Source organism: Podarcis cretensis, assembly GCF_951804945.1.
Source record: "Podarcis cretensis genome assembly, chromosome: 1".
Lineage (NCBI taxonomy): Eukaryota > Metazoa > Chordata > Lepidosauria > Squamata > Lacertidae > Podarcis > Podarcis cretensis.
The window spans coordinates 86,267,038-86,380,174 of NC_137170.1; the positions used below are offsets into that span (position 1 = coordinate 86,267,038).

At 44.0% G+C, this 113,137-nt stretch overlaps 4 protein-coding genes and 2 long non-coding RNA genes across 9 annotated transcripts; 3 read left to right on the forward strand and 3 right to left on the reverse strand.

Annotated features, from left to right (window-relative positions):
- Positions 1-10,266: 10,266 nt before the first annotated feature.
- On the forward strand, positions 10,267-23,496 carry UNC93B1 (unc-93 homolog B1, TLR signaling regulator). Of its 2 annotated transcripts, XR_013841423.1 has the most exons (13): positions 10,267-10,349; positions 10,868-10,968; positions 12,520-12,661; positions 15,446-15,599; positions 16,007-16,168; positions 16,986-17,115; positions 17,334-17,427; positions 17,963-18,087; positions 19,248-19,430; positions 19,525-19,798; positions 21,039-21,157; positions 21,416-22,805; positions 22,840-23,496. XR_013841423.1 is itself a non-coding variant. In XM_079986005.1 (12 exons), the coding sequence occupies exons 1-12, from the start codon at positions 10,340-10,342 to the stop codon at positions 21,734-21,736; spliced, it is 1,815 nt and encodes a 604-aa protein (XP_079842131.1). In that variant the 5' UTR covers positions 10,267-10,339; the 3' UTR covers positions 21,737-23,496. The 2 variants fall into 2 exon arrangements, 1 of the variants encoding a protein (XP_079842131.1); XM_079986005.1 differs by having other exon boundaries at positions 21,416-23,496.
- Positions 20,815-21,888, reverse strand: LOC307221605. Its single transcript, XR_013841429.1, has 2 exons — positions 21,755-21,888; positions 20,815-21,252 (listed from the first exon to the last, which is right to left on the reverse strand). It is a non-coding gene; the product is annotated as an uncharacterized lncRNA (long non-coding RNA).
- Positions 23,497-30,325: 6,829 nt separating the features above from the next.
- On the forward strand, positions 30,326-50,377 carry MAX (MYC associated factor X). Of its 2 annotated transcripts, none has more exons than XM_079986229.1 (4): positions 30,326-30,504; positions 40,081-40,187; positions 47,063-47,193; positions 49,088-50,377. In XM_079986229.1, the coding sequence occupies exons 1-4, from the start codon at positions 30,469-30,471 to the stop codon at positions 49,273-49,275; spliced, it is 462 nt and encodes a 153-aa protein (XP_079842355.1). In that variant the 5' UTR covers positions 30,326-30,468; the 3' UTR covers positions 49,276-50,377. The 2 variants fall into 2 exon arrangements, with proteins under 2 accessions (XP_079842355.1, XP_079842356.1); XM_079986230.1 differs by having other exon boundaries at positions 30,333-30,504; positions 40,081-40,188; positions 47,070-47,193.
- Positions 40,195-44,516, reverse strand: LOC307221610. The gene is made up of 3 exons (XR_013841430.1): positions 42,574-44,516; positions 42,123-42,541; positions 40,195-42,072 (listed from the first exon to the last, which is right to left on the reverse strand). It is a non-coding gene; the product is annotated as an uncharacterized lncRNA (long non-coding RNA).
- Positions 50,378-53,762: 3,385 nt separating the features above from the next.
- On the reverse strand, positions 53,763-84,507 carry LOC307221506 (protein farnesyltransferase subunit beta-like). 2 transcript variants are annotated; one of them, XM_079986056.1, is made up of 12 exons: positions 84,308-84,507; positions 77,259-77,323; positions 76,164-76,236; positions 75,509-75,600; positions 64,167-64,313; positions 63,130-63,213; positions 61,497-61,583; positions 61,180-61,309; positions 60,054-60,186; positions 58,091-58,202; positions 56,830-56,944; positions 53,763-54,702 (listed from the first exon to the last, which is right to left on the reverse strand). In XM_079986056.1, exons 1-12 carry the CDS (start codon positions 84,428-84,430, stop codon positions 54,592-54,594), a joined length of 1,272 nt encoding a protein of 423 aa, XP_079842182.1. In that variant the 5' UTR covers positions 84,431-84,507; the 3' UTR covers positions 53,763-54,591. The 2 variants fall into 2 exon arrangements, with proteins under 2 accessions (XP_079842182.1, XP_079842181.1); XM_079986055.1 differs by lacking the exon at positions 84,308-84,507 and adding an exon at positions 84,042-84,203.
- Positions 84,508-95,258: 10,751 nt separating this feature from the next.
- On the forward strand, positions 95,259-112,813 carry RAB15 (RAB15, member RAS oncogene family). The gene is made up of 7 exons (XM_079986220.1): positions 95,259-95,799; positions 103,500-103,560; positions 105,339-105,399; positions 107,279-107,356; positions 108,611-108,700; positions 109,966-110,031; positions 110,799-112,813. The coding sequence occupies exons 1-7, from the start codon at positions 95,676-95,678 to the stop codon at positions 110,955-110,957; spliced, it is 639 nt and encodes a 212-aa protein (XP_079842346.1). The 5' UTR covers positions 95,259-95,675; the 3' UTR covers positions 110,958-112,813.
- The last annotated feature ends 324 nt before the right edge of the window (positions 112,814-113,137 follow it).

Below are 113,137 nucleotides of genomic sequence, written 5' to 3' on the forward strand. Positions count from 1 at the left end.
AGACTTTTGCAGCAGGCGGCTCTCCCTCTGCTATATTGCCAATGCGGTTTTTAATGCCAAGACAATTGTTCATCCTTTTTGCAAAGTACTTAGGAAAGAAGCTTCTGGGTGTAGGGACATAGGCGTATTTATGGAAGCAAAAATGTTTTGATCATCAGATTTTTTCCCTTTAATCTGCTCTATTCCCCAGGCTTCAATATAAAATAATCCTCTGAAGAGCCTTTGAGGCATCTAATCATAGCCTGCATTTTTATTAAGGCTTGATCCGGGCCTGTATTTTATAATGAGCTTAAAGATTTTCAAATGTTCATGCCAGGCAGAAGACCAGCTGCCTAAGAATCTTGGCAAGATGTTTATTCTCCTGGACAAGGGCCCCCCCTGATTTATAGCAGAAAACAATTCTCAAAGTCGTAAAAAGGGAATTACAGGCTGACAGCCAAGGTTACACTGACCCTGCATATTACAGAAGATAAAAAAGCAGAGAAAAGCATAATTAAGAGTGGGTAAATAGTAAAATAAAACCATGTGCCTCCCATTAAACTTGAGCCATATTTTCCTAAGGTTGAAAGGTCAAGAGCAGTGAAAAAGGCAACTGGCTTGGCTGGAGAAGAGGTTTTCTTTCTATCTTATTTTGAGGCTGGAAACTGTTCCTTTTTTTACTTTGAAAAGGTTTATTCTTCTAAAAAGCTATCTATGTTATGTATTAAATATATTGGCTTAAATGTAATTATGCAAAGGAATTAGAAGCTAAGAAATGTTAAATCCTTATGCTAGATTCTTATTTCATATAGTTGGAAGAGATCACAGGGGCCATCAGCCACCAGCCCAGCCCCCCTGCCAAGCAGGAAACATCATTAGAGCACACATATGGTTATCTGTTTAAAGACCTTCAAGAGAAGGAGATCTTTCAATGATGATGTGAACTCAAGATCCTTGACATCTGTTTAAGATAAAAATTTAAGATTAAACCATTTGTTTTGGAGGGCAATAGGGCGAGGTGAGCTGGTAATTAAGGTTCCTTGTTGAGACACATGTAAGATATATTACTACTTATTTGTCATTTATAGATAGAAGAATATATATCTTTTTGTTTCCCATAAAAGGACAAGAGGAAATGGGTGTATCTTTTGTGATTGGTTCTAGCAAACAGCCAATAGGAATTTCAACCAGGCTGATTGGACAGAGGCAGCCACAGGAGGAGCAAGGGGGCTGGATTAAGGAAATATAAGTGCTGGCCAGAATGGCAGGAGGCCAGGCCAGAGCTTGGTAACCATATACCACTGTGCCTCATATTTATTTGTCTGACAAATAAATTATTATTTTAATTTCTCTATTGCTGCGTTGAATATTTCATTCCAGCTAAGCGTTAACCACAAGCAGGGTGCTACACCTTCAAGTTCTGAGGCAATCAGAAGTGAAACTCTCCTGAAAGCACAAAATGTTCTTCCTACTCTACAGCTGCCTTTAAGCCGTAAATGTAGCCTGTAAAGATTCAGAAATATAGATTGGACACTTACTGTGGAGCAGAGCCTGTAATTGTTTCCACATTTTCAGGGAGTCCTGAGTGAGACTGCATCTTGTCACTGTGGTCTTTGCTGTTCGGCTTGCATCTTCCTCTGGGCCCAGTCCAAATCCCCTGCCAGAGGGAAGGGACAAGGGGCATAGAGGTTACTGCTCCTTCCCCACACTGCTTACCTGCTCAGGTAGACCAGGTGAATTAGGCAACAGCATGGAGGAGAAGCAGCAGATCAGGAGACTCCCAGGATTGGCAGTGGGGTCCCTACCGCGATACAGGTTTTGGTAGGTGCCTCAGGTAAACCCTTATGCTAGATTTAGGTGGAGGGGGAGATATACAGAGGTACCTTGGGTTACAGACGCTTCAGGTTACAGACTCCGCTAACCCAGAAATAGTACCTCGGGATAAGAACTATGCTTCAGGATGAGAACAGAAATTGCGCGGCAGCAGCATGGAGGCAGCGGGAGGCCCCATTAGCTAAAGTAGTGCTTCAGGTTAAGAACAGTTTCAGGTTAAGAACGGACCTCCAGAACAAATTAAGTTCTTAACCCGAGATACCACTGTACTGCGCTAGAAGATAGGACTCATCTCGTGTCCTTTCTAAGAGCATGCATAAACAAGGCTAAAATTTATGTGGCACACCTACTCCCTCTAGTGGCTGATTTACATATGAATTTCTGTAGTATTATACTAGGTCTCCTCAATGGTTGCACTAATCCTGCTAACTGCTACAACTGCTCGAGTTGTTACCTTTTGCACATTGCACCTGTGGAATCTCAAGCATGCTGTTACCAAAGCTAGGGGTGAAGGAAGCACAACAGTTGTGAAATGCTAAGTTCATTTTAATTATTTTAATTTAGGAGAAGCAAATTATATTAGCCTATAGCCTGATCAATGGTTTCCGGTAATATGTTTGGGTGATTATTTTCCTGCGTCTTGTTGCACCAGTATATAATAGAGTTGCTCCACTTGTCAATTAATGAATTGTCAGCCTATCTCCCTTATCTTACATTGATGCACTAGGTTTAAACAGGAAATTAAGCCTAAAGAAGCCTACTTCTAAACAAATTTGCAAAATTAGGATTCCTTTTAAAGGAAGGATTAAATTTTAAGTTTTGCACTGGGGGAGCCACTTCCATGTGTCCTGCTCTATACTGTTCTGGTTACATATGAAAGCAGAGACTCATAGTTCCATAAATTTAACTAGGCACTTAATGAAGACCTGGGTGGGTGAGCTGGCAAAATCCCAGCTGAATTGCAATAAAACGGAGGTACTGTGAATAGGCAGTTCCTTCATCAAGGAATTGGAGAAACAGCCCATTTTGGATGGGGTAGCAGATTTGCAGCTTGGAGGTACTCCTTTATCCACAATTGTCACTGGAGGCTCAGTGCCTATTTCCAGCTATTTCTGGTTCACCAACTAGGCATTCCTGGACTGGGATAGCCTGCTGTCAATAACTCAAGTTCTGGTGATCTATTGGTTTACTTTTTCTTTTCTTTTTTATTACATATTTATTAAAGTTTTTTGAAAACAAATGCATAAATAATAAACAACATTACTTATATCATAGCATAATTTCATCACTTCTTTGGACTTCCTCACATCTCCCGCTCCCACTTACATCGTTACAAAAAAAAAAAAGTTTTTCCAAGCAAATTACCCACTTGTTTACAATCTTATCTCCACTCATTTAAATAAAATCTAACAATTCTCCAAAAAATTTATATTTTCCTTAATCTCACTTATCGTCAAAATCAGATCTAATTCAGTGGTAGGCAGTTATTTATGATCTAGCATCCTTCTTAACATTCAACCAAATTGTAATATTTTTGTAAATAAATCTTGAATTTCCTCCAGTCCTCCTCAACCCTCTCCTCTCCCAGGTCTCGGATTCTACCAGTCATCTCGGCCAGTTGCATATAGTCCATCAGCTGCATCTGCCACTCTTCCAGTGTGGGTAGATCTTGGGTTTTCCAGTGTTTAGCAATGAGTATCCTTGCTGCCGTTGTTGCATACATAAAAAATGTTTGGTCCTTCCTTAACACCCTCTGGCCGACAATACCCAGGAGGAAGGCCTCTGGTTTCTTAGGGAAAGTATACTTAAATACCTTTTTCAGTTCGTTATAAATCATTTCCCAGAAAGCCTTCACTCTAGGGCAAGTCCACCAGAGGTGAAAAAATGTTCCTTCGGCTTCTTTACACTTCCAACATTTATTATCAGACACATGGTATATCTTTGCAAGCTTGACTGGGGTCATGTACCATCTATATATCATTTTCATTACATTTTCCCTCAAAGCATTACATGCAGTGAAGTTCAACCCAGTGGTCCACAACCTTTCCCAGTCCTCAAACATAATGTTGTACCCAATATCCTGTGCCCATTTTATCATAGCCGATTTAACCATTTCATCTTGTGTGTTCCATTTTAACAGCAAGTTATACATTCTTGAAAGTACCTTAGCCTTAGGTTCTAACAGTTCTGTTTCCAATTTCGATTTCTCCACCTGGAAACCCTAGCTTTTTGTCATTTTTAAAAACTTCTTTAATCTGAGCGTAGTGTAACCAGTCTCGCACTTTATCCTTCATTTTCTCCAAACTCTGCAATTTCCAATTGTCTTCATCTTTTTCTAGTATTTCCCAATATTTTGGCCATTTGACCTCCATATTGGGGTTTTTTCGGGCCTTAGCTTCCAGCGGTGAAAGCCACCTTGGAGTTTTATTTTCCAATAAGTCTTTATATTTTGTCCAGACATTAAACACTGCTTTTCTGACAATATGATTCTTAAAGGCCTTATTGATCTTAACCTTGTCATACCATAAGTATGCATGCCATCCAAAAGCATTGTTAAAACCTTCCAAGTCCAAAACATCAGTGTCCTCGAGAAGTAGCCAGTCTTTTAGCCAGCAGAAAGTTGCGGCCTCATAGTACAACTTTAGGTCTGGCAGGGCAAAGCCCCCTCTTTCTTTCGCATCAGTTAATATCTTAAACTTAATTCTGGGCTTTTTGCCCTGCCAGACAAATTTAGATATATCTCTCTGCCACTTCCGGAAGCACTCCGTCTTGTCCACAATCTGCAATGTTTGGAACAAAAACAACATCTTTGGCAATACATTCATCTTAACAACAGCAATTCGGCCTAAGAAGGAAAGCTTCAATTTTGTCCAACTATCCAAGTCTCTCTTAATTTCAGACCAGCATTTTTCATAATTATCCTTAAATAGACTCAGATTCTTTGCTGTTATATTTACCCCTAGGTACTTTACTTTTTTAACCAAAGTTAATTCTGTTTCTCTCTGAAACCGTTCCGACTCTGTATCTGTCAGATTTTTTCCCAACACCTTAGTTTTCTGTTTGTTTAATTTAAATCCCGCCACCCGACCAAAGTCTTGAATCAATTGTAACACTCTTTTCGTACTAGATTCTGGCTCCTGCAGAGTCAAAACTAGGTCATCTGCAAAAGCTTTAAGTTTATATTGTTTCGCTCCGACCTGGATTCCTTCCACCCTCTGATCATATTCAAGAGCACCTCCAGAACCGAAATAAATAGCAAAGGGGAAATAGGGCAGCCTTGTCGTGTTCCTTTTTCAATTTTAAACTCTTCTGTAACCACATTGTTAACTATCAATTTAGCTTTTTGTTCTGAATATATTGCATCAATCCCATTCTCAAAACCCCGTCCCACTCCCATTTCTTTTAAATTTCCCTTCATAAATTTCCAAGAAATATTGTCAAAGGCCTTCTCCGCATCTATAAAAATTAACACTGCTTTTGTATTTATGTCTGTTTGCAAAAGTTAGCAAACAAGTGTCTACCTGGGAGAAAGCCTGCCTGGTCTTTATGAATTACTTCATTTAATACTTTTTTGAGTCTACTTGCCAAAACATCTGCAAATATTTTGTAATCCACATTTAAAAGGGAGATGGGACGATAGTTCTTAAGTTGTGTCTTTTCAGCTTCCGATTTTGGTATCAATGTGATAAAGGCTTCTTTCCACGATTCCGGCACCTTCTTCCCCTCCATAATTTCATTGCTGACCTCCATCAGTGGTTGTATCAAGTAGTCTTTTAATGTCTTGTAGTACTTGGAGGTCAGCCCATCTGGTCCTGGAGATTTGCCCAGTTTCATGTTCTGAATGGCATTTTCAATCTCTTGGCGTGTTATTTTACTGTTCAGGAGTGATCTATTTTCTTGTGACAATTTTTTAAGTCCATTTTTCTCCAAAAATTGTTTAATCTCAACCTCATCCTGCGGCCCTTGAGTATATAATTTTTTGAAATATTTCTGGAAACACTTTCTAATCTCCTTGGGGTTCTGAATGTTTCTTCCTTCAGTTTCCAAATTTGTAACTGTATTTAATTTTTGTCTCTTCTTCAACTGCCAAGCTAGCAGTTTCCCACATTTATTTGCCGATTCAAAAGTTTTTTGTTTCATTAATTTAATCTTCCACTCTATTTCCTGGTTTATCAGTTTAGAATATTGTGCTTGATGGAGTTTGATTTCTCTCAAGATCGGCTGTGACTTCGGGTTTAATCTTAACTTCTTCTCTAGTTCTGTTATTTTCTCCAAAATCTTATCTTTTCTGTCGTTTTGTATCCTCTTCCTTACAGCATTCTGTTGTATCAAGAACCCCCTCATCACAGCTTTATTTGCGTCCCAAATAATTCTTTTTTCCACCATAGTGTTCATATTTATCTCAAAGTAATCCTTCAATGTTTTCTGGGCCTTCTTAATAATCTCCTGATCTCTGAACAAATTGTCATTCATCTTCCATCTAAAGGAGCCGGTTGGTAGTAGTATCATGTCCATTTTCAGTGCATTATGGTCGGAGCAGGTTTTTGGGCAGATTTCCACCTTTCTGACCTTGGGTGCCAGACCTCTAGTTATCCATATTTGGTCGATTCTTGTCCAAGTCAGCTGGGCTTCAGAGAAGAATGTTCCTTCTTTTCCCAAGGGGTTCTTCGTTCTCCAAATGTCAATCCAGTCCATATTGTCTGTCAATTCAAAAAAGGTCTTTGGTAGTCTGCCTTCTTTTGTGACATTTTGGCTTTGTGACTTATCCATGTTAGTTGATACTATTGGTTTACTTTTTCAATATGCTTGTCTATGTGGGACTGCCCTTGAAAATGGTCAGAGGCTTCAGCTAGGGCAGAATGCAGGTGCCAGGTTATTAACAGGGGCAGTGGGATGGAATGGTACAACAAAGCTTTGCATTGGCTACTGGGGATTCATGATGCTTTACAAACCTTGGATCCTAAATACCTGAAGAATACCTCCTCCAAAAACCAGCCAATTTGATCTAAGTTCAGCAGGGAAGATGGAAACTCTGCTCATGGTCCCATCAGGATGTGAGGTGAGAGGATGCATAGAAGGTTCTTCTCCATGGTTTCCCCTTGCAGCAGAGGTTTTCAACCTTTTTCAGTCCATGGCTCCCTTGACCAGCTACATTCTTTCTGCGGCACCCCTGTGGGGCTCAGGAACCCAGTTATGTCACCCCTTGCCTGCGGAGCTGGGAGCCTCTCACTCTTTTTTGAACACCCTCCCTTGTGGAATGTTCCCTCAGCCTTCTCTCCCGTCTCCTTGGGAGTTACAGGGAGTCTGGTCTCTGGTCTCTGAGCTGCGCCCCCCCCCCCACTTCCCCAAAGAGAGGTGCCTCCTCACACTGCCCCACAGGGGCCTGGGAAGCACCCCCTGGCCAGCCCCAGAGGGCCCCATTTGCCAGAGGAGCTTGTAGCCAGGGCTGCTGCAACAAACAGCTATGCAAGCCTTTGGGAGGCAGAGATGCAAGGAGGGAAGGAAAGAGGGACAGAGGCCAGTGTTGCCCGCGGCACTGCTGATTATCATTCAAGGCACCCCAGGTTGCCACAGTGTGACTGTCTTTCACATTGTTGGGTTTCAGACACCAACCGTTATCATGCTTATTTGTCCAGGGTTTCACAAGTTGATAGATAGGAGGTGCACTCATCATCTGCAATATGTACAGTATATGAATTGCTGTTTTAAATGACCTGCAACTTGTTTGTTTGTGTGCTTAGCACTATTCTATTGTATTTTGTTCATATGTTTGGTGTACATCACCCTGGTATCTTTCAGAGGAAGTGCAACTTACAAATAATAAAAAAATGTGTTGAAATAAAATGTGCACAAAAGCCTTTTATCACATTGCCTACAAAGTATACAGAACTGAAAACAAAAGTTTGAGAATGACTGTGCTTAAAAGCAGAAGTTAAAAGGGAACTTGGGGAGTGTGCAGCACACACAGGAGAAATGGAACTTGGAGAAAATGAAACCTATATGAGCCATTTCCACCTACTCACCCTTGCAGGTGGCTGAAGAGTCCGCAAGAATACATGCATCAGATAGCCATTCTCTTTCCCTTGTTAAAAAAATCACATTTCATTCCTATTATCCTGGGATTTATGATAGCTGAATGTAGGGGCAGACGGAATGGAGAAGAAACTTTAGTTGAATCCTTTGTGTCGAAGAAGAATCCTCTGTCTGTACTGTCTTTACTGGGGTGGGGAACACGCAGTGGGCTGGACGCTTAGGTCCCCCAACCCCCACCGGCCACTTTTGACAGGTGGGCAGGATGCCCATTTATCAACCACCTGACATCCCCATGATGTTTCCCTTTGCCTGTGTGACTTGAAATCAAACCACCCTAGCAAAGGCACAGGGTTTTGCAAGCACTTATCACCTGATTGTTGGCAGGGCTTTGCCAATACCAACAATCAGATGATCAGTGGTGCCTGGACACCTCCCTTTTCAGCAGGGAGCCATGTCTTTGCCTGCCCCACACATATATCATACATGATGTCTGATGTAGGTCAGGTGGGTGTGGCTTGACTGAAATGGCTCAGGGGCCAAATAGGGAGGCCTGCTGCTAGACCTTACTGGACCCACTCACCCCACAACTGAAATAATAATACTGCAGCATCTTAAAGAATGCCTCACATCTCTGCAGGTCTCTTTCTCTACCTCCTCTTCTTCGTCTTTTGCCGCTTTCTTTTGAAAACAGAAAGATTGGGGAAGATAATAGACCATGTCATCAGCAGACATTGCATCAGCACCCCTGTCCCCTTTCAGACCTATTTTGCATGCCCAGCAAGGGAAAAGAGGAAGGAAGGGGCCGTGATCAGGTGCACATGGAGCAGAAGGCAGAAGCAAAGGTTTAGGGAAGAAGAGGAAGCTACAGCCTTTCTCTGTGGCAACAATCCTTATGTGTCACAGGCCAAGTGAAGAAGTCAGCATGCCAGATTAGTGGGTGCCTTTGTTTTCTGGCATGGACTCCCATGCTTGAATATGATAGCGAGATACTCTATAGGCAAAACTTTCCTTTGGTATTAAGCAACACTGGAGAGAATTTAGCCAGTTAGATTTTTGCTTGTTAAAGCTACAATAACTCTTCTAGGAACCCCAGTGATGACGTTAAATTAGATTTGCCTGAAGGACAGGAAATGAATTTAGAACACGTCCCAATTACTTGGGCTCCTGCATTACATGTTTACAAGGAATGAGAGATTTGGCTTTGGGAGGGGTGAAGGGGGTAGGAATTGAGAAATGAAGGAGAAAACAAAGCTTTATTGCTGAGTCTCACTTTGAGAAAAATGGTTGAGCCTTGCAGCATACATCTCTCTATTACCGAGAAAGCAAATGTTGTGCCTTTCTGATATTGCTAGACTCCAGATCCCATCATCCCTGGCCATTGGCCATACTGGCTGGTGCAGATGGGAGCTGACAGCTGACAGCCAGTTAGATGTCCTGCTTTAATATGTGCTCATCTCTACAGTAAACTGTTTGATATAGGATGGGGTTGGAATTATCCTGCCCTGGGAGGTGTCCACACTGCTTGCCTACTGCAGAAGAAAGTAGGGATGTTGGACTGTGAGCACGGACCCTATCACAGGGGAAGAGAATGGGTTAGAATCCAGCCTTTGAGTCCCCAGGTGTTGTTGGAATACAACTCCCATCATCCCTCGCTAGCAGGACCAGAGGTCAGGTATGATGGAAGTTGTAGTCCCACAATGTATAGGGACCCTAGGTTGAGAAAGGCTGGGTTCCACTGTTCCTGAAGACTAGTGGGGCTGAGTTGCTGCAGTAGTCAAGGTACTGTGATAAAAGAGAACAAGAGACGCACAGCTCTAGGGTGCTGCAACTGACTCCACTGCAACATCTTACTCTCCTCCCATTCTTCCTCCATCCCATGACTCCTGCGTTGTTCTTGTTTTAATTTTATGACCGTTCTAACCATAGCTATATCATGTATCTATATATGTATATTCGCAAGGCACATCTAGGCTGCAGAAATGGATGGGAAAGAAGAGTAGGTGCCTTTTTAAAGTCGGTTGTTGTAAGTACCTGTATTAAAAGTAGTAGTAGTAGTAGTAGTAATCTGCTCCCCAATTTATCAAGAGTATTTTGGGCGAACTACTTCAATGTTTTAATGCAGCCGTTTAAGGAGAGTGAGCACAGAAACCGCTTTGCGCACACACGCACACACGCTTACTGTGTATATTATACACGCTTACTGTGTATAATATATATAATATTCGTATCTGAAGAAGTGTGCATGCACACGAAAGCTCATACCAAGAACTAACTTAGTTGGTCTTTAAGGTGCTACTGGAAGGAATTTTTTTATTTTGTTTTGTGTATAATATGACATACGTATAGAATCCACTCGCCTAGCTCGCCTTTCTGATACTCCTACCTCTTTAAGAGCTCGCCCCCTCCCTTTCTCCACCCCGCCCACCTCAGTGGAGCCGGAAAAGCGCAGCGAACCCTCCACTTTTTGAGAAGCAGTGACGCCTCTGGAGCTGCCATGGAACCAGGTATACTGTAATTGACCCTTGCGTGGGAGGGGAAGCTGGATCAGGATCCGGGATGGGTGGGGGTGGGGTGGGGTGGGGGAAACAACCCGGGAATTTGCGCCGCTTCCCCTTCGTGTGCTTTTAGAAGCGCCCTCTCTTTCCTAGAATCCCGTTTTATCCTAGCACAACTTTCTGACGTTCCTTATCTTAGCATCCTTTCTCCCAAAGTGGAGCGAGCGTAACCGCCACCTGTCCCGGCGCGAAATCGGTGTCAGTGCTGATGAAGGAAAGATTTCGTTATTTATTACTTCCGTTTGTAGATTCGTATATTTCTCTTTGCCCGGTAAGCCGTAAAACGGTGCAAGCAGAAAACCTGACGTGGTCTAGACGTGGGGGATCTCTTTTTAAAAAAGGGGTGCTGCTGGTGTACCTGCTCCGGGACCCCCGAGTCTGCGGCGGAGTTTGCAGCCCCGGGGGAAGGGAGAGGGAGGCGCGGAGTGTTCAGCTTTCGTTTCCTCCTCGCCGCGTGTTCCCTGCAGGTGGCAATGTGTACGAAGAGGCGCCGGGCCACGGGCCGCCCCCCGACGGCCAGGGGATCGACGTTATAAACGGCCCTATCCTGAATGGCCCTGAGGTTCAGGTAAGAAGCACCTCCCACTCCCCAGCAAAGTATTCATAATGGATGGAAATTGTCTTTCAGTGCGTTTAAGAATGCGATCAGTTCTGCACAGTGGTTAGAGAGTGCCAGACTAGGACCAGGTTTCACATCCTCAGTGGGTCATGGAGCTCGCTCACTCAGCCTAGCCTACCTCCCAGGGTTGTTGTGAGGATAAGATGAGGATAACAGGGGTTGCTTTCTTTGATGTGGAAGGGGGAAAGCCAAAATTTTATTTTGGGCATGTATGCTGGCTCTTCTTCATGCGTGCAAGAACACGTGCATACCACTTACTCTCAGCAGCCTAATAATAATTCAGTGGTACCTCGGGTTAAGTACGTAATTTGTTCCGGAGGTCCATTCTTAACCTGAAACTGTTCTTAACCTGAAGCACCACTTTAGCTAATGGGGCCTCCCGTTGCCGCTGCACGATTTCTGTTCTCATCCGGAAGCAAAGTTCTTAACCTGAAGCACTATTTCTGGGTTAGCAGAGTCTGTAACCTGAAGCATATGTAACCTGAAGCATATATAACCCGAGGTACCACTGTAATTAAAAAAACAGCCTTGGAATGGAGAACAGCCCTCTCTAGCAGTGCCTTCCTCACCCTAAGTCATGGCCTTTTTATTTATTTTAATAATAATAACTTATTACTTAAAACCAGACCATCTGGCTAGGCCTCCCCAGCCACTGTGGGCAGCTCCCAACAGAATATTACAAACACGTTAAAACATTAACCATTAAAAACTTCCTTAAACATACTTATTGCATTTATACCCTGCTTTCTTGTCCAGGGAGCTCAAGGTGGTGAACATGGTTGCCTGCCTCCTCATTTAATCCCCACAACAACCCTGTGAGGTTGGTTAGGCTGAGAGGCAGAGACTAACTCAAGGTCACCCAGTGAGCTTCATGGCCAAGTGGGGCTTTGAAACCTGGTCTCCCAGCCCCTAGTCTGACATTCTATCCACTACCTCACAGTGGCCCTCATTTCTTTTTCTCTCTCTCTGAGATGGAATGCGGGTGGCACTGTGGGTTAAACCACAGAGCCTAGGACTTGCCGATCAGAAGGTCGACAGTTTGAATCCCCGCGAGGGGGTGAGCTCCCGTTGCTTGGTCCCTGCTCCTGCCAACCTAGCAGTTCGAAAGCACGTCAAAGTGCAAGTAGATAAATAGGTACCGCTCCGGCGGGAAGGTAAACGGCATTTCCGTGCACTGCTCTGGTTCTCCAGAAGCGGCTTAGTCATGCTGGCCACATGACCCAGAAGCTGTACGCCAGCTCCCTCGGCCAATAAAGCGAAATGAGCGCCGCAACCCCAGAGTCAACCATGACTGGACCTAATGGTCAGGGGTCCCTTTACCTTTTTTTTTTTTTTCCTCCCTCCCTCTCCTTTCTGCAGTGCTTGTTCCTCAAAAGCAGCAGCGGGTCCCTTTACCTTTACCTCTCTGAGATATGTGGCATGCTGGCTCTCTGCTATGGGGGGGGGGGCGAGTTTACCAGGGTGTTTCTCTTAACCCCCATGTGATCCTTCTGTCTTTAGCTGGATGACTTTGTGGGGGCTCACGCCGAGTATGACGAAGAGAAGGAGGAGAGCAAGTACTTCCGCCGCAAGCGCTTTGGTGTGATCAAGAACCTCTTGGCAGCCAGCTTGGGAGGAATGCTGACCTATGGGGTCTTTCTAGGTATGCTACACTTTCATTGTCTTCCTCTCCTGCTGCTACCCATAGCCTAGTCTCCATCAGATGCTCATCTGCCTGCAAGTCCAGCCGTACCTCTAGGTCAGGTGTGGCTAACTTTTTTCTGGTCATATTGATCCATTGCCAAGATTCTGGGGCAAAGTATAAAAGTGGGTGTCGTGGAAACTGCAGTTCCCAGGGCTGCCTTCCGAAAAGACTTTCCCACCAGCTATTTTATATTTATTTTTGAAATAATTTGATCCCTGAAATCCCTGCCTGATCACTGACGTGATATGGACTCCCTTGGGAGGTTGTGGACTCTGCTTCACTGGAGGTTTTTAAGCAGAAGTTGGATGGCCATCTGTCATGGATGGTTTAGCTGGGATTCCTGCATTGCAGGGGGTTGAACTAGATGACCGTTGGTGCCCCTTCCAACTCTACAATTTTATTTTTCTATGATCTTCAAGGGGAGTAACTGTTAGTAATCCCCTATGGTTCAGATACATGGCTTGTATCCATTAGGAACTGTGCATCCAACATTGTGGACCTAATTTTGCAGAGTTGAGATCAGGCAGGATCCTGCCCTTTTGAACTTCCTGTGCCGACTGAACTTTTTCAAAAATATATTGCATCAGGCATTTTAGCTGAATTCTGGTTTTATGTTTGCATTATATTGCGCTTCTTGTACATCACTTAGAAGTTGTTGAAATTAAGCGGTATATAAATGGTTGAAATAATGATGTCTCAAGGCAACTTGCAGCTTCCAAATTTACTATAGTGGTATAGTGAGGCATGGAAGGACCAGGCAGCTGGATGGGAAACTCCAGGATCTGTTGGCTAAAGCGGATGATTAGCAGGACTCCGCAACCATAGGGAGGTTATAGCCTGCTGAGATGTAGAGCAGATACATGTTGACAACCATTTGGAATGGGCAGATGTTTCTGCATCTCTCAATACTAGAAGCTGGAGCCATCCAATGAAGTTGAATATTGGAAGTACTTCCTCGTACTGTGCATAATTAAACTCTGGAATTTGCTACTGCAAGATGTAGTGATGGCCACCATGTTGGATGGCTTTCAAAGGAGATTAAACACATGAATTATACATTATACATGACAAAGCCATTATTCACCTTCTCACCCCTTGCTTTTTCCTGTAAGACCTATTGCAGTCGTTAAGAGTCGTCAACAGGCTCATCACAGCTATCTGCCAATCACCCAATCCCACCACCCTTCTGAGTAATACCCCTCCCCACCTTCTCACTATATAGAAGGGTCTGGTGACTTCTGTTTCAGTGTATCTGAAGAAGTGTGCATGCACACGAAAGCTCATACCAAGAACTAACTTAGTTGGTCTTTAAGGTGCTACTGGAAGGAATTTTTTTATTTTAACATGAATGAAGGATAAGTGTATCTGTGGCCACTAGCCATGATGGCTACATAACCACCTCTAGGACTAGAGGCAGCATGTTTCTGAATAGCATTTCTGGGAAGGCGAGTAGAGAAGTGCTGTTGTGCTCATGTTCTGCTCATGGCCTTCCCAGAGGCCACTACAGGAAAGGGGATGCTGGACTAGATGAGCCTTTGGTCTGATCTAGTTGAGCTCTTTTTGTGTTCTTGCCTGTCTGTTTCTTGTGGTTCGGTTCCCTATCTTTGTTTTCAGCGGCTGATCCAGTCCTGTGACAGCTCAGTGCTTTTCCTGTGGTTCTAACCACAGCTATTTTATACCAGCCTAGGACACAATGCCGTGGGTTCCTTACATAGCGCCACAATTGTTATGATTGCAATATTTCTGGTCTCTAAGCCAGGATTGCAACATCTGCTTGGGTGAAACCTTTATTTCCTCTTTCAATTGAAGCTGAAGTTGCAACCCAACAGAAAAGTGTTGGTTTGCTGCGATAAAATTAAATCCGAAATGGTGACCTGTTGCAAACTTAAATCTCTAGTGGTGATTCGTTGCATGTAGCACACCCGTTACTTCATAAAATGGAGGAAAGTGCTACTTTGTAGTTCATAAAGACCCTTTGGGATTACAGGTGTTGATTTGCTTGGTTTTTAGGGGCTCAGTCTACCGAACAACACTGTTTTGAAACCTCTCTTCACTTCCATGGTCCTTGTACATGGTAATTAATGGAGGCAACACTGTTTAGGGAACTGCATGTGTATCTTTATGTGGGAGCACTAAAAATATGCTGCCTTCCTCACAAGGGCGTTCTGGTGGCATAGTCCCAGAGGAAGCACTATCTGTTTTCATTTTCATTTTGCACATTTGATTCAGATCAAAAGCTTTTGGACCTTACCTTGTTGTGAAGGAGCAGGATGTGCAAGTTGCATCCTACTATTCCTCTGCAGCAGAATAACAGAATGGCATCATCCTGCTAATCTAGAAGGAGCAGATCCAGTGGCAGGGAGGAGAAGCAGCTTATGATGCTTGACATCCTGATGAAACCTGGGCCTCTGCCTCACCTTCCAAGAGTATATTAAAACGGGTATCTTTTTAATGATTTCACCCACTTGGTCCTGTTGGATGGTGTGGGTCTCAGTGTGGTGTTGAACTCATTGAGGAAGTAAGCAGAGGGATCCTGGACAAGTCAGCTCTGTTTCTGAACATGACTATATCTTGCAGCCCTGGTGCAATCTCTGAATATTCCCTGCTGCTTGGAGAGAAGAGCCTTCATCAGCCATTGTTAGCTTTTTTCCCCTTGGGTTTGCGGGGACCTAGTTTAGCAGTGTGGTACCTGTACTGAACAAGGTTGTGCCAACTCTTAAGTGCCCCTGTCATCTCCCCTAGGCTTGCTACAGATGCAGCTCATCCTGCACTATGACGAGACGTACCGAGAGGTGAAATACAGCAACCTGGAACTACAGAATATTGACAGCAAGATGCTGATGGGCATCAATGTCACACCTATTGTTGCCCTGTTCTACACTCCGATGCTCATCAGGTATTCCTCTGCTCTAACTTCCTCATCACCCCCTCTGAATACTCTTCATGCTATTCATACTTTTTTTGTTGGGGGGTGGAGCTGTGCCTGGAATACAAATTTTGGGTGCGCCCATGCTAGGGGTTTTCTTGTAGACTTCTCACACTTTACCCTCCCAAAAGTGAGCGAAAACATGACAAGAGATGGGGGGAATGCACCTTCTGAAGCATGGAAGATTATGTAGCTTATAGTGGGAGAACAATCAGTGGGCAGTGCTAAAAATCCTCAATGTGGATGGACCATTCTTTTGGAAGGGGTGAAAAAACCTGAATCCTGTGTCCTGAGGTAGCTAGAACACAAGTAATCTCACAGTTGTAAAAACATTTCGCCCGGCCCAAAACACAGACCTCTTTTTTCTGTCTTTCCAGATTCTTTGGCACCAAATGGATGCTGTTCTTGGCCGTGGGTGTCTACACACTCTTTGTCTCCACCAACTACTGGGAACGCTACTATACCTTGGTGCCATCGGCCGTGGCCATCGGGGCTGCCATTATACCTCTCTGGGCCTCCATGGGCAATTATGTCACCCGGTGAGCCTGTTGCAGAAGGAAAAGACACTAGATTGAAAGACCTCCCCAAGTGTCTTTGCATGGCCCTTACCATACATAAGTACCATTCTGGTCACTTAGTGACTCTCCTTAACAATATTGTGCATTCCCGACCGGAGATGTTCCATCGTCAGTGTGGTAAATGGGTTTTGGGTGTTCTGGTTGCACCAAGCTGCAGAAGCATTTCTTGGCAGCTTCCATGGGAGGAGGAATGTTACAGGAGGTATAAGGAGCATGTGCTCCTCCAGATGTCCTTAGACTCTTGCTCCCATCATCCACAGCCTGCATAGGGGTGGTGGGAGCATCTCACAGCATAAATAAACATACAGTCATACTTTGGAAGTTGAACGCCTTGCGAGACAAACATTTTGGCTCCCGAATGCTGCAAACCTGGAAGTGATTGTTCCAGTTTGCGAACGTTCTTTGGAACCCAAATGTCCATTGTGGTTTCTGCAGCTTCCGATTTGCCGCAGCCAATTGGAAGCCGTGCCTTGGTTCACGAACATTTTGAAAGTCAAACAGATTTCCGGAACAAATTCCATTCGACTTCTGAAGTACGACTCTACTGACCTTCGTTTTTTACTTGTTTTGCTTTTATTGTATGGTTTTCATTCAGTCATGCTTTGATGTATTTTTGTGATGTATCAGTGTATACATATTAATTTTATAAATGAATAAAACAAATAAATCTGGAGCGCCACAGGCTCCCTAGCCTGGCCCAGAGTGTGTCCTGGAGAGAGCAGGTGGGCAGCTGGTTGCACTCACCTGGTCATCTGATATGTTCGACTTGCCTCAACAGGATGGCGCAGAAGTACTATGAATATGCGAACTACAAGTTGGAACATGTCCAGGAGCAGCAAAGGGCACCACGTGGGGCCTACAACTCCTACATTGTTGGCTTCCAGACTGTCTTTTATGCCATCTTCTATGTGAGAGCTCTATTAAAAGGGTTTTTTTTCATGTACCTTTGGGGTGGAGTGGGATGTGTGTGTATTCCCCATTGTCGCTCCTTGTCTGTTGGGAAATGGCAGCCATCGGTGATATAGTTCAGTGAGAGGACACCCTCTCACTCTCTGCACGTTGGGTTTCTCTCTCTCTCCTGCCCACAGTTGGTTTATCTTGCATTCTCTCTCGCCCTGTTTTCTAGCTGAGCTTTGTCTGTGCCCAGTTTCCCATGTTTTTCTTCATAAAGGGGCACCTCTCTGATTTGAACCACACTCTCTTCAGCGTACAGCACTGCGGTGAGTATCCTGGCTGAGGGGCTGTATCTCAGTGGGTAGAGCATCTGTCTTGCATGCAGAAGAGGTGTTTTGCTGGCCGACTTGCTGTAAGGTAGCCATTTACCTTCACCCCCATTCCTTGAGCAAATGGAGCTTAATATAAGTTGCCTCTCTGAGATCTTGGGGGTGGGGCAGATTGAAGGAGGAATTTGTTGTAAAGTTACCTGTCTATGTATTGGGAGGAGGTTGAGTTACCAGACAAAATCAGCTGTGCAGTTAATGAAAAAAATGATTGGGGAAAATAGGGGGATGGAGGGATTTGGAGAAATTTCTTCGGGAGTGTCTTGGAGCAAGTGAGTCAGTGAATGGTCTAGGCCTTCCCAACTGCTGGCTCCAGCCTCATCCATTGGCATGCAACTTCCTACTGTCCATACATGGCCACCTCTGGGCAATAAGTGTTCCCACCCCTGCCCTTAATACCCATGATCCTAATCTTTGGGGACCCTTTCCCAACTAGGCCTGTGGTCTCTGAAAGCGCTGGGTTTTTTCCTTGCAGGGACCAAGAGCCATGGGATTCTCACAGGGTTCAACACCACAGTTCTGCAGAAGCTGCCACGCAGCAATGAGCTCATCACGGTGGAGAGTGTGCTCATGGGAGTGGCCTTCCTTTCCATGCTCCTGGTATGAAGCTAGGGACAAAAAAGCACAAGGGCAAAGGCATGGATTAACTCACCATGCTTGTGGTCATCATGAAATCAGTATTAAAAGCAATACATTCTGCAACCCAGATTCCTCTGCCCCTAAAATGTGTAACACAGTTGGCGGGTAAATCACATACAAAGCAAATGTGTTCATTGTGCACGTGATAGTGCAATCCTCTTGAACCCCCTACGTGCATAAGAAGAGCCTGCTGGATCAGGCCAGTGGCCCATCTAGTCCAGCATCCTGTTCTCACATAGGCTAACCAGATGCCTATGGAAAGCCTGCAAGCCGGACATGGGCATAACAGCACAGTCCCCTCCTGCTGTTTCTAGCACCTGGTATTCACAAGGATATTGTCTCTTAACAGTAAAGGTTATGTGGCTGCATTCCAGGCAGGTTGAGGAATATGTCAGTGCATTGACCTGTATATCTGCAGCAGCCACACACTAGGATTGCCTCTGTCTTTACCTAGCTGGGTATGGGTGTTCCACCTGTATGGGCTGGAGCATAGGGTAAGCGTTGCTGCTGCTGCTGCTGTTGCTGCTGTTGCCACATGGATTGTGGACCCAGGTAAGAGCTTTCAAGTGGTACTATGCAAAGATACAGGCATATCAAAACTGTCCCTTAACATAGGTGGAAATGAGGTTAAATGAGATGAATGAACAAAATCTCTGGTCTATGTGAATGTGATCCATTTCTTTATTTTACCCTGCAAGGGGCAGAATTAATATGGATACTGGGTTGCCACTGAAAACAGCAGCCCCATGACGAGTTCTCTTTGCCCCATCTGTAATACTCAGACAGACTTCTGATGTAATCTTGTTTCATATTTCTCTGCCTCACATCATGGGCTGCCGTTGATGTGTATGTTTGGCAGGGGAGGTGATGGGACAATGCAGGAAAATATGCTTAAACATTCCTAGCAGAGATGGGGAATCTGTGGCCCTCCTTATAATTTGTGGACTGCAGCTTCCATCATCCCTGACCATTGGCCATGCTGGCTGGGGCTGAGTTCTGCTATTGTGTGGAAGGTCACGGGTGCCCCCATTCCTCCTTTTAACAAGGAGAGTACAGGGAGAGCCCTGGTCATTTTTGCCCAGCTTCTGATATCTCAGTGCCTCACCTTTCTGTTTCCACAGGTGTTGCTTCTGTGTGGCTCAGCCTATCGCCCCACAGAGGAGATAGATTTGCGCAGCATTGGCTGGGGCAACATCTTCCAGCTGCCTTTCAAGCACATGCGGGACTACCGCCTGCGCCACCTCATTGTCTTCTTCATCTACAGTGGATTTGAGGTGGTCTTCTTCTGCACTGGCTTCACCCTGGTAATGCGAAGTCCTCCCAGGTTTGGGGACAGGAAGGGCTGGGCACCCAAGTACCTCTGTGCTAACCAAAAGGTCCTTCCTTTCCACTTCCCAGAACTATGGTGTCTGCTCCATCGGCCTGGAGCGCATGGCGTACATCCTCACCGCTTATGGACTCTCCTCTGCTGTCTGCTCCACCCTGGGTCTCTCTATGCTGTGTCTGCCTCGCCAAGTTCCCCTGCTTGCCGGAGCATCGGTCCATGCCATCCTCTTGATCGGCCTCTTCTGTTGGGCACCTCAGGCCCGTAGCTTAGGCGAAGAAGCCCTGCTCTATCTGGTAGCTGCACTCTGGGGTCTTGGCAGTGCCCTCAACAAGACAGGCCTCAGCTGTGAGTAAAACAATACCCCTTTGGTGTCGGAGCCTTATACCAAGTCAGATCATCAGTCTGTCTACCTCACTATTGTCTATGGCAGTGTTTCCCAAACTTGGGTCTCCAGCTGTTTTTTTTTTTTTTAACTACAGTCCCCACCATCCCTGACCACTGGTCCTGCTAGCTAGGGATGATGGGAGTTGTAGTCCAAAAATAGCTGGAGACCCAAGTTTGGGAAACCCTGGTCTACCGTGACTGGCAGCAACTCCCAAGGCTTTCAGCCACAGTTCTCTCCCATCCTACCTGGAGATGCTTGGGATTGAACCTGGGACCTTCTGGATGCGAAGCAGAGGCTGCAAACAGTGCCTGCACTTGGTGTAGTAGCTGTTGTACCTTCCACAGACTAGGACAGGAGTAGCCAATGCTGTGTCGTGCTTTTGGACTCTCAACTCCCATCAGCCCCAGCTAGCATGGTCAATTGCTGGGGATGATAGGAGTTGGGAGTCCAACAACATCTGGAGGACATCACCTTGGCTTCCTCTGGACTAGGAGGTACAGCAAGCTGAGCTGGACAATACCATGGTAACAACTCCTCTCTGAAATGGTGTGATAGATGCTGGTTACCTGGAAGAGGCTCAATTCTAACTGTTTGAATTGAGTCTCCCTTGACGGCGTCATTGATCACTAGTAAAGCAAAATAATGGGCTTGTTCACACATGGCACTCAACACAGATGCAAGTGGTTTCTCCATCTGTACAAGTGTCTATGTGAAACATTGTCTGCTTGTTGATCTATTGTGCACACAACTGAACATTACATGTCAACAACTGTGAGTGTACAGCTCCTTTGTTTACATGCATTATAGACTGGTCATGCGTGAGCACCCCTAGTAACTGCCCCCAAGATACTTTTCCATGGTTTGTTACACATTTTGGAGGGGAGCATTTTATAAGATGCATTATTTTCCTAACCTTTCATACTAGTCTGTACTGAGAACAGCGGAAATAATGCAGCGGTGTCTTGTAGCACCTTAGAAGGCTTCACACATTTATTATGGCGTAAGATTTCTTGGATTACAGTCTGCTTCTTCAGAATCATGAAGGGTTATCATGTTCGCGCATACACACCACACATGTGCGCATACACACACACACGCACACATGGGTGAAGGGCGATTGTGAAGAATAAGATAGGCAATGAAAGCTAATAGTCTCTGAATCTATTTGCTGTATCCCTGTCCCCCGCCCTTTCCCTACAGCACTCCTGGGGATACTTTATGAAGACAAGGAGCGTCAGGACTTCGTCTTCACCATATATCACTGGTGGCAAGCCATAGCCATCTTCGTTGTTTATCTCTGGTCTGGACTGCCCATGAAGGTGAGTGGGAAGTCTGGCGTTGCATGAATTCTTTGACCTCTCTGGCTCTTGGTGGTGTATGAAGATGACTTTGAAAGGAGGAGAGTTCCTCTGGCCTGGGGATAACAAGAGAATAAATCTAAAGCCAGTAGTGTTGTGAAGGAACTTGAAGGAATGAGCAGAAAGGGTTAATGGAATAGCGCCTAGGTGACAGTTCGCCTAGGTCATATCTGCAGAACTGACCTTTGTGTTAACTGATGGAGTCTCTCTTCCTTCTAGGCCAAGTTATCCATCGTGCTCGCTACTCTGGTAGCTGCAGTAATATCTTACCTGTGGATGGAGCGTAAAGTAGCCCAGATGATCCCTCATCGCCTCCCCAAAATTCCCAAGCCCCGTCACAAGGTGCGGGGCTACCGCTACATGGACGATGACAACTCTGACGAGACTGGCTCTGAGAAGGAAGAGGATAAGGAGAGCGACTCCTCTGAGGAAGAGGCAGAAGGGGAGGAACCCAGTGGCCTCCGTGATCGACCTCGCCGAAGGAACAGATGTTCCTATGAGCAGGCCTTGGGAGGGGAAGGGGGAGAGAATGTGGGCTAGTGCCTGCCCTTTTCTCACCTGTCTGGGTTGGGACATGACTCTCAGCTGCCTTTGGCATCAGCCTCTCTCCATCGCTTGAATCCTCTTTCCGCCATGTTTCAACTTTGTTGGGACCACAGGCTGTGTTTGAGCCATTTCCTTACCTCGCTCCTGACACTTCAGCTACAGTTGGAAGAGAATGAAGCTTCAAAGGCACACTTCCTGACAAAAGTTCTTCACGCCTCCCCTGCCTAATATGTGGCGGGATTTGTAATCTTCAGCTTCAGACTGTGGGTGGTCCAGGCATCTTCCCATGGAAAAGTTTAGGTGGATTCTGAGAAATAAGTACAAGGTACGAAATGTCAACGCTTTAGATGCGTAAGCCCCTGGAGGTTGGGAGAAGGGGGATTACGTCAAACTTTTCTTAGTTTTTAGAAACAAATGGCAATAAAGTCTTGGTACATTTTCATAAGTTATTTTACTGTGTAGTTTGGCTCCTGAAGGTGTTTCTGTGGCCTATCACAGTTGGCCCTATTGCTGGTGGGTATTCTCTCTCTGATAATATGCAAGTTTATCCACTAAAGACCTTGCAACAAAATTGATCCTGCTCATTTGACACCCAGTGCTCACATGATAAACCAATAAAGAACTTTGTCTTCAACTGTTGATAAAATGTACTCAGCATAAAAGTTGACTGGCAGCAGCTGTGTGTCAGCTGTCTTACTTAGCAGGAAATTCCAACTGCACAGTTCCTGAGCACTGTGCAGTGATTGCTCTTTGGTTGTAAGCCAGGGCCCAATTTTGCCCATGAGGTCTATTTTCCCCATACTACTCACCTGCCTCACACCTGATGTCAGCTCCAAGGCAGGTAAAGATGCAACATGATTGGCTGTATGACTTGGGTTCTCCATGAGGAATTTATACAGTCACAGTCTGCAGAGGGCAGCTTTTCCAGCTCTGTGTGTAGTGCTTGGGAAGTGCTGAGTGCAGGACATGGGAAGCACTTTGCACATCACTGACTGGCTGCCAGGTGCTTGGGAAGTGATGTGCAAGGAGGCTTTGACAGGTGTCAGTCATCTGGAGATTTCAGGTTGCCTTGTGGGTTTGACAACCCTAGTACGGAGAGAATCTTGGTTAGCCTCAAGCTTAGACTTTGAATCCTGAACTGGGAGGCAGAGGGGAGCTTGGCAAGGCATTGTGGGCACCATGGCATCTGCAGGGACCATGTTGGCAAAGCCGGATAAAGGCAACACTGAGCTAGGTAGTCCAGTGGCCTGAAGGGATGCAAGACAGTGTCCTGTCTTCTTGGTCCAAGGACCCAAGTTTAATCCTCAGCATAACACTGACAGCTGAAAGGAAATCAGGCAATACTGTAAATATTTGGGGCAGGGAAGAAGTAGGGGCACTGTGGAAAGAACATCCTCCCCAGGGCAATCTCTTGAGCTGGGTGTGTGTGCAGAGGTGAGGTTCAAACGCAAATCTTCATTGCTCATCGTGCCTCAGACAGTGAGCCATTGTGAGCACCAGGAATATTCTTTATTGTAAAGGATCCCCCCCACTTTCCCTGATCCTATTTTTATATGCTCCAGTTCCCTCAAAACCTGTTTTTATCATTTTTAATATGCCTTTATACTACTGTTTTACTGGTTTTGTATTTTTGTTTTAGTTGTTTATAGTGTTTCTACATTGTATAATTCAACACTGTATTTTTTTTTAAATGGTGGAACTGTTTCTAAATGATTTTAAATAAAATACATTAATAAAGGTTCGCTTGAAGCAAACACCTTAAGAGATGCAGCAAATATATATCAATAAAAGGAGAACTTTTCCAAACCTAGGGATCCTTATAAAATTATTTGGGATTGAGGAATTCTCATTGAAAGGCACATCTATGTTTTACATCTGTGTAGGTGTGACAGGCATGGGAATCTCGAGAGACCAAAAAGTTGGCAACTCAAGTAGACAGGAAGGAGCCAACCCTGATTTCTCTTCTGTGCCTCCAGCTGGTCCTACCCCAGCTTTCCTTCAGCCGCATTCTCTTGGAGCTTTCCCTCCGCTCCCCTATTAACTGCCCCTTGTCCCTTTGTGACATCAGAGGCAGTCTGTAGATAACAGCATCAGCACAGCCTCCCTGAGCCTGAAAATTCTGGAGACACCTCAGCAGTAATTTTTTTCAACTATTAAAAATATTTACAGCCCACTCTTCATGTTTGCTGATATGGGTGAGGCAGGTCTCATAATAAACTCAGGTATTTGATCTTCCATTATCTGTCTTTGAATAAAAAGATAGAATAGACACTACAGGTTGAGGTATATAGAAAAATATTTACCTGCTAACTTCCACATGTTTTATCTGTTCATGAATATCCACCAGTTTCCTTTCACATGCGTACACTCACATGACCATATTTGAAACCTTCCATACACACACACACACACACACACACACACGCATAAGATAGCCAACATCCATGAATAATTCCAGCAGACACATTCACTCATATTTCACTCTGCATTCATTCACATTCAAGCAGAGTGGTGCAGCGGAAGCATGCTGGGCCCATAACCTGTTGTTGGGATACTGCCAGGGAGACAAAGGCATCAGGCAGCCTACACGTCGTCTCCAGATAATCTCTCGATCTCCCGTAGAACAGCATCAGTCAATTAGCGACACGAGCCTCAGACACATTCCAAGACTCATGCACGCCCTTTCTGCAGAGTTTCCACAACAGAAGATGCACCCAGAAGAGCATATTTACAGCTTTATTCAACGTTGGTCAGAACAAAGGAAAAACATGACTGCTTGCTTTCATGTCGAGGAAACAGCCAGAAGCAAAGGCTATATACAAAACGGAAACTCCCTGTGAGCAGAAAGTACGCAGGCTTGTGACACACAACAGCCTGTTCCTTTTTTAAGGAGGAACGGAAATATCCTAACAGCCTTTACTCCACAAACATCCACCAGCTTCAGTTGACCAGCTTCTGAAGGTGAATTTCAACCAACTTACATTCCCAAATATCAGCCTGCTTCAGCCTTCCGACACCCATGGGCTTCCAAATGTGAACTCCACCAGCTTACATCCACCAATATCTGCCAGCTTTTGCGACATAGATCACCAGACATCAGTCAGCTCCTTACCATGGATATCAGCCACTTTCAAGCTGTGATCCTGCTCATCAAGTAAAGTTGCCTTATCACTCCATAGCACCCCACAGCCAGATGATCACATTTGTCCATCTGCTAATTCACATCCTCCATATTCACTAGGTTGCCATGTTCTTTTGTGATGTCACAGATAGTCTGTAGCCAATGGCAACAGCTGAGGATGCTGCATCATAATCTCAGGCCTCACAATTATAAAGGCAGCTCAGCAGCAATTTGTCTATATGCTTGTTTATTATTTAAAATATTTATAGACTAGCCTTCATCTGTACTGATACCATATGGGAACAAACCTTAAAATTGTTGTAGGCGATCTTTTTCCGCACAGAGGCCACATCTCCCTGAAGGGTGTTGCATGGCAGTGGTGGTTAAGGGTCAGAGTGGAGTGGAGCAATGTGACTCATATTTTTGTGCAAAAGCCAACCCTAAATTTTCTACGACAGTTGGGAAGTCTGGTTATGAAGACTTAACTGTATGAAACACTTTTGTATTGTATAAACAAAATCTGCCCTTTTTCCCTTATGGGGTATCCAAGAGCCCATATAGAGTCCTTACGTAGGTTCCCTATTAGTAGGAGAAAATAGCAGAGGCCAACCAGAGAATATTGAGAAGCAAAGCAGCTAGTAAGCCTGATCTTTATTGATCTGTTGCAACAGGGTGCTCCCCTCACACGCAGGAAAGGAGGAAGAACCCAGAACAATGGTGTGCAAGGCCTTATATGGACATTTTAAATTCCCTGCCCTGGAGCTCAAGACCACCCCCCACATACCTACATCGCAGAAAAGGTGGTCTGAAACAGAAATCTGAATGACTTGTTTATCTCCTCTAACAGGTTACCTGTTTAATGGTCACGTGATTGGATTGCCTGCTTACTTGATTAGATACCCTGGGGAGCCTGGCCAGTCTTTTGTAATGATAAATAAATGTAATGATAAATACTTAGTTCCTAAGTCAGGTCACAGGCTCACCCTATCCAAACACAGACATTAAGACAGGATTTGTGAAGGAAAAGACAATGGGGAGGCTTTCCCATTTTCCTTTGACCTTGCAGAGAAAACATTTGGTCAGTTTGGGACAGTTTGGGATCAAAAATGGTTCCAGGTCTGCCTTCCTGTGCTGATCTACGTACGCGCTTGGTTGGTACACTTATGAACATTTAACATATATCTAAGACCTCAAAATTCTTATCACAGTATGGCGGTTTAGGGTTTGCCAACAAATGTCTGAGTGTACATTTGTCTACTATGTTTTCTGTGAGGTTTCTAGTACTACAGGTAACATTCTACATCTGGGCAGCCCAGATCCTGCCAATATAGTAATCTCAGCTACACAAATGTAATCGAGTAGAAGAGCCTTACCCCTTCATGGATCACTGCCTTGTCGTGGCGAAGGGGCTTGAAGAACTCAGAGAAGCTATGAACTATGCCGAGCAGGGCACCCAAGATGAACAGGTCATAGTGGAGAGTTTTGACCAAACGTGATCCACCTGGAGGAGGAACCGGCAAGCCACTCCAGTATCCCTGCCAAGAAAACTCCATGGACAAAGACAACAGGCATATAAAAGTTATGACGCTGGAAGATGAGCCCCTCAGGTCGGAAGGTGTCCAACATGCTACTGGGGAAGAGCGGAGGGCAAGTACAAGTAGATCCAGAGCTGATGAAGCGGCTGGGCCAAAGCCGAAAGGACGCTCAGTTGCGGATATGCCTGGAAGCGAAAGGAAAGTCCAATGCTGTAAAGAAAAATATTGCATAGGAACCTGGAATGTAAGAACCATGAACATGGGTAAGTTGGAGGTGGTCAAAAATGAGATGGCAAGAATAAATATTGACATCCTGGGCATCAGTGAACTAAAATGGACGGGAATGGGTGAATTCAGTTCGGATGACCATCATATCTACTACTGTGGGCAAGAAACCCGTAAAAGAAATGGAGTGGCCCTCATAGTCAACAAAAGAGTGGCAAAAGCTGTACTGGGATGCAATCTCAAAAATGATAGAATGATCTCGATACGAATCCAAGGCAGACCTTTTAACATCACAGTAATCCAAGTTTATGCACCAACTACTGGTGCTGAAGAAACTGAAATTGACCAATTCTATGAAGACTTACAACACCTTATAGAAGTGACACCAAAGAAGGATGTTCTTCTCATTATAGGGGATTGGAATGCTAAAGTAGGGAGTCAAGAGATAAAAGGAACAACTGGCAAGTTTGGCCTTGGTGATCAAAACGAAGCAGGGCAAAGGCTAATAGAGTTCTGTCAAGAGAACAAGCTGGTCATCACAAACACGCTTTTCCAACAACACAAGAGACGACTCTACACATGGACATCACCAGATGGGCAGCATCGAAATCAGACTGATTATATTCTCTGCAGCCAAAGATGGAGAAGCTCTATACAGTCAGCAAAAACAAGACCTGGAGCTGACTGTGGCTCAGATCATCAGCTTCTTATAGCAAAATTCAAGCTTAAACTGAAGAAAGTAGGAAAAACCACTGGGCCGGTAAGATACAATCTAAGTCAAATCCCTTATGAATACACAGTGGAAGTGTGGAACAGGTTTAAGGATTTAGATTTGGTGGACAGAGTGCCTGAAGAACTATGGATGGAGGCTCGTAACATTATACAGGAGGCAGCAACGAAAACCATCCCAATGAAAAGGAAATGCAAGAAAGCAAAGTGGCTGTCCAATGAGGCCTTACAAATAGCGGGGGAGAGAAGGCAAGCAAAATGCAAGGGAGATCATGAAACATACAGGAAATTGAATGCAGATTTCCAAAGAATAGCAAGGAGAGACAAGAAGACCTTCTTAAACAAGCAATGCAAAGAAATAGAGGAAAGCAATAGAATGGGAAGAACCAGAGATCTGTTCAAGAAAATTGGAGATATGAAAGGAACATTTCGTACAAAGATTTCCATAATAAAGGACAAAAGTGGAAAGGACCTAACAGAAGCAGAAGACATCAAGAAGAGGTGGCAAGAATACACAGAGGAATTATACCAGAAAGAAACGGATGTCTCATATACCCCAGGTAGTGTGGTTGCTGACCTTGAGCCAGACATCCTGGAGAGTGAAGTCAAATGGGCCTTAGAAAGCACTGCAAATAACAAGGCCAGTGGAAGTGATGGTATTCCAGCTGAACTATTTAAAATTTTAAAAGATGATGCTGTTAAGGTGCTACACTCAATATGCCAGCAAGTTTGGAAAACTCAGCAGTGGCCAGAAGATTGGAGAAGATCAGTCTACATCCCAATCCCAAAGAAGGGCAGTGCCAAAGAATGCTCCAACTATCGCACAATTGCACTAATTTCTCACGCTAGCAAGGTTATGCTTAAAATTCTACAAGGAAGGCTCAAGCAGTATGTGGACCGAGAACTCCCAGAAGTGCAAACTGGATTTAGAAGAGGCAGAGGAACCAGAGACCAAATTGCAAACATGCGCTGGATTATGGAGAAAGCTAGAGAGTTCCAGAAAGACATTTACTTCTGCTTCATTGACTATGTAAAAGCCTTTGACTGTGTCGACCATGGCAAACTATGGCAAGTTCTTAAAGAAATGGGAGTGCCTGATCACCTCATCTGTCTCCTGAGAAATCTCTGTGTGGGACAAGAAGCTACAGTTAGAACTGGATATGGAACAACTGACTGGTTCAAAATTGGGAAAGGAGTACGACAAGGCTGCATTTTGTCTCCCTGCTTATTTAACTTATATGCAGAATTCATCATGCGAAAGGCTGGGCTGGATGAATCCCTAGCCGGAATTAAGATTGCCGGAAGAAATATCAACAACCTCAGATATGCAGATGACACAACCTTGATGGCAGAAAGTGAGGAGGAATTAAAGAACCTTTTATTGAGGGTGAAAGAGGAGAGTGCAAAATATGGTCTGAAGCTCAACATCAAAAAAACGAAGATCATGGCTACTGGTCCCATCACCTCCTGGCAAATAGAAGGGGAAGAAATGGAGGCAGTGAGAGATTTTACTTTCTTGGGCTCCATGATCATTGCAGATGGTGACAGCAGCCACGAAATTAAAAGACGCCTGCTTCTTGGGAGAAGGGCAATGACAGGCCTAGACAGCATCTTGAGAAGTAGAGACATCACCTTGCCAACAAAGGTCCGTATAGTTAAAACTATGGTTTTCCCAGTAGTGATGTATGGAAGTGAGAGCTGGACCATAAAGAAGGCTGATCGCCGAAGAATTGATGCTTTTGAATTATGGTGCTGGAGGAGACTCTTGAGAGTCCCATGGACTGCAAGAAGATCAAACCTCTCCATTCTGAAGGAAATCAGCCCTGAGTGCTCACTGGAAGGACAGATTGTGAAGCTGAGGCTCCAGTACTTTGGCCACCTCATGAGAAGAGAAGACTCCCTGGAGAAGACCCTGATGTTGGGAAAGATGGAGGGCACAAGGAGAAGGGGGCGACAGAGGACGAGATGGTTGGATAGTGTTTTCGAGGTTACCAGCATGAGTCTGACCAAGCTGCGGGGGGCAGTGGAGGACAGGAGTGCCTGGCGTTCTCTGGTCCATGGGGTCACGAAGAGTCGGACACGACTAAACGACTAAACAACAACAGAAGAGCCTTCCTAAAAAATATGGGGGAAAACCAAAACACACAACTGAAAACAAAAATCATAAACACTTAGAAACAGCAGCAACTTCGGCAATGAAATGGCCATTCTTAGTCGATTGGGCCGGAGTGTCAGATCTACAAGTGAATTCAAACTCAGCCATTCTGTTGGAATCTCCTTTTTGAAGTAAGACAACTTTCCAGTTTGTTACAGAATATCCAGGGAGACCAAAATTCTCCCTCGGTGGTTTCTGAGTGTCACCATTTTTTTAACGTTTGGTTCGTTTCCTTCCATGTATTGGCTGATATCTTGCATTGAAATAACCCAGTTTGGCTTATGTAGATAACTGCCAGAAGTGGCCTTCTGCTGTTTTTCCTCTTCCTAAGAATAACGCTATTCGCTCTTTAAAGTAAAAAAAAAAAAAGTCAATAGGAGGCGGGGGGAGGGAGGAGACAGATGATGCTTAAATAGATCGTGCTCGCTTTCCTCCCATCCACGTGTCCCCTCCTTAGGCTGCCGGGAAGCAGAGTCCTTCCTCTTTTGCTGAGGACTACGACCTCCACAATGCACTTCGGTAGGCACTGCGCAAGCGCATGATCTGACCTCAAAGGCCCTCCGCTGCCTTAGAGGCTTCCGGGAAGTATAGTTCGGAGCTGCGCGGCGTCTGCGGCGCAGTACGCCGCTGCGGACTCCATCCCCCGGCATGCTTTGCGGGGAAGAGGCGACGGCGTGAGGGCGAGCCGACGGCGCGGGGTCAGCCAGTCACGTGCAGTGCGAGGTGCGTGTGCCGTTGATGCTAGAGGAGGAGGAGGAGACGGAGACGACGACGACGACGAAGAAGACGACGACGACGGTGGAGGCGGAGGCTGCCGCTGCTGCCGCCGCTGTTTCCGCCGCTGTTGCTCTGGCTGCGCTGCGCGGGGGCTGTTTTCGTCGCTCTCCGCGGCTGGGCCCGCAGCGCGCGCCAGGGAAGCCCCCGAGCCGCTCGGCCGGGCGACGGCAGCACCATCGGCAGCATGAGCGACAACGATGACATCGAGGTGGAGAGCGACGTGAGTCTCTCGTGGCGCTTCCTCCCCGCTGCCCTTCCCGGCCTTTGCTCGGTCGGCCAGTCGGTGCGCCGACAGGGACACCCGCGCGGGTCTCCCGAGATCTCAGCCCCCGGTGCTTATCTCTCCACAGGCCTCGCTTCCCGGCCCCCACCCGGCTCCTCGGGCGGAGAGAGAGGCCCGGCGGCCGGAGCCCCTGCCCGGCTTGGCGGCGAGGGGGAGGAGCAGGAGTGTTTGTGTGTGTTGTTGGCAGGCGCCTCGTCCTGGCCCGCAGTCTCGCCTGAAGGGGGAGGAAGAGGGGCGGGGGGCGGCTGCGTCTGGGGTGGGAGAGACAGACAGACACCTGTTTGGGAGAGATTGTGGCGGTGGCGAGGCTGGAGCTGCTCCCGGGCTGGGCTCCAGGGGAGGAGACTTTTATCTAGGCCTCGTGCAGCTTGGCTGGGTAGTGATGGTGGTGCTTGGAGGTGGGGGGAGGCGAAGGGATTAGAGGGGGAAGCAAAGGACGAGGTGCTCAGAGGTTTTTTTTGGGGGGGGGGCGACTGTGGGCTGAAGGCCATGAGTGGAGAGTCGAAAATCTGGGGCAGGGAGCAGCCATTGTCGTGTTGAATATAGATGGTTCGCAGCAAAGGCCGAAACCACAATTTTGCAGTGGGGTGAGGAGGGTTGGCTGTGATGGGAGCCCTGGCAGTTTCACCCTTGAGCTGCATCCCGCCTCCCAGGCCAGGCATGTGATGGAATCATATACTGCAGAGGGGAATTGCCTACATTGGCAGAAAGTATATAGCACTATTTATTTCCTTGGGAGTCTGGAAGAGACGAAGACACGCTGTCTGGAGGAGCAGGGGATTCAGAGAAAAGACATCCACAATCGGGGGTGGGTGTTTTAAAATGTATATCCCTGGTCTGTAGCCTTATCTTTCAGGGCAGCAAAGTGCACTGTCTTTGAAAGACCTCTTTGGGGCTTCGAAGGGTTTTCTGCTTGCAGGATGCTGCATGCTGAAGGTTCCAAGAGGGTTGTGGAAGAGCCCCCCTCCTGCTGCTGCTGCCAGGGGATTTAATGAGCGAGAAGCTGGGAATTCTCTTATTTTGGTGTTTAATCTCCTTAGTGGATTATAGTGGAAATGCTGGCCTCTACAGAAAACTTCCACAAAGCAGCTTACTCTGACTCAGTTGTTGAATATTTAATTTTTATATGTGTGTGTGTGTGTGTGTGCTACTTGGATGTGCTTTCTAGCATCCCTAGCAATTTATAGTAAAAGCGAATTTCAGGTTTAAAGCCTTCTTATTCTTGAAATCTACACTGTGATGCACAGCTTTGTTTGTGACCATGCAGAACAGCCAGTGATAGGGTTTTTCTGCATTGCCTTTGCCAGTTGGAAAGTTTCTTGTAGTGTATTGTAGCACTAGAAACTTGTGGATGCTGGTATACTACAGCCTCTAGGAATTTAATTAAGTAACTTTGCTTGTTGAGTGTGGATAAAAGTGCAATGGAGAGTAGTGTTTAATGTATAGTCAGCATTTTAGAAAAAGGGTGGATTGATTTCTAATTAAATTGTAAAGAAAAAATGTCAAACTTAAGTTAAGTTTCCTATTTGAAATCTACATGTCTACTGAACATACATACTGACTAGTTTCTATAGCAAAGCATATTGACTTGCAACTAAACACAGCTTTTATATAAACCAGCAGTATAATCCAAAACCTTCAGCCATGCAGTGCAAGTTGGCTGCAAATTTGCACCTGCTCCATTAAACATTAGTTATTGGGCAAAAAGGAAACTTCACTAAAAAGTGAATGTCCATGCTGATTGTCAAAAATATCAATAATTTGAAAACTCCCATTAGAAGAAGGATGGGGAGGCTCTTACTTCCTGCAACTTCCTCTGTTCCCCTGAAAAGCTCCTTCAGAGTGGGACGGGGCTTTGTGACCCCACCTTCCAGCAGGAGCATCCAGTAAATCTCAGTTCCTTCCACAAACAGGAGTAACTCCTATGCTGGAACCATACAAACCTGTGCCCCTTAGGATGCCACAAAAAAGTCATGTATTTATGTTGATTGGTATCAGGTTTCTTTGTTTTTTGCCAAAATACATATTTCCCCTTATATGTATTCTTCTATGCATCTTTAAATAGAAAAGCATTCTTTTTAACAGTAAATGTGTTTAAGAGATTGCTATGATTTAGTTTTAAGAGATTGTAAGTGTAGAGCTTAACATTTGTATTAGATTAGGATTCCATTTTAAAGGATGTTATATAAAATCTGGTTTTTAATAATGAATACTGATCCACCTTGAGAAAAACTAACTTAGTTGCTGTTGTACATGCCTGTCCAGTTCAAATTGCCTTGCTTTAGAGAATGTACAGAGGTCCAGCTTAATATTTACTCAGTTTAACAAATCAAGGTGTAAGACGCTTTTCCTCCTTGTTGTGCTAAACAGGAAAACCTTAGAAAAAGAATTCTGTTTCCATGGTGAAATATGCAACCACTGAAATTCATGTAGCTAAAGAAAGAAGCAAAATTATTTCTACTTACTTTCTGGTGGGTATTCCTAGGAACAGTAGGTCTCCAGAAGAATTTTAAGCTATTGACATTTTCTTTAAAATATGACCAGCTTGAAGGCAAGTGGGTGATGTTTCACAGAGAGCTGCTAGGAAGTTGACTAAAGCTGAATAGGTGAGAAAAATCAGCATTATGTTTTCCAAATTTTGTGTGAATAGTTACATTAAATTTATTGATCATTAATGAAAATGTCTATTTTGTTTTATTCTGGCAAATTCATGTTCGCAATGTGCAGTTGCAGGTGTTGAGAAACCAGTTGTGTTGGGGGGGGAGCAACTAACAGGTAGCACTTCACTTGCATTAAAAGCACTTCATATACCTCAATGATGTGTGTTGCGTTTATGGTGTAGTGTGTGTGCTAGAACCCTTCCGGCTACCTGTAGTTGGATTGTTTTGTTTCAAGTCCTCCCATTTTTGTAAATGGACTTTCTAACTGTGGCGCATTTTTTGAGGGGAAAGAGGCTGTAGCTTAGGAGTAGAGAATGTACTTTACATGCAGAGTGTTCCAGGTTCAGTCCCCAGCATCACTATGTAGGAATGGGATAGACCACTCTCTGAAATACTGGGGAGCCACTGCCAGTCAGTATAGACAATATTGAGTTAGATGGAACAATGGTCTAACTTGGTATATGGCAGCAATGTTCCTGTGAGATACTGAACCTCCTTTTGATTCTTATGGTGGGTGAGCACCATGATAGAATTCACTCAGTGTACTTGGATTACTCATTATATTTTAGGAGAACAACTTTTATTTGAGTTTTGTAACATAGCTACATAATTTAATTTGTGATGACTACAAATTCAAAGGCACTTCTCTGTTGTATTGGTGAATGCCAGTATGTGAAGGAGAGTACTAAATATTTGCCAATTGCGTGAGATGAGCATAGGCTTGTGGCTGCCATTCCATATAGAAATTTGGGAATATTGTCCCCAAAAGTCATGTTTCTGAGAAACATCATGCTTTCAGTAGCTAGTAGGGCTGAGCGATGTCTGAATTAAGGATTGAACTATTGTAGAGATGAATGGGTTAATGCTCTGGCAACTGCTACTACTCAGGAGTCTAAAACAGATACATTTTTATTTACTTTTAACATATTGTTACAACTGTTATTTTATAGTACAGTTGTACCTTGGATCCCAAACACCCTGGGACTCAGGCATTTTGGCTCCCAAGCGCCGCAAACCTGAAAGTGATTGTTCCGGTTTGCGAACGTTCTTTTGGAACCCGGACAACTGGCAGGGCTTACGCTGCTTCTGATTTGCTGCAGGAGCACATTCACACATCATAATTCATGATATATCACCATGCCGAATATTATGAAACTGTTACCACAATGTGGACTTCCAACCAATTTTGGACAATTTATTGATGCATCGCCTAGCCCTAGTGATCTACTTAGGCCAATTAATTTCAGTGGGGCTACTCTAAGTAAAAGTTAAGTTGGATGCAACAGTGAAATAATAAAATACCATAAAAAACTGACTATACCACAGCATTCATAAAAGCCTGAGTTCTTGCAGCTTTGCCTGCATTATCTGAGTACTTTGAACTGATTTTGGACCATGTATTGATACATCGCCCAGCCCTAATGGCTACCTATATTGCCTCTAGCATTTTATATTTTATGGGGGTAATTGGGGCACTAGAAAGCAGAAGTAGACCTCCACTGTTGTTGCACAGTATCTCCTGTCCCATCATTCCTGAGCATTGGTTACGCTTGCTCTGGCTGATGTGGGTTGGACTTAAACAACATCTCAAAGGCCATAGGCTAGCCCACCCTGTTGTAAAGACCAAAGAGTTCTGTTTTAGGGCAATATGGAATACAAACTGAAGTCACATCCAGCTTGCTATGTTAATCTGTAAGTTTTTGGATGGGTGACTGTTTGATGCAGGGGCCAACAAACTTTTTCAGCAGGAGGCTGGTCCACTGTCCCTCAGACCTTGTGGGGAGCCGGACTATATTTTGGGAAAAAAATATGAATGAATTCCTATGCCTCACAAATAACCCAGAGCTGCATTTTAAATACAAGGACACATTCTACTCATGTAAAAACACGCTGATCCCCGGACCGTCTGCGGTCCGCATTTAGAAGGCGATTGGGCCGGATCTGACCCCCGGGCCTTAGTTTGCCTACCCATGGTTTGAGTCTTGTGTACTTAGAAGACTAGGGTAAAATTACTGTGTGCCACAATTGTCACATGTGGTTCAAAGTCTATTGTGCTGCTGTTGATGCTGTAAGAGTTGCTTCTTTTGAGAACTGTCTTTTCAGGTTGAGATAAAGCAGAATGTTGCGAGGCTACCAAATGCCCATTGTGATATGATAAATACATATTTTCAGCTGCCAAAGACGGAGCCTTCAATGTGCAGCATTAGGGCTAGATTTCAACGGACTTTCCCCAGCATTTGGTTCAGTGTAGGCCTAGTTGCTGTCAAACTCATGATATGTCTTAACATACTTACCTGAATAAAAGACTAAGATCCCTCCTTTATATTCAGCTGCCTGACTCCTGGCAAGTTATAAAACCAAGATTGGGTTTTCAGAGCTAAATTCCACTGTTTCTTTTCTGGTTTGAATGGGTTCATATCCATGAGTTCATGTACATTACACACAGTTCTAACTGTCAGACTCTATTAAGACAGAAGGATATTGGTTTCCTCCCTCTTCTCAGCCCTCTTTCCTTGCCAGGAGCTGATATTTTCCTGGACAGTCCAATGGTTTTGAAAGTAGCTGATGAGGTAGTAATGGAGAGTGGCATGGCAGTGGGCCACTGTACTCTGATGAATGGAGGCTAGTGTTTTCTTGCTATCCTTATTCGGCATTTAGTCTGGCATGTGCCAACCAGAACTCATTGGATTAGATTTGGCAGTCTTTCCTAAATGCAATTCACTTGCTTTGAATTATTGCCAGTAATACGTTACAGTAGGGCCAGGTGCTATATCCACTGTTAACTGGGCCCATTGTTACGAAGCGATTTGAGGAAACGTGATGTTTAGCATACCACAACCAATGATATCTGTGTCGCCTTGGCCGTAGTTGTGATATTGGGCTTCTCTTAATAGAAAAAGCATAGCTCGTCTGCATTACCTTGGTTTTCTAGGTTCCTTAGAATTCCCTAGAACTAACAATGAAATGTACCAGCTATGAAACGGGGAGCAGGGTTATATTTTCAATGGTCAATGTTTTTATAGTTTGCCTTTAAATTATTATAACACTCCTAAATATGGCAATACATACCTGCTTGGTGAAATTAGCTAGTTGAACTGGCTTTTGAGATCAGCATCAGTGTTAGAAACTCACATATATAAGCCAGATGGCACATTAAACTTAGGTTACAGTCGCCACAACTCAATGTCTAGGCACCATTTCCCCCCGCCCCGCCCCCCCCCCCCGGGAATTTCTTCTTCTTCATTTCATTTCTATACCGCTTTATATTTTAAAGAAAAAATCTCAAAGCAGTTTACAGCACACTAAAACATCAAATACAACAATCCAGAATAAAACAAATTCAAGCTTCAAGAAAAATATTTCGGATCCTCCTCTAAGTGACATTTTGCTTTTTGCATATTTATTTACCTACTTAATTTATATAGCTGCCCCATAGTAGATGTATAGAAGTACCCTAGATGTAATGGTTGGAATGTCGGATTAGGACCTGGGAGATCAGGGTTCAAATCGCCACTCAATCATAAAGCTCACTATGTAACCTTGGACCAGTCACAGCCTCCTAACCTACCTCACCAGTTGGTTAGAGGATGGTGCTGATAATACCAGAGTATGGGACAGCTGTTTATTCCCGCATTGCAGGGGGTTGGGGTAGATGATTCTCAGGATCGCTTCCAACTCTACAATTCTATGATTCTCACAGGGTTGTTGTAGGGATGAATTGGTGAGAGGGGTGAATCATGTACTCCTTGGAGAAAAAGGTGGCATGTAAATGCAATAAATAAGCTCTTTTGCTTACCTGCTTGAGAAAGCTGGAGAGGCCAACCAGATGGAGATGTCAGTCACCAACCTGGTATCTGGAGATCTCCACATGGTCACAATTGGACCCGCACCAGTAGCAAAATACACCTGCCTAATTTCTAACACTGCTCAGCATGCAATAAAATTGCCTGAATGGACATGTGATAACATAAATTTTAGAATATATCGGTGCTGCTGTGACTAGCATTAACATTTGTTAGTGGCACTAATAATTTTAGCAGTACTACCCCATGAACTGTGGACAATTAGGCAGTGGCCTTCTGTCATATTTGTTTATGACATATTTGTTGGGCACTCTCCAGCTATTTTGCAACCTTTTTTATGTCTATTCGTTTAGGCTTCTATAAAATTCTTTAAAATAAATAAAATCCTAGTTTTTACACTGAAGTAGATTCTTATTATAAGCACACACATGGCCAAGTATTAAAGGGTAACTGGAAATAGTTACAACTACTGTGGTCCATGGGAAGATTCTGTGGCTATTTGCTGAACTGGTTGTAAGAAAGTGGTGTTATAGATGCAACCAGTAATCATTATCACACTACCTCAAAATTAACTCCTGTATGGGAAAGTGTCTGCAACTAGCACTTTCGTCATTCTGTGGTAACTTGACTACAGTGCAGTGTGTCAGGTAGAGTTATACCTTCTCTATTTTATTTCTCTGGATACAGATAATATCACCAGTATATTTTTCTTTACCCTATTTTTACCATGGTCATATTCATGGCTTCTTATGTAATCTTAGAGACCAGTGCAGCCACTTGGCAACTAGTGTGAGCAGATTTGAGGCTCTTCTAGTTTCCTCTACTTTCCTGATCTCCTTAAAGTCATTTGGGCAGCACTTTATACATATGCAACTGCTTTGCATCAACTTTTCAAATGCCTACAAAGCTAGAAGCTATGGAAGATCATCTCCTTAAATTGTATCATTTGGCACATTATTAACATAGGGACTTACATTTATAACAATTTGGTGTTTTTTTCACATTACTCAATACCTTAACTAAATTGCACATTTTCTTTTCTGGCGTGGCCTTAAGTAACACCATAGGACACTAGTGAGTTTGGGTCCTAGTCCTTTTTCAGGATGATTATTTTTCTTTCTTTCTACGTGTTGGTATGATTTGAGTGACTTTCTTCTTTGGCTAACCTTGAAGCATTTTGCTGCTGGCCAGTTCTTGGCTTGAGATCTCTGAAGATAGTGTATGTGAACTTGGAATTTAGTCTGCCTTTTCACCATAGCTAGCTTGCCACATGCACTCTTGATGCACACAGCTTAATAACTGTAGATGGGCTGACAACAAATATCATCGTTATCCCTCGAACTTGTTTTTCCTTTCCTTTCCTTTTTAAAGTAGTAACTGTCTGGCAGATCCAAGTGACCTGTGTGTCTCCTACTTTGCCACCACAAAGTTCTGAACCTTGTAGTGACCTGTGTCAGAGGAAAAGATTGGACCACTCCTTGTTAGTCAAGCTCTTCCTCTAACAAGGTGACCTAAAGGGAACTATGACTGACAGAAATAAGTTCTTTGTGCTTTGGATTTGGGGTCCAGCCACACCCAGAGTGCCTGTTTACATCTGGCAGACAATTTCTGCGTCTGGAGCTGGGTGTGGGATCATTGCCAAACCTGTGTGACTGGAGACTGCCTTGACATTTGAAAGGTGGGGTTTCATTAATCATAGTTTGAGTTCAGTGAGCCACCGGAATTGCCTTTAAAAGGCAATGAGAACAAAAGGGTATCAGTCAGTCCAGAAAAGAGGAAGAGGAAGCCAGAGATGGTGTAAATGTGATGTGCTTCAGAAATAATTTAAATGTATTTTAAAGCTGCTTCAAAAAGCTATCCGAAAAGCACACCATATTTTTCTGTGATCGGTCTTCATAATTAGAGAGGGATTAAATTAAACAGAAATGAGTCTTTTTCCTGAAGGAAAAAAATTACTTAAACGTGTGAGATTTTAATGATAAATTCAGGTGTGACACTTAAAGCAGCATCTTCTGTTGCACTATATTTGACTTTAAATGGCATAGACCATTAGTGGTGTGGTGTCCATTCTGGTGAGGGATAGGAAAGAAGGGTGGGGTTTGGGGGTGTTTTTTTGACAAACAGTTCACTTCAAAGGGCCTAATGACAATGATCTTCTGGTAGAGAATGGCTATTGGGAATTATTGGATCTGGGTTGTAATAAGTGAGTCCTAGGTACATGGTGGGAGTTGAGGACTAGGGTAGCTGATCTTGCATGTGTCAGTAGATGGTGGTGCTACTCTGGAAATATATTTTCTCCCAGAAATCCTCTGAGCAGTCTTTGATAGAGTTGCAGCTGTGTTCACATCCTTCGGCTGCTTCTACTATGAAATTTGAATGGCATTCTATCACCATGGAGCTCCTACATAAAAATAATCCAGGTGTTGAAGTCAGTTTCTTCAATCAAGGACCTAGCTTTGGATTTTGAATGGCATTGAATTTTAAATGTTCAGCTGCGGCGCTATAGTGAAACAAAGTAGTCTTATCTTTTCTTTTTTACTATGAACAGATAAGGTGATATTCCATGTTTCCTGCAGTGCTTTGGCAATTGCACTTGAAGTCTCTCTGTAATGCAGTCCCCAGAAATTCTTGTTACTGGGAACGGTCTTCTGACTCCCGTCCTTAGCAAATCATGGAGCATATTTTGAAATCTTAGTGCTCTCTTTGGGGACAGATAATCTCTAGTCCAGGAGGCGTCACAAAAGTCTTTCTGAACAATCATGTGCAGATGAGTTTGATCAAGGAACTTGCTGCAGGGCAAAAGCCCACCCTCCTCTTTACTAATCATACTTGTTTTGTGTGCTTGCTCTGGACTTGAACAGCCTTGAATGCTTCTTTTGCTGACCCTTTGTTTTTTCCCCTCTCTTAGCAGAGTTTTGATTCAAAAGAGCATTCCTTTTTGTTCTGTGCACAGTAATCTAGGGGGCTGGTGTTCAGCGACAGCCACATGCCTTGTTGCCCAGTGGGACAGTGATGATTCTAATACTTGTTCTCTGTTTTGTCTGTCTTAGGCTGACAAACGTGCTCACCACAATGCACTGGAGCGCAAACGTAGGGACCACATAAAGGACAGTTTCCACAGCCTGCGGGACTCTGTGCCATCACTTCAGGGAGAGAAGGTGAGTTTATTGAGAGAAGTGATGATCTTCCCCTGGGTTCTGTCTGTTAATCACAAAGGAATTGCATCCCAGTCCCATTTTGCCTTAAGTTTCTGAGCAGGAAGGAGCCAGTGCCAATACAGCTTAGAAGGTACTTCTGCAAAGGTCCCAAAGAGTTTGCATATAGAAATGTTTCGGCTGCTTCAGAAAGCTAATAGTAAAATGAAGATGAAATATTGTTGTGAGAAGTAACTTACCCTTCCATCAAGCATTTCTAAATAATGGAAAGTCTCTTACCACGTGGCTTCACAGGCCTGAAGAGAGATGGTGCTTCTTCCTGATCCATCCAGCTCTTCCTTGATGAGGGTGATATAGGAACATTTCATTGGATCTCAGCTTGTGATTAGTCATCTGTGTTTGCTTTACCCACATTGAAAATTTGCTTTTGTTGTAGGGGTGTTTTCAGTTATTTGCCATGAGCACATGACCGCCCCTCAATTTGCACTTAGAAATATTGGCATGTAGAATTTCAGTTTAGGCTTGTGGCAAACAGTTGAGACGGGTATCCTTCAGTCTTGAGAAGGAGCAAACACCCATGAGTAGAGTTTTGTGTGAATTAGCCCTAGGTGTGCAGAGAATGTGTGAAGGTTGACTTCCTTGCCTTTCTTCTCTATACTTGCAGGTAATGAATAAATAATGCTAGCAGGTAACTTTTAGCTTTCCTTAGTGCTAAAGTGGCTGTTCTAAAAAGGAATGAGGAAATTGTGCTCTGTTAATCACCAGTGGTTACAATACCTACAGGGTTTTCTGCAGAGGCTCAGTACAAGGTACTGAGCTTGATAGGCAACATTTTTTATGTGCCGTCACCTCTGATGACACTGTCCTAGACATTGTCAAGACACACCCACTTAGTACTCAGGTCATGTAGGCAAAGCTGCCAGAACTCAGGTTTTTATTAATGCTGTGGTATAGTCTGTTTTTATGGTATTTTATTATTTTACTGTAGTATCCAACTTAACTTTTACTTGGAGGAGACCCACTGAAATTAATTGGTCTACACTGGTTGTTAGGGCTGGGCGATTTATTGATACATTGTCCAAAATTGGTTAGAAGTCCACATTATGTTAAAAGTTTCATAATATTGGACTTGGCGATATATCACAAATCACGATGCATGTGCATGCTATGTAAAAAATTGTGATGTGGGGGAAATTGTGAAGCCTGTCATTGCTTCTCTTATGAGGTCTGCCGCGCCTTGTTGCTTTGTACTATAAAATAACAGTTGCAACAGTATGTTAAAGGTAACTAAATGTATCCGTTAGTAGCAGTTCCCAGGACACTACCCCATTCGCTTCTACATAGTTCCATCCTTATTTCAGACATTGTGATATATCGGGGTATCACAGGGGTCAGCAATCATTTTCAGCAGACCTTCCCTCATAACTTGTGGGGGGCCGGACTATATTTTTTGGGGGGAAATGAACTAATTCCTATGCCCCACAAATAACCCAGAGATGCATTTTAAATTAAAGGGCACATTCTACTCATGTAAAAGCATGCTGATTCCCGGACCATCCACAGGCTGGATTTAGAAGGCGATTGGGCCAGATCCAGACCCCGGGCCTTAGTTTGTCTACCCATGGTGTATAGCAATGCTTAATCAGACATCTCTCAGCCCTATTGGTCATGTTCATGAATTTCAGTGGGTTACAAGTATGACTAATGTTGGATACATTTCTGTATTTAATGTATTACTCTATAAGGCTATGTACCGTATTTTTCGCTCCATTGGACGCATCGGACCATAGGACGCACAGGACCATAGGAGGGGGAGAACAGGGGAAATTTTTTTTTTCTTGTTCTCCCCCTCTAAAACAAGGTGCGTTCAAGGTACATTCACCAGAGCTTGTGGGGCTGGCGGTGGGGGGAAGCGCTGCTTTCCCCCACCGCCAGACTCAAAGATCCCTGAAGCCTTTGGAGCGCAGCGCCCCACTGCCCTGCAGAGGCTTTGCGCGGAGCCGTCCCCAAGCTAGAGCAGCAAGACGGAACCCTCCGTCTCGCTGTTCTGGCTTGGGAACAGCCTTGCTAGCTTCTGCAGGACAGCGGGGTGAAGGCACCCCGCTGCCCTGGAGAGGCTGTGCGCGTAGCCATCCCCAAGCTAGAGCAGCGAGACGGAGTACTCCGCAGTGCTCCATCTTCCTGTTCTGGCTTTGGGCTTAGCGGCGCAGCCTGCATTCGCTCTATAGGACGCACACAAATTTCCCCTTAATTTTTGGAGGGGAAAATGTGCGTCCTATAGAACGAAAAATACGGTACACACTGTAAATTTAAAGTACAGGGTTCCCCGCCCAATTGCTGGGAACTGTAGTTTACACTCCCCCCCCCCCGAGTTACAATTCCCATCACCCCTAACAAACTACAGTTGCCAGCATTCTTTGGGGATTCAAAGTCATGTGCTTCAAATGTATGACATGTATACAGCCTAAATTGTTGTGACATTGACTCATAAAGGTGGCCTATAAATGTTTCTAAATAATAAATAAATGAATGTTAGTTAAAATATGTGGCCTGCTTTTCTGCTTTTTGAATTCTCCTTTGAGGTTAGTGCAAGCTTCTGAGTAAAGTGCCTGGAATTTTATGCCCTGTTTGGGGAGATTGATTGGCAGGGTTTCTTTATGGTGATGTCAACTCCATTGGAGTTCAAAATATTTGAAAGCCATTATGCTTATATTGTTCTGCGTATCTGGGATGCAGTGACAGCATGGGGTCAACACCAGTTTCTGTTTAATACATAAAAATGACATAAACCTATTGTTGAACCCTAGCACTGGTATTTTACCATTTAAACACTTTAGTTACAATTTATTTGATGAACATCTGACTGCATTTTCTATTGCACATCCGCATTCTAGTACAAAGCCTATTAAACATTTGGGGTTTGAGTTTATTTGCAAATTCTATAAACTGTTGAAGGGAATATCTCTCACACTGTACATATGTTGGAACCTATACTGTTGACCACAATAGGATTCTTCTTTCAAGCCTATTTCCAGTGTGGGAAGGGGGAAAACAAAGGAGCCCTGTGGGTGTCTAGTGTAACTAGTTGGGCATAAATGATCATTTTAAGGCCTGGTTAGATTTCAGTAAGGACTAATGGTCTGCCTGCCAGCTTAACCCAACCTCTAAAAGTAAGTCTAGCTTGGGGTCCTACATTGCTTTTGATAACCTGTTCAGGGTTTAACATTATGGATTTCTGTCTGCACCTTTGCTGTTTCAACTTGACACACAGATATAATTAAAAAAGGTCCCACCACTGATCAAAGAAGGAGCAGAGGAGTTGACTGTCTCTAGCTGAGGACAGCCTACTATGTTGAACCTGAAGCCTAGCTTTTGGCAAGCTTCTGTTTTCAAGAGCAGAAAAGCTCTTGCTGCTAATAAGGCAAGGCTCTGAAACTTTGTATTAAAAGGAATAACCCTCAAATCCATATTCTGTGACTGGGGTCTGAAAGGGTAGCCCGTCTGTGTTTAAATCTTTCTTTATTCCCGCTTGACTCCAGTGGGAGGATACTTCACTGGAATGCAATTTGATGAAAATCTGCATTACACTTCTATTCATTTATTTTTTAGAAAGCAAAAAAGCAGATTACTGTAGAAGATGTAAGCAATTCAAGTTTAATGGACAATCTGGAAGCAAACAGGAGATTCAGCAACCAGGTTAGCTGAAAACCAGCTATGAACTAAGTGAAAATATGCCACTGCTGTATAAGCTTGTGGTAAATTGCCTCCAAAACGCTAAGAGCAGTCAAATAAACAATAATGGGAGCTTATTGTCTCCCAGGTTAGAATTCATAAACACCAATAGCAGAATATGCTTTTCATGTTGACAACTGGAGTTCATTAGAAAGAAATGAGAAAATGGCACATGCAGTGTCCCCCCCCCCAATGTTGAGAATTAAAAAGCAAATTGCATTAAAATTTGTACTGTGTAGCAATAATAATAAATAACATTTACATATTGCTTTCAAGTGTTTAAAGCACTTCATATGCATTATCAAAATTTCATACTTACAACAGTTGGTATGTCCCCCACCACCCAACCCCACCTCTGCAATACGAGACAGAGCCACATAGTGAAAGTCAAACCAAGATCTTCTGACTGGCTTGGAGAGTGGCATTTTTGCAAGCAAAATTAACTTAGTAGGGCAGGGTGGACAATGAAGAAATGTTTCATTATACTGGGACCATGAACCATAAAGTACCAAGTTGATGCATGCAGGTGCTGGGGGAAGTAGAGTCACTTGGATTAATTACTAAAAGTGACATATTTGCTGCTGTTTCTCATTTGCTAATTGTAGAGACTGTCATGCCCAACCTTAATTGCATTCTGAAGAAATGCTGCAGCCATCAATAGAAGAAGAAATGGGCAAATTCCAGTAAAAAAAGGTATTTCCAAGTCCCATTAACTTTAATGAGAGGGTTAAGGACACACTTAACTTGTCCACCAAACTCAGTGGGACATAACTTTTGCCAGGTTATACACAGTGTCAGGAAATATTAAGAAAGAAAATGATAGATGTGGGTCTATATATGCTGCACATTTTATGATACATTCATGTACGACCAAATGTTCCTGGAGCACTGGTAGAGAGGGACAGTACATTTAGTGGCAGGATGAGAACATAGTGAAGCTGGGCAAGATCTACATATAAGCAGGGTTGTTCACAGAACTCACACGATGAAAGTCCCAGAGGGGAAATAGTTTGACAGTGGCAAGTACCAGGTTTAATTCTGAAAAGTAGACTATAGCTAAATTGACAACAAAGTTATGTGGACAGTATAGAACTAGTGGTTTTTGTTTTGGCATACAACACTGTCCAGCCACAATGGCAATGTAGAATACTTTCAACCTTTTAGAACAGATCCTTTTTAAAACTGAGAAAGGATGTTGGCATTGTTACCACATCAGAAATGAAACCTTTTTTTAAAAAAACAACAACCACAGAGCTTATGCCTGCCTAACTATGTTTCTCTGTGATTGCATTATTCTTTAGCTTAGAGCTGTACGTTCCTGTTATAAAAACCAGAAGAAAATGTTAAAAACAGGAATATCTGTTGGCAAATACAAATGTGACTATTCAAAAATTAAATACAAATATGTGTATTTGCCTCTTGTCTGCCATCTTATTGCACCACCATAAATATCCTCCTTCTTTAAATGTTTGCAATTTGAAAATGAAACTAAAACTTAACTGCATATCAGCATTGTTTTTGTGTTATGCAGCTGTTTAGCTAACAATGATGCTTTAAAATAGGCCTGCTTTGTGTTTTCTTTCTTTAATAAACAGTTTTTTACAGGTGATGGGGGTGTGCTTTGCCAGCCTTGCTGCTTCCATTTAGGAACAGTGTGAAGCTACTGAATACGTAACCGAGCTCAAGTATTGCTGTCCAGATCTGTAGACCACTTAGAGGTTATTACAATTAAGCAGTATACAAATCTCGTAAAATAGATGCAACTTTCTGTGCAAGGGACCCTGGCCCTCTCAAATCTGTCATAGCTGCTTATTCAGGTTTGAGCTTCACGTATTTTAATGAGAGCCATGATGTCTTTCATAAAACATCTTCAGATAAAGTGCACATGATATAATTTTAGTCCTGCTTACAAAGGGAAATTGAAGCCCATCAAAACAAAGCAGTTCCAACCAGTCCTTTGGACAGTACAGCCTGCCTCCTTGACCTTCCATAGAGCAGGTTTGTCTGATCCAGCAGCATCCAGTAATGGAGAGAGCCTTCCCTCAAAAATGCCTTCAGACTAGGTTCTCCTTCCTTCCTTTTCTTTCCAGTCTGCAGTTGAAGCCATCAGCAGCCCTTTTTCTTATTTCTCATCCCACTTGAGTCTTCTAATCAGTAACCTCAGTATAAATATGAGTACTGCATTAAAAATATACATGCATATATAGTCTACAAGCAGCTTTGAAAAACTTTCCAAGAACATTTTACGAACCTGAGTTCTTATGAGAGCAGGTAAGCAATTGCCTTGTATCGCTTCAGGCTGCTGCTGAGTTAGATGGCCAGCATTTTGCAGTCCCAGTTGCTGAGCGAAAACGTAAGCCAGGAGAAGTATAGGTGCAGCAGAGCACTGCATTATTGTTTTAGGATGGTATCCAGTGGTGTCCATACAAGAGTAGAGAGAACTTTTGCTCATGCAATGGGCCTTCCCGTTCCTGTTCCTCTCCTTCCACCTACATGCCCCAAAATCTTCTTTGGGGGCTGGGGGAGGACCCTCTAGATCCATTCAGAGGATGGAGGACAAAGGGTCCCACAATGTGAGCAAACATTTGGTAGCACAGTGTTGAATTTTGCTGTTAAGTGATCTAAGTGTCTCTTTTGATGGTCAGGGAACATTATGCTCAAATGCCAATAATATGGGAATAATTTGCATGTTGCTTTATCTCTATGGAGGAAAACAGCAGATTGTTCTGTGGATACTGAATAGCAGTTGGAAGACTCTACTTTGCTGAAAGAGCTCTTGTGAGCAGAAGGATTTGTTTGCAGAATTGCTGGCATGGGGAATGATTCAAGTCTATAGCTCCCTGTAGGAGTTTCATTGATTGCTCCATCTGCTGTTGCTTTAGTACTGGGAACAGGTGTCATTAGTACAATTGATTCAGGAGCTCAGTATAGTGGGATTGGAAAACAGTTAACATATTCTGAGTCTCAAAGTTGCTTTCTCTAGTGCTGAACTTTTTGCAAGTATTACATGGACTTCAAGATTGAACCTAAGTCAAATGTGGACTGGGTTGAGGAATCAGTTTTCTAGCCTCCCTGCAGAAGGGGAATATCAGACGCTGCCTTCGTGAACTAGGACTTTATCTGGTGTGTGTTTTTTCCTACTATTGCAACAGGCATCCCGGGCCCAAATCCTAGATAAAGCCACAGAGTACATCCAGTACATGCGTCGGAAAAACCACACACACCAGCAGGACATTGATGACTTAAAGCGCCAGAACGCCCTGCTGGAGCAGCAAGGTGAGTGAGGCTGCGTTAGGGCACTCCATATGCCATCTTATGGGTAAGGACAGTGGCGTAGTGTGGGTTGTCAGCACCCGGGGCAAGGCAAGTAATTTGCGCCCCCTAACCCTGGATTTGCGCCCCCTAACCCTAACCCTAACCCCCAGATGTTGCGGCCGGCCCCCCCTGCACCCCCCACGCTACGCCACTGGGTAAGGATACTGTGCCACCTCTCAACAAAACCCTCTGCTATCCGTGTTTCTCTGCCAGGGAAGCTCCCCCAACCTGGTGCCTTCAATATGTCTTGGTCTACAACTCCCAGCCGTCATATCTTTGCTGGCTGGGGCTGATGGGAGTTAGTCCAAGAAGCCTGAAGGAAACCAAGTTGGGGGAGACGGCTGTAAGGTGTCCAGTGATCAGGAACCCATGAAGTAAGGTTGTGGTTGGAGTGAGAAGATCCAAAGTTTTGCACATTGGCAATGAAGCCATTGAATACAGTCATTCGAAACAGCCCAAGGATTGGGGTTTGCTCTGAGGAGTCTTTCTCCCTTGCCTAAGATGTACAGTTTATGCCAGGATGGTGATTACGGTGGGATTGTTTGATGGTACAGTGTAAGTGAGTGGCATGTTCCTGTTTTGAAGCATACAAAGTTTTCTCAAGCCGAATAATTACGACATATTTAAAGCTGGTAAGTTGCTGCTCACAAGGGAGGACTAATGGTTGCCACTAGGCAGAAGTATAAGTAGCAAGTTTCACAGTGCTGGGGGGGGTGTATGTGTGTGTGTGTGTGTGCGCGTGCGTGCGTGCGTGCATACACACACATACACACAGGATTTATCAAACCTTAAAGCCCAACTTCACTGCACCTCTGCTTCTGACACTGGGAACAGGGGGCATAAAACAACCCAATAATAGTTAATTGCAAAGGTGTATTGATGGAAGATTAATAGTCTGGCACTGAACTACACTGGTTCATTTCGGAGTGCAGCAGGCATTTGTTAAGATTTTTTTTTACTCCACCTCCTGTTCCAAACGGAAACACAAGGCAGCTTACATAACTAAAACTAAATATACAATCAAAATTCAGCTATGGAAACAGGTGAGTAAAAGAGCAACAGACAAACAATTAAAGAGCCAGTGAACCAACAGCCATTGCTAATTTGCAGGCAAGTTGAAAGCTTGCTAAAAAAAATGAATGTTTTTGATGGGCAGCAGAATAATTTTAAAAATGGAACCAAACTTCCCAAGACAGAGAGATCTACATTCTGTGTGTAACCAGAAGGCTCTCTCTTGTGCATTGATGACTTAAAGTGCCAGAATGTCCTGACTAGGACACACATATGGGCCATGGGCTGAGCTGTCAACAGTATGGCAAAAACTGGCATTACTATACATGGCTAACTTAGATCCATTAATTTCAGTGGATTTACTCTGAGTAGAACTTAGTTGGGTTCAGTCCTATGATACAAACAGAAAAGAGAGGAAGAACACAAATGAATTTCCCCATAATGCAATTAACATACTTTCACTAATCTTTCTGAAAAAATATAATTTATTTCACATAATATTCCCCAAACTTATGACTGGTTTTTTTAATCAGACCTTAGGAAAAAGTGGTATATTTCCAAAACTTTCTCAATCTTCCCCCAGTTTGGGCCTTAACATCTTTAGAGGTATACCAATCTTAGTTACAGAACTGAAAGTTATTTGGGAATCTTTCTTTTTAATTTTGATTTTAAAAATTGTGTTTATACTACCTTAACTACATTTAGTTTTTTAAAAGCAGAGTATGCCAATCAATAACATTCTGTCAGCCAAGTGTTAAGATCACCAACATGAGAGCATATTCATGTTACGTGCAGCGCCTACTTTTCCCCAGCCTATTTCCATATGCTTGTTCTTGCCTTTTAGTTCGTGCCCTGGAGAAGGCAAGGTCAAGTGCTCAGCTGCAGGCCAACTATTCCTCTTCAGACAACAGCCTCTACACCAATCCCAAGGGCAGTACCATCTCCGCCTTTGATGGAGGCTCCGACTCCAGTTCAGAGTCTGAGCTGGAAGAGCCACAGAGCCGGAAGAAGCTTCGTATGGAGGCCAGCTAGAAGAGGCCCCTGTTCCCGCTGCCATTAGACACTCGCTGGCTGCTTAAGGACTTTCCTTTTTTTTCTTTAGTAGAGGCTCTCGGACTGCAGCTTCCCCTGTTCCTTGCCCCTATGTGGCCCCTTTTGAGTTAACCCAACCCCTTGCCTTGGCAGCTTACCTTCTGGAAGACACCGGCCATAGCTTGGACCAGGATGTAGTTTTGTCTTGTCCTGCCTCATGGCTGCAAGTTCTAGTGTCAGGAATGCCCAGGCCATTCGATGAACTCATGAGTCTATGGTTGCCTGGACTCTGTGGTGACAATGACCCCTCCATCCTTTCACTAGAGCCGTACCAGTCACTGTCTCATCAAAATATGTTTATTTATGACAACAAAGCCAAATGTCCCCTGAAGGATCTTGGTGGGGGAAGGGAATCATGCAGATCCATGCGAGTGCATGTCCCTAGTTTCCTGAAGGGATGGTGCAGGATTCAGGGTGAAGCAGGGAGATGGATTTCCTCTTTGTACTTTGGCAAGTGATTAATTGGTATTTATTTCCTACCATGGAAACTCAATCCGATCAGATTCCTCCTCTTGCTGCGGACATTGGTGACGTGAAGCTACAGATTCATACCATGATCAGTTCTTCCCTCTTAATGAATTTCTCAGAATTAGAGCCAGCTTTTATAATGTAAATACACACCACAAGCTTTGTTACTTGGTACTAATAACTGCATCAAAGCGTGGACCTCCTGCCCTCTGGCAAATGGGCCAGTTACCCCATAACGACTTAAATGGGCACAGGCTGTGAGTGAGCAAAGGCCACTGTGTGTATGTGTGCATGTGCACGCACATGTGCATGAGTGTGCATATGTGTGTGTGTGTGTGTGTGTGTGTGTGTCGGTGTGTGTGTGTCGGTGTGTGTGACCTTATATTTTTGTCTTCTTCCCACTCTTGTTTGTGACGTTTTCTGAATTTAGTGTATACAAGTGTAGCTTGGTCTCTGTCCAGGTGTGAGTCTATTCCATGAACTGAAGTATGTTGTACATACTGCCCAAGAATTGTCTTGCAAGTTAAGGCTTCCCTTTACTATAAGACTATAAATAAAAAAGTATTTTATCCTTTTGAGTGGTACTGGTGTCTTTGTGGAAACTGATAGGGGCGGGTATGCCTCTTGGCAGTTTTGCTTCCATTTTTCTGACGTTAGAGACAGAAGAATTTCTATTCCCACGTGAGAAAAGGCTTAACCTGTTGAAATAGAATTATGAGGAAGGCTTCACAGGCAAACTCAACATTTATTTAAGATCTCAAATCTTGCACTTCTCCAATATGCTGATACAGGGGAGTTACTGTAAAGTGCTTCTGTACTTTTAGTAAGTTGATCAAATAAAGGAAGAGCTTAGCAGGTATATCTCTTCCAGTAGGATAAGAAAGATTGCCTCTGCTACATGTTTTCAATTGCACATACTACCCTAAAACCAATGGGGTGGGGAGAGAATGGCTGTTTCCCTTTGTTTTGAGGCCAGCGTGTATCTCCAGCTATGCAGCTGCAGCTTGTCACATAATGGTGAGAAATATCTTTCTACAATTAAGAAAGATGGAGGTCTTATTTGTGAGTGGTGCTATCTCAGAATGGTTCTTTGGGCCAAACAAGTAGACACCTTTGCAGAAAGATGCTGATAGAAAAACAAGCAGGTGGCTAAAGTGGTCCTGTGTCACACACACAATGTGTAACAGGAAATGGCAAGAGTTGCTTCCTAGTTTCAGTATGAAATATTGCAACATTTCTGGTCCTGTGTGCTTCCTCCTCTTGGGCAGCAGCACTCTCGGCAACAGCCCCACATGCATAGGGAGTGCAGGAGGCACCACTAGGATTTTGCTCAGTTTTTGGACATACACAAGCTTTGTACAAGGTACAGCATCTGGCTTGTTGGTGCAGTTCTAAAAGAGCCACAAAATGGGTGCTAGCAGTTTCTCACCTCTTGAAATTCAGAAGGTGACAGGCTTTTGGCTGCAGGGCAGCAGTGTTACCACCTCTGCACACACTACTGATGGTGTATGCAAGAGGGGTGGAGGTGGGGCATCTAGAACAATAGTTAAGCAGGAAGAGGGATCCAGGAAGCACTTCCTCTTGCAGCTCAACTCATTGGTAGCTGGAAAATGGCCTTGATCTGTAACAATCAGATCAGCAGAACACCAGCTTTAACGCCCTGGGACCTCAGCCATACAAGGAAGGTTAATGGTTTTTTTACAGGCAGAATTCTCTGGCTCGCTCTTGACTTGGTTTTAAGCCCCCCCCCCCCCTTTAAACCATGTAGAACTCAAGGCTCTCAAAAAGTCCCTTAGGTTCTAACCTAGAATGCAGGCCAGTCTCTGACCAAAAGCTGCACTAGAGAGGAGGCTGTACTTTTTCAAAGTGCAGATGGGGACAATCCCATTTTAAAAGTTCCTGTAACAACAGCATCTTGCATGTAAGTTTAGCCATCTTGAGATGCAATGAAAATATGTTACAATTTTCTTCATTAAGGAATGGTAAGAAGACAAGCCAAACAGAAAGATCAGTGCTGCTTTATGGCTGTGGTTATAGTCCACCCCACTATTGCTGATTGTGCAAAGCTACCTATACAGCAGCCAGTTGCCCTTTGTCACATTTGCAACAGGGATGGGGAACTTGTGACTTGCTCCTGTTGGGCTCCCATCAGCCCCAGCCAATGTTAAGGATAATGGGAGTTGTAGTTCAACATTTGGGAGGATACATATAGGTTTCCCATTCCTGTTCTACAGCTTTCTACCAATTAAACCTATTATTACCCTAATTTGCAGTGGATGGCAACACTGCTCTAGTAATTGCTATCTAGTCAGCAGTTCTTCAATAAGAGCATAGCTTTGCTATATATGCATAAACATCTCCCAGGAAATCACATTTCCCACAAGGGGAATGAAGTTGCTTTTAACAACCCTGCCTCCTAAGCACCCTTTTCACTACTACCTAGGAAATTATATTGTTCAGTGCCTTCCCCCCACCCTCATGGAAGCAGCTTGCAGCGTGTCTTCTCTTCAGATTGGTCAAGATTTTGAAGTCTTAATGAAGAAGCCATGATCCCTTCAAGAGAAGAGGTAGGCAGGGCTGAGTTTTGCATCAAAGAAACTCAAATTCAGAGTCCAGAAAGCTGGATTGTGAACACTCTTGTAGTGTATTGCTCAAATCAATGTGCGTCTAACACTTCCAACTGTAATTTATGCCACTTTCAGGCATCAGAGGTAGGAACACGTGCTGCTAAAGCTTTAAATTCACTTGATGTCCTGAAATTCCCTCTGCCTTAAGAAATATCACCAAGCATTGCCCAGCCATTTTACACCTATCCTTGCAGCCTTCATGTGTGCACCCAATACCAAATTCTAAAGCTTTACTGTGCAAGCTACTGGCAATTTTCATTCAGCAGTTTAAACACACTTTAATTCTCCTCCCAAAGTACCAGTTTGGCCCACAAAGCTGCTTTTATACATGTGCTTAGGATGGTTGCAAAGTTGTGTTTATTTTAGCAGGGCCTGGTCTGACTTGGCAGCTCAAGGTACAGGTGTGCCAAAGAAAAAGAGAAATGTCAGTGGAATGTACCAGCCTCCCAAAGGCTGAAAATGGAAGCTGGGAGGAGGGAAAAGGAGCTGGGACAGGAAGAGAGCAGAAAGAGGAGCCAGGAACAAACAAAGGAAAAATACCTTCCAATATGTTGTTCCCGCCTTCCTCCAGTGGCGATACCACTTAACAGTTATCTATATTCATCGCAAGATTAAGAGACAAATAGCAGCTGCTTGAAAAGTAAATTATAATCTCCAGCCATTATATCTCCAAGCAATATCACCCTGCCCCATGCTATCTACATGTTGTGGGGAGGTTTGAAGCATGTTTGATCACATAGGCTGTCTCGGTGAGAGCTGCCGCCCTGGGTATTCAGGGTTCCAGCTGAGAGGAACAGCCTGTGACCATTCAACAAGCTTCCTTCCCTGCTTCAGACTTTCCCTCCATTGCAAGGGGACAACCACAGGGCAAGCACACAGCCCCACTCTCACCGCACACGGTTACTTGCATGGAGCTAAAATCTCAAGCCCTGTTGTTGGGGCTACTATGGTACTCATTAAGGATGACAGTGGTTCTACAGGTTATGTATTAGTCTGCTCTGCTTACGAAAGGCTAGGATTGTTTACCTCTTTGACGCCGTAATTCCTCCAAGAGTTCAGTTTACATATAGTTTCCAGGAAGGGTTCAATATCAGGGCTGCTTAGCTTCAACAGAAGTGTTGTGCGGCTTTAAGACACTGGTTAGAAGTAAGCGCTAATAAGCATGCCTTGAGAAAGCATTGCAAACGGCATAGTCCCAAAAGGAAAATATTGTAATTTCCCTCTCAAACATGCAGACGAGCACCAAAAGGCCCTCCTAGCAGACATACAAATTAAAACCTTAAATACAATTGCATCAAAAAGTTTTATGAATGGTCACAACTGGACAGATAATAAGAAAGGAATTAGTTTATGTTTAATAAAATGCACAAACATTATTACATTGTCAGTCCTGCCACTAGGCAGGCTAGTACCAATATGCAAGGGAGGGGAAGAATTTTGCACAGAATCTTGCCAGTGGCCTCTTTTTTGCTCGATGCAGAGTGAGACCTTCAACACCACTTTGCATAATGGAAAAGAGCTTAACACAAGTGGGGTATCCAAGACAACACCCCTGGGATGTGCTCCAGCAGCCAACACACAACTAATACAGTGTTGATGTGCACACTATTGACTCAGAATATGCTTACATTTTAAAGCCAGAGTCCCATGTTAGCAGTACTTGGAATAGCTTCAGGGAGTATAAATGGACAGAATATATTGCCTGTAAGGGTATGGGATCAGGGCACCAACTCTGGCTAGGCCAGTAATCAGCCTATTAGGAAGCTGGCCCCACCACCCCCAAATTACTTAGCATAGTGCAAATGAAACAACAGAACTGGTTTGCCAGATGCTTAAGATACTAACATGCTGCATTATTTCAAAACCAAAACTGCTGCTTGCAAGGTGAGAGTGTGTCCCACGCAAATGAGCAGCCAGCATGTCTAACCGTATGCCGCCACCACATCTGCTACTAGGTCCTGAAAACTGATCAGGTTTTGGTATGGCTAGCAGAACTCTCTCAAAAGATGCACACACAAAAGTTGAGCCCAGTTTGAAAATAATCAAAAAGTTAGCTCCAGGGCCAGGGCCCCTCCACAATGGCCAAGACGACTTGCAGTGCCATGCGTTGAACGGCAGGACAAGGCACTGCACGGTGTCTACCCGGGCAGCAGCCCCCCCCTCAATTAGCAACAGGCTCCTCCTTTGTACTTGGAACAGGCTTCTTCAGGAAGTGCATCACGGCTTGCACCACTTTGTCGGGGGAGATGTTGTACACAGGGTGCGTAGGCTGCTGTTGGAGGGAAGGAAACAAACAGGAATTAAAGGGGAAACTCTGTCTACTCTCACCAGTTCCATAGCAAGAGAAGCCAAGTCTGTCAATTTAGGTAAGTTAATGAAAGCAAGTTATTTAAGGACATATTTCATGGCAATATGTATGGAGCTACAGGAGTCCGAAGCCCAGCATCCTGACCACTGAAAGAAGTTTTCATCAGCTCCGCTGTAGCTTTTGAGAGTTTACTAGACGTTATCCACATATTTTCAACTCTGAAGGGCTCATTATCCTTGAGCAGTTGCCAAGAGCTCAGCACCAACCCCGGGCTCCTTCCCATTGTGCCACCACTTGCTTGCCAGCCTAGCTGCCTCTCAAGTGGGGAAGCAGCAACAGCAGCAAGGAACTCTAGCTGGAGGTAAGGATTGTTCCTTACCACTGCCTGCCTACCAGCTGTTGCAGTGACACAACAAAGGAAAGGGGTGGTTCCACAGAAAGGGCATCTTGCCAAGCCCCGCCTCTCAAACCTGGAGCTGGCCTTGTTCAAGCCTCTCTGAGGAGACATTCACTGCAGCATAGCAGCACTGGGGCAATCTCACAAGAAAATGCTTCTCTTCGAAATGTTCCCAGTGCAAGAGGGACATTTCCCCATGAGAGGAATAAGGAATGCACAATGAGAAGCAAAGTTCACAGTTCAAGGCTGTAATCATACTTGACGCATACCACACAGCAGGAGAATCTGGCTTGGGATGGAGGGTCATAGAAGAGAACGGGAAGGCTATGCCTGTTGAAAGCTCACAGACCAAAGAGCTCACACTGCCTATGCAGAAAGACAAGAGCCTCAGCAAGCACCCCTCTTTCATTATACTTCATATTCTGCCTTATCCACATTGCTCTTTATCCCAAACCTCACTCCTTCCTCCTAACCTGTCAAGCCCAGTTACCTCAAATGCTGTGAAATTAAGCATCCATAGCCACCATGCGACTTGCAACAACAACAAACTATTTGGTGTAGCAAGTGTGCTACTCACATCCAACACACACACACACACACACACAACACCATTTCTGGTCCTGCCTGATTATTTTTTATTATTATTATTATTATTATTATTATTATTTATTGAATTTATATACTGCCCTATATCTGGAGGTCTCAGGGTGGTTCACAGTCTAACTGCTGTGTGGTATCCTTTTCTGCCTTTGGCTATGTCACAGAGGGGGAAGGTTCATGCCAAATTTCTGACACACTTTCCCGATGAGAAGAGTTAAAATATAAAGGAAACCCAAAACTACCACACACCAAATTTGAGATGTTTCTACCCTAATCTTTAAGAGGCAGGCCTATGAAGATGCAGAGGCAACAGGATACTGAGGCCTGTTGGCTGTGGAATGTCACCACCTGCCTTCCTCAGTAGCAAGGGCAGCCCTGTCTGAAGACCTTTTTAACATGGCTGTGAAAAGGGAAGGGAGGGGACTCAGAGTCCCTGCCCTATCTCACTAGCCCAAGTGTCTGAAAGCAGCCTTCATGCCAAGGCATGGCGCCAATGAAGGTTGCCATTACCAGTGCGCAGTGAGATGGCAAAAAAGTGAATGAAATCAATTCACCGCTGTAACACACATACTGAATTTTCACTAGTGTCTCCAGGATTATGAGCTGCAGACAGGATTTACTTGCAGCTGAATGGCATCCTCAAAAGCACTAGCTTACTTTCCACCTATTCAAAAGTATGTGATTGGAAATTCTGTTATGAACTAACTTGTTCTGCACCACTTGGACTAAGATGCAGATCAGAACATAGTTATCCTTTGGATTCTGCAGTTCTCCCAGTTTTGTTATGCACGTCTCTGCTTAAATAGCAATATAAAAGCATTTGTGTTTTAGGAGAAAATTGTTCAAATTTTGAGAGAAAATATGGTCAGAAATAACAAATTTTGTGGCAATTTCCATATTTAAATACGTAAATGAATGCAATTTTCATTAGATTTCCTTTAAAAAAATTGATGAAATATGGGAAATGTGATAGAACAGATTTAGGGATGGATTGGAGCGGCATCTTCCTGATCTGTGTCACTTTCACTTGGGTTCATTCCTAAGACACACACAAAACACACGCACAAACACAGCCACATCCTGGCATAGCTTACCAGGCGGTTCTCTGGCACTCCTAGCACTACTTCATGGAGAAGGTCCCCGCTGCCAAAATGCTGTGCTATCGACAGCCCACTGAGGCAATAGCAGGTATGGTAAAAATCCCGGAACCTGGCGGTAGAAACATACACAAGGTTGAGGTGAGTGAGAAACTGGAAGCCCAACTGTTCCACTCAGCCACCCTCAGGGGCAAAATCTCAATTTGTTTCAGTGCAGGGTACGCAAAGCCCCAAGTTGGGTGCCAGATTAGTTTCCCGTAATCATCTTCTTTGTGATATTCTTTCACCTTATAGTACAGTGGTACCTTGGTTCCCAAACGGCTTGGCTCCCGAACAAATTGGCTTCCAAACGCCACAAACCTGGAAGTACTGTATTTTTCGCTCTGTAGGACACACCGGACCATAGGACGCACCTTTTTTAGAGGGGGAGAACAAGAAAAAAAAATTCTCCCCCTCTCTGCCCAGCACCCCTTCAGCGAAGCAGCAGGAGGCACTGCGCAGAGAGGGGGAGAATTCCCCCCTTCTTGTTCTCCCCCTCTAAAACAAGGTGCGTCCTATGGTCCGGTGTGTCCTACAGAGCGAAAAATACGTTTTTTTCCCCCTTCTTCACCCCCAGCTGGGAGAGGTGGTGCACGGCTATGGCAGCAGCCTCTTTAGCCGCGCGCCACCTCTCTGGCAGGGAGAGGCTGCACGCAGCTATGGCAATACCCCCACCTCCCGCAAAAGCCCACAGGAGCCGCACACCCTTTAGGGAGTGCGCGGCTCCTGTGGGCTTTTCTACGAGGAGGGAGAAAGGACTGACTGGCTGTGTCAGTCCCTTCTCCCTCCTGAGGAAAAGCCCGCAAGAGCCGCGCGGAGCTTGTGTGCAGCTTTTGGGGGCTTTTCCTACCTACCTCCCCCCTGCATCCGCTCCATAGGACGCACACACATTTCCCCTTCATTTTTTTTTGGGGGGGGGAGTGCATCCTATAGAGTGAAAAATACAGTAAGTGTTCTGGCTTGCAAACTTTTTTTGGAAGCCAAATGTCCGTTTCAGCTGTTGGCATTGTTTCCGGGGCCAATCAGCCAATCAGAAGCTGCGTCTTGGTTTGCGAATGTTTTGGAAGTTGAACGGACTTCCAGAACGGATTGAGTTTAGGAACCACTGTACTTCTGTTGTTTAAAAAACCGCTTGTAAATTTAATCCCAGTCATGGGTATTCCTGCTGTATGCTGAGTCACAAGTAAAGATTTTCTCAGTTAGGGTGACCAACACTCACTTGCCCGGCTTGTCCAAGAGGCCCCCGGCAGGGCACTGGCAGCATAGTAGGATGTACTCTTGAAGCGCTTCCTGGTCAAACATCCAGTGTGTCATACTGAGGGCAGAGTCACCTAAAAGGAACAAAAACCCCAGTAAGAGGCTAACACTTCCACTGGAGAAAGAGCAGGCCAACAGGAAGACACCAAATGGAAGACTGCACTCCCTCCCTTCTTCCGCTTCGCAAGGGCAGAGCTATGGCCACCCACTTTTGGGCCTTGTCCACACAGAAGCCTTCCATTTTCACTATCGGGCAGTCATTTCCTTGTTCCTTAATCTAATGAGAGAAAGCAAGGACAGCAAGCAGATAACAAGCAGCAGCTTGTGGAGGGGATGCAACAAGGAAAGGTGGAAGGGAAGCACGCAAGGAGCATGTGCTGGCAGAGTTCATCTGAGGCAGTTAACCTAATAATAGAAATTCATTGCATCCTGCGATTGGAACTCTCCTCTCTGCGTGTTGAAACTGTCTCCTACATCGTGCAAAATGGTTCATCTGGCTAGTATTCCAGCTCTGAGGTCCAACAGAAGAAGGTTGCAGAGTGTGCTTTCATTTTGCTTTTAAAAGCAACATAACCCCTACTCCCTGCTATTGTCACTTTTAAACTGTTGCCAGTTCCTACAGTGATAGCGCAACAGGGATATTTAGGTACATGCTGGGCTGGTATGCCAAAGGAACCGGTAACCCTGCACAGATATGCTTATAAACAAACCATCATGCCCCACATACCTTCAGACTGGTCCTCTGACACTGGCCACATCCAGAGATTTCGGGAAGTTTTAAAATCACAGAGCATCAAGCTAGCACCGTACGTTCAATAAGTGAGAAAAGTGTTGGAGATTTCCTTGTACATATGGATGCCTTGAATATACTGCTTAGTAACTAACCACAACCCAATTTTTCCATAGATGAGTAGGTCCTTTTAAAATTAAATTACCATATTTTTCGCTCTATAAGATGCACCAGACCACAAGACGCACCTAGTTTTTGGAGGAGGAAAACAAGAAAAAAAAATATTCTGAATCTCAGAAGCCAGAACAGCAAGAAGGATCGCTGTGCAGTGAAAGCAGCAATCCCTCTTGCTGTTCTGACTTCTGGGATAGCTGTGCAGCCTGCATTCGCTTCATAAGACGCACACACATTTCCCCTTACTTTTTAGGAGGGAAAAAGTGAGTCTTATAGAGCAAAAAATATGGTATACCCTGATACATCTGTAAGCAGAGAGTTCTGCGGAGCAATTGTGCATTATAATATATATATTTTTAAATTTCACCTATTACATTGCCCTCTTGCATCTAGTGGAGAGAGAGGCAAGAAAGGAGGGCATCCACCCCTTTTGCTCATAAATCACCCTCGCAGGAACCCCCCTCCCCCAAAAAACCCACCCCAGTTTAGGGTGACGGTTGTGCATTAAAGTGCAGTTATTGCTTGGGTCCCTTTTTCCTCTCAGAGTGCAACTGTCACATCAGCTGCCCCAGCTTCGCAAAATCTCTGCAAGGACAGTAGTTAAGTGAAGGGGAGTTGGAAAGTTTGGCTGTGAAGGTGCGGGGAGGTAAACATGGAAAAAGCAGGTGAATGAGGGACATTTGGGGGGGGAGTGGAGGGCAAGTACTGGGGAAGAATGGCACTGGCACTCTTTGATACAATGACAGTTTTCATGGGTCCCCCAACAGCTTTGTTATTTTCAATCCTATGACATGTTGATGCCGGTTCTACTGTAACATTGAAAGGGAGGTTGTTGTTTTTTTTAGTTTCCGCAAGGACAGAGAATACAAATGCTGCAGTGAAGCACATATTGTGTCTTTTGCTCACGCTAGGCTCCTCAAACGAAAAACTCCACATCTAACAGTTTGGGGGTGAGAGGAAGCAAGTGAGAGGGGCAGCATACCTGGGGAATTGGGGACAAGCCTGCAGTGCTCAGACTCACCTTTGGCATGCAGGGCTCGATGTAAGAGAGGCAGCAAGCCAGCCTGCCAGAATGAGTAGCAGCCATCTACCAGCTTGTTACAACGGCCCTGAAACCCTCCTTCAAAACGCATCTGGCGGCTTGTAACCCAGTGCTAGCAGGGAGAGAAAGCACACATCACTATTGCTCAGCGCAGCCACAGGACCTGCTACACCCAGCGGATATATCAATGGAGGGAGCCACAGACAACTGCAGACCCCTAGCACAGTCTGGGGAGTCGGAGGGCACACACCCGTCCCCCCGTCCCCTTCATGCTTCATGGGTTTCCTGCAGCAAAACCTAACATGCCCAGGTTGCCACGGAAAATATGAAGAGGTTTTTGATAATTAAACTAAACGAGGAAACAAGCAACCAAGCAAACCAATAAAACTGGAAATGAGAAATTACGGCACGTTGGTGAACATCAAGAGATCATGTTTCTATCTTATGAATGACCCTGAGATCCTGCCATTTCAGGTTTGAATCAAATTATTTCTTTATTTCCCGGTGCTGCACGTATGCACGGTTACATGCCAGCTAATCACGCATCAGTGGGGGATGCCCGTATTTGAAGACAGTTACAGACAAAATGGGGTTTCACGATATTATGAAATAATGTTAGAAATGGTACATGTTTCCTTTTAATCAATTAATGCAGAGCTCAAGGGAATGATTATGAATATGTGCTGTGAATGTACAGACAGACACTTTTAGGGAGAGCATAAGAATGGAAGGGGCAGGGCAAAAGGAGAATCCCAATCCCAGATACTGAAATCCAGTGGGATCCTATGTTTTGGCATTGTGATGGCTATGACAGTGCCTTCTGCACTGATAAGGCTCCATCTAGAGTGCATCTTCCACAAAGGAAAAGGGTTCCTTCATTTGAAGAAGAAGAGGCAAGGGATTTTCACTGGTTACTCTGTGCCACCCGCAGTTCTGCTCTGAAGGGTCCCCTGACGCTCTGGAGCAGCTTTATGGGGAATGCTAAAATTCACTTCTCCACCTATGAACAGTGGTCTGCTCATGGGAGCTCTGGATCTGAGCCATAGTGAATGTCGAAACAGCAGCACAGAGAGAATTAGAACCAGGCTGGCAAATGGTTACTTACCAATAAGCTTTTCAGATTCAAGACGTGCTCACTTTTCAGAATGACCAGCGCTGCCAGTCCACAGAAAGTGTACCCTCCGTGAGCCTCCATGCCAGGGACGCCACCGATCCCACCCTCCCAGTTCTGGCATCTAATTCAAAAGCAAAACACAAAAACAGGGGGGAAACCACAGGATATGTTTTCTTGTCCACAATACAACAATTATCTTCCTTCTCGTTCTCTAGACTCCTGCTGCTGGGCAGGTAACTACACTCAAACTTGGCAACCAAAGAAGCACTAGGTGTCCAAGGCCAAACAAGAGCTAAGTGTTTTCCTACCTTGCTATCCAGTCCGCTGTCCCTTCAAAGAGAGTTGGTGTGATGATGTTGGTAAGCGAGGCCACCGATGCAGCACAATACGCACTCCTGAGATTTAAATATGAGACTATTTAACTTCTACACATGGATGAAGAATCATGCAAGCCGAGCTACTGCTGTCAGGGAGACACCAGTCATATTAAACTGCACAATCCACCACCCAGCCATGACCGTAGAAATGTCACAAAGAGAGTACTTGGAAGTTAAGTCATTCTATACTCAAGACTTGGTTTTAATATCTGAGCAACCCTGAGAAGGCATTTGCTCAATGTACTCAGCTTGTTGGCAAGGGTGGGAGGAGAGGGTGGGAGGAGAGGGAGGGAGAGAGAGACCATGTTTTGTTTGTTTTAAAATAAAATTACTCTGGATGAGGCTATTAGAATGGAAGGTACACCAGGAGCTAAATTCAGAAGAGTTTACCCCAGTGCATCCATTTCTTTCCTTCCTTGATGCACCAAGGGACTGGTATCCTAGATTTATATTAGTAGCCACGGAAAGATACTGAGCGGATTTCAATATTGTTAATTAAGACAGAAAAAGCCTTGCTCACAACATTATTCATTGAAATCCCAGGGGAAGAAAAATAAAGGTTACATTCTTCCCTGAAAGAAGAGCCAGAGCTTCATTTAAAATGGTTTGTCACAGCAAGCCACTGTACAAGTTGAAAAAGATTTTCTTCTTCAGCTTTAGAATCTGCTGCACCAAAACAAACTGGCCATGTCTGCCATTCTTTCCACATGCAAGCACTTCTCTTGAACTGCAGCCAAGGACTGCCTTTTCCTGCCCCCTAGAGGGACAAGCCAGGAATATTTAACATCACTTACAGCTGAAAGAAGCAAATAATGGCTCCCATAATCTTCCTAACATTAGAAGCCAGCATCTTATTCCTCCACTGAAGTTTAGCTACACTACAGTGGTGCCCCGCAAGACGAATGCCTCGCAAGACGGAAAACCCGCTAGACGAAAGGGTTTTCCGTTTTGGAGGTGCTTCGCAAAACGAATTTCCTATGGGCTTGCTTCGCAAGACAAAATGTCTTGCGAGTTCCTGCGGGTTTTTTTTCCTTTCCCCCCCTTTTTCTAAGCCGCTAAGCCTCTTAACAGCTGATCCGCTAAGCCGCTTAACAGCTGATCCGCTGATCCGCTTAACAGCTGATCCACTAAGCCGCTAAGCCGCTTAACAGCTGATCCACTAAGCCGCTAAGCCGCTTAACAGCTGATCCGCTGATCCGCTTAACAGCTGATCCACTAAGCCGCTAAGCCGCTTAACAGCTGATCTGCTAAGCCGCTTATCAGCTGATCTGCTAAGCCGCTAAGCCGCTTATCAGCTGATCCGCTAAGCCCCTAAGCCGCTAATAGCGCTAAGCCGCTAAGCCGCTAATGGGCTTGCTTCTCAAGACGAAAAAACCGCAAGACGAAGAGACTCGCGGAACGGATTCTTTTCGTCTTGCGAGGCACCACTGTATTACAAAACAGGATTAATGCTTGCTGTGCTAAGACAAAACTCTCTACGAACACCATTGCTACAAAAATTTCATCAGAACCCAAAGCTGCTGAGCATCACATGAAAGAAATACTTGAAACATTTCCAACACACCTGACATCCACCTCTCCCCCTATGTGCATGATGAAGGAGCCATCAGGCTGCTTCAGGGAATACAAATAGTCCAGCAACTTCTCTCTGAAAAAACAATAGAGAACATTTATCCCTATTAAGAGGGGAAAAACAACTGAGATGCTGGAAGAGCCAACCCACATGAATGAAAATGCGCTTCAGGATCATCTAGGCCAGGAGTTTTCAGTTCTTCGCTGGCTAAGGAACCCCTCCAACATGTCATGATATCCTATGGCAACCCAGCCCCCTCTCCCTACCAATAAGAGCCCCCCGCCAACTTTCCCTCCGAAAAAGCAGGTTCCACAACTTCTTCTGACTTTGTCCCCACCACGGTGTTTTCATGTTAAGGTAAAACCTGCTATTCCATTGCCCTGCTGTACAAGCCTAAATAAAAGAAATACATCATCTCACACAACCTCCATGTTTGGACCCACAGCTCCCAGAGAGAGACTGATTTTGACCATTTCACCACTGGTGTCACATGATGCACTATGGGACTAGATCAGGCTGCGTGTGACTTGTGGTCACTCCCACTCTTTGGGTAGGGACGCCTGGCTGGTGCAGGATGGGAAAGTGATGTGCCTGAGGTGTACGTTGGAATGCCTAGCGATGAAAGTGGACTCCAAAGGTTCCGCAGAACCCTGGTTAAAAACATGAACCTGGACTAACCACCTAGATTTATTTTTTCTAAATATGGAGCTAACCCTTCTCTAGCCCTGGAGTGCAAGAAAGGCCTGAGCGCCAGGAAGAGCTTTGCTCTCCTTGATTCAAAGCAAAGGAGGCTACCAACAAGTGGACAGGAGGCAGTGTGGTGGATGTAGACACCAAGCAGCACATTGTGGCAAAGGTTGTGTTGGGAAAGGGCCACCAGCCCAGCTTACCAGCTAACCTTTCTTCTTCAGCAAGTAGGAAGGCCGAAGAGGGGGACTGTACTGGCAGACATTGGTCAAGAATGCTTCAGGCTTCACCTAATATCTAGGATCTGAGCAGAGGGGAGGGGGTCCCTGCTACGATTTTACCTGTTGATAACACTGTATGCCTCTTCAGTCCCAATAATGCAGAGAGCATTGACGGCTGCGTACGTTGGAGCAAGATGTGGGTACTGGTTTGGTCCCCCTCCAAAGCCTCCGCTGGGGCTCTGACAGCGGCTCAGGAACTGGCACACACTAGGCACAGAGGAAAGACCAAGGGCAAACTTTGTTTTTATAAGCAAGAAGCATTTAAACACAAAACAAGCAGCACAAGGCCTTCCTGGGCTAAGAAATAAGGACCGCAGCTCTTATACTAGCAGCAGTGTTTGACAATGCGCCAGTGGCACTACAGTCCATTGCCACATTGCGCAGAAGGAAGGGGGAAATTGAAGCGAATGTACAACTGGGACACTAAATGAATTGGGTTGGATCTGGAGAAGCTGGACTCCAGTCAAATAATGAGGCTCTCATGCTTCCCTTGGCAGCCGTGTCCACATACATCTCCCAACACACCAGAAGTTGCTCCCAATAATCACAAGTGGGAGGAGGTACAGGAGAACTGCAGCGGGAGAGGAAAATATCAGCAGAAAGCGAGGAAGGCCTTGCGCTCGAACGAAGGACCCCCTGGACTCTATGGAAGGTTCTCTCTCACCAGAGCCATCTAGCTGAATCTCAACAGCAGAACAAGCATTCTCCTCCACTTTTGCCATTCTATTCCATTGTTTGTTATTGTTTTAATCCTAATATACACAATGGTCTGTTACAGGCGCCCTTTCCCAGGCTCTCCCCCCGATCTATTTTGGGACAGAAGCTGCCTACATGGAAGGCCTTTGCAATCAAAGAGGATTTGTCTCTCCCCACCCTTAAAATATTGATTTGGGGCATCATTTAATGACCTACTGTAATTTACATTTTACTTATTAAGAAACAAATAACACTGAGAACAACACCCCCCACAATAAGTATTTTAATTTAAGAACAACGTACACACAATATATGTGTACAGTGGTACCTCGGGTTAAGTACTTAATTCGTTCCGGAGGTCCGTACTTAACCTGAAACTGTTCTTATCCTGAAGCACCACTTTAGCTAATGGGGCCTCCTGCTGCTGCCGCGCCGCCAGAGCACGATTTCTGTTCTTATCCTGAAGCAAAGTTCTTAACCTGAAGCACTATTTCTGGGTTAGTGGAGTCTGTAACCTGAAGCGTATGTAACCTGAAGCGTATGTAACCCGAGGTACCACTGTATATGGAAATTTTTGCAATGCAACTGCAGTAGTCACACACTGAAATGCAACACATCCAGCCCCAGACCAAGGGGGGCAGGCCACAGAAAGTGCAAATCTACTCATCTACAACAAATCTTGTTGTAGGTGGCAACAACACTGCAAAGCAACATTCAGAGTGCCTTCTGGACATGCTGATTAAAGGAACGAAACTCCTTTCCCTAATGGTTATACAGTGGTGCCTCGCAAGATGAAATTAATCCGTTCCGTGAGGCTCTTCGTTTTCGTCTTGCAAAGCAAGCCCATTGACAGCTTAGCGGATTAGCGCTATTAGCGGTTTAGCGGCTTTTAGCGGATCAGCTGATAAGCGGCTTATCAGCGGATCAGCTGATAAGCGGCTTAGCGGCTTAGGAAAAGAGGGGGGAAAGGGGGGGAAACCCGCAGGAACTCGCAAGACATTTCGTCTTGCGAAGCAAGCCCATAGGGAAATTCGTTTTGCGAAGCGCCTCCAAAACGGAAAACCCTTTCGTCTAGCGGGTTTTCCGTCTTGCGAGGCGTTCGTCTTGCGGGGCACCACTGTATTTTGCAGCAACAGTAGCTCCCGGATACGGATCTGAACTTTTGAAATACAGTGGTGCCTCGCAAGACGAAAAGAATCCGTTCCATGATTCTCTTCGTCTAGCGGTTTTTTCGTCTTGCGAAGCAAGCCCATTGACGGCTTAGCGGATTAGCGCTATTAGCGGCTTAGCAGCTTTTAGCGGCTTTTAGCGGCTTTTAGCGGATCAGCTGATAAGTGGCTTAGTGGCTTAGAAAAAGGGGGGGGAGGGGAAAAAAGTCAGAAAAACTCGCAAGACATTTCGTCTTGCGAAGCAAGCCCATAGGGAAATTCGTTTTGCGAAGCGCCTCCAAAACGGAAAACCCTTTCGTCTAGCGGATTTTCCGTCTTGCAAGGCGTTCGTCTTGCGGGGCACCACTGTACCAATCAGGATAATTTAATGTATAACCAAGTTATGCAGAACACATTGTATGTTTCTAAAGTAACAAAGTGACTTGAAATCTGTAAAGGGTGTTAAAAAGTATTACAAATTACCACAAAAACAAGGTTCGTTTCAACATTTCCCAAAATTTTGCAACTCAAATTCTGCTCAACCCAATTCCTCCTGAGTGAAAGCGACCCAAGCTTACTAATTTTCCCTCTTTCTCCTTACAAATTGCAAAACTTCTCTTCTTTGTTTTTTTTTTAATTAAATTTTTTATTACATTTTCAGTTTACAGAAAAGAAAAAGAAGGACAAACCAGAAAAAAGAAAGAAAGAAAAACAATCCAACTTTCAAAATACATTTTTAGGTTACTAACTGGACTTCCCCACATCTCCCTCACCCTGCGTTCTTTACAATAAACATATCAGCAAATTATTACCTTGTTTCGTATCTTATTTATATCTTTCAGAGTGTTTTACTTCTAAATTTAAAGTACCTTTTGTCAAATATTTATACCTTAAGATAATACATAAAATAACTTTAAATTTCAACTTTTTCTTACTTATAACTTAACTTTCTATTTTCCTAATCTAATTGCAGGAGCTAAAATTTCCAAGTCATGCAGATTCTTAACATTCATACAACTTATAATGTTTTTGTAAATAGTCCTTAAATTTCTTCCAGTCCTCTTCCATTGTCTCTTCTCCCAGATCTCGGATTCTGCCAGTCATTTCAGCCAGTTCCATATAGTCCATCAACTGCTTCTGCCACTCTTCCAGCGTGGGAAGGTCTTGTATCTTCCAATATTTTGCAATGAGTATTCTTGCTGCTGTAGTTGCATACATAAAAAAAGTTCTATCCTTCTTTAACACCTTTTGGTCCACAATGCCCAGGAGGAAGGCCTCTGGTTTCTTAGGGAAGGTGTACCTAAACACCTTTTTTAACTCATTATAGATCATTTCCCAGAAGGCCTTCACTTTTGGACAAGTCCACCAAAGATGAAAGAATGTCCCTTCAGCCTCCTTACATTTCCAACATTTATTATCAGACCGATGATATATTTTTGCAAGTTTGACTGGGGTCATGTACCACCTATATATCATTTTCATAATATTTTCCTTCAGGGCATTACATGCCGTGAAGTTCATTCCAGTGGTCCATAACCTTTCCCAGTCTTCTAACATAATGTTGTACCCAATATCCTGAGCCCATTTTATCATGGCTGATTTGACTATCTCATCCTGGGTGTTCCATTTAAGCAGCAAGTTATACATTCTCGAAAGCGCCTTGGTCTTAGGTTCTAACAGTTCTGTCTCTAATTTCGATTTTTCCACCTGGAATCCTATTTTTTTGTCTGACTTAAAAACCTCTTGAATTTGAGCATAATGAAACCAGTCTTGCACCCTATTCTTTAATTTTTCAAAGCTCTGCAGCCTCCAATTATCTCCAATTTTTTCTATTATTTCCCAGTATTTCGGCCATCCGGCCTTCATATTGGGTTTTTTTCAAACCTTGGCCTCCGCTGGTGATAACCACCTCGGGGTCTTACCTTCCAATAAGTCTTTGTATTTTGTCCAGACCATAAATATAGCTTTCCTGACAATATGGTTTTTAAACATTTTATGAACCTTTACCTTATCGTACCACAAATATGCATGCCATCCAAAAACATTATTATACCCTTCCAGATCTAGGACGTCAGTGTTCTCAAGGAGTAACCAATCTTTCATCCAGCAGAAAGCCGCAGCTTCATAATATAACCTTAAATCTGGCAGGGCAAACCCCCCTCTCTCTTTTGCATCCGTTAATATTTTAAATTTTATTCGGGGCTTTTTGCCCTGCCAGACAAACCTAGAAATATCTTTCTGCCACTTCCCAAAACACTCCACTTTGTCCACGATCTGTAGGGTCTGAAACAAAAATAACATCTTCGGCAATACATTCATCTTTATAGCTGCAATTCGACCCAACAAGGAAAGTTTCAATCTTGACCAGATCTCTAAATCTTTCTTAATTTCTGACCAGCATTTTTCATAATTATCTTTAAATAGATTCAAATTTTTGGCAGACAAGTTTACCCCTAGGTATTTTACCTTTTTAACAACATTTAACTCTGTCTCTTTCGGAAACCCATCTATTTCCAAAGGTGTCAGATTTTTCTCCAAAACCTTGGTTTTTTGCTTGTTCAGTTTGAACCCCGCTACCCGACCAAATTCATAAATTAATTCTAACACTCTCTTCGTACTAGATTCTGGCTCCTGTAGTGTTAAAACCAAATCATCTGCAAAAGCTTTCAATTTAAATTGTTTCACTCCGACCTGTATTCCTTGTACCAACCGGTCTTCCCTAATCATGTTCAAAAGCACCTCCAGAACAGAAATAAATAACAGAGGGGATAGGGGGCAACCTTGTCGTGTTCCTTTTTCAATTTTAAATTCTTCTGTCACCACATTGTTTACTATCAGTTTAGCTTTCTGCTCTGAATAAATTGCCTCTATTCCATTTTCAAACCCCCGTCCCACTCCCATCCCTTCCAAATTTTTCTTCATAAACCTCCAAGAAATGTTATCAAAGGCCTTCTCCGCATCAACAAAAATTAACACTGATTTTGTATTAATGTTGGTTTGCAAAAGTTCCAAAATATCAATAATATTCCTAGTATTATCAGACAAATGTCTTCCTGGGAGAAAGCCTGCCTGGTCCTTGTGAATTACTTCATTTAAGACTTTTTTAAATCTACTTGCCAAAATATCTGCAAAAATTTTGTAATCCACATTTAGGAGTGAGATGGGACGGTAGTTCTTAAGTTGAGTCTTTTCAGTTTCCACTTTAGGGATCAATGTGATAAAGGCTTCTTTCCACGATTCCGGTGCCTTCTTCCCCTCCAAAATCTGATTGCATACCTCCATTAATGGTTGTATCAAATAATCTTTCAATATCTTATAATACTTGGAGGTAAGCCCATCCGGACCTGGAGATTTGCCTAGTTGCATATTCTGGATGGCACCCTCTATTTCTTGTTGTGTTATTTTATGATTCAGGATTGTTCTCTTTTCCTGGGCAAGTTTTGGTAAACCATTTGTTTTCAAAAATTGGTCTATCTCCTTCTCCTCTTGTGGCCCTTGAGTATAGAGCTTTTTGAAATATCTCTGGAAACACTTCCTAATTTCTTCGGGTTTCTGGATATCTTTCCCTTCAATCTCTAGATTGGTGACTGTATTCAATTTTTGTCTCTTTTTCAATTGCCATGCTAATAGTTTCCCACACTTGTTAGCTGATTCAAATGATCTTTGTTTCATTTGTTTAATTTTCCACTCAACTTCTTGATTTATCAATTTCGCGTACTGTGCTTGGTAAAATTTAATTTCTCTCAAGATCTCCTTCGATTTTGGCTTAGATCTCAACTTTTTCTCTCCATCTCTTATCTTCTCTAAAATCTTATCTTTTTTCCAATAGTAAACAATGTGGTTACTGACGAACTTTCCATAGAAAAAGGGACATGGCAGGGGTGCCCGATATCCCCATTACTTTTTATATCAGTCCTGGAGGTTTTGTTGAACATGATCAGGGGGGACCAGCTGGTAAAAGGAGTTCAGGTCGGAGCTAAACATTATAAATTGAAGGCATTTGCAGATGACCTAGTATTGACTTTACAAGAGCCAGACACTAGTACAAAAAGAGTTTTAGAGTTAATTCAATTTTTTGGTCAGGTGGCAGGATTTAAGTTGAACAAACTAAAAACTAAAGTTCTGGAAAAAAACTTAACAAATGTTGAAAGAGAGAGATTCCAAAATGAAACTGGGTTAGTGGTGGTAAAGAAAGTAAAATACTTGGGGATTAACATGACATCTAAAAATGTGAACTTATTTAAAGACAATTATGATAAATATTGGACAGAGGTAAAGAAAGATCTAGAAATATGGTCGAATTTGAAGCTTTCCTTGTTAGGCCGAATTGCAGCGATCAAAATGAATGTATTGCCTAGAATGTTATTTTTGTTTCAGACATTACAAATTGTGGATAAACTAGATTGTTTCAAGAAGTGGCAGAAAGATATATCTAAATTTATCTGGCAGGGCAAAAAGCCCAGAATAAAATTTAAGATACTTACTGATGCAAAAGAAAGAGGGGGGTTTGCCCTGCCGGATTTGAGACTGTACTATGAATCGGCAGCTTTCTGCTGGTTGAAAGATTGGCTACTTCTCGAGAATGCAGATATTCTGGATCTGGAAGGATTTGATAACAGGTTTGGTTGGCATGCATATTTATGGTATGACAAGGTTAAAGTTCACAAGGGTTTCAAAAACCATATTGTTAGGAAAGCATTATATAATGTTTGGATTCGGTACAAGGATTTATTGGAAAATAAAACTCCTAGGTGGTTATCACCTATGGAGGCTAAGGAGGTGAAGAAACTTAACATGGAATCCAAATGGCCGAAATATTCTGAAATCTTAGAACAAGAAAGTAGTGAATTTAAACTACAGAGTTTTGAGAAATTAAAGCCCAAGGTGCGAGATTGGCTTCATTATTACCAAATAATGGAAACTTTTAAACAAGACAGGAAAATTGGCTTCCAGGTGGAGAAATCGAAATTGGAAACAGAACTGTTAGAACCCAATACTAAGAATGTATCAAGAATGTACAATTTGTTGCTGAAGTGGAATACAATAGATGAGACTGTTAAATCAGCTATGATTAAATGGGCACAGGACATTGGTCATGACATTATGTTTGTTGACTGGGAACAGTTATGGACCACCGGTATTAAATTCACGGCATGTAATGCCCTAAGAGAAAATATTATGAAAATGATTTACAGGTGGTACATGACCCCAGTCAAACTTGCGAAGATTTATCATCTGCCCAATAATAAATGTTGGAAATGTAATGAGACTGAAGGTACCTTCTTTCACCTTTGGTGGACCTGCCCAAAGATTAAAGCCTTTTGGGAAATGATCTATAATGAAATTAAGAAGGTACTTAAATGTACTTTTCATAAGAAACCAGAGGCATTTCTCTTGGGCATGGTCGGCCAATTGGTGTCAAGGAAGGATAGGACTTTTTTTATGTACGCCACTACAGCAGCAAGGATCCTTCTAGCAAAGTATTGGAAGAAACAAGAACTCCCCACACTGGAAGAATGGCAGACGAAAGTGATTGACTTTATGGGATTGGCAGAAATGACTGGCAGAATCCGCGACCAAGAGAAAGAGACGGTGGAGGAAGATTGGAAGAAATTCAAAGCTTATCTTAAGAACTGTTACAATATTGATGAGTGTTAAAATGTCAAGGGGAAGGAAGGTGCAGAATTACAGCCGAAAATGTTTGATGATTTAAGGTGAAATTGAGAAAGATAACAAATTTAAATTTAATTGGCTAAAATGGTTGCTGAAAAATTGTAAAATAAGGATGTAAAAAGGGTGAGGTATGGGGAAGTCCGAGAAAGGAGGCTTATGAAAATGAGGTTAAGAACTTATATTTGTGTGTTTGTTTGTATTTGTCGATGTTTTTATGTTGTTGTGGTTGTTTTGTTTTAAAATTGGAAAACTAATAAAAGTTATTATAAAAAAAAATAAAATCTTATCTTTTTTCCCATTCCAGATTCTTTTCTTTATCGTGTTCTGTTGTATCAGAAACCCTCTCATAACTGCTTTGCTTGCATCCCAGATTGTTCTCCTTTCCACCGTAGTATTCAAATTTATTTCAAAATAATCTTTCAAGGTTTTTTGGGCCTTCTTCACAATCTCCTGATCTCTTAATAGGGTGTCATTCATTTTCCATCTAAAGGAGCCGATTGGAGTAAGTCTTAATTCCATTTTCATAGCGTTATGGTCGGAGCAAGTTTTTGGGCAGATTTCCACTTTTCTAATCATAGGTGCCAGCCTTCTAGTTGTCCATATTTGGTCTATTCTTGTCCATGACAGATGAGTCTCAGAAAAGAAAGTTCCTTCTCTACCTAAGGGATTCTTAGTCCTCCAAATATCGATTAAGTCCATATTGAATTCTTGGCCTAATCTTTTATTAATCAAAACTTTTCTATGGAGCCTGGTCACATGTGTTTCCTGCAAGCAGATGATGTCCAATTGTTCTTTTTTCAATATATGAAAAATTCTTCTTCTTTTCTCTGGGGAATTTCCGCCATTTATATTCCAACTAAGAAGCTGCAGAGACATCCTGGGTCAATCTATTGGTCCTGTGGTGACGTCCCTTTCTTTTGGTCCTCTGGTCCCGCGGGTGTAGGTGCCAGTATAGGTGTAAGCGGTGGCGGTGGCCAGGCTCCTGTTGTCCCTTTCTGTAGATCCTCTTCATGGTCGTTCAAGAACTTTTGTTGGTCTTCTGCTGTTCTAATTTTAACTTTCTTTCCTTTGAAATTAAAAGATAGTCCTTGAGGAAACTCCCACCTATAAGGAATTGAGTTGCCTCTCAGTAATTTTGCAAGTTCTATATACGTCGCTCTAAGATCCAAAAGCTGTTTTAGTATGTCTCTGTAAATTTCAGCTCTGTTGCCGTGGATGTCAAGTGATTTTCCAAAATGAAGGCCTAATATTTTATCTCTCTCTTGCTTAGATCTTAAAATGATCAAACAGTCTCTGGGTTTATCCTTCCTCGTCACTCTTCCCAATCTGAAAGCAGTCACAATTTTAAAATCCTTATCCTCTTCAATACCCCAGAACTTTGAAAATTCTAATGTCAGATAACCAATCAGATCTTCCTGTTCAAGTTCTGGAATAGCTCTAAGTCTAAGATTGCTTTCCCGATTTCTCAGTTCAGTCATCGACCAGTAGGCCTGCTGTTCACTAATCTGTTTATGCAACGGCTTCACCTCCACCTTTAATGCCTCAACTTTCAAGTTGGCTTCCTCTGCTTTTTGTTTGGCTTCCTCAGCCAGTTTGTGATTCTCTGCTGTTGCTTCTTGAAGATTCCCAATTGCTTGTGTGTGTTGAGCCACCTGGTCAGTCAATTTATTTATTGAGGATGTGGCTTGATCAATTTTAGTCGAATGTTCATCCGCCTTTTTATTTAGAATTGCCAGTTGTTCTAGGATCTGATTTAAAACTTTTTCAGATCCTCCTGAAGCCATATCCCCTGTAGATGTCTGCTCAACAGCCCCTTTTTGTATTTCTAGAACAGCTGGGACAGATGATCTACGTGGTTGGGAAGTCAAAGTTGTTTGTACCAATTGTTTTGCCTTTATTTTAGCCAGCCTTGTTTTCCCTGCGTCACTCATTCCAATCCTGTCTGTGTATCAAGGTCAGACTGTATGTGTTCCCATGAGAGAGACAGTTCCAAAGTATAAACAACCAGGCAGCAGAGAATCAAAACAAAATATAGTTCCCAGAGAATTATAAATCCAAAGTCCTCTAGGGGGAGTAATAAAGTTCAACCGAAAGAAAGAGGTTTTTCCTTCTTTACAGTCCCAATAATCCAAAGAAGAAACAACTGAAGTTCTAAAAGGTCTTTTAGTTTCTTTTTAGCATTAAGCTTTTCCCAACTTAATACAAAGTCTCAGAGAGGGTGCAAGAAACAGTTTCCCTATTTCTTCTATGGTGTAACGTTTACATGCAACACTTTCAACCTTAAAAACAATATCAGCAGTTTGGCAGTTTGACAGTTCTTCTTTACCCTGGCAGCCCACAGATTTGGTTTCTTCAATTATTTATAAATCCCAAAGGAAGAAGGAAGATCCAGTCAGAAAATCAGCATAGATACTCCGAAATTGTCTCTTTTAATCCCTGCCAAAAGTTCAATAGTCTGCACGATAATCCAATCTTTTTTATAGTTCTTTCAAAGCGCTTCCCGCTTGTCAAACTTTGCTTTGATCTCTTTAGCACGGTCGGGAAACGGACTTCCTGGTTACGTTTCCCGTTTTCAGCCAAATTAAATACTTTAGTCCCGATAATTTTTAAGTCCCCTTACTCACGGGTTGTAGTTGCAAATCTGATGTTCCAAGAAGAAAGGTCGGCGCTCATCAGCAGCAGCCGCGCGGCTTTGCTTCCCGCAGAAAGAGCGATGAACTCACAGCGCCGCTCCCCCTTTCACGTTCCGGAGCCCCTTACGGGGTTCCTTCTCTGTTTCTGGGGGGGCTTCTGGCGCCCGCCGAGTCCCACAGCCACGAGCTCACTCTGCCCGTGGTTTTTCTTGATGGGTCGCCACTATGCCGCAGCGAACGACCCTTTTCTGCGGAGCCCCTCTTCAGAGCACGAAGAGGACCGCCATTGCTGTTTCGCGCCGCCTCCGGAAGTCCAAAACTTCTCTTCTTTGAAAAACAATTTGCAACCAATACTTCTTTCAAATGCAATAACCTTCTCTCTCCTAACCACCACCACCCTTTCTACAGACATAGATTTTCAAACCCTACAGGGAATGGGTTTCTTTCTCCTAGTGGCTGAAGCTGATCTCTTACCGCCACCATCTTTGCTGATCACAAGATGCACCAAAAGCTTCTACTCGAGGAAAAGCTATTGAGAGGTCATTGTTGGAGCAAAGACAATGCACTGTTGTATTTCAAAAAAATGCTCTTATGCATCATGCAGGGACATTGGGAGGTTAGCCCAGAGAGGCACACACTGTGCAAAGATAAGGAAAACTTCTGGAAGTTAATTTCTCCTATAATGTTTAAGTCAGAAAGTTGAGCAGAAAGTTTTTCAGGTTATACTTAGTCCTTATTTCTCTAAATTTTGAGTTCTGAATTTACCTCCAAGTGTCTAGATAGACAACGTTGCTAAATAGCTTGCTAACAAAAGAGAAACTCTGAAAACACGTAATTCAATTCAAAGCTCTGCCCAAAGATCATCTTTTGTTTCTGAGACATCAACAGAAGCCGCCTGCATAATTTCTGAGCTTCTCAACGACTCCCAGCAGTTATATACAGTGGTACCTCGGGTTAAGTACTTAATTCGTTCTGGAGGTCTGTTCTTAACCTGAAACCGTTCTTAACCTGAAGCACCACTTTAGCTAATGGGGCCTCCTGCTGCTGCCGCGCCGCCGGAGCACGATTTCTGTTCTCATCCTGAAGCAAAGTTCTTAACCTGAGGTAATATTTCTGGGTTAGCAGAGTCTGTAACCTGAAGCATATGTAACCTGAAGCGTATGTAACCCGAGGTACCACTGTAATGACAATGCTCGGAATAAATGGCAAAGTGTTTTGCAGGAACGGAAGTGAAATATAAAACAAATCTTACTCTGAAGTTACAGATTCCGGGATGGGTTCCTCAAGCAGTTCAAGGCTGTGCAAGATCCAGTAGCACAACCATGGGCGGCTGGCATCTAGACACTTGGAAGAGAAAACGACAGCTGTTAAAATCCATGACTGACACAGCTGTATTTGTTACACTCCAACAAAAGGAGGGCAAAGAAGGCGAATCAGAACTGGAAAGTAAGAGGTTTAGAAGGATAAAGGACACCAGTTTATGAAGGGAATTTACATACCTCTTTAAGAATAGCTTCATTATTCGCACAATCCCAAGCTAACATGAGAACCTCTTTTCATTTATCACCAAATGGACAGAGCAAAAGACACGGGTAACAAATATTTAGCTTTCAACCCCAGAGGAGCCAGCACTACAAGTGAAGTGGCTCCTAGAAAATGGATTTAGCAAGGTCAACGGGAATGCAGCCAGTGTTTCTAGGGCCTACAAAAGTGCCCCTCAGTGAGACAGGAAAAGGAAGTCCCTTGATACCTCAGATTCCAGAGAAAAGTTAAAGAAACCTCAGCTGTAGAAAAAGCAAGGAGGATAATGAGCCATAATCATGTTAACCCACCATCAAATATTTTTCCACTAACAGCATATAAGCAGGAAGGAAACAGTACAAACTCCTTCAGCCAGAAGGGATTACCTCATAGGCATCTGTCAGCTGTCTCAGCCCTCTCTTCAGGTAGTGGAAGTGTTTCTCTCGCTGCAAAACAAACCTGAAGGATAGACCAAAAGATATACAAATGATCAAAGAGTCATAAAGCCACGTAAGTGCTCTACAGCCATGTGTGTTTGTTTAACCCTCCTTTAAAACCATCCAGGATAGTGGGCATCTCATCTGAAGTCCATATGGTAATAGTGCAGAGAGAGACAGGAGGGAAACAGTGCAGATGAGATTGACAGAGGAAGTATTCTTAAGTTATTCCTAAAAGAGTGATACCTGTAGAGCAAAGGCCCCCAGGAGGAGCTGATAAAGATGGGAGCAGGGAGGACCAGGGAGAACACGCAAGACATTGAAGCAAAGATGAGAAGAGAGAGGAAGCCGCTGTTCATAATTTTATAAACCTGTGATCATGTCCCTCCTGACACATCTTTTTCAAACTAGAAGTGACATCATTCACACAACAGCAATTGTGTGGTTTTTATTTATTTATTATTAGGTAAACAGCAGGAGCAAGGAGCCAATTTGGACCGGGCCCCTGGCAAGGGGATCAGACCCCTGCATCTGCTGTGGGTAGGGTTGCCATATGTCTGGAAAACCTTTTTGTCATATGCCAAAAAAAGCTCAACTTTGGGCAAAACTAAAAAAAAGCTCAACAACTCTTCTGTCTGGATTTTGAAATATGGCAACCCTAGCTGTGTGTATTGGAAGAAAAGCTCCCATTTGTGCCAGTCGAGGCTTTCCTTCCAATGCTAACCAGCAGGCATGGGACCCAGCTCAGCACTATCCATTTTGTGATGGAAAGACCAGAACCATCTAAAGTATTGTAAACATGAGTATACCACAACTCTATATAAAGGCATTGCTTGAATCCTAAGAGAAAGGAAGGCAGCTCACAAGAAAGTCACCCAGTACTTCCTCACTATTGCAGCTACCTACACACATACCCCATTCCCCAAAAGCCTCTCCAGAAAGTTGAGGGCTCTCCTGAACAATGTGGGATGGGGTATATAAATCAGCAGTCAAACAAGAATATGGAGTGAGTGGAGGAAAGATTGCATGGATACAATAACTTACTGCGCATCATGATGATTTGTCTTATAAGCATCAAAGACCTCTTGGACTATATCTTCTACTTTTGTCTGCAACAAGTTAAAGGGACAAAGAACAGGTACAATAACTATGGGTGGGGAGGATGCAGAGAACACTATATACTAGCATTTACTATTACTATTATTATTAAAATAATTTCTACACCACTTTTTTCAAAGGTCTCAAAGCAATTTACTATGTAAATTAACATGCAAAACAAAACATTACAAAATATCAAAATAAAACATTAGAGATGGACCCATTTAATGCAGCATATGTAACAGGAAAGCAAAATATTTTCTTAAACATAAAAACATGATAGGTAAAAATCAGAATGCAAGAACCCCTCTGCACTCAGAAGACAGCACTATTAAGAAAGAACCATCACAGCACAAATGGAGCAATATGGCGTGGCATGCCAAGAAGAAAAGTGTCTACAGCAGCTGTGAGTAATTGTTAAAAGGGTGTCAGAGTTCAAGAGGGCTGCTGCTGCTCCAGTTTTATAAAAACACCACAGAAGCTCGTAAAAGAAGTGGATGGTAACAAATAACAAGCTATAGCTCCTTTAGTATATCACATCTACACAACTGCTGCCCGTGAGGAAAGGCCACAGATGAAAGGCAGAATGTCCCACGTTCAATCCCGGGCATCTCCAGGTATGACAAGGAAAAAGACTCTAGTCCAAAATTAAGATAGGCAGTACAGAGGTAGATGGGTCAATGGTTTGACCTGGTCTAGGGCAACTTCATATGTGCCTGTGGTTCAGTGTTGCAGCACACAATCAAAAAGGCTCTTCTGCTCTCAGGACATCCCAACCCATGTAGCACTGTACAGTATGCACAACCCAGGCTGATCTTTGTGGGGTGGGGGGAGTTGACCACAAGCACTTTCCAAGAATCACTGTGGGGTTTAGCACCCTTAAGAGCACATAGCTAGAATGAAGACACATAATGAAGCCCTCCACCCATCTCCTCAGTGAAATGTACCATCAAACAGAATGCATGGGAGCAAAATCAATAGTTGGTATGATAGGAAACATTAGATTAGATCACATATATATTTAGGCAGCAGAGGACACAACACTTGCAAAATCTTGTTGCGAGGCACTCCATTTGGATAGAATGGAGTCATTTTTAGTGCATTGTTCCATCTATAAATATATATGTATGGAGAAAGAGAGAGTAACTGGCAACAGCAAGTGGAGGGCACTTCACCATGGAATGAGAAACTTGCAGGCTAATAACTTACTGCTGCCATGCTAATATATATTAAGCTAAGCTCTGGTTTAGTTTGCCCGCTGCCTTTGCCATAACTAAATGTCTGCCAACACAGTGACATCGTGCATTGCTATATTATTTGTGAGACACCACTTCAGTAAGGAGCATCTTAAAGGAGATTGGACCTTCTGCTGACAAGGCAAGGACTTGTTCCACCTGCCTTGCCCCACCCTCCAACCCTCAGAGCCCTAGAAGCCTTCAGAACACAGTTGCTGCCACAGGCATTATGTGTATGCGTCTTCTGATGAACTGAGTGGAAGTCTGAGTCATGGGGATGGAGAAAGAATGTGTGTGAATTCAACAGTGCTTAGTTTGGGTTTTGGTTGTTAGTTTGTTAATGTTCACATTGTTTTGTGGATTGTGAGTGCTGCAATGCTTTATGAATTTTATAATATAACTTTTCTTGTGGTTGTGCTGTTTAGCCTATTTTTAAAGTCGCTTTGTTAATAGTAAGGGACGCGGGTGGCGCTGTGGGTAAAAGCCTCAGCGCCTAGGGCTTGCCGATCGAAAGGTCGGCGGTTCGAATCCCCGCAGCGGGATGCGCTCCCGCTGCTCGGACCCAGCGCCTGCCAACCTAGCAGTTCGAAAGCACCCCCGGGTGCAAGTAGATAAATAGGGACCGCTTACCGGCGGGAAGGTAAACGGCGTTTCCGTGTGCGGCTCTGGCTCGCCAGAGCAGCAATGTCACGCTGGCCACGTGACCCGGAAGTGTCTCCGGACAGCGCTGGCCCCCGGCCTCTTGAGTGAGATGGGCACACAACCCGAGTCTGTCAAGACTGGCCCGTATGGGCAGGGGTACCTTTACCTTTTGTTAATAGTGTTTCATACAAGGTGGTTGTTTTACTGATGATTTGTTAAATTATTTTGTACGCTTTATGTTGTAATTGGGATGTTTTACTATGCTATTACAGTGGTACCTCAGTTTTCGAATGTAATCTGTTCCGGAAGACCGTTCGAGTTCTGAAACGTTCGAAAACCGAGGATGCAACAGCCGACAGCTAGGCCTCAGGATCTTGCACTCAGCAGAAGCTGCATGGCATAGTCGACTTCTGAGGCATGTTCGAAAACCGAAGCAATTGCTTCAAGGTTTATGGCATTTGTAAACCGAAATGTTCGTCAACGGAGACGTTCAAAAACCGAGGTACCACTGTATTTGTAAGCCACTTTGTGATTTGTATGAGTGAAAAGAGGCACAGAAATATAATAAATGAATTGCTTAATGAAAGACAGACAATGGGGAAGAAGTGCAAGAAGGAGAGAAGCATGGCAGCAGGGTATTTAAACACAACCACAGGGTTCCAGATTTCTCCCTCTTCTCTTAAGAGGCTGCTGCTCCAGCTCCCAACAAAAGAAAGGGAACTGCTATGAAGCATGCATGGGGGAGTGGAAGTCATTAGAAACCAGGCTCACTGAGCGAGGAGGAGGGGAAATAGCAAGGGGAGACAGAGAGGAAGGAGCTCAGCACATCATAAGGTTGGGTGCATGAACACGCTTAGTTTTAATAATTTGCCTATAGCATCAAAGCAGCCAGGCTAAGCTGAAGCCAGCACTAAATGCTCAGCAACAGAACAGGGAAATCTGTGAGGTCTCTGACTAGCTTATGCTATATTCCTACTCTATGGCTACATGAACAAAGAAATCCACATTGGCATTCACATCCTTATTCCACAGCTCACCTTAATTGGGGCCACAAAGCCTCAATTGACACTTTCCTGCTCTTTTGCCCTGGTATCTAATGTTTTCTCACTGTCTTAGATTTGAAAAATGCTGCCTTCTCCATTAAAGGTCAGATTCTAGGGAGAGATAATGAGCAGCAATCACCCCTCAGGGATGTCTCAGGCCTCCAGCAAGGAAGCAAGTCCAACTAGTAATCATGTTTACTGGATGACTGTAATTTCAGCTGCTTTGGTCTGAACAGTGGAAAGCGGCAAGTGCAACTAAAATCGGAAGTAGGCCACAAAATCCAAGACTAAAGGTAAAGGTAAAGGTACCCCTGCCCGTACGGGCCAGTCTTGACAGACTCTGGGGTTGTGCGCCCATCTCACTTAAGAGGCCAGGGGCCAGCGCTGTCCGGAGACACTTCCGGGTCACGTGGCCAGCGTGACATCGCTGCTCTGGCAAGCCAGAGCCGCACACGGAAACGCCGTTTACCTTCCCGCTGGTAAGCGGTCCCTATTTATCTACTTGCACCCGGAGGTGCTTTCGAACTGCTAGGTTGGCAGGCGCTGGGACCGAGCAGCGGGAGCGCACCCCGCCGCAGGGATTCGAACCGCCGACCTTTCGATCGGCAAGTCCTAGGCGCTGAGGCTTTAACCCACAGCACCACCTGCGTCCCACCAAAAATCCAAGACTACATCCACACAATACGTGTAAAGCAAATGACATCTCCGCAAAGAATCCTGAGAACTCTGATTTACCTCTGATGGAGCTACAATTCACAGCACTTTTAACTACAGTTCACAGGATTATTTGGGGGAACTCATGTGCCTTAAATGTATGGTCTGAATGTAGCCTAGTATAGCACATCAAATGCATTCAATTTCTAATACAAAGAACTATTTTGCCAGCCACATATGCTTTGACTTTAGCAAATTTCTTTCCAGAACCTTAGGAAAGGCAGTTGGTTTCCCCTCAATTTCAGAGCTTCTCTCAAGGATTGAGTACTATTTGGAAGGGAAGGGGTCAAATGAACTAAGCAACTGAGTAACTTTACATAAGTTCCTTTCGCTCAGCTTTGCAGCTATAGAAACCATGACCATCAAGAAAAAGATGGTCAAACACTATCGGTTAAGCAAGATTTATAAATAATCATAATTTGTTCATTGTCCCGCCAGTTGAACTTCAAAGAATGAAGTATTTCCATGACTAACAGGACTTAATTAAAACCAGTAGAAGGATAATTTAAGTCCTATAAACTCTAGGATAGTCATTTCCATGATTTAACTGGAAATGATTTACTGCATAATTCTTTTACACAACCAAGCAAACCAAAGGAAAATCATAACTATTAGTGCTCTACTCAGCTGTGTCTATCCAACACTACTTATCCATTTATGCTCTGATTTTACACAAGTAAGTTTGTTAAATCTCTGTCTTCTATAGCCTGTCTTCCTGAGCCAAAGAGCTCAATTCTTATGAAGGGGCATACCCAGCCACGCCCATCCAACTGTTGCACAATTAAAAAACACAATGGTATTATGTCAGAAATATGAATGGCAGGCTTTAGCCTAATGAAGTTAACAGAACAAGTGGTTTGAGACTTGCAGCTTTGGAATACTTTTAACTGTCCTGTCTACCAGTGGACTTGGGGGATATTGTGAGCTGAATACTACATAAAATAAATGCAACAAGGTGGTGTACAGCATAAGAACATAAAAATCTACTGGATTACTACCATTTTGCCATCTATATTTCTGAGGGAAAGTATATGCAGGTCTTAACACACAATCACCATAGGAAGCAGGTCTAGCAATACCTATCACATTTTCCACTTAGAAATATGGGTCACTTTACACAAAGTCAGATGACTGTCCAACCAGCATTGAAGAACAGTCAGCCCAAGTGCAGGTAGAGGTCTTTCCTCTCACTGATTAATTCCAGAAACTGAGAAGAACTTGTTTATGTCATGGATATGCCCTACTAACTAAAGCTCAACCCCCTTTATCCCCTTCTGGTCAATAATTAAGATGTCTTCCACAAAGAACAAAAAGGATATAATCACTGAAATACAGAGACCTTTCAGCAGGTAACTTGAATGCTTAAAATATATCAGTAAATTGCTCCACACATTTTACTAACACAACAAAATTGTGATGCGATTGAAAGGATGTCTTTGATTGATTCCACAGGGGTAGCCATGTTTCTTTGTTGGTGAATTAGCTATGTTTGTTTCTTGCCCTTTCTTAAACACACCAGCATACATACAACAAAACTGCTGAGTGTTTCACTACATATTGAGAAAGATGTAGTCTTACATTTAGTTCAGTGTTTAAAAAAACACACACCATATTATATGATGGAGGACCTGGGGCTAGCATGCTTTGAACAGTTATCCTATGGAGCCTTGTAACTTGCTGATCACCAGAGTCCTTCTCTCTGAGTCCTGATAGTTTCTTGCAGCCCTTCTGTCCCCAATCTTTGAATTCCAAGCCTATGTCCTTGCTCCTCTGTGAGTTCAAGCCTTTTATCTGTACACCTCTTGTTGTTTGTGAGCACTCAAAACGTGTACATCAGGTTGATGCCTTCCCATTATCTGCTGTTTTAGAAGCATCATCCTCCACATTGACTTTTCAAAGGTCACGTAGTTCCAAGGCTACCTTCCCCCTGAACATTGCAAACAATGCTCCGTAATCAAATGTGGCAGCCAGGCGGGTCAGGAACTGCTTACCATGCAAATTTCAAACAGGTTTTATAAAGGCATAAAGTTACTAAGTGTCACAGTAATTAAGCACTGGCAGGAATAAATGCTTAATCATTAAGGTTTATAATATTGATGTAATATAAAATACCCACTTCTCTTTCCCTCAAAATACTTATGCCTGCCTTTTATCTCCAAAGAGGTTAAAGCTTTGCCTGTTTCCAAATGTATCAGTCCTCACAACTTTTTTGTTTAAGGTTATGGAAGCAATGTCCTCCTACACAGTTTGGTGTTCCAGTACTGTACTTAAATTAAGAAATTCAGTGTTCTTCACTACCACTGAATTTCTAAATTTAAGTACTGGAACACCAAACTGTGTAGGAGGACAAAGACATGTACATCATTGTCACTGTGCACCTCTGAATTCAGTCTCTGACCTTACGTAGGAAAGAACCACAAAGGGATTTGTGATTACTTGATCTGTCTGCACGATTGGGGAACCTGATAAAAGTGTCCATGACAGAACTGGGTAAGAAGGGTAGTGAGAGATAGCAGCTAGTGGAAAGGGAACTGGTGTGAGATGCAACCCCTTATCCTTTGAACCCAGCACTCTCTATAACCATTGTTACCTTGCTTGTGTTTTTTAAAAAATAGGTACAGTAATATATTTTTCTAAGACCACTTCTGTTAGCATACAAATAGGCAGACTTAAAAGTTGCAGGGATACAGTAAACTCTGGATATGAATAGGATGTGTGCCTATAACTACAAATAGGTGTGAGCTGGAAGTGGGGAGGTTTGACTGAAGGAGATGGGGAAACACCACTATTAAAACCACCCTGAATCTCCATTTGTCCCAATATATAGATTCCCCAAAGGTAGGGCGAGTTTTGAAGTGGGGTCCAAATTCACAAACTGCCAGGAACACCAGCAGCACACCCACGTTATTCTCCTGTTTCCCCACAAACAGTTATTCTCTAACAAGGTTTCAAAGAACGAAAGAGGAGGTGCAAAGTGGTTCTCCAACGTGTGCAGACAAGGAACTCCATCGTGTGTGATGGGAAGCGGACAAATGGCAAAAAAAAGAAGCGACTTAAGCATATTAATGAATCAGCTTCCTTGGGCTATGGACTACCTGAAATGGACTTAAGGCGGCACATGGAGAAGTAGAGGCTAAACCAAATCTAACAAGATAATATACCTCAAAAAAGCCCCACCCCGCAACCCTGGAGATTCTCACTGTGCTGAACACAATGGATCTACAGGGCGGGCACCGGGGCATCGTTCTCTCTCCGCCCGTGCAGAGAAGCAAACCGGACCCCTGAAGCCACACGCCCGCGAAGTGCACCCTGGGAGTTGTAGTCCCTCTCCCTGGAAAGAGGGGGCGGCTCCCAGCCCCACCTGCTCAGCTGAAGTGAGGGTCCGAACTCCGTCGTCCTCCAGCCTCTCCCGGCCCGCTTCCGTGCCACCCCGCCGGTAGCGTCTCCTGTCGGCGACGGGCTGGGTAGAAGCGGCGGCCGCCATGATCCCACAGAGCCGCTCAGCCCGCGCGACTGAGGCTGGCAGCCCGAGAGGCAGTGTGCTCAAGCCCGGCTACGGCGGCTCGCTGAAGGCAAGAAAGGTCCGAGCGCGCTGCTCTATTACTATATACTGTAGCAGCTTCGCCCAAACGCGCTGGGAAGCGCCGGCGGCAGCGTCGGCAACTCGCTGCCGCCCCCACGTGGCGCCTATTTTAACCCGCCAGTTTCAGCTCTCATAATGTGCCTCAGATGCGGCGGGCGACTGCTAGACGCTGTGATCCCAAGTGGGAATCCTCTCTCTGACGCAATGCGCCCTGCTTAAGGGCTGGGGGAAGCACAAGAGGGATCCCCCAAACCAGTTTAACTACAGGGACTAGAGCTGTCCATGCGGCATGAAAAGGGAGTTCCCCTCACTCTTCACAGACCAGTTTATTTAAAGGGGAAGTGGGTTCCAAAGTTATTTGCCCTGCTTTTTAGCCTTGCGTTAGCGAGTGAGTGAGTGAGTGAGCTGAGCAGACAACAGCTCCTGGAAATCTCTAGGCAGTCTGCTTGTTGTAAGGCAATTCTCCCTTTCCAGCGTCGACAGGTGGTGTGTGGGAAGAGTTGCTCTCCGGTGGCTCCAGATGGAAAACTGAACTCCTACTTACCATGACTGTGCTTTGTTCCCAGTCTCCTTGCCGGTTTAAGAGTGCTGCATCGCTCGCCACTTCAGTAGGCCTAGGGAACTTGTGGTCTCCGAGTTTTTTGTTGTTGTTTTTTTAAATAATTTTTATTAATTTTCCAATTAAAACAAAACAACAACAACACACAAACATCAACAAATACAAACAAACACACAAATATAATTTCTTAACCTCATTTTCATAAACCTCCTTTCTCGGACTTCCCCATACCTCACCCTTTTTGCATCCTTGTTTTACAGTTTTTCAGCAACCCTTTTTACCAATTAAATTTAATCTTATTATCTTTCTCAATTTCACCTTAAATCATCAAACAATTTCAGCTGTAATTCTGCCTCTTCCCTCCCCTTGACATTTTAGCACTCCTCAATTTTGTAACAGTTCTTAAGACATAATTTAAACTTCTTCCAATCTTCTTCCACCGTCTCTTTCTCTTGGTCACGGATTCTGCCAGTCATTTCTGCCAATCCCATAAAGTCAATCACTTTCGTCTGCCATTCTTCCAGTGTGGGGAGTTCTTGTGTCTTCCAATACTTTGCTAGAAGAATTCTTGCTGCTGTGGTGGCGTAAATAAAAAAGGTATTGTCCCTCCTTGACACCAATTGGTCGACCATGCCCAAGAGAAATGCCTCTGGTTTCTTGTGAAAAGTACATTTAAGTACCTTCTTAATTTCATTATAGATCATTTCCCAGAAGACCTTAATCTTTGGGCAGGTCCACCAAAGGTGGAAGAAGGTCCCTTCAGTCTCATTACACTTCCAACATTTGTTATTGGGCAAATGGTAAATCTTCGCAAGCTTGACTGGGGTCATGTACCACCTGTAAATCATTTTCATAACATTTTCTCTTAAGGCATTGCATGCCGTAAATTTAATACCGGTGGTCCATAACTGTTCCCAGTCAGCGAACATAATATTTTGACCTATGTCCTGTGCCCATTTAATCATAGCTGATTTAACAGTCTCATCTATTGTATTCCACTTCAGCAACAAATTGTACATTCTTGATAAATTCTTAGTATTGGGTTCTAACAATTCTGTTTCTAGTTTCGATTTCTCCACCTGAAAGCCAATTTTCCTGTCTTGTTTAAATGTCTCCATTATTTGATAATAATGGAGCCAATCTCATACCATGGACTTTATTTTCTCAAAACTCTGTAATTTAAATTTGCCACTTTCTTGCTCTAAAATTTCAAAATATTTTGGCCATTTAGATTCCATATTAAGCTTCTTCACCTCCTTAGCCTCCATTGGTGATAACCACCTAGGAGTTTTATTTTCCAACAAATCCTTATATCGAATCCAAACGTTGTATAATGCTTTCCTAACAATCTGGTTTTTGAAACCTTTATGAACTTTAACCTTGTCATACCATATATATGCATGCCACCCAAATCTATTGTCAAATCCTTCCAGATCCAAAATATCTGAATTCTCAAGAAGTAGCCAATCTTTCAACCAGCAGAAAGCTGCCGATTCATAGTACAGTCTTAAGTCCGGCAGGGCAAACCCCCCTCTTTCTTTCGCGTCAGTTAATATCTTAAATTTTATTCTGGGCTTTTTGCCCTGCCAGACAAATTTGGATATATCTTTCTGCCACTTCTTGAAACAATCTAGTTTATCCACAATCTGTAATGTCTGAAACAAAAATAACATTCTTGGCAATACATTCATTTTGATTACTGCAATTCGGCCTAACAAGGAAAGCTTCAAGTTCGACCATATTTCTAAATCTTTCTTTTCCTCTGTCCAACATTTCTCATAATTGTCTTTAAATAAATTCACATTTTTAGATGTCATATTAATCCCCAAATATTTTACTTTCTTTGCCACCATTAACCCAGTTTCACTTTGAAACCTCTCTCTTTCAACATTTGTTAAGTTTTTTTCCAAAACTTTGGTTTTTTGTTTATTCAACTTAAATCCTGCCACCTGACCAAAAACTTGAATTAGTTCTAAGACTCTTTTTGTACTAGTGGGTCTCCGAGTTTTTTGCACTCCTGTTATCCGTGACCGTTGGCCACACTGGCTGGGGCTGATGGGAATAGGAGCCTAACAATACCTGGTCACAGGTTACCCCATCCTTGCTGTAGTGGCTTCAAAAGTATACTTTATTATGTTTCCCTTCTCTCCCCGCCCCCCACAAACACATGCCCAGGTTCTCTTCAGATTTGAGCAACACAGAGATCAGCAGGAATAATAATAATAATAGTAGTAATAATAATTTATTTATACCCCACCCATCTGGCAAGGTTTCCCCAGCCACTCTGGGCAGCTCAGTATTAGTTGTGGATCCAGCTAGAGTGCTAAATAATCCCCTTTCAAGGGTGAAACTAGGCTCATTTTCACCCAGGTCAAAGACCCAGTTTGGCATACACACACCTGATGTGCATTTGCGTACACACATCACAAGCTGGGAGCCTCAATGGCACCCCTCTGGAGGTTTCACCTGGGACAAAAAAACCTGGCTAGCCCCCCTATAGCTATGGCTCTGCCCTTTTTATGCCTATCTTGCATTTCCAGTACAGTGGTACCTCGGGTTAAGAACTTAATTCATTCCGGAAGTCCGTTCTTAACCTGAAACTGTTCTTAACCTGAAGCACCACTTTAGCTAATGGGGCCTCCTGCTGCCACCGCGCTGCTGCTGTGTGATTTCTGTTCTCATCCTGAAGCAAAGTTCTTAACCCGAGGTACTATTTCTGGGTTAGCAGAGTCTGTAACTTGAAGTGTCTGTAACCTGAAGCATATGTAACCTGAGGTACCACCGTATTTAAAACTAGCTATGATCATTCAGATGTAAGGAGGAGAAGAGATTTTGCTCAACAAAGGGGAATTATTGTGCGCTTGGAGAGAAATTGATTGATAACAACTGAGGCGGACAAAGGAGTAGGGTTCCAACCTGGGTTCATTGGAATGGAGCCTAGGGCCATGAGTGGTTCCCTTTCTTCAGGCTAGTTCTTGGTTTCTTTTTTTGTGTGCCCCCCCCCCCAATAGGCATTGTGTGTGGGCTGACATTCATCTCTCTCATTTAAGAAAACCTGCCTCCAATTTTTCCTCTCCTGAAACTGAAGGGACTGAAATCTTTGTATTTCTCAACATGAGCAGGCCAGCTTGTGTGACAGCATTAGTTTTAAAATAGCTGCATTTTCCTTTTTCTATGAACAGGCAAGCTTTACAACCGCAGTGCCCCATCTGCCCTAATGAACCAGTCTTCATGGGATGCACATAAAGGTCTTCATGTGAGACACCAAATCAAGCTCTCAGTTCAGAAAACCTGGGAGGAGAACCTACGCAGAAACAAAGAGGTGGAGAAATTTAAAAATTGCTTCAAAATAAGTTTAACCCATCTTCTCCAAGATTCAGAAGGAAACTGCAACTTAGGGTAATGCTTACATGTATCTCATGAAGTGTTCTCTAGTCACCAGTGCTTTTTTCTAAAAAAAATGTTTAGGGGTACTCCCCTTTTCCTACTCATATTGAAATACTGCCCCTCAATGAGGCCAAACTTAGATTCACAATTGTTTAGGGGTATGCGTACCCCTGCGTCCCCCCAGAAAAAAGCACTGCTAGTGACTATTCCACGAAAGCTTGTGTCATAATGCAATGTGAGTCTTTAAGGTGCCACAAGGCTCTTGGCTGTTATTGAAGAAGATGCTAAAGACCACAGACATGGTTGTTGCAAAACAAAGAATGAGGGCTATTTGATTATCCCCCTCAGAACAATTTGAAGCCTTCTTCAGAACTGTAGTCCAACAGGCAGAGCAAATAGCTGCAGACATGTGAGAAACTGATTGATGTACAAGGATTTCAAGGCAGAATAGTAGAAATGGAAAAGCAGGTGGTGCATTTAAATCAACATATTTTCTTCCTCTTTTAATGTTTGAATTAGTGTGTTTTTTAAATATACAACACAAACTACTACAACAAAATCCCTAATCTGCCCCTCCCCACATATGACTGATTATTAGAGTGAGAATTATCTTTTCAATGTAACGTATAAGCACAGTCCAGGAGAATCTTATGGTGCTCCAGTTTGTTCATACAGATGGTGAGGAGTACGCTTAAGATACATTAAATCATGAAGATCATATTGAAATCAACATTTTTGTTTATCTTCTACCCAACTAAAAATTGTTTGTCATTAAATTCCTCCAATAAAACGTTGTGTTGAGGATGAAATAGCCATCTTATTTATTAGACACGTGTTGTTTAAGTGTTGCTGTCTGCATAAAAAGTAGATAGACATTTTAGTCTCCTGTACTTGCTCAGGCCATATTTACAACAAAAATACAAATCAATATTTTAATTTCCTTTAGATGTGCAAACCTCTACCATGTTGCAATAAACCCAATAGTACAGGAAATTATTCACAGAGACAGCAGCTCCCAAAAGAAGCAGGGACATAATCTAGAGTTGTAATGAGCTAACTGTCACAGAATGGGGGACAGGAAGTTCCAATTCAATCAATGGGAAGTGTGTAGTAGTGGTCACAACTGGACCAAATATTCTCTTGATAAATCCTTAGACCTGCAATCCAAAAGGATCTTATGTATTGTGGATCTAAATTGCTGAGCAAGTTAAAGGTGTCTATATTTAGGCTGCTGTCATGAAATTCAAGAAAAACAAAAGAGGTTTTGTTCTGTTTATGAAGCTTTTGCTCCACAGTTCAAAGCAGGGGTGGGAAACATTTTCTGGCTGGAGGGCCAGATTCTTATCTTCCCACTCCTGAAGGGCCAAATTTGACAGGTGGGTGGGGCCACCTACCTGTCAGTGGCCTCTGCACTTTGGAGCAGCAGGGCAGGAGGAAATTCTAAAAATGATTGGAAAGTGTAGAATAAGGTAAAATAATTTATTTTGAAATCTGTAAGAGATGGTGTTCTATTTTTAGACTGATAACACAAACTTTGAGAATATAAATATCCTTAAGCAAGAGCAGAAGGATGGAACAGACCAAGTGCAATAATCTTGCCAAACTCATTGCTTTAACATGGTGAACAAGAAGCTTAGAAATGCCATGAATGTTGTTCAGTTGAAAGGTATTCACTGTTTAATGTAGAAATGAATGGCACTGAGAGGCTGGGAGTTAAAATAATATCACCTTCTTTTGACTGACACTGATAGCCTTCGCTGCCCTATGGCAAGTGAATATGAAGTAATTATAGAAATTCCTCTGGATGAGATTATTCAGCAGTTACAGATTTTCTCATCCTGACACAAATAATATATCTTCCACATTTATCAGCAATAGTGAAATTCCATGTTTTAAAAAGCTTATGAAATGTACAGTAGCTTAAAGTAGTGGTAAAAAAGAGCCTAAGTAGCTGTGCAGATTTATTTGTTTATACACAATTGCCCCATTTTAAAATAAAATTAAGAAATCCCCTCTGCCAGCACCAATGTGTACTGGACAGACATGTTTGTTGTTCACAGCATAACATAAAATTTGACCAACCCGTTTAGCAATTCAGTGTTAAAATAAGACGCTTCCTTTCATGCTATCTTTAATGTTGATGTTTTGTGTCATATTGCATGAGAAGCGCATATTACATGAGAGGGATGTCGAATGCAGGTGCAGACTGAGCACGCAGCCAGGTTTGTTATTAAAGGTAAAGGTAAAGGCAAAGGGACCCCTGACCATTAGGTCCAGTCGTGACCAACTCTGGGGTTGCAGCGCTCATCTCGCTTTATTGGCCGAGGGAGCCGGCGTACAGCTTCCGGGTCATGTGGCCAGCATGACTAAGACACTTCTGGCGAACCAGAGCAGTGCATGGAAACGCCGTTTACCTTCCCGTTGGAGCGGTATCTATTTATCTACTTACACTTTGACGTGCTTTCGAACTGCTCGGTTGGCAGGAGCAGGGACCAAGCAACGGGAGCTCACACCGTCGTGGGGATTCGAACCGCCAACCTTCTGATTGGCAAGTCCTAGGCTCTGTGGTTTAACCCACAGCGCCACCCGCGTCCCTTAGGTTTGTTATTACATGCCTACAAACTGAATGATAGTGTAGAAAGCAAAACAGTAATCATAATCATTACTACTTTATTTATTTAGCATTTTCATTTAGGAGCCTTGATGTTCTCTGTTTCTATAGTCTCCATTTCTAGAGGAGGTGACTAAGATGAACCAAGTGTTCTAGATGCGGTAAGCAAAGTGAATACCGGTAGATTACATTCAAGTTTGGTGGCATAATCTGAAATAGACCCATTAATAGTTTTCTCAGAGTGGCTGAAACTTTCCCAGTTATGTAATGTTTGAGATAAAAGTGTGTCCTTGGCCTGCTAGTCTCCTTAAGCATTACAGGTATTAACTGTCATGCAGTCTCCATCTGCTTCGTTTCCTCCCCTGTCAACAATCTGAAACGATTCATTCAAAATAGAACAGCAATGTAAGGAAGGTGTCGCTTGTTCTCATGCACCTTGTTAGTCACATGGAGCTGATCCTCTGTATATTTTCTGAGGGCTCATGCATATGCAATAATGCTTGAACTACAGATATAAAAGTCTTCCTGTGTACATTGAGCAGCTCAGAGAACACTCCTGCTTTTGGCAGAAGTGAGGTCACTGTCATAGAGATCTGCCATAGCAACCAACGTGGGTACTGACAGATTCAAAGAAGGAACACTCATGTCAGTCATTATAGAGCTTAAGATGCATAAGAGAGATGTATTTGCACTAGTGAGAGCCTAAACATACTTATTCTAAAGTAAGCTCCGTTGTTTGCAATAGGGCTTACTCACAGATACATGTGCATAGAGTTTCGGCCAATTCAATGACTCCATTCTCATAATTTTCAATGACTCCATGCTCATAATTTTGTCAATATATAACTCTATATTCTTAAGGAGTAAGCCAGTGCTTGCTTGCTTCATGTAATGCTATGATGTCATTTTGAGTTTGCTTGCCTTTTAATCTGCTTACAAATATGTACTGAGAAAGGCGGGCCTTGTTGCCTTGAAGCTGATCTATGACAAACAGAGAAATGTGTTTATCAGGCTATGTATTGTGCAGCCTTGATAAAATATTACACCTTTTCTCTGCCTCTGCTCTCAGTCTGTAACTTGTAGATTAGCAGCTCTGATCCTCTGCCTTAGGATGCTGCTTTGGGAGTAACACCACGAGCAGCTCAGGATGGGAAGAACTTGTCAAAGGGAGAAAATATGTTGATTATCACACACTTATTCTGAAACCTCTTGAAATCAGCAATCATTCACTGCTGCTAACTTCGTGCTTGGCTAGCAGAGCACATATCTAGTGGATTACATATGTAGCAAAATCCTGTTTACTGAGAAGAAAACCCCACTTATTTCAACTGAATTTGGCCACAATTCTGTTCACACTTTCTGGGAGTAAACCCCACTGAACTCAATGTGACCTACTTTTGTGTAGTCCTGTATACCACATGACCCGGAAAGCTGTCTGTCAAATGCTGGCTCCCTCAGCCTGAAAAGCGAGATGAGCACTGCATCCCATAGTCACCTTTGACCGGACTTAACCATCCAGGGGTCCTTTGGCTTTACCTGTGTTGTAAACCCCTCCCCCCACCCAGTCTGTTCATTGCACTTTTCCACATTTTAAGTCATTATCTATTTTTTCTATTGTCACAGTGCCTAACTCTCTCCCCACTCCTTGATGTTCTATGCAGTGGTGTCCAAACTTTTTTCAAGTGGGCCAGATTCAATGAAGTGAAGGGCCGTGAGGGCCAACCAAAGTTGTTAACTGTTTTTTTTAATTGTTCTTGAGCTTTTTTTAGGATTTTAGCTCAGGAAATAAACTGCCAGATTAAATGGACTTTGGACACACCTGTCGTATGGCGCGTTTCATGAAGACCCCATCCTGCTTAGAATACACACAGGGTGTATTTACTACCTCCAGGCCAGAAAATAAAAATAATCAGTACTTTTAAGGGAAAGTATTTCAATACTCAGTGCTTTTAACAGGAAAACAATCACAGGCGCAGAGATCAATCAGGAAGCAAAAGAAATAAAATTCAGAGAGAATGTTGGCTTAGAATGGGTTACATTCACCTGCATTGCCTGGGAATTATAATTTACATACACCCCTAGTCAAACAGGCTACAGCACTTTAGCCACATACAGCAAAGCTTCTTTCTGCTTTTGTCCTAAAAGGTAGCATGCATAGAATTAAGATACTGACAAACCAGATTTGTCAGTTTAGGGACCTGGGGCAAACTTAAGAGAAGAAAAGAAGCAAACAAAAGCAAAGGTGCAAAACGGGTGACATCAGTTCTAACCAATCTCAGACCTTCCTCTCAAGGTGCTCAATGTACGTAAAATATTTACATTTCCTAAAGCATGAAATGTCAACTAGTTTCCTTGACATTCACAAGTTTCAGGATTGGACAGATTTTAAGGCTGCTGTCTTGCTGATCGTAAATCCTGCTGAGATCAATTGGATTAAGTTTGAGTAAGTGTGAAATTAAGTTGGATTCCCCATCTCTTCTAGCAAGAGCTTTTAGTAACTGCTTATATAATTGACTGGCCATTGATTTGGGCAGGGAAATCAATTGTTCAGGAAGGACACCATTTAACATTTTACAATCCATAGGGTTTTTAAAAAATGATTTCTAAATTATACTCTTAACATAGCAAACTGCTTATGCTTCCTTCTCTTCACTCCCTTGCAAGTTACCTTTCATTTAACTGGGTATGTATGTGGTTTATATGCTACTCATTATATAGCGCACGCATACACACACACACACACACACACGGCAGCCCTGTTTAGGGAAGTTTTTAATGTTTGATGTTTTATTGTATTTTTAATATTTGTTGGAAGCCACCCAGAGTGGCTAGGGAAACCCAGCCAGATGGGCAGGGTATGTATGTCTGTATGTATAAATAATAAATAAATAAATAAATGTATAAATAAATAAATATCATCATCATCATGGCAAACACTCATATTTCTATGCCAATCATATTTTAGAAGCAGGACCTGCAGTGTGGAGAGCTGCTGTTCAGGTTCCAGTCGGCTAGCCATGCACTCTTCCAAAATCTTCCATTCCATCCACCTGTTTTCCCACCCCACCCCCTAAACAGCTGGCATCCCATAGCCACTGTGAGAGTCCCCCTCCATTACTGCCCTTTCTCCTGAGCTAAGTCTCCAGTTCTGAACACAGCCCTAAGGAACTCTGGCTAATCCTCAAATATAACCCTGGATTTCCCACCCTCTCAACTTTCATGTGTGTGTGTCTTTTGAGGATGGGGAGTGGATAAATAATTGACCAAGCAAATATGCCTATAAAATCCTTCTGAGTTCAGGGAACAAGAGACGTTACAGAGCTCTCTGGCCTTAATTTCATGCAAACAAGGTGTATCCTGAGCAGATAACCACAGAGAAATTTGGTCCCTCATTTATCCCCGATACCTGCAAACTGGATTTCTCTTTAGTTACCGTATCCATAGCGACCAGGGCCGGATTTAGGTCTGATGAGGCCCTAAGCCACTGAAGGTAATGGGACCCTTTATATGTCCAGCTGTCCTTTGTCAACAACAAATTGTCATTTTTTGTGTGTTGAATATATGCTATATGGTAATTTATGGACCTAATAGGTATCTGAAGCGATTTGCACATAACAAAATATGTATTCTATCAAAGTAATTGTTGAACTGAAACACAATTAAGAAGTATATTAATGGTGAAATAGTTAAGAAGTATGTTAATAGTGAAATAATTACCAGTGATATTTTAGGGAGCAGGCTAGCAGGCGGGGCCCGTTACTTACATCATAGGAGCCTACACAACACAAAACACTGCATGTAGGTTTTATTTTATTTGTTTTTTATCTTATATTTTGGAAATGTACATCCAGGTGTGTTTTTTTCTTTAATTTTTTTTTTTGGGGGGGGGCCAAGAGAGTGGGGCCCTAAGCTATAACTTGTTTAGCTTAAACGTAAATCCGGCACTGATGGCGATGGAAACTCGTGATTCTGCGCCCGCTCCCGAGCTTCTCACCCCATCTTACTCGGCCTATGTCCCAGGGGCACGCCCCGGCTTCGGCAACAGGCGCCGCAGCTTGGCCTGCTCGCCTTCATTTGAGCGGGCCGCCTTCCCTTCTTCTCCGCCCCTTCTGTTGGTTGTTAGGCACGTGGTGCAAAGCGAGCACGCCGGCTGGCTGGCGAGCTCAATTTCGCCCGAAAAGCGCCGGCTGCTGCGTCCCGACTCTGCGCGTCCGAGGCGCCCGCCTTGCGCGCCCCTGTTTCCCCTGCGCTCTCCAATAGGGAGCGGTAGGAGCACCTTTGCAGACCTCCCCGCTTGGCGCTCCGAGAGCGGGGAAGTGATTCACTCCCCGGCGCCAGCGCCTCGACAGCAGCCTTCAATTTCTCCCGCTCTTCTGGAGATCCATCCACCCCCGGCGGATCTCAGCAGCCGAGGCGTCGGCGTCGGCTCTCCCTCCTTCCTTCCTTCCACCTCGCTTCGCCCGCCGCCGGGTCTTGCGGCTGGGGCTGCCTCTCCCCAGACGCGCACGGACGCCGCGGGCGGAGGAGAGCGCGCTTAGCTGGGATGGCAGCGGGTGCCGCGCGGGGCTGAAGCCGGAGCGGCGCCCGCCATGGCCAAGCAGTACGACGTGCTCTTTCGCCTGCTGCTCATCGGGGACTCGGGCGTGGGCAAGACCTGCTTGCTGTGCCGCTTCACCGACAACGAGTTCCACCCTTCGCACATCTCCACCATCGGTACGCCGGGGCGGGTAGGGGAGGAAGAGAAGGGGGAGGGGGATCTGCCAGCCTGGCCTCTTCCACCGTCTCCACCGGGAGCGGGGACAAAGGCGGAGGAGGACCGACGAGATTCGCCCTCGAACAAGAGGGAGCCGCAGCGACTCCTTCGTAGGGCAGCATCGGGGGCCCGGCTGGAGGGAGGGAGACCTCGTGGGTCACATTTGCGGCCTTGGGGGCATCGCTGCTGGACTGGGGGGAGGAGGGGTGGCTGGGTTGCATCGCGCGTAAAGACACTGCGTCTTTGGCACGGATTAAGATGTACCTGCACAGTTGCCCATAGCAAGCCCCGAGAGGGAATCGCCCCGGGTGATTCAGATCTGAGGCTCAGGCTCCCTGAAGCAAAGCTGGCACCCCTTACTAAGGCAGGGATCGGGAAAAGCGCCCCTTCTCCCTGAAATCCCGGTCCTCCCCCCTTCAGTGCCTTTGCTTCCAGTTACCTGTTGTTAGATGCTGCACCAATACCGGGCCTTGGCTCCTGCGTTGCCTGTGTTGGGAGCTACTTTTTGTTCAATAACCGCCAGGCTCTCAGGTCACTGTACATGTTGCTGCTGCTGCTGCTGCTGCTGCTGCTGCTGCTAAATGCAGTAATGCCAGCTCACCTCAAAGGTGAAAATAAATGCGACGTCATTGTTCGAAAATATGAGGTAGGCATAACACCATGAGTCATATGGGGGTGGGGAGAGGATGGAAGAGAGAAAGCCAGAGGGAAGGCAGACCCGTTTTGCTTTCTGAAATCCCCAGTGGTGGCTATGCTAGTCCCAGGGAATAAAGTCGGCTCCTCATGAGCTCTTAAAAAAACCAGCCCTCTGATAAGGCCTACGTGAGCCTAAACCCATAACGTGGAATATGCCTGTTTCTTAGGAGCATCTGCTTTTTTGTGGGTGTTAGCAGGCAGATATGTGTGCTGAGAATCTGGAAGCAGCTACTGTATGAGCCCGTTCTATTTTTAGACACAGGAGTGACTTGTGGGAGCATGCTGGTGAGCTCAGAACATAACTCGCAAAAGCATCCTTAAGAGAGACTAAACATTGGATGTGCCCCGTTTTTCTGAGTGATATGCAGGGCATATCTGAAGTGGCCAAGAGCAGATGATAGGATAAACTTTGGTTTTAGCTGCTTGTAGTACCAGGCCTTTATATTTTGCATTTATATTCCACCTTTTCTCCAATGAGCTCAAGGTAGTAGAGATTTTTGGGTGGTTTCTTTTTGCTTTCGCAATGGGGTTTAGTTGGTTGGGAAAGACATTGCCTGCTCTCCCCCCGCCCCATTTTATTTATTGGGAGTCTAGGTGTTTTGGCCAGTTGAGGGGCGGTTCTGAGCATCGCCAGATTTTCTTCTGTGAAATGGGTACTTTATGGTGCGTTTGACAGTTTCTTAGATTTCAGAATACGTCCTTGTGCCCCAAAAGGTTGGGGAGCCCTGCCACGACAGCTGCACCACACTAGCTCCAATGGTTTGCCTTTACTGTTGGACCCAGTGTGCCTCTGGATACCAGTTGCCAGAAACTGCAGGTTTGGAGAATGCTGTTGCACCCGGGTCCTGCTTGTTGGCTTCCTATGGTCATCTGGTTGTCCACTGTGAAAACAGAGTGCTGGACTAAATGGGCCTTGGCCTGATCCAGCAGGGCTCTTCTTCTGTTAGCTCTGTTGGTCATGAAACACATTACAGTGGTACCTCAGGTTAAGAACTTAATTCATTCTGGAGGTCTGTTCTTAACCTGAAACTGTTCTTAACCTGAGGTACCACATTAGCTAATGGGGCCTCCCGCTGCGGCTGCACCACTGCCGCACGATTTCTGTTCTCATCCTGAAGCAAAGTTCTTAACCCGAGGTACTATTTCAGGGTTAGCGGAGTCTAACCTGAAGCATCTGTAACCCGAGGTACCACTGTAAATAAAAAGGGACTTTTTAAAACATGGAGGTTCCCAGAGAATGACCTCGGTCAGGCCCCACAGTTCGGAAATTAGGCGCAAGGCTTTCATCTCAGAAGGTGTGACTACTAGCGTGCCTTTCATTTTTAGAAATGTAGCGAACGTCCAAAAATAACTTGTAGATCGTGCAGGATTTTTTTGGGTGGTGGTGAGATAATGAAGCATTGTCTGAAACATGGTAAAAGAAGGCTGTGGCTGAGCTTCCCCACCTGCCTCTGACTTTGCCTGCCGAGGGCAACATGTTGATGTTTTCCTGTAGAAACCATTCGTTTCTACCATTGTGCTAGGCTGCATAACCTATAGCAGGGGTGGGGGACATATTTTTTTCAGTCCAAGGGCCACATTCCCTTCTGGGCAACTGTCCAGGGGCCACATGCCAGTGGGTGGGGCCAGAGGCCAAGGTGGGTGGAGCAACGAAAGCAAATTTTACATCTATACAATAAGTTAGTTTGTTCACACGTTCTCTATCCTCCATCCAGGCAAGCAAAAGGCAATGCAGGTTTTCAAGGACACATTCCAGGCAGTCAAAAGTATTCAAGGAAAGGGTTAGGGGTGTGTGGCCTGGGGAGAGAAGGTGCCATATAGAGAGGTGTGATTGGCTGCATTTGGCCTCTGGGCCTGAAGCTCCCCAGCTATGGCTCGATTCCTCAGGCTTGCATTCAGCGGCTGGCAGCTTGAGAAGAAAGCTGCTTTGGGGCATGTCCGTATTGACACAGCGCCATCTGAAAGAGCTCTGTAGCCCATATCAGGCATAGGACTTGCAAGTAAGGCCAACATGCATGTAGGTTGGGGAGGGTTGGGCATTAGTATTGAAGCTATTAATTTCAGATTTGAGTATTTGGTCGGTTTGCAAGCTTATGATGGAATCGTTCTGGAAAGTGAGAAGTTCCCATTTTCCTCCATCATCCCATCTGTTTGGGACTGATGGGTGTTGAAGTTCAGTAGCCTTGGGGTGGAAGACACAGGTTTCCCATCCCTGCCATACACTGAAGAATTGCATATTCCAGTATTTAGCTTTCTGGCCAATAAGCTACTTTCCTATCATGGTCTATTTTACGAAATAGGATGAAATTCCCTTTACTTCCTGTTTAATTGCTTTTGTAGTCAGTAGTCAAGAAAAAAATAAATTGGGATTTTTTAAAGAGTAATTTGTAAGAGTAATTTAAAGAGAAAATTTTCAGTTTGCATTGGAAAACGTTCATTTGCTCTAGAGAGTGGTCTAAGTTAGCAAGTTTATATTACTAGTATTTAGTAAACCAACCTAAAATCATTGACACTGCCAAGCTTGCATAATATTTGTTTGCAGTTGGCACCCATTGTTACTAGCAAACTTATGAAAAGGAAAATTGTCCATACAGAAATAAAGCTCTGGTTTTCAAAAGCTTTCTTGGAACTTCTGGTGCTAAGAAAGCAAGGTTTTTTGCTTAGTCCCATGATTTCTTGTAAATCATGCTTTTCCAAATTTCACCCAATTCCTCACTCGTGATATGTATTTGCATCCATATGTTACAGAGTCTCTCCTCTCTTTTGCTCCTCCAGTTGCTTAATATCCTCCAATAAGTCACTGATTCTTCCAGTAACTTATCTGGCCAGTGAGCAGGCTTTAAGCTTTATTACAATTTGTAGAATCCTGAGGGTCACCAACTGAAGCCAAGTGTAAAATAGTGCTTTAAGAAGGCAGACACACATTAAGAATCAAGCACATATTCAGTCCAGGGCAAAAATCCATTCCTGGTTTCTTTGTTCAAGCCCTTTAATTTAGCAAGGGAAGCCTTTTAGTTGTTGCTATCGTCAAATAATTGAGAAATACTTACTAATCTACTGCAAAACACCCAGAGATCTACCAAGTGGATCGTGGCCTACCTTCTACCTAATGCTGCTGCCGTCCAATGTACCATGGGAATAATGGTAGTAAACAAGAATGGCCACTGCCACTTCCACTTCCAGGGTGTGCCCCATTTGTAGGCTTGTAGCAAAATATACTACTCACAATGGTGTTCACTCAGGAAGATTACCTCCTTTTAGCAAGGGTGGCTCCACAAGATATTTGTAGGACTCCCATCAGTCCCAGCCAACATGGCAATGGTAAGGAATAACAGGAGTTGTAGTCCATCAACATTTGGAGGGCCACAGGTCCCCCACTCTGCTTTATAGGGGGGAAATCAGGTATTAAATGGTCTTCATTCAGGTGAGTAGGCAGTGAAGACTATCACTAGGTTGGGTTTTTAGCCCCCACTTCCCTATTCTCCTGAGATGGAACATTAGGAGGGTTGCGGAAGAGTGGAGTTAACAGAAGTGCCACCTCTCTTGAAAAGCTTGTTCTTCATGTCACATGCTGCTTAGATATGCTTTTAAACCCACTCAGGTTGACCATGGCCGGTTTTAACCAGGTAGCTTGTATGTATGAATAGCTATGTAATGGGATATGTTCCTCCTTGAGTTTATATTTTCTCCAGCAGTGGACCATTTCCAAAACGGTCCTGTTCTCCCACACGGTGACGCAAGCACACAGTCCTCATCTGCGTTAAGGTTAATGAAGTTCTCATTGTGACCACAGAGCGAGTAGAAAATGCCTTGCGGAGTACAAAGGATCACTTTCAACTTGTTCCTGCTTGGTGAATCGTGCACGATATGTGAGTCACCCTCAGAAAGCTACACAATTTTCTAAGGAGAAAATAAACTTAATCTTGGATCAGGGAGCTTTTTTTGTGCAGAATGCAAGGCTTTGTTTTGCTGGATCAGGCCAAGTGTCCATCTAGTTCAGCGATCTGTGTCCCAACAGAAGCTAGCTGGGTTCCTGGAGGAAATTTATAAGCAAGGCATGAGGGTCACCGTCCCTTTTGGTTTGCAATCAGTTTCTGATCATTGGAACTATATTGCGTCTTAACATTTATTTCTCATAGTTAACAACTACTGGTAGATGTACGAACCTGCCTCCACCAAGGGAGACCCCTGGTCCACCTACCTTGGTCTTCCCTTCTCTGCCCTGATAGGCAGCACCTTTCCAGGCTTTCAGATGGGGCACTTCCCTCAGCCCTGTCTGAAGATGCCAGCAATTGGACCTGGGGCCTTTTCCATGCAAAGTACCTGCCTGTTCTGTAGCCTCTAACCTGCCCAGTCATGGATCTAAAAACTGTTGTCTTATGCATTCACTTCTGGGTTTGATTGCCACAGTTTCTTAAGCTATGGCTGACATGAGGAAGGCCTCATGCAAGGCTTATAAAGCTGCTACTCTCAAGCAGCTCTACCCTGCCCTGCAACCAGAAGAATGACAAACTCAGAAGAGAAATATTTCAAGGCAGCAGGTAGGTGCTGCTTGGTTTGGGCATATGTGTTAGTGCTGAGGTGTTTTGTCAGCCAAGCTTTATTGCGCTGTGGCACACCACCTTGGAAAGACGGGTTGTGTAGGAAGCTGTGTGCAGCTTTGGTGGCATTTATCTTGCAGTCCCCTGTGCTGCTGAAAGGTACCTGTTTCTTCAGCAGTGTGGGCAAGCGGCTGCAGTAGAAACTTCAAAGAAACACACAGAGGCTTTGGTGCTTTCTGCTTTTGCTGGCTGTCCTGCAGAGAACTGGGGAGTTGGGCTGTCGTTCTTATACGAGGAGAAAAGGCTTCAAAAGAATCTAGACCAGTTCACAGATAAGTTGAAGCTGCGCAGCCTACTAAGGTTAGATCTCCAACCTCTGACAAAATGAACATACCTTTCATGGGTATGTTCCCTAATCCAGTAAGATTTTCTTGTCCTGTTTTTATACACACACACACACATACACACACCATGGCTGAGCATGCAAAGGCAACATACGTTAGATTGTATAGTAAACTATTCTTTATGACCCACATTGGTCTAGACCAGAGGTGGACAGCCAGCGCCCCTCCATATGTTGTTGGACTCCAACTGTCATCAACCCCACCAATGGCCAGGCCCAGCTCTGGGATGGAAATAGCCTTGGTCACCCTGGTGGATGATGTGCTCTGGAGGAAGGAAGGATGGAAGGAGTGCTACCCTGTTAGTATCAAAAGCCACTGAGAAGTCCAGGAAAGCTATCAACCATAGTATCCTTCTGGGTCAACTATTGGGTATTGGACTTAGTGGACACTTTTTTACATTTGTTCTTGTTGTTCCATGATGGAAGTTCTCGGGTGATAATGTTGGGCAAATCTTGCCCTGTGCCCTATGGCTTTCAGGGTGCCCCAGGGCTCTGTTTTGTCTTCCGTGTGTTTTAAGAGCTGCATGAAGCTACTGGGGGAAGTCATCCAAAGGTTGATGACATGGAACTCTGTCTTTCTTTTCCATCTTCTGATATCAGGTTTTAGAAACTCTAAACTGGTGCCTGGAGGCAATTCTGAGATGGATGAGGGTGAACAAGCAGAGGTTAAATCTAGGCAAGACAAAGGTGTTGTGGGCTGGGATATTCCCCAGATGAGGTTCCACTTCACCTAAAAGACCCAAGTCCGCATTGCAAATGCTGCTGGCTTGGGTGCTGAATAGTGAAGCCCAAGTAGTGTCGGTAGCTAGGGTAAGGTTCCAGACATCCCTGTTTCCCGGGGACAGTCCCTAGATTTACAAATCAGTCCCTTGACAAAATCCATCTATTTAGTAGGAAGTTGAAAAGTGTCCCCGGATTCATTGAAAAAAATCTGGTAACCTTAAGCTAGGGGTGTGTTTCATTCATTTCAGCTGGTATGCCAATGGTGGCCATTTCTGCAGAGGACAAAATTAGCCACAGTGATCTATTTCCAGACTAGATGCAGATAAGGCACTCTGCACAGGACTGCCTTTAAATAGTGTCTAGAAACTTCAACTGGTCCAAAAAGCAGTCGCCATAGTCCTGATGGGTATACTGTTGTCAGCGTCAACAACATCTATATTATAGCAAGTATAGTGGCCCATTTTAAAGGGCTGGTTTTAAACTTTGAAGCCCTAAAAGGTTTAAGCTGTGAGCTGTCTGGCAGCAGCTGTGACATCTTGCCCACACACTGAGACCTCAACCAGAGGCCTGCTTGGTGTGTTTACTCCGTAGTTCTGTGAGATTGGTGACCATCAGAGTGAGAGCACTAGTTTGAGTTGATTAAAATGAGCTCTGCCTAGCTACTGACTCTGCTGTAGTGTTATGGAGTTTGTATGAATATGTCAACTGCTCAGAAGTTTAAAAGAACTGTCAGCGCTGTATAGCAAGGCTAGAGACAGGTTGGGCTGCTGGTGAGAAGGAGTTCAACAGAGAAGGGAGGTTCCAGCTCCTTAACAATGGTGATCTACTCTTAGATTGTGTGTGTGTGAATGTTGTTTGCATATTCACATCGTGGGGTGGTTGTGCAGTAGACTGAAGAGAAGATAAATATGGGGGAAGAATTTCAATGTAGCACCATGACATTGGTTCTGTCAGTGCAAGCATTTCAGCTCATCTGATGGAATGATTCCCCCCCCCCCTTCTCCCTTCCCCCAAGCATTGTTCTGGGGGAATCTATCAAGCCCCCTAAGACCCCATTTTTGGACGGGGGGAAGCAGTGTTGCACTAGTGGAAGGACTTGCACAATCTTCTGCTAGCGGGACTCCATTGAATCAAGCCCAAGGAAGATGCTGCCTGTGAGAAACACGTACATGGATATTTGTGGGTCTCCATATATATGTTCTAAACATCACATAAACTACCGTAATTACACAGCAGAATCTACTGGTTAGGGATGAAGTTGCCCTTGTAACTTAACTTTTGCTTTTGTTATTCACAGGAGTCGATTTTAAAATGAAGACTATAGAAGTAGATGGCATTAAGGTCCGAATACAGATCTGGTAAGTGATTTTAGCTATTGCAATGTAGATCTTCGGACAGAGAGCTGAACTCTGGATCTGGGAGACCAGATGAGAGTTCCTTGCTGTGAATACATTGTGAGAACTTTGATGAGTTGCCCATTCTCAGCCTCAGTTATTTTATCTGTAAAATAGGAATGGCAAGTAACTCAGCCAGCAAGATTTCCATAAAGTGAACATGCAGAGAGATTGTAAAGCACTCTGTAGATGAAGTACTTGGTAAATTATCAAAAGTAGCAGGGAATCAATAAGTGGTTATTGAACACTATCTGCAAAGAGAGGTCCAGTAGGACTGAGAGGGAGAGGCCATTTGGGTTCTTGGGCAGTAATGTAACAGGCTGTTATATACCATGTGTGTAGTGTGGCCTTCCTGTGGTTGCCTGAATGGGGACTGGGGCTGTTTTTTGGGGTGTGGATTAAAGCTCCATGCCTAAACTGCAACAGAGGCCATTTCAAACTATTGTTGTTGTTATTTCGAAAAACATACTTTTTTTAGGTAGTGTTAGTGTTACCCCAGCACCACTGGTGCTTTATCCTGTTTTCATGCAATAGAAGGGGAGTGGCTTTGACCCAGGAAGTTTTCCACTTTATGGTGTTGGTTTCTAATGGGGGGGGGGTGAAATAATGGGGTGGGGGTCTTAGATAGCATTCAAATAACTAATTAAAAACAAAATAAGTCTTTTTAAAATGGGACACGGTTGCTGCATTGTATGTCAGCATGAAAATAATGATATATCTTTCTAGGAAGATCCTAGATGTGATTGTCTTGACAGGAGCAGATTTAAAATTGCCCAGCAGGGAGCAGCCAAATTGCATAAACCTCCATAGCTGAAGTGATCCTGTGTGTTCTTGGGTGCCTGTACTGCAAGGAAATTGCCTTGTGGCGATGACCATTTGTGGATCAAAGAGCAAGTCGGTCATAAGATGATACTGCAGAGCAACAATTAGTCATGCTTTTTGACGACTTGACTGCAGTTTAGCACAAATCTGCTGTTTGGGCTTGTCTTCTGACATGGCAGAAAGTCAAGGCTGCATGTTAGGAAGTGTGTTTGGCAGCTACTTTAGCAGGGGTGAGGAGGAGGAATTTGTGTAATGTTGAGAACTGCTCCTGGCTATCCCATCGTTCACTTTGTATAATACAGAGGGTGATCTGGAATAACAGGGCCCAGTCCATTACATCAGCTGAGGCAGTTACCATTTGGCTCCTCTTCTCCATGAACTATTTCTGTTCAAGCTGGTCACTCTTAAGAACTACTATGTAACTCTTAAAGAACTGATGCCCAACTTTTCTTATTTTCTTCTTCCTTTTTCCTCTTGCATCATGGATCTTAGTTTGCAAGCCTGTGGGTAGTGGCTCTTTTGTTCTTTAATCACTTTGGAAACGATTAGCAGAATCCCAACAGTGCACAAAGAGACCTCAGCTTGCACAACAGGACTTCACCTTCCTCTCCTCTCCTTGCAGCCCCTTCCCCCCTGCTCCATGCTAAAATCTTCTCTGGAGCTTATCCCAACCCTCCCGTGCTGATTTTGCAGCAGGGAGGAGAGGATGGTGAAGTCCTGTTTCATAAGCAGAAGTCTGTTCCACTCACTCATGGGCAGCGCTGGATACAACCCAATAGCTGATGATAATAATTCTCTTGTCCATGTGAGCGCCAACTCTGCTGCAGTCCAGATGGATCATGTGGATAAAAATTGCAGTGCATGGCCCTCAGTCTCTGTGTAACTTGGAGTAACTCTAATGACATCTGCTTTTGTTCCAGGGACACTGCAGGTCAGGAGCGATACCAGACTATCACGAAGCAGTACTACAGGCGAGCCCAGGTAAAACTGTTTTCTCCTAGACTAGAAGTAGCACAAAAAGCATGGAGAGACCTGGGAAGGACTAGCTGGCTTTTGCAGGAATTGTCCCAGCATTGGACTCAGTGCTATTTCTCTGACATCTTCATCTGTTGCCAGAGATACAAGCATAGTGTAACCAAAATTCATGGAGGTGACCTGACAGAGGTGGACATTCTCTCCATTTTTTGATATTGAGTGGAATTAAACATTGAGCTAAGGAGATCGTCCTGCTGAATTGAATCTCGCCTCCCTTTCACCCATGCACTATTCTAGGGGTTTTCCCTACCCTCCGAAGCAGAATTGGGGGGGGGGCACATGGAGAGGAGGGGGTAGTATTGTTGCACTAGTGGATCTTGTTGCAGTAGCTTCTGCAAGTGCAACAACTTAGTTGAATCCAGACCATAAGTTCCTACTTGGAGACAGACACAGAGAGAGACACACAATGTTGACAAAGGTTAGCACTGGAACACAGAAAGGGTCCCAACATTAAACCTCAGCTAAATTGAAAGGCAGCAAGCCAGCAGTCCTGGGTTGGGGATGTCAGATGGCCTCGAGGGCTGAAGACAAGCTGCATACTTTAGGAATTTAGTGTTACTGATGCTAGCTTGGTGCATAAAATGCAGTGATGTTGGCCCATGAGAAAGCAGTCCAAAAATCCACAGATTGCATGCAGCCTTCCCCATGCAGCCTCTGTCTGTAGGGTGGGCAGAGTGGGAGGAGGCAAGCAGACTGATAATGCCCCACGGGAAAGGCGCTGGCTGCAGCGATCAAAGATATCTCTCCCCTCCACACCTTTCCCGTGGGCAGAGGCTGCGTGGGGGAGGCTGCGTGTGTGACCTGTAGTGTCTTTGTGCAGCTCCATTTGTGTGCGGGCGGCGCAACGTTACACAGAAGGAGCGCAATATTTCACTGATGTTAAAGACACGGTGGGTGGGGGGATATTACTTCAATCGCCGCGCTCCTCCTGTGTAACGTTGCGTCACCCGCACACAAATGGAGCTGCGTGAAGACACTGCACGGCAAAAACGGATTGCCTACAGCCTCCCTCCCCGCTGTAGGGCGGGCAGAGTGGGAGGAGGCAAGCAGACTACAGAGGCCCCACGGCTTGCCACTACCAGAAGCTGCGACTGCTAGAGCAAGTTCCGTATTTATTTATATATATATTTAATTGCTATATTCCGTGGATAAGACAACCCATGTTTTTAGACCTAAAAAACTGGGTAAAAATCCTCGTCTTATAGACAGAAAAATACAGTAAATGTTGTACCCCCTGACTGTTGCCTGTAGGTCAGCTGTCACCTGCCATTTGATGCCCTGAGCCATAGTGGTGCTAGATCTCTGAGACATGAAGCCTAGTGTATAAGGAGCGTTTAGTAGAACTGCAGCCAAAGAAGCCTGCTGTATTGCTGCAGGGAATGCAGACTGATTAGCCAGGTCCCCAGGGGGAAAGACTGACATATTCATTAAACAGTTGTCTGTTATCTAGTATGGTGGCAGCCTGCTCTGTAACAATCTTGTAGGAACAACTGTCAAAACACAAATGCTTTTGGTTTATCAGTAGTAGTTAAAGGCCACATCTGCCATGAAGGTTTCACAAGGAGCTTGGCCTACATGCAGATGCATGCAGAATCTAACAGGACAGAAGAAAGAATAATCCCCAAATGTCTAGTTCCTCTTCTTCAACCCTCCAGCATAATTCCTGGGCAGAGGGTGCATAGGGAATGTCCTATTAAATTAACAATTACACACCCACACCCACACACCCCTACCTACCTTCCCTGTAAGTAGAAGTCATTTCACCTTTGGGTTTATGATGCACGTTTTACTCCATTCTGTTTTCTTGACCTGGTTCTCTCCCCAGGGGATATTCTTGGTGTACGACATCAGCAGTGAGCGCTCATACCAGCACATCATGAAATGGGCCAGTGATGTAGATGAGGTAAGCAAGGAGGTCTCCCTGCTTCTTCCCCCTATTGTTGGGGACTGTTGGCCCCAGTGTGGGAGAAGTTGCCATGGCAAAATCGGATGAACTGCTCCTGCTCAAGGCCTGTGTCTGTATATACATGCACTCTCTTGTCTTGAGAAGCCTTGTTCAAACAGAGAAATAGCACGTTTGGCTTAGGTGCTTGGTTTATCTAGAGATTGTAGGACTAAAATAGCCTTGGGAATTCAACGGACACTCCGGATGTCCTTGAAAAAGGCATAACACTTTTGGGGTGTCCTTATTTCCTGTAAAAGGACTTGTACCTTGTATAAGCTCCTCAGTATTTAGCAAGTGCTAACTAGAAGATTATGCAGGGACTAGAAGAACATCTAATAAACCTTAACCGTGTTTTAAATCTGAGCTGTATTATGTCAGCAAAAGGCTGTTCTTTATTTTTTAATAATAACAATTATGTTGTTTTGCATGTAAACCATCCAGTGAATATTTATTGATAGGTGGCTACGTATATAAATGTAATAATAAATAAAATACACTGTTGTTGAATAACTGATGGAGGCATCTTGGATACTGCCAGGGTGCTAACTTTGTGTCCTTGTGCACGTACATTCTGCCTTTACACTGTTAGGGAATTTTTATAGATTAGCCTTTGCCAGGTTGGTGCCCTCCAAATGTGTTGAGACTACAACTCCCATCAGCCTCAGCCAGTCCTGGGGCTAATGAGAGTTGTGGTCCAGAACACCTGGAGGCACTGGGCTGGTGAAGGTGGTGCCCATTTTGACATGGTGACTCTTAACACTCTGCCACAACTGGCACTGAAGTAATCTACTGCTTTTGCAGTGAACTTAACGGGGAGATCAACAGGTCTGGACTGAAGGAGATGCTGTTGGGCATGTGCGATCAACTCTGTTGGCCCCTGGGTTTGGGAGGATTTTCTAGCTGCCCTGTTTCGTTGATTGGCCTTGGTCTATGGAAGCCCTGTTTTCTGTAAGACCATCCTGCGATTCTTTTAATTGCTTTGTTAAGATAAGAAATGCGTTGGGCGCTGCCATTTTCCAGATGTTTTTGTTGCACTGGTGGAAGAAGCCATTTGCTATGAAAATTCTCTGCCCTGTGCAACAGTTAAAAGGCAACAGGAATGGTGCATTTGACAATCCCAAGTCTGAACAGTGCCGTACAGCTCAGCTTTTAACTATGCTGCTTCTAATCTGTGCTGATTGGGATGGGCTAAAGTCTCTCCCTTCTCTCCAGTATGCCCCAGATGGTGTCCAGAAGATCCTGATTGGGAATAAAGCAGACGAGGAGGAGAAGAGGCAAGTAGGCAAAGAGCAAGGCCTCCAGGTAAACTTCTTGGGTAGCTGCTAGTAGTTCTCCTTTGAGACCTAAGCCTCATTCATAGCAGATGATATAGCAAAACTGACAGTGCCAGGTGGGTCAGACCATCTGCACTTACCTAGGGTCTCAAACAGGGCCCCCTCATAGCCCTACCTGAAGACGCCAGGGATTGAACCTCAAACCTTCTATATGCAAAGCAGATGTTCTGCTACTGAGCTGTTTCTGTTCACCCAGGCCTTGTAAATAATGATGTGGTCTGGGCCTCTCCATTTTTTAAATCTGTTTTAACTTTGGCAGTACAGTTGAGTTCTGCTTTTGTTGTATTTATGTTTGTGCTTTTTATTTAAATGGTTTTATGTTTTAAATGGTTTTCGTAATTATTAATTGTGAGATGCCCAGAGAACCTTGTTATGGTATGGCGTACAAGTTTCCACTTGCCAGGCAGGCTGCAATGCTAACTGAAGGCCTGGTCAATGGCAGTCTCCATGGCAGCTGTACTAACCACAGGCATTTTTATATGGCTGTAGTGGCAGCCCCCTTATCCTCCATTTTAAGTGCCTTGTGGGAAACTTACTGGGCTCTGGGGAGGGGATTATTCAGGAACTTATGTTTGATTGAAGCCAACTTGTTCCACACTGTACCACTTCAAACGGCAAAGGGGGCCTCATATGTTTGGATCTTGCCCCAACCAAATTCCTCTATATAAGACAATGACATTGTCAGGAACCCTTCTTGCTATAGGATAATTTCTGTTGCTGTTGTTCAGAAGCACATGCAGTTGTGTGAGACCCCCACATAGTCTGGTATAGTCAGGAACAGGTTGATTGCCTCATCTGCTGTGGGTGTGAACCAGGGCAGAGTCTGATCTAGAAAACTAGATGGTAGGAGCAGTTAAATTTTGTCAATGTCCAGGAACTTGTGGAAATGGGTTCTGGAAGCTGGTTTCCTTCTGGCAAAGACAAGCTCAGTTTTACAGTGTCCCGGGTCGCTGTTTATATTAGAGATGGCACCGGGTTCTGGAGCTGGACTTCATTTTACTAGTTTTTCCAGCCCTGGTTAATCAGAGAGAGATGCTGTGCCTGTAACAGTGCTTTTTTTCCCCCATTCAGAAACTTCAAATGTTACCTAGCCTGTTTTTTAAAAAAATAATACAAGTTATCTTCTCAGTCTTGGAGGTGGTGATGTTCTAGTTTCTTCAGATCTATCTGTACAATCTATTGACAGTCACTATTATACCTGTATGTAAAGCTGTCGGAACTTCTGTCTTCCAGCTGGCCAAGGAGTATGGCATGGATTTCTATGAAACAAGTGCCTGCACCAACGTAAACATCAAAGAGGTAAGAATTCTGCATATGGAACTTCCAGGTGTCTGGTGCTTTGCAGCCAGTGTATCACCTTTGCAGAGCAAGTAGAGATACAGAACAAAAGAGAGTTCATGATGGAAAATCCTTGGGCCCACCTGTAGTTTTTGACCATAGCAGCCAGTAGTCACCTCACCTTTGGGAGAGAAAGCAAAGTTGCACTATATATTGTTGCAAATGTAACATATATATTTTATTTAATCTCAGAAGTACTTACACTTATGTATAGTGGGGTACCTGGATTCACACACACACACACACACCCATCTACTGTAGCCTTTTGTGCCATATCCCATACCTGTTCTGGATGGTCTCTAAACCCGCTGCAGTGGGCAGCAGAACTGGCAAAAATGGGGTCCATTGGATATGCCCCTATGTGTGATAATGTTAGCAGTTAGTGTCAAAACTCATACATAGATGGAGCAGGAGCCCACTGTTGATCTCAGTGGGACATATTTAAGCATGCACATAACTCCTGCTTCAAACTGGATTGTAAGTTGACTCTTGCATGTAGCAAATAAAAATTGCCACCAAGTGGGAAGCCAAACTGAAAGCTTGAGAAGTAGTCTTTAAAAAAAAATCTACCTCAAATGTCTAAAACATTTAGATATGTGCACCCAAGCACACTAGTAAATACATTGTGGGCTAGTAACTTGTGTAGACTTGTTTGCTGATCTAAAGCTATGTACTAAACCTCACTTTTTTTAAAAAAAACAACAACCAACAACCCTCATCTCTTTCAGTCTTTCACTCGTCTGACAGAGCTGGTCCTGCAGGCCCACAAGAAGGAGCTGGACGGACTCCGCACGTATGCGGCTGATGAACTGAACCTGGTTGAGCTGGAGGAGGAGGCAAGCAAGCCAGAGGGCACAGAGCACTCCCCCAAGACCTGCTGGTGCTGAAAGCCTCCCAGTGCTCTTCCTTTTCTTCTGTCCCCCAGTGCAGGCAGAGAGGCTGCCACCTAGAGAGGGCTCCATCTCTTTGGTCTCTGGTTGCCTGCCTGCCTGCCCACTCTCTGCCCTGCTGGATCCTATTTGGATTTCCTGGTGTTTCTCCTTGATTGGTGATTTCTGTTGTTCCCCCAAACTCCCTGGATCCAAATCTCTCTTCGGGGGGGCTCACAATATGCAGAACATCACCCCGCTACCTTTGCGGAAGAGCTGTGGTTGGCGATTGCAGCAGCCGAGGCCTATTCAGCAGCCTCTCAACCTCCAGGTGCTCTGCAGCCTTGCCCTTTTCCAGAGGGCAGCTGAGCCGGTTGGGTTCTGTGCCTGGGTGCAACTAGGCCTGTCCTCTGAGAACAGGGCTCTCAAGGAGGGAGGAATGTCCCGCTTCATTCACTCTCCTCCAGACAGACCGTTTGCTTGCACACCCTCAATAGCAGGCCTGCTGAAGGCTTGTCAGTTTGTATCCGCCCCCCGCCCCCACCCATACATTGCCTTGCCATTTCAGCACCTGCCCTAATGCCTGCACACCTTTGTGCAGGGTTGGGGCTTTGCGGCTGTATTGGATACAGTGTCTTGTACATACCTGGATGCCTGGAGGTTGTTGTTAAAAAAAAACCTCTCATCACGGCACCTCGCCAAATTGGGGCTTGTTCCAAAGTGCGCAGTGGCATCTCTTGCCCTGCTAAGTGTAAGCTGCTGGGAGCAGCAAGAGTCTAGCCCTGCTGGGAAAAGGGGTAGGATGATGGAAATTTGGGGCTTTAAATTCAGACTCGTCTTACCAGCTGCAAAGAATGTTTGCTTCTTCCCAGGCCAAACTAGGCTCCCATTTTGTAACTCCTTGAAGCCTTGTATTGCACACCAAGCAAAATCCTTGCCTACTATTATTTACTCGAACATTTTGTAGGGCATCTTCGCTTGGCTCCCCTTGGGTATCTTTGGTGGTGCAGGTACATCAGGCACCCGCTTAGCCTATATCCCTGCACCAATGGAGGCAGAGAGCCCACCCTATCTGTGTGTCACCTGTGTGGAACTGGCTTTGAGAGCCCCCTTGGAATGACTTTCCCAACTATTCACCAAAGCGCTGATATGGAAACACACTGTAATCTGTGCATATAGAGCCTTCTCTCGTTTGTTTCTTCTCACTCTTGAGGTCCAACCTGTAAGGAGTTGTTCAAGACCCTTTCATGGGCTCTTTTTAGAAGTTCCTCCACAGAAGGAATTTCCTTGGAAGCTCAGCCTGGTAGATTCCAGGGTATCCAATTTATTTGGTTCTTTTGCCATGTGCTGCTTAACATGGCTTGATCCGAGCAAAGTGAAACCAGCCTGCCTGCCTGCATGTTGTACCAGCATCCCCCTCTCGCCTTGACATGCTTGGCGGGGGAGGCCTAAAGACACCTGGCAGTATGCCATGGTAATTCTAATCTATATGCGCCTGCCTGCTCCAGAGTAGCTGCTCCCTGCGTGCCAACACCTTGGGGAGGCAAAGGCTCCTTTCCCTTCCTACGTACATGCCAGCAATGGGCTACATTTGTGGATCTAGAAAGGATGGGTGTCAACCAGAGGCTTTCTGGGTGGGATGGCAGTGCATAAGTCCTCCTGCTGCCTAGAGAGGCTGCCTTTGATGGAGGGGGTGGGGCTTAGGCACAATCCATTTGAGTGATAGAAAATGGTTCTTATATCCATGTGATGATCTGCCCTTCCCTAGCCAGGTCATACCAGAGAGCAGACTGATCTACATTTCCCTGCTCGTTTTTCCTCTTCCTCCTCCGGTTGGTTGTTGACTTTCTGTCTCATTTTTTTTTTTTTAATAAAATTTTTATTAATTTCCAATTTTTTGACATAAACAAAAACAACATAAAAACAAACACAAAAACTCATATTTTCTTATCCTTATTTCCATAACCCTCTTTTCCCGGACTTCCCCATACCTTTCCCTTTTTGCATCCTTAATTTTAAACCATTATTCAGCAACCCTTCTTAGCCAATTAAATGTAAATTCATTCTCTTTTTCAATTCCACCCTAAAATTAAACACAATTTTCCGCTGCAATTCTACGTCTTCTTTTCCCTCAGTATTTTAGCACTCCTCAATTTTATAATAATTCTTAAGATACATCTTAAATTTCTTCCAATCTT

Excerpts from the sequence above, each read along its gene's own strand:
- UNC93B1 (XM_079986005.1), top strand. Across the intron at positions 16,169-16,985 it reads ATGGGCAATTATGTCACCCG|GATGGCGCAGAAGTACTATG; the intron begins GTGAGCCTGTTG and ends TTGCCTCAACAG. Across the intron at positions 18,088-19,247 it reads CCTTCCTTTCCATGCTCCTG|GTGTTGCTTCTGTGTGGCTC; the intron begins GTATGAAGCTAG and ends CTGTTTCCACAG.
- MAX (XM_079986229.1), top strand. The coding sequence starts at position 30,469 with ATGAGCGACAACGATGACATCGAGGTGGAGAGCGAC. Across the intron at positions 40,188-47,062 it reads CCATCACTTCAGGGAGAGAA|GCAACAGGCATCCCGGGCCC; the intron begins GGTGAGTTTATT and ends TTTCCTACTATT. Across the intron at positions 47,194-49,087 it reads CGCCCTGCTGGAGCAGCAAG|TTCGTGCCCTGGAGAAGGCA; the intron begins GTGAGTGAGGCT and ends CTTGCCTTTTAG.
- LOC307221506 (XM_079986055.1), bottom strand. The coding sequence starts at position 84,188 with ATGCCCCGGTGCCCGCCCTGTAGATCCATTGTGTTCAGCACAGTGAGA. Across the intron at positions 75,601-76,163 it reads AGCTGACAGATGCCTATGAG|TGTCTAGATGCCAGCCGCCC; the intron begins GTAATCCCTTCT and ends TTCTCTTCCAAG. Across the intron at positions 64,314-75,508 it reads CCGGAATCTGTAACTTCAGA|TGTGTGCCAGTTCCTGAGCC; the intron begins GTAAGATTTGTT and ends CTCTGTGCCTAG.
- RAB15 (XM_079986220.1), top strand. The coding sequence starts at position 95,676 with ATGGCCAAGCAGTACGACGTGCTCTTTCGCCTGCTGCTCATCGGGGAC. Across the intron at positions 108,701-109,965 it reads GCAAAGAGCAAGGCCTCCAG|CTGGCCAAGGAGTATGGCAT; the intron begins GTAAACTTCTTG and ends TCTGTCTTCCAG. Across the intron at positions 110,032-110,798 it reads CCAACGTAAACATCAAAGAG|TCTTTCACTCGTCTGACAGA; the intron begins GTAAGAATTCTG and ends CATCTCTTTCAG.